Here is a 131,734-nt window from a genome sequence, read left to right on the forward strand (position 1 = left end):
AATAGCTAACTGTATTAATATATATATTTAGCCACAACTTCAGATCAAGATAATATCATATATTCATGTTTTGGGCCACTCCCCACCCCAAGTAAGTTTATAGCAATGAAAGATAAAATAGAAATTTGAAAAAAAAAAAATGTAGCCAAGCTTACAAAAAGACAAACATTTCTGTGGGTCAGAAACCAAATATCCATTCATTCTTTCATTCACTTAACAAGCTTTTATTTAGCAACAATATGATAGACGTTCTATACAAAGGATGTTAAGTTGAACAGAACAAAGTTACTGCTCTTACGAAGTTTAGACTCCAGCAGAAGAGAATTCTAACAGAAACACAAAGCAATAAACCGGTAGATGCAGTAGGCAAAGGCAGACAGGAATTTACATCCTTAAGGGAAATCAAGACTATAAGCATCCTATGTGAGGTAGAAGACCAAATCCAGTCACGCTGCTTGAAATAAGAGGCTTGGGTGGATCCCAACACTTTGGGAGGCCAAGGTGGGCATATTTCCTGAGGTCAGGAGTTTGAGACCAGCCTTGCCAACATGGTGAAACCCCCTCTCTACTGAAAATACAAAAATTAGCCTGGCATGGTGGCACACACCTTAATCGCAGCTACTCAGGAAGCTGAGGCAGGAGAATCGCTTGAACCCAGGTAGTGGAGGTTGCAGTGAGCCAAGTTCACGCCACTGCACCCCAGCCTTTGCAACAGAGCAAGACTCTATCCCGACCCCCAACCCCCAAAAGAGAGAGAGAGAGAGACTGGAAAGGAAGATTTTAAAAAAGCTATATTTCTGTACCATCCTTTTAATGTTGCAGTGAACCTTAAACTTTTCCAACAAAATTGCATTTTTTAAAAAGTTATTGGCTGGGTGCAGTGGCTCACACCTGTAATCCCAGCACTTTGTTTGGGAGGCCGAGGCAGGCCGATCACGAGGTCTGGAGTAAAAGAGTAGCCTGGCCAATATAGTGAAACCCCATCTCTACTAAAAATACAAAACTTAGCGGGCATGGTGGTGCTTGCCTGTAGTCCCAGCTACTCGGGAGGCTGAGGCAGAAGAATTGTTTGAACCCAGGAGGCAGAGGTTACAGTAAGCCAAGATTGTGCCACTGCACTCCAGCCTGAGCAACAAAGCAACACTCCATCTCAAAAAAAAAGTTATCAATTTGGTTTGGGTCTGCATCCCCACCAAATTTCATGTCGAATTGTAATCCCTAGTGTTGGAGGTGGGGCCAGGTGGGAGGTGACTGGATCATGGGGGCAGTTTCTGATGAATGATTTAGTACCATCCCCTCTGGTACTGATTCATCATGGTGAGTGAGTTCTCATGAGATGTGGTTGTATAAAAGTATGTGACAACTCCCCCACCTGCTCTCTCTTTCTTGTTCCTGTTCCTACCAAATAAAATGCACCTGCTCCTGCTTTGTTTTCTGCCATGAGTAAAAGCTCCCTGATGCCTCCCAGAAGCAGATGCTGCCATGCTTCCTGTACAACCTGGAGAACCATGAGCCAATTAAGCCTTTTTGCTTTATAAATTACCCAGTCTCAGGTATTGCTTTATAGCAATGTGAAAACAGACTGTTACAGGCAGAAATCCTGGAAAATGAAAATTATAGTTTAATTTTTCAAAACCTTAATAATTGAGATAATGGAATCCAGAATTGATATGTTGAAAGAGTACTGGGAATTTACCTAGAACCTATTATGGTGGAATAAAGAGGTGCAAACACATTATAAAAATATGGAGAATCCATTGGACATCTTCAACATATATACAATGGGAGCAACAGAAAATAACATTAAGGAAATGGCATGAACTTTTCCAAAACAGAAGAAATACAGTAGTTTTCAGATTAAAAGTACCCACCACGTGCTACACAGAATAAGTGGGCCAAATTTATGCTAAAGTAAAAAATCTACCCTTAGAATACATATTTATATTTAAAATCTTTAGAAGACTAAATATAAGAACTTATACACTGATTGCAATGTTCCTTAGCCGCTCCAAAACTCAATGGAAGACACATGTTAGTAAATTGTGAATTTGCAGTTAAAACTGTTTTTGGAAATTGTATCTAACAATGTTAAATGTATCATGTCTTCCTATTAATAAATTGCCTATCCATTTCAATGAGTCTATGGAGTAATGATGTGGAAGTAACAAAGTTAAAATGGAGGAAAAGATAAAGTCAGGCATGGGGAAATGAAATACTATTAATAAATTGCTTGTATTAACTGGAAGAAGGGCAAAGTTTTTATTAACGTTAGAATCTGATAAGTAAATTAGACACATTATAATGTATAGGGTAATTACTAAAAGAATAAAACTGAAGGATTTAGCTACCAAGTTAATGATTTTAAAAAATATTGCCAGTCAACCTGGAAAAAAAGCAAACAAGGAGAGGATAAAATGTAGACCAGGTATGTCAAACATAAATAAAAATATATAAATAAATAAAATGCCACAGCTTTTTTATGGTTATTATTTGCATGGTTTAGGATTTTTGTGTCTTTTAACTTTCAGTTTCTCAATGTCCTTTTAAAATCCAGGTTAAAAATCTTTGTTTCTAACACTGGAACACTTAGTGTATTTACACTGAAGGTAATTATTGATATATTTTTATTTAACTATGTCATTTCCAGTTAAAACTGTTTTGGAAATTGTCTCTAACTATGTTAATGACATCTCATTTCATCTAATCTCATCAGGCCTTTGGATTCGGACTGCATTACACTACCAGCTTTCCTGTGTCCCTAGCTTACTGACAGCATATTGTGGGACTTCTCAGCCTCAGTTCATGCAATGGTCCATCATTGCATGAACCATTCCATATAATAAATCTCCGTTTGTGCACATATTTGTTTTGTTTCTCTAGAGAACCCTAATATATGAGTATAGATGCAAAAATCCTGAGCTAATAGTTTACTCAGCTGGATTGGCAAATCCAGTCTAGCAACCTATAAAAATAGATCATAATTGACAGGGCACAGTAGCTCACACCTGTAATCCAAGCACATTGGGAGGCCGAGGCAGGCTGATCACCTGAGGTCAGGAGTTCAAGACTGGCCTAGCCAATATGGCAAAAACCCATCTCTACTAAAAATACTAAAATTAGCAAGGCATGGTGGCAGATGCCTGTAATCCCAGCTACTCGGGAGGCTGAGGCAGAAGAATCACTTAAACCTGAGAGGCAGAGGTTGCAGTGAGCCAAGATTGCACCATTGCACTCCAGCCTGGGGGACAAGAGTGAGACTTCACCTCAGAAAAAAAAAAAAGATCATGATCAAGCTGGATTTATCCCATTTATCCCAGAAATGTATGGTTGGTTTAATATTCAAACATTAATTAATGTATTTCACCATGTTAACAGATTAAAGGAGAAAAAAATTGTATGATCATCTCAGTATAGGCAGATAAAAGTATTTAATACACCTTAACATCCATTTATGATTTCATTAAATAAAACTCTGCACAAACTAAGAATAGAAGAAGTCTTTAATTTGATAAAAGGTATTTGTAAAAACGTACAGCAAACATCAAACTTAACTACTGAAAGTTTTTCATCTGAGATCAGGAACAAGACAAAAAAAGTCTGCTATCACTGTTTCTAGTCAACATTTCGCTGGAGGGCCTAGCCATAAGGGAAGAAAAAGAAATTAAAGGTAAGAAATTAAAGTAAAGGAAAAACATAACTATAATCATTTACAGCTAATAATGATTTTATACAAAATCCAAAAAATTGTTGGCATTGAGAACAAGAAAGTTTATCAAACTTATTAGATAATAAACCAATATATAAAAATCTATTTTTTTATACTAGCAACAAACAGAAATTTTAATTTTATAAAAGATACTATTTAGAATAGCATTAAAAATTACCAATTACTTAGGAATAAATCTAATAAAGATGTTTAAGGCCTTTATAGAGAAAATTATAAAACTTCGTTGAGAGACCTTAAAGAAAAGTAATATAGAGGAGACTGTCCAAGGACTGGAACAGTCAACATTAAAAATATGGCATTTCTTCCCCAATTTATGCATAGATTCAATGCAATCTTATCAAAATCACAAGTTTTTATGAAATTTGACAAACTACCTTTTCTTTTTGAGATGAAGTTTTACTCTTGTTGCCCAGGCTAGAGTGCAATGGCAGGATCTTGGCTCACCACAACCTCTGCCTCCTGCATTCAAGCGATTCTCCTGCCTCAGCCACCCAAGTAGCTGGGAGTACAGGCACGTGCCACCACACCTGGCTAATTTTGTATTTTAGTAGAGATGGGGTTTCTCCATGTTAGTTAGGCTGGTTTTGAACTCCTGGCTTTTCAAGTGATCAGCCCTCCTCAGCCTCCTAAAGTGCTGGAATTACAGGCATGAGCCACTACGCCCAGCCAAATTGCTTTTAAAATTAATATAGAAATGGAAAAAGCCAAAACAGTCAAGGCACTTGTATTAGTTTTCTAGGGATGCTGTAACAAAACACACCACAACCATGTGGTACTGGCTTAAAAAAGAAGTTTATTGCCTCACAGTTCTGATGGTTACAAGCCAAAATTGAGGTATTTCCTGTTTGAAGCTTCCCCTGAAGCCTGTAGAGAGAATCTTTCCTTGTGCTTCTGGTGGTTTCCTGGCAGTCTTTAATTTTCCTTGGCTTGCAGCTGCATAACTCCAACCTGCCTTCATCATCACATAGTATTCTCTCTGTGTGTTTCTGTCAGCACCTAGCCCTCATCTTACAAAGACACCATTTGTGCTGGATTAGGGGCCCACCCTACTCTAATATGTTCTCATCTTAACTAATGAGAACATTATGTGCAATAACTTTATTTCCAAATAAGGTCACATTCTGAGGTATGAAAACTTCAACACATCTTTTTGGAGGAGACACAATTCAGCCTATAACAAAACACTTGAAGACAAAGAACAGGGATGAAGATGTGTGTTGCTAGACATCAAGATATATTATAAAGCTCTAGTGAGCAAGACAGTGTGGTATTGGCACATGGATAGGGAAACAGATGAATAGACACAAAAAGAGAGCTCACAAACAGCTCAGAAACAGACTTGTGTGAAATCTGGTTTATGACAGAGATGGCATTGCAGAGCAGTGGGGATGGAATGGACTTTTCAATACATGATACTGATACTGAAACAATGAAAAAATAAAATTAGACCCCTCTTTCATGCATATGCAAAAATAAAATCCAATGGATTTGAGAATAGAATACATACAGGATTGTTTCTTTTTGACCTTGAACTAGGGAAGGATTTCCTAAATGTACACAAAAAGCACTCATAATGAATAAAAAGATGGATAAATTTTAGAACTTCTACTTATAAAAGGCAATACAGAAAGAGAAAAAAGTCGACCCTCAGAGTGAGAAAAGATATTTGTAATATGGGCATAATTTCAGAGATACCACCATTTCAGTTACAGACCACCTCAATAAAACTGATATTGCAATAATATGAGCCACACAATTCTTTCAGTTTCCCAGTGTATATAAAGTTAAATTTATATTATACATAGTCTATTGAGTATACATAGCATTATGTCTAAAAAATCTATATTTATTTTTTAAATGCTTTATTGCTAAAAAGTACTAATGATCATCTAGGCCTTCAACCAGTCATAATATTTTTGCTGGTAGAGAGTTTTGCCTTATGTTGATGGCTGCTGACTGATCAGGGAGGTAGTTGCTATAGGTTGGGTGGCTGTGGCAATTTCATAAAATAAGACAACAATGAGACTCCCAAAGCTCTGGGATTACAACATGGAGACTCATGCCTGTAATCCCAGAGCTTTGGGAGGCCAAGATGAGAGAACTGTTTGAGCAGGAGTTTGAGACCAGCTTAAGCAACATAGTGAGACCCTAATTCTATTTTTAAAAAAAATTTTTTTTTAATAGCTGGGTTTGGTGGTGCGTGCCTGTAGTACTAGCTACTTGGGAGGCTGAGGCAGGAGGATTGCTTGAGTCCAGGAGTTTGAGATTACAGTGAGCTATAATCACGTCACTGCATAACAGCCTGGGTGACAGACAGCAAGACCTTGTCTCAACAACAACAACAAAAATCAAATTTGCTTTGCTGTATTGATTAGCTCTTCCTTTCACAAAAAAAATTTTATGCAATGCTGTTTGATAGCATTTCACCCACAGAAGAACTTCTTTCAAAATTAGTCAATCTTCTCAACCACTGCCACTGCTTTATCAGGTAAGTGCATTCTAAGTCCTTTGCTGTCATTTAAACAATTGTTTACTTCATTACCAGGAGTAGATTCCGTATCAAGAAACCACTTTCTTTGCTCATTCATCAGAAGCAACTCTGTATTTAAGTTTTATCATGAGAGCACAGCAATTCAGTCACGTCTTCAGGCTCCACTTCTAGCTCTCTTGCTATCTCTACCATATCTGCAATTACTTCATCCACTGAAGTCTTGAGTCCCTCAAAGTCATCCATGAGGGTTGGAATAAACTTCTTCCAAACTCCTGTTAATATTGATATTTGCACCTTGTCTCATGAATCACAAATGCTCTTAATGGCTTCTAGAGTGGTGAATCCTTTCCAGAAGGTTCCCCCCCCCCCCCCAGTGTCTGATGAGGGCTAATGTTTTAAAGCTGGCACCTTCCTATTGCATCCTCAAATGGCAGAAGGGGAAAGCAGTCTTCCTATATAGCCTCTTTTATAAAGGCACTAATCCCATTGTGAAGGCTCCACCCCTCTGACTTAATCACTTCCCAAAGGCCCTACCTCCTAGTACCATCATCTTGAGGGTTTTCTGTCTTTCTTTTTTTCCTCTTCAACTTGTATTTTAAGCTCAGGAGTACATATGCAGGATGTGCATGTTTGTCACATAGGTAAACATGTGCCATACTGGTTTGCTGCACAGCTCATCTCATCACCTAGATATTAAGCCCAACATCCATTACTCTTCCTGATGCTCTTCCTCCCCTAATGCCCCCAAAACAACCCTTAGTGCATGTTGTTCCCCGCCATATGTCCATGTGTTCTCATCATTCAGCTCCCACTCATACATAAGTGAGGACAGGCAGTGTTTGGTTTTCTGTTCTTGTGTTAGTTTGGCTTCTAGCTCCATCAATGTCCCTACAGAGGACATAATCTCATTCCTTTTTATGACTGTATATTATTACATGGTATATATACACCACATTTTCTTTATCCAGTCTATCGTTGGTGGGCATTTGTGTTGATTCCATGTCTTTGCTATTGTGAATAGTGCTGCAATGCACAAACACATGCATATATCTTTATCATAGAATGATTTATGTATTTTGGAGTATACACCTAGTAATGGGATTGGTGCGCCAAATGATATTTCTGCCTCTAGATCTTTGAGAAGTTGCCACACAGTCTTCTACAATGGTTAAACAATTTACACTCCCACCAACAGTGTAACAGTGTTCCTTTTTCTCTGAAACCTTGCCAGCATCTGTCGTTTCTTGGCTTTTTAATAATAGCCATTTTAACTGGCATGAGATAGCATCTCATTGTGGTTTTGATTTGCATTTCTCTAATGATCAATGATGTTGAGCTTTTTCTCATAAGTCTGTTGGCCACATGTATGTCTTCTCTTAAGAAGTGTCTGTTCATGTCCTTTGCCCAATTTTTAATGAGGTTGTTTTTGTTTTGTTGTTGTTGTTGTTGTTGTTGTTACTGTTGTTGTTTTGAGACAGATTCTCATTCTATTGCCCAGGCCAGAGTGCAGTGGCATGATCTCGGCTCACTGCAACCTCTTCCTCCCAGGTTCAAGTGATTCTCCTGCCTCAGCCTCCTGAGTATCTGGGATTCAGGCACCCAGCACCATGCCAAGCTAATTTTTCTATTTTTAGTAGAGACAGGGTTTCACCATGCTTGGCCAGGCTAGTCTCGAACACCTGACCTCAAGTGATCCACCCATCTCAGTCTCCCAAAGTGCTGGAATTACAGGCATGAGCCACCATGCCTGGCCTTGTTTTTCTCTTGTGAATTTAAGTTTCTTGTAGACCTGCTCTTAGACCTTTGGCAAATGGATACATTGCAAAAATTGTCTCCCATTCTGTAGATTGTCTGTTCACTCTGAGAGTTTCTTTTGCTATATTGAAGCTCTTTAGTTTAATTAGATCCCATTTGTCAATTTTTGTTTTTGTTGCAAATGCTTTTGGCATTTTGGTCATGAAATTTTTGCCTGTGCCTATGTCCTGAATGGTATTGCCTAGATTTTATTCTAGAGTTTTTATAGTTTTGCATTTTACATTTAAGGTTTTAATCCATTTGAGTTAATTTTCCATATGGTGTATGGAAGGTGTCCAGTTTCACTTTTCTGCATATGGCTAGCCAGCACTCCTGGCACCACTTATTAAATAGAAAGAATTGTTACCATTGCTTGTTTTTGTCACGTTTGTTGAAGATCAAATGGTGTTAGTGTGTGGTATAATTTCTGAGTTCTCTATTCCATTCCATTGGTTCCATATGTCTGTTCTTGTACCAGTACCATACTGTTTTGGTTACTGTAGCCTTGTAGTATAGTTTGAAGCCAGGGAGCATGAGGTCTCCAGCTTTGTTCTTTTTGCTTTGAATTATCTTGGCTATTTGGGCTCTTTATGGTTCCATATGAATTTTAAAATAGTTTTTTTCTAATTCTGTGAAGAATGGCAATAGTAATTCAACGGGAATAGCATTTAATCTATAAACTACATTGGGCAGTATGGCCATTCTCATGATATTGATTCTTCTTACCCAATGAACATGGAATGTTTCTCCATTTGTTTGTGTCCTCCCTGATTTCTCTGAGCAGTGGTTTGCAATTCTCTTTGAAGAGGTCCTTCACTTCCCTTGTTAGCTGTATTGTTTGGTATTTTATTCTTTTTGTAACAATTGTGAATGGGAGTTCATAATTCTTATGGCTCTAGGATTTGGGGAATGGTAAATGAGCACTGGCTTCAACTTAATGTCACCAGCTGCAACAGCCCTTAATAAGTGAGTCAACCTGTTCTTTGAAGCTCTGAAGCCAGGCATTAATTTCTCCTCCCTGTGCAAGTACTACACGGCATCTTCTTCCAATAGAAGGCTGTTTTGTCTCCATGGAAAATCTGTTGTTTATGTAGCCACCTGCATTAATTATCTTAGCAAAATATTCTGGATACCTTGCTGCAGCTTCTCTATCAACACTTGTTGCATCATCTTGCACTTAATATGTTATGGAGATGGCTTCTTTCCTTAAACCTTATGAACCAACTTTGGCTGGCTTCCAACTTTTCTTCTGCAGTTTCTTCACCTCTCTCAGCCTTCTCAGAATTGAAGAGAATTAGGAGCTTGATACGGATTAGGCTTTGGCTTAAAGGAATGCTATGGTTGACCTTATCTTCTCTCCTGGCCACTCAAACTTTCTCCATATCAGCAATAGGGTTGTTTCACTTTCTTATCATTCACATGTTCACTGTAGCAGGACTTTAGTTTTCATCAAGAACTTTCTTTCAATGTACAACAAACTGTTTGGCACAAGAGGCTTAGCTTTTGGTCTATCTTGTCTTTAATCATGCTTTCCTCACTAAGCTCAGTCATTTTTAGTTTTTGATTTAAAGTGAGAAATGTATGACTCTTCCTTTCATATGAACACTTAGAGGTCATTGTAAGGTTATTAATTGGCCTAATTTCAATATTACTGTGTCTCAGAGAATAGGGAGGCCCAAAGAGAGAGGGAGAGAGAGAGAGAGAGAGAGAGAGAGAGAGAGAGAGAGAGAGAGAGAGAGAGAGAGAGAGAGAGAGAGAGAGATGGGGGACCAGCCAGTCAGTGGAGCAGGCAGAACACACCACCACATTTATCAATTAAGTTCTCCATCTTATATGGGCATGGTTTATGGTGTCCCACAACAACTACAATGTGCCATCAAAGATCACTGATCACAGATCATCAAAGCAACTATCATAACAATTTAAAAGTTTGAAATATTGCAAGAATTACCAAAATGTGACACAGAGACACAAAGTGGGTCCATGCTGTTGAAACACTTGCTCAGTGTGGAGTTGCCACAAACCTTCAATTTGTAAAACATGCAATATCTGTGAAGCACAATAAAGCAAAGCTACAGTAAAACAAGGTATGCCTGTAACTGACAGAGCACTAGTATCCAGAATATGAAGAAACATCTCCAAATAACAAGGAAAATAGACGACCCAGGAGTAAAACTTGAACAAGAACTTCTCTAAAGAGAAAATCCCAATAACCAATACCATATTTTTAAACCTTGTTTATTTGTGTCATTATTTTTTGGGGAAATGTATTTTTAAAACCACAATGAAATACCACTACTCATCCATCAGATAAGCAAAAATATAAAAGTCTAATAATACAGACTACATTATACAGATGACATTAACTGTAATAATTGTGTTGAGTTATCCAAAATATGGAGCATTAGGAACTTACATAATGTGACTGGCGTAAATTGCTACAAATTATTTGAAAATGTGTTACATTATCTAATCAAGTTGAAGATATGCTTACCTTACGACCTTAGTATTCTACCCCCAAATCTTTATCTTAGAGATTGTATGTTTAAGTATATCAGCATATATGTACAAGAATATCCACAGAAGCATTGTTTATCATCACCCAAAACTGGAAACAATTCAAGTGTCCATTAGCAATAGAATGGATAAATAAAGCATGATCTTTTTTTTTTTTTTTAGAAACATGGTCTCACTATGTTGCCTCTCTCCCGCCTCAAATTCCTGAACTAAAGCAATCCTCTTGCCTCAGCTTCCTGAGGAGCTGTGATTACAGGAAACTCCTCTCCACCCAGCAAGTATGTACCACTCCACCCAGAAGTGTGGTCTTAATCAACAATGAGAAGGAACAATCCATAACTATAAATAACGGGAATAATCCCTTTTTTTTGAGATGGATTTTTGCTCTTCTTGCCCAGGCTGAAGTGCAGTGACACAATCTCAGCTCATTGAAACCTCCACCTCCTGGGTTCAAGTGATTCTCCTGCCTCAGCTTCCTGAGTAGCTGGGACTACAGGTGCCCACCACCACACCCAGCTAATTTTTGTATTTTTAGTAGAGACAGGGTTTCGCCATGTTGGCCAGGCTGGTCTTGAACTCCTGACCTCAGGTATTCTGCCCACCTCAGACTCACAAAATTCTGGGATTATAGGCGTGAGCCACTGCATCTGACCAGGAATAATTCTTAAAACAAAGTCCATAGAAGAAAAGAAGTCACAGAGAATATGGACAATAATGACTCCATCTATATAAATGTCAAAAACAGGGAAACACAAACTATATTACTCAGGGGTATATACTCAAGTAGTAAGATTATAAAGAAAAACAAGAAAAGTACTCCTATAAAAATCAGGAGAGTGATTTTCTCTGGAGAAAGAAAAGGAGCTTGGGATTGAGAGAAAAACAATTGGGAAGACAGACACAGGAAGCTTCCTATGTGTCAAGAAGGTTCTATTTCCTCACCTGGGTGGTAGTTTCATGGATGTTCACTTTACAAATATTTGTTAAACTATAAATATGAATTTTATGCACTTTTATATCCTATATTTTACAGTATTTAAATTGTTTTAAAAAATTTAAGCCCAAATGGTCTGTAGGAGAATAAACAAGTCAATCTTTCAGTCAAGATAGAAGCCTGTGATTTTTGAAAAGAGACTCCTCTAAGTGCCACACATGGATACATCATTGAAGATTTTCTTGAGTAGGGAATAATAATGTCAGACTTGGGCTTCAGGAAGTTTAAGCAAGAAACAGATGGTTTATAGTATGAAGGCAAGAAAATTGTAGAGAGGGGGGGCTCAAAATTGTGTTGCATCTGTTTGAATTGGGTAGGTATGAGAGCTTGTAAGGAGATGAACTATATACCACCTAGCAACTGGTCCGCAGAGCGAAGAATAAAGCAGAGAAAAATTAAATATGGCTCAGAGATCCCAATCCTGGGTGACTTTCATGGATGGTTCTATTATTAACTCAAAAGGAAGGCATGTGAGATAGGGCAGATTTAAGCATATAGATAACAAGTTACATTTTTATGCATAATGATGCAGCGGTACTAAAAAATATCACACTGCTCATATTTTGTTAACCATTAAAATCATGGACCTGTTAGATACTGGATAAATACAGAAAAAAAATAGGGAGAGAGAATCATTTAGTAGAGAAGGCTGGGCTGTATATGCAGATTCATGAGCCAACCACAGACAGCTAACAATGGATCCTCATAGACCAAATAAGTCTGGAATTGGATTAAAATGGGAAAGAAGAAGAAAACAATGCCAAGATCAGATCTTTGAGAAACAACTAATGTTATGGAAAAAAGACGAGACAGAAAAGGGGCTGGCAGATAGATGGGACAACCGGGAAAATGTAAAGAAACCAAAAGAGAAAATAAGTGATATGGTTTGGCTCTGCATCCCCACCCAAATCTCACCTTGAATTGTACTAATCCCCACATGTCAAGGGTGGGACCGGGTGAAGATAATTTAATCATGGAGGAAGTTTCTCCTGTACTGTTCTCATGATAATGAGTGAGTTCTCATGAGATCTGATAGTCTTTTGAGGAGATTCTCCCTTTGCTCATCACTCACTCTGTCTCCTGTCACCCTGTGAAGAGGTGCCTTCTGCCATGATTGTAAATTTCCTGAGGCGTCCCCAGCCATGTGGACCTGTGAGTCAATTAAACCTCTTTTCTTTTTAGTCATGGCTATTTCTTCATAGCAGCATGAGAATGGACTAATACAATGAGTTTCTGATTTAGACAACAGCAGGGAAAAGAATTGAAAGTTCATTATACTTAGTCACTGATCAATTCTTAGTCAACTTTATGAGAGTGGTTTCAGCAGATGTTTGGGGCCAAAAGCCAGGCTACAAATGGTTATGGAATTTCTGTATTCCCAATAGAGGATTCTTTCAAGACTTTTGTTATGAAAAGGTGAACTAAAGGAAATTAACCTGAGAGATGAATAAAATCAAAAGAAAGACAACTGTGGTTATAGGCAGATAGGAAAGTTACCACAAAGAAATATTAAAGAAGCAAAATGGGGGTCAGAGTAGGTAAGTGAAGAAATAATATTCTGGGAGCTTGAAGAACACAAGTACAGGCACTAGTCTTTGAAAGGAGGAAGAACACACTCTTGCCTGAAGCAGAAGACCTTGGATATTAATGTGGGCAGTGTGAAAGGAAAAGTCAGAGACAAAAGTATTAGTAATAGGAAAGTATTTTTACTTCTAACGTCTTGTAATGAAGTCTAGTCTAGTCTAAAATAATTGGCTCCATAAACAAAGCAAACAGCAGATATTTAAGGAGAGAGATGCAAAGTTACCAAGGTTAACAGTAAGCCTATTTATGGCAAAAGCAGCCATTTCTCACATGGTTAGCATATCAGCAAGGATTGCCATCTATCTGTAGATGGCAAAAGTTGGGATAAAATTGCTTCCAAATAGGGACTTTCCAGAAAGGACTCAAACAAGGCTTCATTATTTTGGGGCTTATGTTAGACAAAGTGTTCTTGCTTTTTGTTTTGTTTTGTTTTGTTCTGTCTTTATTGTGGCTCAAGATGTACTATTCATGTTGCTGTCAGAGTTGAAGTCATCTGCAGTAAGTGTCACACTGAAAAAGTGTTGATGAAAACACAAAATGCTTGAGAAGGCCAGTGTGAGAAATATGACAGAGAGTAGTTATAGCTTTCAAAGATTCTAAAATATCAGAGGTGACAGCCAGGCACAGTGGCTCACGCCAGTAATCCTAGCACTTTGGGAGGCCGAGGCAGGTGGATCACTTGAGGTCAGGAGTTCAAAACCAGCCTGGCCAAGATGGTGAAACCTCCTCTCTACTAAGAATACAAAAAAATTAGTGGGGCGTAGTGGCAGATATCTGTAATCCCAGCTACTTGGGAGGCTGAGGCAGAAGAATTGCTTAAACCTGGGAGGCAGAGGTTACAGTTAACCAAGATCATGTCACTGTACTCCAGCCTGGGTGGCCAAGCAAGACTCCGTGTCAAAACAAATAAAATTAAATAAAATGTCAGAGATGGCGAAAATGGGAAAGTTATCCAATCCATCCTTATCAATATATGTTTGGGAAAAATGAGGCCTAGAGAAATGACTAACTGAAAAGTAAAATTTGAACTATAGGGCTGTCAACACATAAGACAGTGTTCTTTAAGCCTTACCATATTGTCATATAAAATCAAAGTCCTTTGGAGCCCAATTCCTTCTTCAAGAGTTATGTAATACATGCATAGGAATGGAATTCTAGCATAAGCAGTAAAACAAGCATTTCCCATGCTTTCAAATGCATGTTAGATACCTTGTACTGTATTTCTTTTGGTCTTGGCCAGACTCTCTGGTGTATGGGGTGGGGGAGAAGCACACAGTATTTCTTTTTAAACTCATTTCATAAGTTAGAAGTTTTGTAGGGATAAATTTAGAAAAAAAATTATCTAATAGTATAGCATTTTATATTAAACTGGTATTTTAAAAAATATTTCCAATATTTCTAGCTTCCTAATTTCTAAGTTTAATCAAGAGCTCACTTTGCATGAGATAAATCAATCCTAAAAACACTAAAAATAAACATACTTATTTGACCACAAAAATTATTAAGGTATGGAAAAATTTCAAATCTGTTGCTAATATCAAATCACATTATTAAGTTGTTTTGATAATGAAAAGAAGTTTAAGTGCAGCTTGAAGACAAGACTAAAAGGGCAAAGAAACATTTCATTCGTCTTCTACCACATTTTAATGATACAAGAGAACTGTGAAATCTGCTAATATGTGTAAAATAGCCAAATGACGCTAATAAATTCATAAAAATGAGGATGCCACAGAAAATATCTGCCTATAAAACTGTGGTACTGGTTTTAAAATAACCAGTTTCTGTTTTTACTTATTTTCTAATTTACAGAACAACAATCTGAAGGTATACACTTCAGGAAAAATTGTAATTAGGTAAGGCCCATTTTTTTAGTTACACATTTTAAACTCAAATGTGAAGAATTGTCAAAAATAATACGAAGGCAGCTGTTTCCAATTATACTTATTTTGACAACTGAAAATGAGTAAATAAACCAAAAATAGTTTAATATTTTAATCAATGTAGCTTCTTAATACTAAACAAATTAATTATGCTTTATATTAATGTACAATTTAAGAAACACATGTTAATGTTTAAATAGAAAGGAATTATTTTCCTAAGTTATCAGAAATTCATTTTTATACACATTCAGGTAAACAAATTCAGGCAGACAAAGTATATCTTCATAAACACAAACATCTCAAAAAAGTAATGTCAAAAAAGTCTCTAAGTCAGATATTCAAATTCACTCAACAGAAGTTCATAAAACGTTTCCACAATATTTGTTATTTGAAAGATGAGTCAAAATAGAATGTCCACACAATAATAGTACAAATGTGACTCAATTCTCCTAAATATTTTCCATTCTGCCTAAGATAGATTTCTACCCTAATTCTTAGAAAACAACAAAAGCAAACAACAAACAACAAAACTCTTTTAGAGTAGGGAAACTTCAACTATTTGGAAGGAATGTTTTTTCATATATCAAAACAAATGTATAAATAATACGGACAACCAAAAAGAAGGGAAACATGAGCAAGAGAATTAGTTGTCAATCATATGAAAGAACTAGAATAATACTTCAGAAACAATACTGAAATCTGGGATTTTCTCATCCAGACTGCTATGAAATATTGGGAACACCATTTAATATTTGTATTTTTTGGTTAAAACATCTTTCCAATAAGGACCCATCCTTCTTTCATAACAAATCTGCATTTTTCTTTGAAGCTTTCATTAAGACCTTTCAATAGAAGGAATAGGGATTTTTCTCAAGAGAAAAAAAAAATGAAGATTCAAAGGCAGCTTTAACCTGATATATAACATCCTATGGGACACTAGAATGCCTTCTGGCTCCCAGATAGGCAGGTCCAATTAGCGTGATATCACCTAAAATTTCCACAAATTTCTTATATTTGCAGAATTTCTTTGGGGATCAGGAATTAATTCTAAAAGATTCTTGTTATTAACGTGTAAAATAGTATATTTCTACTGTTTATCTTGCCAGCAAGCTAGTTGGCTATGCCTGGCTGGGAGCAGCTACATAAGGGAAGGAGACACTCAACTATTTCAGGTCACTGGCTGGGCGCAGTGGCTCATACCTGTAATCCCAGCACTTTGGGAGGCCAAGGCAGATGGATCATGAGGTTATAAGTTCGAGACCAGCCTGGCCAACATGGTGAACACCCGTCTCTACTGAAAATACAAAAATTAGTCAGGCATGGTGGCAGGAGCCTGTAATCCTAGCTACTTGGGAGGCTAGGCAGAAGAATTGCTTGAACCCAGAGGCAGAGGTTGCAGTGAGCTAAGATTGTGCCACTGCACTCCAGCCTAGACAACAAAGTAAGACTCTGTCTCAAAAATAAATAAATAAAAATAAAAATAAATAAACTGTTTCAGGTCAGTGGCTATCCATCCTTACCAAGGACAGTAAGGGTGAGGAAAAGATCCAGAGCATGAGGTATGGTCTAAAGGCAAATCTGTGGGGGCTCTGAGGGGGGTTGTCCTTAAACAAAGCCATGTGAGAATAGTCATGTTGTACCAGAAACTTAGGTACAGTAAGAAAACCAAAAAACACCATTTTCCTACTTCACCATTGGATTTCCTAAATACTTTTCATTGCCAGAGGTAGCTTCATTCACAGTACAACAGTATTGGTTGAATGTACCAGAAAAAAACAGCTATGTCATGGAAGAAATAGAGTAAGTTTTATGTTTCTCCATATTTGGAAAAAGGAGCTGTTTCTTCATATAAATATGTGCCTTGTTTTCTGATTTTGAGTAGTAAGTCTGCTTTTCCCTAATTCCTTATCTGCCTAGTCCTGCAGCAGATCAGGCATAAAACACAGGACCAGTCAGGACCATTCCACCTTAACATTAAACAATCAAGCCAAAGGCAGGAATAGCCATCTTTGCATATTTCTAAACCGAAAAGCCATGACTTTGCTTATTTAAAGTGTCAAGCCATCTCATGGGCTAACACTAGGATCAAAACCAGATGGTTTTCCTGTTTAAAGATTATCCTGTTTTTCCTGAGAAAAAAATAATCCTGGTTAGCTTAAAAACTATAATCTAATTTTTATTTAAAAAAAAAAAAAAAAACCTCTTCAAAGTAAATTCTTCCATACACAGAAACCCAAAAAATACCATAGTTTACTTGGATGGAAAGGAGGGAAGGGATAGAAAAGGAAAAGGGACATAAATTGAGGTTTGTGTAGAGGGTTAGTAATTTGAACCCTGGATACAGGCGTATATCTTTACCATTAGTAATTCTTCTGCTATTCTGGGGGAGAGAAAAGATAAAGCTAAAGTCGAAAACAATTCAGGACTGACCAGAGATTAAAGCACTAATTCCAATGCGGGTGGGGGATCAGATTCAGAAATACTGGAAAGCTTTGTTTTCCTCACCCTGTGTTCTGGAACTGCCGGATCAGAAGTTGGCAACTCTAGATTAAACATCATAACAGCTGGGATGAGGAAACTCTTCACAGAAGGGCCACCCCAAAAGTCAGGAATGAAAAAATGCTAGAGGAATAAACACAAGGAAATCCCTCAGGAAAACATATCTGGCCACTGGGTGGGTATCAACTTCGTGTCATATTTGGTATGCAGTGGAATTTTTTTTTCCTTTAAAATTAAGATGTTTTTTCTCCTTTCAGAAAGTTTTCTCATTTTTAGGTATTCACCCATCTTCCCTAGAAACTTCAATCTAAGTATACATTGCTTATAAGGCTTTATTTTGAGGGGTGAAATGAGTCTAGTCCCCTGATCTAGGGTTAAAAATGTTCCCCTGAAGAGCCACTGGATAAGGAGAAAGAAAGAAAATGTTGGATAATTTCTTCTCTTGGTAGAAACACGTTGTTTTTCTGCAACATCATTTACTCTGAAGGACATATAGGACTGTTGTTAAGTCCTGGGATGTCTCTTGGTGGAAGCACCACAGCGGCTCCATCTTCATTCTGCGCCACTTTTCTATACCTCAGTTTACTTGAATTCTTCCCAGTGCCTCCACATCCAAAGTTCTGTCATCTTTCTCCCAAAATTACAGCTTCTTCTAACCACAGAAAAGCTACTTCTACACAAAAAGAAAAGTTGTACCGTAAATTCGGCCCTAAAAGTTTAAATCTTGGGCTTCACGTTATTTGTTAACCCTCTTCCTACACTCTCAGGACCTCTGAGGCCCTTTCGGTGGTGTGAAAACAGAGCACTTAAAAATTATAGCAAAGTGGGAAACAAAGCCATGAATAGGTAGTCAGAGACCCTGGAAAACAATCCTTGGTTAAACAAGGATCAAAATCAAGGGCAGAGAGTGAGTCTAGAGAGAGAATAAAATATCCTTAACTGAACTTTTTAACCTTAAAATGAAAACAGAAAAACAAAGCTTTCTATACAATATGTGCTTTTCCCCCATTGAAAAATGAATTCTCTAAGTAAATACATTCATTTTAAGTTGCCACATAGACAGATACATTTCTTCTGTATACTAAGGAAGAAATAGAGCTCTAGGCTGGGGGCGGTGGCTCATGCCTGTAATCCCAGCACTTTGGGAGGCTGAGGTAGGCGAATCACCTGAGGTCAGGAGTTCAAGACCAGCCTGACAAACATGGAGAAACCCCATCTCTACTAAAAATACAAAATTAGCTGGGCAGGGTGGCGCATACCTGTAATCCCAGCAACTCAGGAGGCCGAGGCAGGAAAATCTCTTGAACCTGGGAGGTGGAGATTGTGGTGAGCTGAGATCGTGCCATTGCACTCCAACCTGGGCAACAAGAGCGAAACTCCATCTCAAACAACACAACAACAAAAATAGAATTCTAATACAATAGATGACATTTGTATTAGAATTTTTTTAACTGATCTTTAGGGGACCAAGTCACTGGTATATGAAACCAAAACATCTTCTCTGGAAAATTAAACAATCTAAACTAGTTATTGGACAGGGCTACCTGGAAAATCTAGAGAGCTCTGTTAAGCCTGGGAAAGGCTATATAAGGTTTTTGAACACTAGCTTGGCAGTCAAGCATATTCTGGATGTGAATTATGCTTCTACCAGTCACCATATTTGTGATCTCAGGCAAGTTATTTAGCTTCTAGAAGCAAAGGTTTCTCAGCTATATAAATGGAGCTAATACTAAGCTCCTCGGCAGGGTTGTTATGAAAATTAAATGAAATAATATATGTAAGTTCTGGCACAAGAAAAACAAATAATAATAATAGCCAAACTGTATCTAGTGATAGCTAAATGTCAGGCACTGTTTACATGTATTCTTAATTTAAACTTCATAGCAATCCTATATTATATGCTATTAATAGCCACATTACAGAGATGAGGAAACTGAGGTTTAAGCAATTTGTTTGTGTTCCATCAGTTAGGAAGTAGTAAAGGTAGGATGCAAATCCAACTACTCTTACCCACTATGCAACTACTACCATTCATTACTCATCAGTATACCCCCAGTACCAAGCACAAGCCTAGCATATTAGGCATTCAGTAAATAATGTCTTGTATTGAATTTAATCTCTCAGCATTACTTAACAGTGAGACTGGCAAGAAAGTGAACTGTCAAGGCCAGTGGCTCACGCCTGTAATCCCAGCACTTTGGGAGGCCAAAGCAGGAGGATTGCTTGAGCCCGGTTCAAGATCAGCCTAGGCAACACAGTAAGACTTCGCCTCTACAAAAAATCAAAAAATGAGGCAGGAGGATTGCTTGAGCCCAAAAAGTCGAGGTTGTAATGAGCTGTGATCACACCACTATACTCTCACCTGGGTGACCAAAAAGACCCTGCCTCAAAAAAAGAAAAAAAAAAAAAAAGAAAGAAAGTGAACTGTCCAATCAACCACATAAATTGTATACATATTCCCAATACCAAAAGGCATGATTGTCATTTTTTTCTTAATTTAAGTAAAACATTGCTTTTGTTTTTCTTAATTTAAGTGAACTGAGTGAGAGTTTGGGTATATACTCTATTACCCAATGTTCATGAGTGTCACAAGAAAACTACAGAACTGGCCAGGCGCAGGGGTTCATGCCTGCAACCCTAGCACTTTGGGAGGCCAAGGCAGGCGGATCATTTGAGGTTAGGAGTCTGAGACCAGCCTGGCCAACATGGTGAAGCCCCGTTTCTACTACAAATACAAAAATCAGCCAGGTGTGGTGTCAGGTGCCTGTTTTCCAGCTACTGAGGAGGCTGAGGCAGGAAAATTGCTTGAACCTACGAGGTGAAGGTTGCAGTGAGCCAAAATCACACCCCTGTACTCCAGCCTGAGGAATAGAGTGAGACTCCATCTCAAAAAAAAAAAAAAGGAAAAAAGAAAAAGAAAACTACAGACCAATATTGCTTGTGGAAATAGAAATAAAAATCCTCAACAAAATAATAGCAACCAAATCTAGCAACATATAGAAAGAACTATACACTATGATCAAGTGGAATTTATCCCAGAAATGCCCAGCTGAAATTTGATGTGATAATCATGAATGGCCTCAAAGATATCACATGTGACATTTTGTCATTTTAGTAAGAAGCAGATTTGAATCACACACAACATGAGACTGATCTGTACAGGCCAGGCATAGGAATGTGCCTGGTATGTGCATTGACAAAGTGCCCACTGGGAAGGCGGGTTTGCCCTTTTCTACAGGTCATTATCTTGGTAGTAACTCCTATGAAGTTGTGGTGGGAGGGGCTTCTTTATGGAAGAGTGGGCCAAAAATGTCAAAGACAGAGCTATAGCAGTATTCATGAATTTGGGAATTCAAAAGAAGATGGGAAAAATCCCTAGTAGATATCATATAGAATGTGATAACCATGAAAACTAAAATCAGATCAATTCAGAGCCACCCAGTTGGAAGACCAAATAAATTATCTAACAATTACCCAAAAATTCTGATGCAAACTTTCAAAATCCAGTTACTTTTTCTTATAATTTTTCCATAATTGTTATATAAATATGATATCTTCATAATTTCCTATTTAATTATCTTCAGAAACTTTTTTTAAAATGTTTACATTTTTGCATTTCCCAAAATAGCCCAGGGAATCAGATATCAAACCAACCATAATAAAGGATTTAAAATGGGCATAAAGAAAATACGAAATTGCTTTGCATTGTGACATGAACTTAACCACATTCCAGAGTAAATATTGTGTTCCCATCCAGAATATCATAAGCGTAAACTAATGGCTCGGAAACAACATGTGTGATCTGACTAAATTAGTGTTACTATGGAAACATGATATTTTCAATTTCCTGACCCTTAAGGTTGATTTCAACACAGCAATATGCTGTGTTTTCCATTTTGCTGCTATAGTTTAGTATAGTAGAAATGCACACTGCAAATCAAAGTTATTAAACACTCTAAACTACAACCAGGAAATAAAAGTGGGAAAAATTATATTCTCTTGAAAAGTTCAGTCATATGTCATCTATGGTTCATTCCATAACCCAAGTCCTCATCTGGCTTGTCTTTATTTTTCCCAACAGTTTGCTGGCAGATTCACAAACTCAAAATAAATAGAATTTTTCCACTATCTAATTCTGAATTTGGCAGAGAAACTCAGTGATGAATCTATTCCTACCTCAAAAAAATGTTTTCTTTTATACATTTCACTCACTATACTCATCTGTAGACTAGAGAAATATCATAACTTGATTATGGGGGTATTTCTGTCATATTTCTCGGGAATAAGTCAAATGCAAAGTAAATAATAATATCTGAAATTTCAAATATGAATACTCAGTTTTTCCACCATTTTCCATCTTGGATTTCTTCCAGGCCATCTGAGAAGAAATCTCATAGGCTTTATTCCTCATATTATAAACTAGGAAAAGCTCTTCACACTAGCAGGTAGTGCAATGGCTTACAGCTTTACCTATCCCACTCCTTGATTCTTGTTTAAAGTACAGATGTTTCACAGCCCATACCAACTTGTAACTAGCTAACTTGTGCAGGACTTACAATAGTAAAATAATTTAAACAATTTTTTATTATTTTCTTCACTATGCATAAGTGAAGGATTATAACTATTCAAATATGCTTTCTCTAGCAATTTTTTTCTCACTTTTTCTATTTAATCTTAGTCCCTATCACTCTCCACATACCAAGTCTACTTCTATTACAAATCTTTTCAAAAGAGTCTTAAAGCTTTTTCATTCTGGTTTGGAATTAATACCAAGGAAGTGACACAATGTGAACCACCCTGTTTGTTCCACATAGGTGCCTGGAAACAACTTATAATTTCTATTTGGAAAGAGACAAACATAGATAATACATGGGTTTTTACTGTGAAATCAGTTAACATTTCTTTTTCAAGCATTACTTTCAGTTTATTTGAGGAAATGTGTCCCCAGGGCATTATTTCAAGGTGATTTGTGAATTTATACTGCATAGTGCCTCCAAAATTAAGTTTAACAAAATCATAACTCTACCCTATGCAAAAACCTTCAATGGTCCTGTTTTTTCCTCCATTGCTTATAGGCTAACATTCCAAAAGGCCCTCCACAATCTAGCAGCAATTAATGATAGGGACTCTACTTTCTACTCTTGCTACCCAGACTCTCTTCCAACCATGGTAGGGAGAATTTAAAATTGCTTTCCAGTAGGAAATAATGTGTGCTATGGAGCAAGGAAGGCTGTGTATTGTGGTCCATCCACTCTTTCTAATGAGTGTTTTATTGAAGTTATCCTGTACTTTCTTTACAATTCCATATTGGTTACGTTAGAAGTGGATTCCTGAAATCATTAGACTGTGAAGAGTTGTAGCCAGACCTGATGGAGAGGAAAGAACAATACCCAGAGAGCCTGGACTTTGAGCTTGAATTAGACTTTGGATAGCCTCTTTAGAGAAGGGTTATAATGCACATGACAGTGTTTGGGTAAGGAGGAGGATACAGATGGATGCTGAGGAGCCTGAGACAGACAGTAGAGGACTGCAGTTGCCTCCCAACATATTATCCACTCCTATGAATCAACCGTGCTGTTTGAACCATGCAGCAACCTACAGCTCTAGCTCTAGGTGTATCCTAATTTGTCTAAACCAGTCATCATCATCCTATTCCCCTTGAAACAGACATTGGCTCAGTAACTTAGACCTAAGCCACATAGTAGTTCCTGTGTTTAAAGATAAACTTTAACATTTCTCACATCAGAGAAAATGTGAGAACTTTAGTTCAATGACTAAAATAAGCAACTTTATTCTGGATATAAATAAGGAATCATATAGGCCAGACGTAGTAGCCAGCCTCCAAGATGGCCCCAATGATTTCAGCCTCCTGATATTTGCACCTTTGAATAATACCCCTTCACAATATATCAGGGTTGGCAAGATTGGTCTGCATAATCAATAGAGCCAGGAAGAAGTGATGGTATATCACCTCTGAGATTGTGTTATAACACATGCCTCTCTCCCTCATCACTTGCTCTGAGAGAATCCAGCTACCATGTCTTGAGAAACTGTATAGAAAGGCCCATATACCAAGGAACTGAAGTCACCATTACAGCCAGATGAGCTAGCTTGGAAGCTGATCCTCTAGTCCACACAATGTTTCAGACGACCTCAGCCTGACTGATATCTTGATTGCAGCCTCACAAAAAACCCTGAGACAGAGCCACTTACTAAGCGGCACCTAGATTTCTGACACAGAAAATGTGAGAGAATAAATGTTTTGTTCTTTATTTTGGCCAGGTGTGGTGGCTCACACCCTTAATCCCAGCAGTTTGGGAGGCCAAGGCAGAAGAATTGCTTGAGCCCAGGTGGTAGAGGCTGCAGTGAACCTGTTCATGCCACTGCACTCCAGCCTGGGTGACAGAGTGAGACACTGTAACAACAACAAAAAAGTTTACTGGCCAGGCAAGGTGGCTTATGTCTGTAATCCCAGCACTTTGAGAGGTGGAAGCAGGCAGATCATTTGAGGTCAGGAGTTCGAGACCAGCCTGAACAACACGGTGAAACTCCATCTCTACTAAACTACAAAAATTAACTGGGTGTAGTGGAGAGTGCCTGTAATCTTAGCTACTCAGGAGGCTGAGGCAGGAGAATCGCTTGAACCCAGGAGATGGAGGTTGTAGTGAGCCAAGGTAGTGCCACTGTACTCCAACCTGGGCAACAGAATGAGACTCTTTCTCAAAAATAAATAAATAAATGACAAAAATTTTAAAAGTTTACTGCTTGTCCAGGCACAGGGCTCACGCCTGTAATTATAATACTCTGGGAGCCTGCGGCAGTTGGATTACCTGAGGTCGGGAGCTCAAGACCAGCCTGGCCAACATGGTGAAATCCCATCTCTACTAAAAATACAAAAATTAGCTGGGCATGGTGGTGTGTGCCTGTAATCCCAGCTATTCAGGAGGCTGAGGCTTGAGAATCACTTGAACCCAGGAAGTGAAGGTTTCAGTGAGCTGAGATCACACCATTGCACTCCAGACTGGTAGACAGGGTGAGACTCTGTCTTAAAAAAAAAAAAAAAATTTACTGCTTAATCTGCTAAAATTGCGTGTTTTTTGTTATGCAGCAATAGATAACCAATACACCCAGGGAACCATCTCACAAACAAGATGAACACCAGACTGAGGGTAGAGAGGGCAGTGAGACTCACAGAGAAATGGAGCTACAACCCAAATTGACCCACTCCTGTGCACTCTACCTCTAGTTCTTTTTAGTCATATGATCTAATAAATGCCATTTATTAAGCCAGTTTGAGTTGGGTTTTCCAGTAATTGGGAAGGATGCTGTTACAGAATTTCTTTTATTTGTTTATGTATTTATTTATTTTGAGATGGAGTCTAGCTCTGTTGCCAGGCGGGAGTGCAGTGGCGTGATCTCAGCTCACTGCAACCTCTGTCTCCCAGGTTCAAGCGATTATCCTGCCTCAGCCTCCCAAATAGCTGGGATTTTTGTATTTTTAGTAGAGATGGAGTTTAACCATGTTGGCCAGGCTGTTCTCAAACTCTTGACTTCGTGATCCACCTGCCTCGGCCTCCCAAAGCGCTGGGATTACAGGCATGAGCCACCGTGCCCGGCCTGCTACAGAATTTCATTGAGGGTGACTCAATGTCCCCAAATATGACTTCCCAACAACCCTGATCTCTGCTCATTTGCACAAGTAGCAGCCTTTTACTTTCTGCCCTCCTATTCTCACCCATCATTGATGGCACCATTCAAGCCTCACCCTTTCTGATCAGGCAACCAGTGCAAGAGGGTCTCTAACAAAGTCACACATTACCTTTACTGTCACTTTGATTCATTTGGCACTTGTCATATGCTACCCTATACGTTTAATGAGTATACGTTTACCTAGAGTGTCACCACCTTGAAAGTAGGTAACAGTTTTTTGTTTGTTTGTTTGTTTGTTTGTTTTTTGAGATAGAATCACACTCCATCATCCAGGCTGTAATGCAGTGGTATGGTCATAGCTCACAGTAGCCTCAACCTCCTGGGCTCAAGCAATCCTCCCACCTCAGCCTCCTGAGTAGCTGAGTCTACAGGCATGTACCACCAAGCCCAGCTGATCTTTTTGTATTTTTTGTAGAGACAGAGTTTTGCCATGCTGTCCAGGCTGGTCTTGAATTCCTGGGCTCAAGTGATCCATCCACCTCAGCTTCCCAAAATGCTAGGGTTACAGATGTAAGTGAGCCACTGTTACCTGGCCAGGACCATTTTTTTATATACTCTTTCATTCTTATGGTATTTACCATGGAAAGCACTAATTGAATACTGACTGTTTGATTGAATCTATCAGTCTATCAGTCAGAACTTCTTAGCATCCTGGCAGGTCAGATACCAAAACATCTTCTGGGGCAAAAAGAAAACTCAGAAGAAAGATGAGGTTACCTTTTTTTGTTGGCCCATGTTTTCTTAATTTCATCACTTGGATATGCAATAATTTTTAAAATGCTACTCAGTTCCTGACAATATCATCCCATACAACTTTCTGCATATTTGTAAAGGATGTAAAGCTATCCACAAATATTGGTTATTATGTGTATATATATATATATATGGAGAGAGAGAGTGAGAGGTATATGTAACGCCTATTCTATACAACCTGAATTCAGTTGAGTACATACATAAAGTATCCTTTTCTCCCCCACTTACTACCTTAACCATGCTCTACTGAATCTCCCTTTCCCACCCCTTAACAACATTCTGGGCAGCTCTCACAGCTTTGAAATGAAGAAGCCCAATCCTCCTTTCCTGTAGATAGCTCAGGCATTTGTGGCCAGAGCCTGAAATGGAAAAGGCGCACAGTCTCCACCCTCCTTCTCTCTTGAGTAGCAGTGTTTGGGGGTGGTGGCTTGTAGTAGATGCAGAGATAGAAAGGAACAGTGTCTCATTCAGTGCTGCAGCTGTGGTCTTCTCTTGGCTGGTGCTGTTGATCAGTCTCTGTGTGGTAGCTGTTCAAACACTGGTTTTTCCATGGAGTACATTAAGGACTTGCAGGAGTCTCCCACGGCAGTTTCCCAATGTGGGAGTACCCTCTATGTGGCTCTTTAACTACCCCCCTCAGTTGCTTTCCCTGATTCCGCTCACATCTTTTTGAGTAGAGTACTGGCAGGTCAACTCAAGTCTGGCTACTTCTATGGTGGCTTCTTGACCCCTGGTCAAGAATACAGCACTACCATTCCAGTGGTGCAGAGGACTGCACCACTGCCTCACGTCTCTCTGCCTCATTTTCTCAATTCTCCATTCCCTTAGTCTCATAGACACTGGGGTCAGATCATCTGGTGTGAGCTAAGAAATAAGGTATCATTCTTCTTACTTAATCCCACTCTCTGTAGGTGGTCCTCAGGGCACCCAGTCTTTGGCTTCAAAGTAGGAGTCACTGTACTTTTCACCAAAGATTTGAGACTCTCATCACATGCCTGTCTCCCCTGTCTAGTCAAAAGTTTAAATGGATTGGGAATGAGGAATGGCTGAGTCTCAGAAGATGATTAGGGGAATGACTATTCAGTTTGCCTGACTTTTACTAAATCCTGGAGGAGGTACTTGGCCTCCAAAACTCAGAATATGAGGTTCTTGGTGCCTCTTTGTCCTTAGCTTTGGATCCAAGTCACCAATTGCCTACTCCACATTCTGAGACACAAATCAGAGAAAGGAAGCTGGTGTGGTATAAAGAACTGGATTCTTGCCTCTGCTCATCAGTGTTAGCTAGCAGAGTACCACTATGGGAGCCTTTTAATTCTCCATGTCTGTATTTTCTCATCTGTAAAATGAGAATATTATTTACTTAACCAATTGACCTCATACATACACAATATGATACTATGCCAAATATATAAAATCATATTGATTTTATTCAATATTTAGGTTGCATCTATAGAAGAGCATTCAGGAAAAAAAAAAGTCAGCTATGCCAGTTTCTTAGCACTGATTTATAATGCTAGCTTGTCACATGTTATGTAAGAGGTAATAAGCCCATTGTGAGGATTAAATGTGATCATGCCTAAGGAAGGTTTAGCATAGAGTAAGTGCTCAATTAATATTATCTATCATCATTATGTTTATCTGTGTGACCTTAGACAGTCATTTAAGTCCTTGAGTCTCCATTTCCTCATTTTCAATTGAGGGTAAAAATAGAGTTCTGAGGAGTCTATGAAATCATGTTATCTGAAAGTAATTGTAAACTTCTTTGTAAGTGTTAGATATTATCTATGAAACAGGGACTTTTAAAGTATTTTCCTCTTCTAAAATGCTATGTGTTTACTAATTGATGTTACAAAGAAAGAAAAGAAAAATGTTCCTTTTCAATAGAGTGTGTTGGAGTTATTAAAAAATAATGTCAGCAAACACTGCCTCATTTTTTTCTATGAACTCACAAATCTTCACAGATAGTAAGAGACTGGTCTTTCTTTCTTTCATGCTTTCAATTATTATCTGTTCTCCAAAATGTTTTATGTCCTCAATATGTACACATTTCAAGCACCATCACATAACCTAAAACAGAAATGAGCTTATTTAAGATACAATGGAAAACTACCAAAGAATCAACCAAAAAAGTTTAGTTATAAGGGTTACTTATTCCAATTCTTGGCATCTAAGACCTTGGTGGGAAACTTTCTTTCATCCCACCTTTAAATATGAATATTAATCATATCACAAAGATATTAGCTCCATTCTGGAAATTCTGAATTTTCCCATATTCCTTTCCTGTTGAATAAGGTACAGAGAATATTCAACAACTAGGGTTTGGGGGGGTTCAGTGGCCCAGGCTTGTAATTCCAGCATTTTGGGAAGCCAAGTCTAGAGGATCACTTGATTCCAGGAGTTCAAGATCCCAGGAGTTACCAGGCTGGTAACATAGCAAGATCCGGTCTCCATTAATAAATTAATAAGAAAAATTTCAAAGTTGACCATTTATAATTCTATATACATAATGTGATACCAAGTGCTACTATGGTCTTTGAATACAATGTGAAATAACTGAATCAACCTAGCTAACATATCCATCACACCAACATATTTAACATTTCTTGTGGTGAGATCATTGAAATGTACACTCCTAGCAACTTTGAAATGTACAATGTTCTGTTATTTACTCTATTCACCATGATGTGCAATAGATCTCAAAAATAAACATATTCCTGCAGTGTTAAAAAATAAGAATAACACGTTATTGTTACAGGCAATAAAATGAATGATTAACTTTGAGTAAAAGAAGACAAGCATAAAAGTTTACAACACAGTGTATAATTTCATTTTTAAAGGTTTAAAACAAGAAAAACGAGTCTCTAATGTCAGAAGTCAGAATAAAGGCTTTCTTCCTGGGGTGATAGCTGGAAAGGCACAAGGGGAGAGGCTTCTAGATGCTGGACATGTTCTATTTTTTTATCTCACTATTGATTACATTAGGTCTATTTCATTTGTGAACATTCCTCAAAATACTGATGATTTAAACACTCCTTTGTATAGTAAAAAAGCTTATTTTATTTTTTAAAAAAGAAAAAATTTAAAACTAAGATTTGTTTTTTAAATAATCTATGTAATTTACATTCATTGGCTAGTCTGTCAAAAAAATATCTTGACTTCCTCAGCCCAATGAAATTTGAAAGAAACATAAATCTAATTTTCTATTATCACAACATGCCATAGTTATCTGTTGCAATCTTTCAAGTACGAAACTGAAACAAACCCTAAAATATCTGCCCTTATGAAATAAAGTAGTAGTTGATGTATTTTGGCTACTAAAGATATTCAGACTCACAATTATTATTATATTATTATTATTGAGACAGAGTTTCACTCTTGTTGCCCAGGCTGGGGTGCAATGGCATGATCTCGGCTCACCTCAACCTCCGCCTCCTGAATTCAAGTGATTCTCCTGCCTCAGCCTCTTGAGTAGTAGGATTACAGGCATACATATGCCACCACACCTGGCTAATTTTTGTATTTTTAGTAAAGACGGGACTTCTCCATGTTGGCCAAGCTGGTCTCAAACTTCCAACCTCAGGTGATCCACCTGCCTCAGCCTCCCAAAGTGCTGGGATTACAGGGTGAGCCACTGCACCAGGCTGATTATTTCTAATTATTAAAATTTGAAACAGGAGATTGTCTTGGAAACAAAATCAACTTCAAGTTTGAAAGTTAGCACCTTAGTGCAAATTTAATTAGCAAGTGGCTCCATATGTCCATAAAGCAAAATATGTTTTGAACAACCCTTCCTACATATTTTTATGAGCTTTTGCAATTTGAGAAGGGCTTTCTCATGCATTTTTTTTTTATTTGATATGTGAGATTCTTGGGAGAGAAGCAGAGTAGATAAGGAAAATGAGGCTCAGTGACTTGCTTGAGATCAGAGGAACTAGAGCAAAAAGGAGAACGTGGGTCTGTTTATTCCCAGGGCAGGAATCCTTCTGCCTTAATAAGCTGCTTCAGATATCCATGGAGTTATCTGAAATCCTGAGAGAACACTTCATCTGTTCCTGGACATCCACCAGTTAAAATCTGCTGTTTAAAATCATGTCCAAAATAAATAAATAATAAAATAATGTCATGTCCAGTGTGGAAAAATGCTTTAAAAATTCTTCATTTACTTCTTCACTCATTCAAAAATGATTTGCTGTGGGCACACTATGTGTCCAGCATTGTGCTGGCACTTGGCATCCAGTTGTAAGTAAACCAGACACAGCTCCTACTCTCCCAGAGCTTGCAGTTCAGTCACAGACAGAGACAACTCACACCATCACACAAGTAAATGTGTAATTACAGGGCATGAGGAACACTGTCCAGAGTGAGCACAGCATGCTTTGAAAGCATCTTGCAGGGAGATTCACCTTACCTGAAGCATCAGGGTTGGCTGGGATGGGAGGAAGGGTGGGAAAAGAAGGAGCAACCCAAGCCAGAGAAAGCTATGCCCAGCCAAGAGAATCACATCTAAAGAAGCCCCGAGGCAGGAGGAAAAATTGAACATGCATTATAATAGCAATTTTATTTCAGCAGAGAGGGAAAAGTCCATCAGGAAATCCTCCAAAACATTAATGATGTTTTCTTCTGGAGAAGGACTAGTGATGTTCATTTTCTCATTTATGCTTATTGAATATTGCAGGTTTCCTACAACAAAAATATAAGCTTTGTGATCTGGAAGGGAAGAATAGAAAATCTGGCCCAAAAGACTCCTGTGTGAGAAAGGAGGGAAAACAGAACCCTCTCCCATCTACTCCAGAAATCGAGAAGCTGGAGTATGAAGCTGGAAGTAAACAGTATAAGAACATAATTCACTCTGATGATTTTTTTTTTTTTTTTTTTTTTTTTTTTTGCCTAGGCTGGAGCACAGTGACACAATCATAGCTCACAATCATAGCCTTGAAAACCGGGGCTCTAGCGATGCTCCCACCTTGATCTCCCAAAGTCCTAGGATTGCAGGCATAAGCCACCAGTCTCAGCCCACTTTGACAGTTTAAAAGGACCTTGAATATTCAAAATGTACAAAGCTTTGAAAGAAAAGGAACTAATGTGTATCTAGCCCTATCTTGTGGCTAGAACTACCCTATGCTCTACAGCATTTCCTGGAACAGTAATGTACACATAATGGTGCCTTATTTCCACAATTTACCCTCTAATTTTATTCCTTTATCTCACATGGACTCTATTAGATAATTATTACCATCCCTATCTTATAAATGAGAAAGAAAGTGAAATTTAAATAGAAGTGAAGTAATTTGCTCAAAGTGAGACCTATTAGGTGGGAGCGCTGAGATAAAAAGAAAAGTTCTGTCCAACTCCAAAGGAGCTCTCAGGACTCCTGTCACCTGGGTAAATGTGATGAGAATTGTTTATATTAAGACATTCCCATAAAAATTGGAAAAAGGTGGGGTTATGTCTGCTTTGTTGCTGGTCAAGGAGGATAGAATTGTGTTGGTAGGATGGTAGAAGATCTATGCAAAGCACAGAATTTTTAAACACATATTTAGTGCCAAGGACTGTTCTAAGTGTTAGAAATTTCATCTGATTTCCTCTTAAAAAAAACTTAATAAGATAGGTATTGTTATGCCCAGTTTGCAGATAAAGAAACTGAGTTACAGAGAGATAAAATAATTTGTTCAATGTCACACAGAGCTGTTATTTGAAGTGGGCAAGCTGGCACCCGAACCTATGTAACTAATTATCAAGCTATACTTCATCGTATTTTTAGGAGGGGTGTCTTATTATGTTGCCCAGGCTGGTCTCAAACTCTTAAATGATCTTCCTACAAAGTAGCTCCAAAGTAGCTGAGACTACAGGCATGTACCACATCTCAAAAATTCTGTTTTATTTTTTTGAGACAGAGCTTTGCTCTTGTTGAGGCTGAAGTGCAAAGGCACAATCTTGGTCCACTGCAATCTCTGCCCCCGGGTTCAAATGAATCTTCTGCCTCAGCCTCCTGAGTAGCTGAGATTACAGGCATCCACCCCACGCCCAGCTAATTTTTTGTATTTAATAGTAGAGATAGAGTTTCACCATGTTGGCCAGGCTGGTCTCAAACTCCAGACCTCAGGTGATCCACCCACTTGGGCCTCCCATAGTGCTAGGATTACAGGCATGAGCCACAGCACCCAACCATAAATTCTTAACTGACTCTCATGGTGCCCTCTATATGTGAATGGTCTATTTCCAAAACTTTTTTCCGTGGACTGGTGCCCCTGCTGAGACTGATGAAAAACAAGTTCTCATTAGAAACTTGAAGCAGGTAAAAAACTACCTTGACCCTGACTGCCATTTACCTGAGGTCTGAGACCCAGCCTGGAGGGAGTCTGTTCCTGATTCTTAGAGGGGCACTCACCAATAAAACCTGAGCTCTGGTTGCCCAAAAGCAGTTTGCCTTGTAAAAACCAAGTATCTAGCCTAGTGGGTCTCAAACCGTAGCATCCATCAGAATCACTCAGAGAAATTGTTAAAATGCAGATGAACGGGTCCACCCACAGAAGTTCTGATTCAATAGGTCTGGGGTGGGGCCCAAGAATTTGCATTCTAACAAGTTCCCAGGTGATGCTGATGTAGCTTGGTTGGGGGACCACCACTTTGAGAACCATTAGCACAGTCTAATGTGAGGCAGGACTCACATTAGTATGAGCACCTTGCACCAAATCCTGAAACAGATTTTATCTCACCCTGGCCATCCCACCCCACCTCCACTCTCTATAAAGTGGTTCTAGAGTAGGTGAATAATGGAGAAGAAACTGTGGCTCTCAAACCTGCGATGAACCAGGACCAGACATGTTTGCTGGAAAACAAAAATAATTGATTTGGGGGATGGTGGAAGTTTAATTTTTTTTTCTTTTTGGAGGGAGTTTTGATTGCTGTCATTTGGGTAACTATTTTCAATATGAAAGGAAAAACAAGACACACCCAAGCTTTAAAATGTTGTTGTTTCATTAATCCTAAAATCTTAAATTCATCACAAATATCAAAATCAAAATTCCATTTTATAGTTTGAGTTAGAGGAGGTCCCAAAACCTGAAGAGGTGAATTAGGCAACACCTGAGCGCCCTCTAGTGGGAAATGAATTCTCCTATTGTCCAAAGGCTGTCCTATGCTAAACAATAAATGAGATTTCCATTATTTTGTTTTAACCCTTTGAAGCTGGTGAATGGTTTGTGCACTAAAAATAAATATAAAATAAAATAGAAGAAAGCTAAATTTTAGATCGTGTATTTTTAGTAGAGACAAGGTTTCTCCATGTTGGTCAAGATGTTCTTGAACTCCCGACCTCAGATGATCCGCTCACCTTGGCATCCCAAAGCGCTAGGATTACAGGCATGAGCCACCGCATCCAGCCATATATTAATATATTGTTAAAGTGCTTTGGATTCTGTAGTATAAGTAAAAATATTTTCTGTCATCATATTTATTTATGATGGCAGAAAACTTTTTAAAATTAATATATGAATATCAAATTCTAGTAAACTCTTGAGATTACCTCAAGTTGTAAATATTATGCTGGTCTCATTTGAAAATGCATGAGACTTTTGCAGAAATCACTGGTCTTGCAGCCAGGCGCTGTGGTTCATGCCTGTAATCTCAGCCCTTTGGGAGGCTGAGGAGAGTGGATCACCTGAGGTCAGGAGTTCGAAACAAGCTTGGCCAATATGGTGAAAACCCATTTCTACTAAAAATACAAAAACGTAGCTGGACATGGTGGCAGGCACCTGTAATCCCAGCTACTCAGGAGGCTGAGGCAAAAAAATCGCTTGAACCTGGGAGGAGGTTGCAGCGAGCTGAGATCGTGCCATTGCATTCCAGCCTGGGAAATAAGAGCAAAACTCCATCTCAAAAAAAAAAAAGGAAAAGAAATCACTGGCCTTGTTTTCATTCACTTGACATTTTGTAAAGCTAACTTTTGCACTTTGTAAGGTGTCTTCATGGGTCTCTCTGGTTTCAAGTTAGTACAGCATGTATCTAAATGTTCAGAGCCTAACCTAGGGGTTCAGTATAAACCTGTTTTTCTATAGATGCCTTTATTTCTACAGAGGCAGCACCATCTTGTCAATCCCTTGTAATCCAACCACCTGTAACCTTTGATCTGAGCCCCATTCTCAAATTCAGTAATTTCCCACTCTTCTTCATCAGTGGTCCCTCCTCTCCATTCCTGTTTCTGGCATCCTGGTGGTGTGTCCTGACTCCTGTCTGCCTTTAATTTTTCTGCCTCTAACATATCTTATATAATACTTGAGATTATTTTTCCTAAAGCATAGTTCCATTCAAATTATTGCCTAATACAAAGTCCAATGCTCATTACAGATAGAACCCTAAAGCCTTTCAGGACTTGGCTCCGACTTACCATAGTAGCCACATCCTCCTCATCTGGCTTTAACTTACTCTTTATTCACACAAACAGGAAGTCTTAGTAGTTCCCAAACAAGATCCTGAGGGTGCCTGTGCCTTCACTTGGACATTTCCCTCCCATCATATATCCATATCCAAATCTTACCAACCCTTCAAGTCCTAGATCAATCCTTCTCTATCGTTAGACTTTTCCTAATTTCTGCAAACTAGAAATTATTTATCCTCCTTTGGGTCCTATTTTTATTATATTCGTCTGGGTTCTATTTCTGTTTCCTCTGTGTCATTTATTACTTTCAATCTTGTGTTATAGGACAAAGTGATTAACAAGTACCTCAGACTTTGCATGACCAAAAACTGACATCATGGCTGGACACAGTGGCTCACCCCTGTAATCCCAGCACTTTGGGAGGCAGAGGCAGGCGGATCACTTGAGGTCAGGAGTTTGAGACCACCCTGGCCAACATGATAAAACCTCCTCTCCAGAAAAATACAAAAATTAGCCATGGAAGGTGGCAGGTGCCTGTAATCCCAGCTACTTGGGAGGCTGAGGCAGGAGAATCACTCCAGCATGGGCAACAAGAGTGAAACTGCGTCTAAAAAAAAAAAAATCTGACATTATCTTTTCTCACACTCTAAATCTCTCAGAAACCTGGGAGTCATCCTGGAGTCCCTCCTTCCCCTCAGCCTTTACTGTAATCATGAACCAAATTCTGGACACCCTGAACATCTCTAATATTCACACGCATTCTGCCCTCTTGCAATGCCCAGTTCTTGTCCTCCTCATCACTCACGGAACTACAGCAACACGTCTCTTTCTTGTCTTCTGATCTTAGTCTCTCAAGTTCACCCTCCACACTACCACAGGAGACATATTTTGGAAATTCAGACCTTTACATCACTCTCCTATTTAAACCCACCTACAGTTCTCCACTGCCTACAGAGGGCAGTCCCAGATCCATACCACAGAATCACCCATCCTCTAATTTTGCATCTTACCACTTTCCATCTTCATTTTACAGTATAGTAATAGCAAACTGATTCTGGTTTCCTGAACACACTCTAATGTTTTACAATTTTCTCCCTCTGTTCTGCCTGAGCCAATCTTCCCTTCAAGTCCTCTCTTCCAGAACTTCCCCATTGCATTACCCCGGGGACACCAGTCACACGGGATACAAGAGTCATGCCAGCAGTGGCCTCTAGCACCTTCAGTTTCACTTCTGTACCTAGTGATGTCATACCTGTCATTCCAATTTAGTTCAAAATTTATCTTTCTCAGGAAGCTTCCCTGGAATTCTTTAGCAACAGAAGTCTCTGCACATGGCTTCTATCATAGCACCTTGCCACGCTTTTTTTGTTGTTATTTTTGTTTTTGGAGACAGTCTAGCTCTGTCACCCAGGCTAGAGTGCAATGGCACAATCTTGGCTCATTGTAACCTCTGCCTCCTGGGCTCAAACGATTCTCCTGCCTCAGCCTCCCAAGTAGCTGGGATTATAGGCACCTGCCACCACGCCCAGCTAATTTTTGTATTTTTAATTGAGATGGGTTCTCACCAGGTTGGCCAGGCTGGTCTCAGACTCCTGACCTCAAGTAATCTGCCCACCTCCACCTCCCAAAGTGCTGGGATTACAGGCGTGAGCCACTGTATCTGGCTGCCATGGTTTCTTTTGAAGTTATCTGGCTGTGTGTTTGTCTCTTTCATTACCAGAGTTACGGGCAAAGCCTATGACTTACTTATCTTTATAGCTACAACTCCTAGCCCAGTGTCTCATACTTTCAATAAATGTTAGTTAAACTGAAATGTTATGTCTATGCCATCTCACTTTGAGGACTGATTTGCTAGAGAGAAGAAACTCTGGCTTATAGTACATATATTTACATCATCTATAGTCATCATACACAAAGCTGGCTAAACATCAGAATCTCCTGAAGAGTTTTGTTTTGTTTTGTTTTGTTTTAAATATAGCTTCCTGGGTGGAGCATAGTGGTTCACACCTGTAATTTCAGCACTTTGGAGGGCTGAGGCAGGTGGATCATTTGAGGTCAGGAGTTGAGACCAGCCTGACTGATATGGTGAAACCTTGTCTCTAGTAAAAATACAAAAAAAATGAGCCAGGCATGGTGCATACCTGTAATCCGAGCTACTCAGGAGGCTAAGGCAGGAGAATCGCTTGAACCTGGGAGGTGCAGGTTGCAGCGAGCCAAGATCATGCCTGTGTGACAGAACAAGACTGTTAAAAATATATATATATAGACAGCTAGAATTGAGCATATTACAAAATGCCATTTCATGTCATGGGGGAATGAATAGCAACCATTTCTCCAATAATGCTAATTTTATTATTTTTATTTATATTTATGTATTTATTTGTGATGGACTCTCACTCTGTCCCAAGGCTGGAGTGCAATGGTATGATCTCAGCTCACTGCAACCTTCTCTTCCCAGGTTCAAGTGATTCTCCTGCCTCAACCTCCTAAATAGTTGGGACTATAGGCACGTGCCACCACGCCCAGCTAATTTTTGTATTTAGTGGAGATGGGGTTTCACCATGTTAACCAGGATGATTTCGATCTCTTGACCTCATGATCCACCCGCCTTGGCCTCCCAAAGTGCTGGGATTACAGGAGTGAGCCACCACACTCCTGGCCAGTGCTAATTTTAATAATTTCCCTAGGCCATATGTGATCAGTAGTTTAATAATTTGATTGTGATAGAGAACTAATGCTGACTATGTAGACAACGTGTATACGAAGCATAGGACACAGAGACACTTTGCTGGAATGAGTGGCTACTCTCAGATATTTACTCAGCTGGGTCTGCGTTTGCTCTTATGTTTGCCTTTGGTGTTTGTAAGGTGTGCTGCAAGTAAAATTGCCAGGCCAAAGGTTAAAGAAAAGAATAAGTAGAGGGAGTGGAATGTACTGAAAATGAAAAAAATTATTTTGTCAGTTTTAATATAATTTATTATTTTTAGCATCTAATAACTAAATATACTTATATTCAGGATTCCTTTATTATTGAAATCCCTGCAGCAAAAATAACTTGGATATTGTCCATATAAAAACTCTCTAACTCCTAATTTCCTTTATCTACTGAAACAATGGTTTTGATAATATACTTCACGTAGTGATAAGCATCTTAGGAATGATACTATTGACTTATAGCAGAACAGGTTATATTTAATAAATAGTGTTGCCTGACCTCATGGAACTTACAGATGAAGGGAAGAAGAAACCATTAAACAACATCCACATGGCCAAACCTGAACTCACCTTTTTCCCCCCCAAATCTAGACTTCTTCACATCTGTCTAAGAGAAGCATACCATGTCTTACTTGACTCTAGCCACTACATGGTTCTCTAGCCTCATCTCTTGCCACTTTTTCCCTCAAACATTTCTTTCCAGGCCAGGCACGGTGGCTCACGCCTGTAATCCCAGCACTTTGGGAGGCCAAGGCAGGCAGATTACTCGAGGTCAGGAGTTCAAGACCAGCCTGGCCAACATGGTGAAACCCCGTCTCTATTAAAAATACAAAAATTAGCTGGGTACGGTGGCATGCGCCTGTAATCTCAGCTACTCAGGAGGCTGAGACACGAGAATCATTCAAACCCAGGAGGCTGAGGTTGTGGTAAGATCACGCCACTGGACTCCAGCCTGGGCAACAGAGCAAGATTCCATCTCAAAACAACAACAACAACAACAGCAGCAAAAGTCTTCCTTTCCAGATGCAACAAAATTATTTCACTCCTCTCACTTCCTGGTTTTTGTATATGTGTTGCCTTTGCTTTATCACCCTTTTCTACCCCTTTGTCACTTGCCTACTTAGCAAGCAGCTCTTCACCCACTCTAGAAAGCTTGACCTGACACCCTCCACACTAATTTTGGTTGGCCTCTTATCTCTCTGCTCCCTATGGCACCCTGCACTATGCCTAGAATAGCTACTCCTATACTGAATTGTATTTATCTGTTTACTTCTCTCTTTTCACCACCAGATTACAAACTCACTGATGGTAAGGATTGTGTCTATCATGTTTACCCCTACACCTCTAGGCTTAATACAATGCCTGGGACATGGCAGGCATTCAATAGTTCATTGGTTAAATGATGGATAGATGGTGGATGAATGAGCAGTGTGATAACTGTTGTAGAATAAATTATTGAAGAGTGTCAAGATCACCTTCAGGTTTGATGATTCACTGGAAGGACTCACAGGACCCAGAAAAGCTATTATGCTCACAGTTACGGTTTACTACAGCAAAAGAATGCAGACTTAAATCAGCCAAAAAAAAGGTGCATAGAGCAGAGTCCATGAGAAACCAAGAGCAAGTTTCCAGGGGTCATCTCTCAGGAGTCTCACAGACAGCACTTAATTTCCCCCAGTTGAACAAGGCATGATAACATGTGCAAAGTATTGCCAGCCGGGGAACAAACCCCACGAAAGCCTTGGTTCAGGGGTTTTTATTGGGATCAGTCACATAGGTGTGGAATACCTGCATGACCAACTGTAGTTACTCTATCTCCAGCCTCCATCCAGAGGTCAAACTGATAACTGGTGAAACCCCATCTCTATTAAAAATACAAAAAATACAAAAATAGTCATTCATCATAAATCACATTGTTAACATAAACTGTCCATGTAAACCAAAGTCTCAAGTACACAAAGACAGTCTTAACAGAAAGGATATTTCAAGGGCTCAGAGGTTATCTCCCAGGAACCATTTATGGACCCTTCCTGAAGACCTTTGAAATGTGCAGAGTTTGAGCAAACCAGGCCTACTGAATTAACCCTTTACTCATTACAGAAACTGGGTAGACTGGGGTGGGCTAACGCAGGCCTCCCAACAGAAACAAGAGCTGAGCTGCATACAAAGGTAGAAGCAGCATTAGCAAAATCACTGAGAAACAAGTGAGCATGACTCTTTAGGGAACTGAAAATTCATTCAGCTCAAATCTCCTCTATTACAGATCCTCAAGTTTTCAAGTCCCTATGACTGCCCCTCCCCAACCTGCATTTATCTTCTCTCTAGGTTGTCTCTTCAAAACACTGGAAAAATGCTCCTCACATCATTCCGTGTTCTTCTTAATCTACTTTTTATGGCATACAGAACTTTATGCGCTTTGTCTCACAAAGCATTTCTTTCAAAATATGGTCTGTATCTATTCTGAAACTCGAAAAGTAAGTGTTTATTATTTTCTTTCTTCTTTTTAACAATCTCTCCTAGGGTCACTTAGATTAATGTACCCTAGTTAATTCCTAGGTTGGGGAGAATGGTAGGATAGCATAAAATACTGGGAGAAAGGAATAAGTTTATATTTCAAAATACAGTCTCATTATACTCATATGTCTCCTTGCAAATTTCTCAAGAGAAAACAGTCATACTGGACACGGTGGCTCACGCCTGTAATCCCAGCTCTTTTGAAGGCTGAGGCAGGTGGATCATGAGGTCAAGAGATCAAGATCATCCTGGTCAAGATGGTGAAACCCCATCTCTACTAAAAATACAAAAATTAGCTGGGCATGGTGGTGCATGCCTATAATCCCAGCCATTCGGGAGACTGAGGAAGGAGAATCATTTGAGCCTGGGAGGCAGAGGTTGCAGTGAGCCAAGATAGGGCCACTCCAGCCTGGAGACAGAGTGAGACTCTGTCTCAAAAAATATGATAATAATAAAATAAAATAAAAATAAAAATGCAAAACATTGGCCAGGCATGGTGGTGGGCACCTGTAATACCAGCTACTTAGGAGGCTGAGGCAGGAGAATCACTTGAACCTGAGAGGTGGAGGTTGCAATGAGCCGAGGCTGCACCATTACACTCCAGCCTGGGCAACAAGAACAAAACTCCATCTCAGGAAAACAAAAACAAAGAAAAGAAAACAATGTCTTCCATATCACTTGCATTCCCAATTGTACGTTTCTCATGAACTTATATTAGGCCAAGTCTGTATGGCTATACTCCCCTATTTCCTACAATTAAATAAAATGACAAATGTGAAGAGTGCTGCAATGAACATACATGTGCATGTATCTTTATAATAGAATGATTTATATTCCTTTGGGTATATACCCAGTAATAGTATTGGTGAGTCAAATTGTATTTCTGGTTCAAGATCTTTGAGACATGGAATCAACCCAAATGCCTATCAATAATAGACTGGATAAAGAAAACGTGGTACATATACACCATGGAATACAATGCAGTCATAAAAAGGAAGGAGATAATGTCATTAGCAGGGACATGTATGGAGCTGGAAGCTGTTATCCTCAGCAAACTAATGCAGGAACAGAAAACCAAACACCACATGTTCTCACTTATAAGTAGGAGCTAAACAATGAGAACACATGGACATATGAAGGGAATAACACACACTGGGGCCTGTCGGGAGACGGGGTGAGGGAAAGGGGAGTATTAGGAAAAATAGCTAATGCTTGCTGGGCTTAATAACTACGTGATGGGTGGATAGGTACTACAAGCCACCATCGCATACATTCACCTATATAACAAACCTGCACATCCTGCACATGTACCCTGGAATTTAAAATTAAAGTTAACATTAATGGTTTTAAATGATAAATGTGAAAACAACATACTGCCTGTATTCAACAAACTCGGTAAACCATTATTAAACCAAACCCCAATATTTTAAGCATCATTTCGAAATTTACCTCTTCATCAAAACGCATAACAATTTCAATGTGTATAGAACCCAAGTCTTGAGTGAAGTATATTTTCTTAACATTCAAAGTATTTAAAAACTTTAATTAGGAGGCCATTAGGCTGAAACAACTCTGTCACCTTGGGTCCCTTACTAGCAAAGCAAAACCTAACTCAATGTCAACAGTAAAATGACACTTAAGCTTAATCAATCAGAAACCACCAACTAACCTCTAACTAGGGACTTCTCACTTTAACCGATCAAGTATTTCTTTGTATTTCTTCCACAAACACCTTATAAAATTTTTCTGTCAAACTGCCTCAGTGGAGTCCTGGACTGCTTGAGGTCTGGCTCTGCCTAATTCATGAATCTCCGCCTGAACAAATAAATTCTTCCAAATTTTAATGTGCCTAAGTTTATCTTTTAACAAAAGCAACCAAATTTTACAAAAGTTAAAAACTAAAGCTAAAATTTTCCACAAGAAAATATTGGGGCAGGGGAGGTAAATTAAACTAGGCTATGTAGCTAAGGCCAAAACCAAATTAAACGAGGGCTAATGAGAACCAGGCAGAGGCCTAAGAGAAATCTCGTACACCCTTTTCACCCTGGCATTGCTTCACTTAGAGTCCATCAGAGTCTGTATTTAAAGGGATAAAATGTGAACACATTTACTAAAGAAATTGCTGTGCTTTCTCACATAATGGTATCGGCTCCATGAATGTTAGTGATATTGAGAATGATGGATATAGAAGCAGGATAAAAAGAGACAAGGATTGCTAAAAGAAAGAGAAACTACAAATGTGGGTGCCCAAACAGAATTTCTGTGAACTTAATAATTTTTGAAAGCTATATGAGAGTCTGACAAGGACAATAAAATATTAAAGTTGGCTGGACTCTGTGGCTTACGCCTGTAATCCCAGCACTTTGGGAGGCCAAGGTGGGTGGATCACCTGAGGTCAAGAGTTTGAGACCAGCCTGGCCAACATGGTGAAACCTCACCTCTACTAAAGATAAAAAAAAAAATTAGCTGTGCATGGTGGTGCATGCCTATAGTCTCAGCTACTTGGGGAGGTTGAGGCAGGAGAATCACTTGAACCCAGGAGGCGGAGGTTGCAGTGAACAAAGATCACATCACTGTACTCCAGCCTCAGTGACAGAGGAATAATCCATCTGAAATATATATATATATATATATATACACACACACACACACACACATATGTTGATATTACTGTTCAACATCAAAGCCACCTCTCTCATAAGATTGAAGCACAAGCATAAGCACAAAGAGATACTTTATTTTAAATATAAACATTTCAAAGAATACTGCATAACCTTGAACATCATCTCTTTAAAAGAAAACAAGCTGTGAGAAGCTAAAAGCTTGTGATTTTAATGAGGGTTAATGATGATAATGTAAAGCTTCTTTGGCATATAATAGTCCATTTATTACAACAGCTCATGCTTGTCTGCTGAGCCACCTGTTTCATATCCAAGACACAGTAAGTACATTTTAGTAGAAAGTCTTAAGTTACTCCAAGACATTCTAAATTTGGGTCAATGGTATCATCTTACACAGTGAGCCAAAATTCAAATGTATGGATTGCTTCTCTCCTGATCAGCTTTATGTCGATTGCCAAAGGGAACCAGAGAAAATTCGGTGAAGGATGGTTTCCACATTGTCCCTAAGCTAACATTACAAATAACCTATTCCAAAATCAGATCAAAGACATAATTACTCTGTTAACAAAACACAGAACGATTTTAAGGAGCAAGAGAAAATGTTAACACGTTCTGAAATTCCCATTAGCATATTGACCAAAATAATTCCAAAATTCTCCTCCAAATTTTAATTCACATTAATTACAAATGACAAACATAATTAATATAAACCATAATGGTCTAAACTAATTTGACTAAGTATGCAATGCTATGTTGGCAAGGTCAGGCTTTTGTGCTCAATTACTGTTCATTTAGCCTGATTTTAAAGGAACTGTTTTGTTTTGTGAGAGGGAACAATGATCCCACTATCCTAAGAACAATTAACTAACATGAAAAATTAGACAACAATCCAGTGGCATGGGGTGAAAGGGGGGTACTACGTTTAGTTGAAATCCTAAGGACACACATATAAACACCAAAGACTACTTGAGAATTGATTCTGTTTATCACAGATTAGTAAAACTTTCTCTGCAGCAGTTTGTGACACTCAGTTGCATGTACGAAAGCATCAGCAGTGTAGTTAGCACAGGAAAATCTATCCCCAAGGAATAATGACAATGATTAGTGGTGGTAGAAGTACCAAATAACCAAAATGGTGATGGGCAGTGGCATGACACAGAGCAACACTCATGACACTGAGGGTCTGGACATTGAACCTTGCTGTTTTAAGATCTGGAAAAACTAGGATTCTTTTTGGAGGCAGAGCCTTTCTGATTCTCTTCTGTTGGAATGAAGGAAAAGTTCTGTATACCAAGAGACAAAAACAGGCTGAAAGAGGTTTTTACTATCCCTTATTGTCAATTTAAAACAAAACAAAACTGCAGCAGCGAGTATCATCCAGGAATATCTAAGGAAGTTATTTTGGAGGATGAAAAAGTAAGTCTATTCAGGAAACAGTGGGATTGCTGGACAGTGGTGCCTTGCTACGGGCCCTCTGAGGTTTGTGATCATTAATTTCAAGGGAAAACAGTATAGTTGGGTGACTTTCTTTTCCTAGCAAATTGTACCTGTTTGGTGCAGGTATGGAAAAAGCAAATGGCAGGATTCATCTAGGGTTGGGGTTTTCTCTTGGCTTCATGTCCAGAGCAGCATACCTGCTGCTACCTTCTGCCTTAAGGTTGGAGTTTTTAGTTTTCCAATTGGTCCAGAACCCCAGTACTGCGCAGTTAGTTTGTTCTTAGGGAAGATACAAAAGAGATACCTGCTACCTGTACCAAGAGGGCTGGGTGACCATTCCAAAGGAGGGAAATGTTCTAACCTCTGATATTGCTTTCCTCAGAGCACAAACTGTGGGCCAGAGGTACTATGTAGTCACAGCTTTCTTGCTGAACCCATGACAATGAAGAGTAGGTGGGTTTGTTTCTTAAATAAAAATATTAAAAAGTAAAACACAAACATTAAGCCAAAAGCATAATTTTTAGATAAATGCTTATTTTTCACAGACAATGAAAATAGCAGATATCGCTGCTATTAGTAGCAGACATATCTTCTGTATCTTCCCTAGGGACAAACAAACTGAGCAGTTCTGGGACTCTGGACCAATTGGATAACTAAATGTGTGAACATATTCTTCCTTGATTTTCCCAAGTACACAGTCTGTATTCTGTATAGTGCAGCAGTGTCCATTACATATACAATCCTTTTGAAAACTCTGTTCAATTGACATTATGACATTCACACTCATTATGTATGCGAAACTTTTTTAACTACAAATGTCAGAAGCCTTCTGCAAACAAACCAAATGTCCATCAACTGATAAGTGGATAAAGAAAACGTGGTATAGCCATCCAGTGAAATATTATTCAGCCACAAAAAGGAAGGATGTAGTGATACATACTACAACATGAATGAACCTCAAAAGCAACCACCACCTTTTATCCTCATTGGTATAATTTAACATTCGATCCATTGATCCAATCATCAACTTTCTCTTGGCTTCATATCCAGAGCACCTTGTCTATCCTAGATTTCATGGTCCCATCCTTATAATCACTCTTCTGCAAACATCCATAACTCCTTTGCCCCCTTCTCCCTCAGTCATCCTTGCCTAGTGTATTAGTCAGCTTGGGTTGCTATAACAAAACACCATAAATTGGGGGACTTAAACAACAGAAATGTATTTTCTCACAGTTTTGGAAACTAGTAGTCCCAGATCAAGGTCTGGCAGAGTCTGTCCTTGGAAGGGGCTTTCTTCCTGGCTTGTAGATGGCCGCCTTTTCATAGTCCTCACATGATGAGGAGAGAAGGAAAGCCCAAAAGTTCTCCGGTGTGTCTTCTTATAAGGACACTAATCCTATCAGAGCTCTACCCTCGTAACTTTATTTAAACTTAATTACTGCCTTACTCCAAATGCAGCCACAATGAGGGTTAGAGCGTCAACAGATGAATTTTTTCTTTTTTGGAGTGAAGGTCTCACTGTGTCACCAAGACTGGAGTGCTGTCACGCAATCTTGGTTCACTGCAACCTCCACCTCTTAGGTTCAAGTGATTCTCATGCCTCAGCCTCCTGAGTAGCTGGGACTACAGGCACACACCACCACAGCTGGCTAATTTTTTGTATTTTTGTTTCACCATGTTGGTTAGGCTGGTCTCAAACTCCTGGCCTCAAGTGATCCTCCCACCTCAGCCTTCCACAGTGCTGGGATTACAGGCTTGAACCACTGTGCCCAGCTGAGCTTCAACATATTAATTTGAAGGGTGGAGGGGCCTGATGTAGTCCACAGCACCTAGGAAACATCAACCCTAGATGAATCCTGCCATTCGCTTTTTCTATGCCTGCACCAAACAGGTACAATTTGCTAGGAAAAAAAAAAAAAGTCACCCAACTGAGTAGACTGGTTTCCCTTGAAATTCATGATCACAAACCTCAAAGGGCATGTAGCAAGCCACCACTGTCCAGCAATCCCACTGTGTTTCTTGAACAGACTTACTCTTCCATCACCCAAAATAATTTCCTCCCTAAACTTCATATACCTTCTTTTCCCTGCTTACTCTCAGCTGCTGCTCTTGCCTCAAGGTTCACTAGAGACTGAAGCCAAATAAACTTTTCCCATCCTCCCTTAAGCAAACCTTCTAATTCACCTGCACCTGGCTGGGCACGACGGCTCATGCCTGTAATCCCAGCACTTTAAGAGGTAGGCGGATCACCTGAGGTCAGGAGTTCAAGACCAGACTGGCCAACATGTTGAAACCCTCATCTCTAAAAAAAAAAAAAATTAGGTGGACGTGGTGGTACACACCTGTAATACCAACCACTAGGGAGAGTGAGGCAGAAAACTTGCTTGAATCCAGGAGGCGGAGGTTGCAGTGAGCCAAGATTGTGCCATTGCACTCCAGTGTGGGCAACAGAATGAGACTCTGTCAAAAGAAAGAAAAGAGAAAATAAAGAGGAAGGGAGGAGGAAGGAAGAAAGGAAAGAAGGAAGGAACAAAGGAAGGAAGGAAGGAAGGAAGGGAGGGAGGGAGGGAGGGAGGGAGGGAGGGAGGGAGGGAGGGAAGGAGGGAGGGAGGGAGGGAGGAAGGAAGGAATCCAATACACCTGCATCTGTTCTCAGCTTTATACTCTGCCATCCCAAGGAAAGTTATTTCCCTCCTCTGTGTATAACTGGATGTTGAATGAGGGCTTTTCCTATGGTCTCAGAATTTGAATTAAGGCTCCAAAGCTGAAAACAATGTGCAATAATTACCCCAACACTCTATAAAATCTAAGATAGCAGAACAGTCCACAATTATCAACTCCCGTCACTCATTCCAGCCAAAAAGCAGAATCATAGAAATTTGGAAGACAGATTGATGACAGGCATTGAGGTAGAGAATTGCCAGCCTAGTGAGAAATGATGTGTCATTTTTCTCCCCTCTCTGTGGAGGAAGACAAAGTCCCTTTTCCCTATCCTCCCCTCAACCAAACTAAGCAATGGAAACCCAAGAGAACCACAGTAGAGAATGAGGAAAAGATCGACATCTCCCTCTCCAACTAGACATTTATTAAGCTGTACAATAGTCCTGTGCTATCATGAGTTAGAAACCAAACCCAGACCCAGGAAGAGAGTTATCAGGAAGTCTTGCCATATGTTCCCTAGAGCTAGACTAAGACTTGATAGAGTTTAAGTCCATTTTTTGATGTTTGATTCCTGATCATTTTTAATGCTCACCACTTTTTCTTCCCCCTGTGGCCCACATCTGGGCTAGCTAATAAGAAAGCTCAGGTGCTCCCTCCTTTGGCGCTGGTGGGAGATTCTATCCACACAAGACTCTGCCTACCCATGCACAGGGACCCTCAACCCACCACACCACATTACCAGAAGAAAAACTCAAACCCAATCTCCTTTTCCTACTCTCTCAAGTCCTTTAGACCAGCTTGTGAAGCCTGTCCTGCTCTCCCCAAAAGGCCAAAGGAATACATCTGGCCAGGCACATGGCTCATGCCTGTAATCCTAGCACTTTGGGAGGCAAGGCAGGTGGATTCCTGAGCTCAGGAATTCGAGACCAGCCTGGCTGGGCTACATAGTGAAACCCCGTCCCTACTAAAAAATAAAAAATTAGCCAGATGTGGTGCTATTACTTATAGCAGGATAGACCCTTACCCAAAGTGGCCATACCAGGAACATTTAAGAATATAGACACTAGTCCCTGCTTCCCACAGAGAATTTGGAAGACAGAGGCTACCTGAAGCCACCAGAAATGGCCAGGCAAGAATAGAGATCAATGGTTGAAACAAGCTATAATTTTACCTGTTTGGAAGACAAGGATGTATGAGTTTGTCGTCCAAGAGAACCCAATAAATCTATTTTGAAGGTACTTCACCCCAGAGGAGTAAGAGCCAGGACAGGAGGATCTCAGCAGTAGGAAGCTGTGTAACAGACCACCAGGAGCAGAGGCTGGGATAGTCACAAAAGATCACTCAGAGAGCACCCGCACTGGGAATCTATGTAGTTTGGCAGTCCCAGAAGAGGTCACCCATGTAACCCATACTTATATCCCATATCATGGCCACATTTTGGATGTCTGTAGTAATGGCAGAAGTTGACAACATCCAGTGTTGGTCAAACAAGAACTCTATTGGCTCCAGAAATTGAATTCTTTCATTCCTTCCTCTACTCTGTTATCCTGTGTCCCAATCCCGGAAGAGCCAGAAGAATTATGGAGGCAGGAGGAGGCAAAAAATCAAAACAAACAAACAAACAACAACAACAAAACACCTGTGACTGAACAAATTAGACTCTTTCTTCACCTCCCTGAGTAGCAGAGAGGAGAGGTCTTGAATTGCATGAGAGGCCTCTGGCTTCTGCTTAGGTTGTAGAAATCTGAGAAGGGCATCCCACTCTTAGAGCAACAATAATAATCACAACAATAGCAACAACAAAGCCAGACCATCTGAAAATTCACAACTCTTCTTGAGCCCATCAGAGAGCTGAAGTGACAGAGCAACCTACTAACTGGAAATCCTTAGGAAAGATGGGCACCTGCAAAGAGAGATGGGGCATCAGCTCTTGCCACCTGGCATGGTAACCACCAAACACCGGCAAGAAGAAAAACTCAACCAAATACTTTAATTGCTAAAGCATGAGTATGGGGTACTACTGTGCCCTAAATTGTGTCCCTCCACAATTCATATTTTGAAGCCCTAATCCCCAATATACAGTGTTTGGAGATGGAGCCTTTGGGAGGTAATTAGGTTTAGATGAATGTCTGAGGGTATCCTCATGCAGGGATTAATACCCTTACAAGAAAAGACCAGGGAACTTGCTCATGTGTTCTCTCTCTCCCTTCCTTCCTCTTCCTTCCTCCCTCCCTCCTTCCCTCTCTCTCCTTCTCCTTCCCTGCTTTCTCTTTCCCTCACTCTCTGGCTCTTTCTCCCCGCTTCCCTCCCTGCCTCTATCTCTCTCCCCTATAACCCTACTCTCTTTCCTCGTAAGGACAAAGAGAACATGATCAACTACAAGCCAGAAGAGGAGCCCTATCAGGAACTGGATTGGCCAGACCCTTGATCTTGAATTTCCCAGCCTCCAGAAATATATGAAATACATTTCCGTTGTTTAAGCCAACCATTCTATGGCAATCTGGCCCAAGGTGACTAAGACAGCTACCCAGAGAATATAGAACCCTTGGGGACCATAGACACAAGAGGAATTTGCAATCACTCAATAGCTCTTCTCTATGGACCTCACTGGACCTTACAAAAAAAACTCAGGTAAGGGCAAGAATCCTGAGAAAGTGTCCCTTATGGTGTAGACCTAGGGAAGGAGGACACAGTCACTGTGGAAAAGGCAAATGCCTCACTGGATGCTTCTTCCCCATCTCTCCAAAGGAATAGAAGCCTTAGGCACTGTGGGAAGGCAACAAACATCATTAGCCTAAGACACTGTGAAAAGCAGCCAGGCACAGCGGAGCATGCCTGTATTCCCAGCTACTCCAGAGGCTGAGGTGGGAGGATCCCTCGAATGCAGGAATTTGAATCCAGCCTGGGCAACATAGTGAGACCCTCAAAAGAAAGAGAAGGAGAAAGAGAGAAAGAAGGAAGGAAAGGTTGGAGGGTGGCAGAAAGGAAGAGAAAAGAAATGAGAAAGTGGAGGGGAGGGGTGTGGAAGGGAAAAAAAGGAGGGGAGGGGAAGGGAGAAAGAAAGAAAAGAAAGGAAGGAAGGAGGGAGGGAAGAAAGGAAGGAAGGGAAAGAGAGAAAGAGGAAGGAAGAGAAGGGACGGGAAGGAGGGGGACAGGAAGAGCTGTGGAAACTGATTACAACTCACAGAGGAAACAGAACAAGACTCTCTACCCCTGGGGAAGAGACAGGATGTATGTATGATGGACTCAGAATGACAGCTGGGCCAAGGGTATGAATGCAGAGAATGCCACCAGCACCCAAGACCCTGAGACATAGTGCCTGCCTGAGACTGGGGGTTAATCAGAACAACAGACAACACCAGCCCCTGACTTCCCACCTGCAGGCTAACAAGCTGCTAATAACAGGTAACAATGATCTCTCGCTAGGGGAGAGTATAGAGAGACCCTCTCTGAGGTGGCAAGGAAAGCCACCTGAATTCTGAAGAGAATTTTAGGAAAGTACTAGTTACAGAGTGGCAGGCAGATGCCAGGACTAACAAGGGTGCTGCAGCACTGAGGGACTAGCAACCATGGGGAGCTGTTAAGGTCTGAGCAGCAAGAAGGAGGAGCAGTAGAACTGGAGTGAGAGTTGGAAGCAGGCAAGTGGGGCCTGCCTCAGAGGAGCCATGGTGGCAGAGAAATACAGCCCCTGCTTCCCCATAAGGAATTATGGCTCCCTAATTTTTAGTGTGTCTCTCCTCTTGTATCTCCTGCTGGTACTTCCCTTTAGCTGATCCAACCAATAGCCAGAGGGCCAGGGAGTTGGTGTGTCGCATTCCATAGTGATCAGTTCCCTAGGGTACAGAGCAAAGTCAAGGAAGGTAGAGAATGGATGGATGGGAGCACATGGAAAATATCTAGCATAATATATTCTCATTCTCCTCCAGCATCAACACAATGCTGGCTCCAATTTTAGAGCCATGGCAGCCTCTCCCTCCTCAGGGTTCAGACTAGGCCCTCTTCTCTTTTCTCTCTACTCTCAATCTCCCTCTCTCTCTTTTTTCTTTTTTTGAGACAGAGCCTTGCTGTGTCACCCAGGCTGGAGTACAGTAGTGAAATCTCAGCTCTCTGCAGCCTCCGCCTCCCAGGTTCAAGGGATTCTTCTGCTTCAGCTTCCCAAGTAGCCAGGAATACAGGCACGCACCACCATGTCCAGCGAATTTTTGTATTTTTAGTAGAGAGGGGGTGTCACCATATTGGCCAGGCTGGTCTCAAACTGCTGACATTGTGATCCACTTGCCTCGGCCTCCCAAAGTATTGGGATTGCGGACGTGAGCCACCATGCCTGGCCTCTACTCTCTCTTTCTCTAATCTCTACTCCCACAATGATTATTTTTATATTTACATTACCCTAGTCCTCTCCTCTGCATCCTGCACTCAGATTCAACTATCTGCTGACAGCTACTTTCTGGTGTCTCAGACACTGCATTTCTGACCCATCTGAGCCTATTAATTGTCTTAATTATTCTCTCCCTGTATCCAATTCATCAGCAAGTCTGATCAATTCCACCTCTAAAATATATTCCAAATCTGCCCATCCTTTCTCCTTGTCACCCCTGCCACCACATCAGTGCATGCCACCACATTACTCCTAATTACAACATTTCTCTCTTGTCCTCCTCTGATCCATTCTAGACCTGGCAGCCCTCTGGCAGCCAGAGGGACCATCTTAAGATGTAGACTAAATCATGCTACTTCCTGGTTTAAACTTTCCAGTGTTTTACCAAACTCCGTGCTATGCTCTGCCTTCCTCTTTTACTTCATACCCACCACACTCCTGCTTACTACTCTCTGTCGAGACTGGCTTTTCCACATCCTCAGAGAAGCCAAATTCTCTCCTGACTCGGGGTACTCCTCCCCCTACAAATCATTGCTCCTGCCTGGCCCTCATGTTTCAGATGTCTTCTTCTCGTCCTTCAGATTGGCTTGAGTATCTCCTCAGGAATGCATTCCCTGGCCACTGTTTTTGAAGTTTGTTCTCTCTCCATTCCATTAGTCTCTGTCTTTTTGCCTAGTTTATTTCTTTCTTAGTATTAACCACATTCTAATTTATCTGTTTATATGTTTGGTTGCATCTTTGTCAGTCTCTCACTAGAATGCAAGCTCCATAAAGCAAGGATTATGCCCTGTGGCTCTCTTGACATCTCTGTGGTCTCAAGCCTTGCACAGTGCCTGCCATAAAGTAAGTATTCAATGAATAATAGAGCACCTTATCATGCTTCCCATGTGTCAGGGACTATGCTTAGTTTCACAAAAATAAGACTGCATTAAATCTGTATAACAATTCTGGAAGGTAGGTATTTACTATCATTCCCATTTACAAATGAGGTAATGGAGGCATAGAAAGGGTAGGTACCCTATCAAGAGTCACATGTTTGGGGGAGGACTCAAGATGGCGCTGTGAGAACAACCCAGGATTGGAGCTCGCATTGAATCCGCAAACGGTGAGTCAGAGTGGCATTTCCAGACTGATCGTTGTTGCCCACAGAACGGGGAAACTCCCAAGTATAAAAAAGACACGGGACGCCAGGCAGCAGGTCTGCCTGGCGAAGCCGGCAGCCGGGGCGGCAGCGGCCGACCCTACCCAGCAATCCCCACAGGGCACGCTTGTCTGGGTGCCGTGTTGAACCGACAACCTGAGACTTGAGAGGGCTGGACTTGAGACTGAATGAGACTTGGACAGTAGGCCAGCCCAGGGGATTGCAGGAACAGATCGTTTGGGATACCCAGTGGGACAAACAAAACCGCGATTTCAAACTATCCCGAGCAGACGGTCCAAGACGCTCTGTGGGGGAGGGGCGTCCACCACTACCGAGGCAACCCGCCCCAACTGAGATACACGCCCACTGCTGACACAGCCAGCCGTTGCCGAGGCAACCCGCCCCAACTGAGATACACGCCCACTGCTGACGCAGCCAGCGTTGCCAAGGCAACCCGTCCCTACTGAGATACACGCCCACTGCTGACGCAGCCTGCCGTTTCTGAGGCAACACGCTACAACGAAGAGACTCCGCCACAGGGCGTGGCGGAGACCAAAGCAGAGCCTGCAGGAACAGGGCGAATCACACAACAGCAGGGTGGAGCCTCGGCAGCCAAACAGTGGCCAGTCTGCCTTCTAGCTGGGCAGGACACCTCATCGAACATCCAAAAATAAAGCCCAAACCCCTCAACACAGAGCATTTGAGAAAAAAAAAAAAAGGGTTTTTTAATGAGCTCTGTTGCAGCAGAATCAAACATAGCAGCCTAACAGCCCTGAATGAACAACAGAGCGCACAGCTCAGCAATTAAGTCCATATAAAGTACAAACTGTCTCCTCAAGCAGCTCCCTGACCGCTCTATATCCAAAAGACTGACATTAGGCAGGCATCATCCTGGGACAAAGATAGCAGAAAAAGAAACTGGTAGCATCCCTCGCTGTGCCACAGCTGCTATAGGTGCACCCCAGACAAGCAGGGTCTGGAGCGGACCTCAGCACTCGTACAGCGAAGGGGCTAGACTGGTAGAAGGAAAACCAAGCAACAGAAATACTTCATCATCAACATTCTGGGTGTCCACTCAGAGACCCAATCGAAAAGCCAGCAACTACGCAGACGACCAGAGGACAAATCCACAAAGATGGGAAGAAACCAGCGCAAAAAGGAGGAAAACACCTGAAACCAGAACACCTCGCCTCCTAGAAAGGACCAAAACTCCTCACCAGCAAGGGAACAAAGCTGGACGGAGAATGACTGTGACGGAATGACGGAATTAGACTTCAGAAGATGGATAATGAGAAACTTTTGTGAGCTAAAAGATCATGTATTAAATCAATGCAAAGAAACTAAGAACCTTGAAAAAAGATTTGAAAAAAGATTCAAGGAAATGATAACAAGAATGGATACCTTAGAGAGGAATATGAATGAATTAAAGGAGCTGAAAAACACAATACGAGAACTTCGCGAAGCAAACACAAGTTTCAATAGCCAAATTGACCAAGCAGAAGAAAGAATATCTGAAGTCGAAGACCAACTCAATAAAATAAAACGAGAAACCAAGATTAGAGAAAAAAGCGCAAAAAGGAATGAACAAAGTCTCCAAGAAATGTGGGACTATGTGAAAAGACCTAACCTACGTTTGATAGGTGTACCAGAAGGGGACGAAGAGAATGAATCCAAGCTGGAAAATACTCTTCAGGACATCATCCAGGAAAATTTCCCCCACCTAGCAAGACAGGCCAACACTCAATTGCAGGAAATACAGAGAACACCACAAAGATATTCTGCAAGAAGAGCAACCCCAAGGCACATAATCTTCAGATTCACCAGGGTTGAAACGAAGGAGAAAATACTAAAGGCAGCCAGAGAGAAAGGTCGGGTCACCCACAAAGGGAAACCCATCAGACTCACAGGAGATCTCTCAGCAGAAACACTACAAGCCAGAAGAGAGTGGGGGCCAATATTCAACATCCTTAAAGAAAAGAACTTTCAACCCAGAATTTCATATCCAGCCTAACTGAGCTTCAGAAGTGAAGGAAAAATAAAATCCTTTGCGAACAAGCAAGTACTCAGAGATTTTGTCACCACCAGGCCTGCTTTATAAGAGCTCCTAAAAGAAGCACTACACGTAGAAAGGATCAACCAGTACCAGCCATTCCAAAATCACACTGAATGCTAAAGAGCTTCAACATAATGAAGAATCTACAACAACTAACAGGCAAAACAGCCACTTAGCATCAAAATGGCAGTATCAAATTCACACATAACAATATTAACCCTAAATGTAAATGGACTAAATGCACCAATGAAAAGACACAGACTGGCAAATTGGATAAAAATCCAAAACCCATCAGTGTGCTGTATCCAGGAAACCCATCTCACATGCAAGGATACACAAAGGCTCAAAATAAAGGGATGGAGGAAGATTTACCAAGCTAATGGAAAGCAACAAAAAGCAGGAGTTGCAATTCTCATCTCTGATAAAATAGACTTTAAAGCAACAAAGATCAAAAGAGACAAAGAAGGCCATTACATAATGGTAAAAGGATCAATACAACAAAAAGAGCTAACGATCCTAAACATATATGGACCCAATGCAGGAGCACCCAGATACATAAGGCAAGTTCTTAATGACTTACAGAAGGACTTAGACTCCCACACAATAATAGTGGGAGACTTTAACACTCCACTGACAATACTAGACAGATCAACCAGACAGAAAATCAACAAGGATATCCAGGGCTTGTACTCAGACCTGGAGCAAGCAAACCTGATAGACATTTACAGAACTCTCCACCCAAAATCCACAGAATACACATTCTTCTCAGCACCACATCACACCTACTCTAAAATTGACCACATAATTGGAAGTAAAGCACTGCTCAACAAATGCAAAACAACTGAAATCATAACAAACAGCCTCTCAAACCATAGTGCAATCAAGTTAGAACTCAGAATTCAGAAACCAACCCAGAACCGCACAGCTTCATGGAAACTGAACAGCTGGCTCTTGAATGTTGACTGGGTAAACAACGAAATGAATGCAGAAATAAAGAAGTTCTTCGAAACCAATGAGAACGAAGACACAACGTGCCAGAACCTCTGGGACACATTTAAACCAGTCTCTAGAGGAAAGTATATAGGAATAAGTGCCCATATGAGGAGAATGGAGAGATCCAAAATTGACACCCTATCGTCAAAATTGAAAGAGCTAGAGGAGCAAGATCAAAAAAACTCAAAACCCAGCAGAAGACAAGAAATAACTAAGATCAGAGCTGAGCTGAAGGAGATTGAGGCACGAAAAACCCTTCAAAAAATCAATAAATCCAAGACCTGGTTTTTTGAAAAGATCAATAAAATAGACAGACCACTAGCCAGATTGATTAAAAATAAAAGAGAGAACAACCAAATAGATGCAATAAAAAATGATAAAGGGGAAATCACCACAGATTCCACAGAAATTCAAACCATCATCAGAGAATATTACAAACAACTCTATGCGCATAAACTAGTAAACCTGGAAGAAATGGATAAATTCCTGGACTCCTGTGTCCTCCCAAGCCTAAACCAGGAGGAAGCTGAAACTATGAATAGACCACTAACAAGGTCTGAAGTTGAGGCAGCAATTAAGAGCCTACCACACAAAAAAAGCCCAGGTCCAGACGGGTTCACAGCCAAATTCTACCAGACACACAAGGAGGAGCTGGTACCATTCCTTCTAAAACTATTTCAAACAATCCAAAAAGAGGGAATCCTTCCCAAATCATTTTATGAGATCAACATCATCCTGATACCAAAACCCAGCAGAGACCCAATGAGAAAAGAAAACTTCAGGCCAATATCCATGATGAACATAGATGCAAAAATCTTCAATAAAATATTGGCAAGCCGATTGCAACAGCAAATCAAAAAACTTATTCATCATGATCAAGTAGGATTCATCCCAGGGATGCAAGGCTGGTTCAACATACGCAAGTCTATCAACGTAATTCACCACATAAACAGAACCATAAACAAAAACCACATGATTATCTCAATTGACGCAGAGAAGGCATTTGACAAAATTCAACAGCCCTTTATGCTAAAAACCCTCAATAAACTCGGTATCGATGGAACGTATCTCAAAGTAATAAAAGCTATTTATGACAAACCAACAGCCAATATCATACTGAATGGGCAAAAACTGGAAGCATTCCCTTTAAAATCTGGCACTAGACAAGGATGCCCTCTCTCACCACTCCTATTCAATATAGTACTGGAAGTTCCAGCCAGAGCAATCAGGCAAGAAAAAGAAATAAAGGGTATTCAAATAGGAAAGGTGGAAGCCAAATTGTCTCTATTTGCAGATGACATGATAGTATACCTAGAAGACCCCATCATCTCAGCCCAAAAACTCCTGAAACTGATAAACAACTTCAGCAAAGTCTCAGGATATAAAATCAATGTGCAAAAATCACAAGCATTCGTCTACACCAATAACAGACTTAAAGAAAGCCAAATCAAGAACGAACTGCCATTCACAATTGCTACAAAAAGAATAAAATACCTTGGAATACAACTCACAAGGAATGTAAGGGACCTCTTCAAGGAGAACTACAAACCACTGCTCAACGAAATCAGAGAGGACACAAACAGATGGAGAAACATTCCATGTTCATGGTTAGGAAGAATTAATATCGTGAAAATGGCTATACTGCCCAAAGTAATTTACAGAATCAACGCTATCCCCATCAAGCTACCATTGACTTTCTTCACAGAACTGGAAAAAACCACCATGAACTTCATATGGAACCAAAAGAGAGCCCGCATAGCCAAGTCAATTCTAAGCAAAAAGAACACAGTGGGGGGCATCACACTACCGGATTTCAAACTATACTACAAGGCTACAGTAATCAAAACAGCATGGTACTGGTACCAAAACAGAGATATAGACCAATGGAACAAAACAGAGGCACCGGAGGCAACACAACATACATACAACTATACAATCTTTGATAAACCTGACAAAAACAAGCAATGGGGAAAGGATTCCATGTTTAACAAATGGTGTTGGGAAAACTGGCTAGCCATGTGCAGAAAGCAGAAACTGGACCCCTTCCTGACACCTTACACTAAAATTAACTCCAGATGGATTAAAGACTTAAACATAAGACCTGGCACCATAAAAACCCTAGAAGGAAATCTAGGCAAAACTATCCAGGACATAGGAGTAGGCAAGGACTTCATGACCAAAACACCAAAAGCATTGGCAACAAAAGCCAAAATAGACAAATGGGACCTAATGAAACTCCACAGCTTCTGCACGGCAAAAGAAACAGTCACTAGAGCAGATCAGCAACCAACAGAATGGGAAAAAATTTTCGCAGTCTACCCATCTGACAAAGGGCTGATATCCAGAATTTACAAAGAACTCAAACAGATTTACAGGAAAAAAACAAGCCCATTCAAAAGTGGGCAAAGGATATGAACAGATACTTTACGAAAGAAGACATATATGAGGCCAACAATCATATGAAAAAGTGCTCATCGTCACTGGTCATCAGAGAGATGCAAATCAAAACCACATTGAGGTACCATCTCACGCCAGTTAGAATGGCGATCATTAAAAAATCTGGAGACAACAGATGCTGGAGAGGATGTGGAGAAAAAGGAACACTTTTACACTGTTGGTGGGAGTGTAAATTAGTTCAACCATTGTGGAAGACAGTGTGGCGATTCCTCAAGGCCTTAGAAATAGAAATTCCATTTGACCCAGCAATCCCATTACTGGGTATATATCCAAAAGACTATAAATCGTTCTACTATAAGGACACATGTACACGAATGTTCATTGCAGCACTGTTTACAATAGCAAAGACCTGGAATCAACCCAAATGCCCATTGATAATAGACTGGATTGGAAAAATGTGGCACATATACACCATGGAATATTATGCAGCAATCAGAAATGATGAGTTCGTGTCGTTTGTAGGGACATGGATGAATCTGGAGAACATCATCCTCAGCAAACTGACACAAGAACAGAAAATGAAACACCGCATATTCTCACTCATAGGTGGGTGATGAAAAATGAGAACACATGGACACAGAAAGGGGAGTACTAAACACTGTGGTCTATTGGGGGTAAAAGGGGAGGGCCAGTGGGAGGGGGAGGTGGGGAGGGATAGCCTGGGGAGAAATGCCAAATGTGGGTGAAGGGGAGAAGAAAAGCAAAGCACACTGCCATGTGTGTACCTACGCAACTGTCTTGCATGCTCTGCTCATGTACCCCAAAACCTATAATCCAATAAAAAATTAAAAAAAAAAAAAAGAGTCACATGTTTAAGAGGTGAAAGAGGGAAGATGCAAATTCAGGCAATCTGATGCCAGAACCAGCACTTTTAACCACTATGCAATACCTATTCCCACTATTCCCAAATTCACTTACCTAGATGAATTAATAACTACATAAATAAGGCTGGGCATGGTGGCTTACACCTGTAATCCCAGCACTTTGGGAGGCGGAAGCGGGTGGATCACGAGGTCAGGAGTTTGAGACAAGCCTGACCAACATGGTGAAACCCCGTTTCTACTAAAAATATTAAAAAATTAGCTGGGTGTGGTAGTGCATGCCTGTAATCCCAGCTGCTCAGGAGGCTGAGGCAGGAGAATCATTTGAACCTGGGAGGTGGAATTTGCAGTGAGCTGAGATCGCGCCATTACATTCCAGCCTGGGTGACAGAGCAAGACTCTGTCTCAAAAAAAAAAAAAAAAATCCTATATAAATAAATTAATAAAGTGAAAGGACAGACATCGTTTATATCATAAGTCTACCTAGGGAAGTAAGATAGTATTGAAGACTGAGTTTGTCTGATTGATACCTGTGAGGAATGTGTGCCAAGCACAGAGAATCATACGTGAAAAGGCAGAGAGGCAAGAGAAAGTGTTGCAAGGGAACAAGGAGCTCAGTTTACTTGAAGTATAAAGTGAGAAGAGGGAGGGAGGCCAATAGGAAAGGAAAGGTTTATATTCCATGCAAATCAGTTTAAATTTTATCCTTAGATTAAAGACTTAGGAAGCCACTGAAAAAATTTAATCAGGATGGAGACACAATCATATTTGTGATTGAGAAAGGTCCTCTGGTAGTGGTGTAGAGCAGTCTTTCTTAAAGTTGAGTAGGCTACATTCTTTCAAGAGAAAAATTTCTTCCTGAACACTTCAGGGTCTGCTGATACTTTTAATTATAATGTTACTATAAAACAAAATATAACTACCATATTGTTATAGCTTTTAGTCATAAAAGTAACATACACTGTCTAAACTAAACTACAAACTAAATTAAAATGTACTTAAAGGGTCAGGTTCCATGGCTCACGCCTTGGGACCCTGAGGCTGAGGCAAGAGAATTGCTTGAACCCAGAAGGAAGAGGTTGCAGTGAGCCAAGATGGCACCACCGCACTCTAGCCTGGGTGACAGAGCAAGACTCCATCTCAAAAAAAAAAAAGAAAAGAAAAGAAAAAGAAATGTAGGTAAACATAATTTTATACAATGGTGTTTCACTTAACTATAATTGTTTATTCAGGGCATGCAGTGGTATTAACTATTTTGGTGCGGGTTCATTGGAGTTAGAAGAAAAGGGAAAAGGAAATCTGAGAAGTTGCTGGTGGATTTAAGTTGGACCATTTTTAATGTCCTTCAACAGTCACAGGTAAAGAAATCTCTTTTAAATCATATTTTCGCTGTTGAACTATACTTGGTATAAGTATGTTTCCAAAATGACAGCTCAGACTGAACCTCATGGGGTATAGCTTCAGTAGTTTCAACCACGAGAATTTAAACTTTTTATATTTTTGTTTCTATGCTAATCTAAAAATGCTTAATATAAAAATATAAATATATTCTGCATCACCTATATCTTTATAACAAAGCTCTGCTACAAGATTTTAGTACCTACATTTGCTTTTGAGTTTATGATCCAATTACTACTATATCAATTCTATCAGATTCATGTGAGGAAATGGGGGTGGAGGATTCTTAACAGGTAAATGCTGCTTTCCATCAATTCTAGCTGGAGAATGCTGACTGATTCAAGGAGTACTGAAGAATAGAAAGATGTTCAGAATATCTGGAAACTGGGGGGAGAATTAAGAAAAGGCTGGATGAGGCCAGGCAAGGTGCCTCAGGCCTCCCTGCACTTTGGGTGCAGAGAGGTCAGGAGCTCGAGACAAACCTGGCTGACATGATGAAACCCCATCTGTACTAGAAATACAAAAAATTAGCCAGGCCTGGTGGTGGGCGCCAGTAATCTCAGCTACTCGGGAGGCCTGAGGCAGGAGAATCACTTGAACCCAGGAGGCAGAGGTTGCAGTGAGCTGAGACCATGCCACTGCACTCCAGCCTGGGTGGCAAGAGTGAAACTCCGTCTTAAAAAAAAAAAAAAAGAAGAAGAAGAAAAGGCTGGATGAAAGATCTCTTTCCAAGGCCCACCATACAAATTGTTAGTTCACAGAGTCAAATAATAATAATGTGTTGTTCTAGGACTTCTAGTATTAAAAGTAAATATAAATTTACTCTGCTTATTAAACATTTACATTATTCTAGGACTTTTCCTTTAAATTACGATAGCACACACACACACAAAAATTATCTAATCATTGGCAGATAAATACAAAGATCGTTTACAGCATAATCGCGTTCTGATAAGTTTGACCCTCTCTAGTCTTCGTAGAAGGTGGCCAAGGTTTCCGCTACCAGCGTCCCTCAGGCACCGCGGAAACGAAAACGCATCAGGCTCCGCCCCACGGTCGGACTGAGCCAATCGGGACACAGCCCGGGTTGAACGCGTGCCGGGTGTCATGGCGGCCTGCAGACGCTGCTGCTCGTGCCTCCGGCTCCGGCCGCTGAGTGATGGCCCCTTCCGTCTGCCAGGGCGGAATCGGGCACTCAACCAGTTGCAAGTGCGAGCACTGTGGGGCAGCGCAGGGTCTCGAGCTGTGGCTGTGGACTTAGGCACCAGGTAGGGAGTGGCGTGCGTTTCTTGGATTGTCATGGGCGTCCTGTCCAGCCAGCCTGAGTGTATTCATCTCCAAGGGAAGGAACCCGGTCTCCCAGGTCTATTTAATCTCTCTTTACCCTAAACCTGAATTCCAAATTTCCCTTTCCGGATTTGAGCGTGTCTCCTCAGACCCTCCTTCCCGCACTATCTAGTGTCCTTCGCTTTTCGAACCTTCCTGTTGCTGTGTGCCAGGCTTCTTTGCTGCGTCCGATTCTGTCCGTCCACCTGACTTCCGAACTCTTTACTTTCGGGGACCACTGGGCTCTTAAGTGGGAAACATTCAACCTCGGGATAACGAGTTGACGTGGATGTATCACATCATCCAATCTAATTGATTGCCTAAAGTGTGGCCACTATGACCCTGGGTTAGGAGGTAAAGGAAACGTCAGTTTTTTTCAACGCCGGTTATATGATCCTCGCAATCTTTTTAAACCTGTAGTAAAGGTACTATTACCCTCATGTTACAGTGAAGACTACAGAGGCTCAAAAAAAGGTTAGATAACTTTCTAAAGTCAATTAAAAAGTTAGTATATGGGACTAGGTGGTTTTTGAATTTATGATTCTTGTTTACAAAGCCCGTACTTTTTTTTACGAAACCGTTAAAGAAAAAAAAAAACTTATGCTTTAATCGTTTTTAGAATAAGTGGAATTGCTAATGCAAACCTCATATATCCAAATTTTTTATGTGTATTTTGAAAAAATTTTGACCCCAGTTCATACAAAAAGGAAAAAAAAAAAAAGCTGGTTTTGAATCCAGGTCTTCCACCCTAACGTTGGATAAGTAATTGATGTTGAACAAGTTACTTCACTATTTTCGTGTGCATAACGTGAAGACTGGATCCATGAAGGGTCTGCAAACTTTTTCTATAAAGGACCAGATAATATACATATTAAGCTTTTTGGGGTACACACTGTATGTGTTTTCAAACGCTTTAAAATTTTTTTTTTTAATGGCCGGACACGGTGTCTCACACCTGTCTGTAATCCCAGCACTTTGGGAGGCTGAGGCAGGTGGATCACCTGAGGTCAGGAGTTCAAGTCCAGCCTGGCCAATATGGTGAAACCCCGTCTTTACTACAACTACAAAAATTAGCTGGGCATGGTGGCAGGCACCTGTAATCCTAGCTACTTGGGCAGCTGAGGCAGGAGAATCGCTTGATTTCAGGAGGCAGAGGTTGCAGTGAGCCAAGATTGTGCCATTGCACTGCAGCCTGGGTGACAAAAGTGAAACTGTGTCTCAAAAAAAAAAGAAAAAAGAAAGAAAAGAAATATATATTTTTAAAAAAAAAACATTTGTAGTTGAAGAGGTCTACAGAAAAAAGCCATTAGCTGTAGTTTGGTCGCCCCTAGACTAGGTTATCTCTAAAGCTCAATCCACTCCCAGCATTCATTAATTCTGATTTTTTAGGAAAGAGGGCATCTCTTCCATTCTTCAAGGACTGCACATTCTTTGATGAAATGCCAGAACATTGCATTCAACAGTCACCTACTGTGAGATAGTCACTAGATACTTAAAACAAGATGTAGCTCCTACTCCATGTTTTCCATAAATAATCTACTTTGACTCTTTCATTTATTAATCAACCTGTACCTCTTTTATAGATAGTTCTTTTTAAACCCATGTCATGTGTTGAAATAACTAGATTCATAAATAGCATACCTGCTGAATAAATTCTTTCATTTTTGTCTTGTTTGCCATTGGCAATATTTATTGAATGACTACTATGTACTGGGCACATTATATTTGTTACTATATATGTTTTTTACTACATTCCAGAATATTATATAATTTTGTAGGTGTGTTTCAAATAGTATATTTAATGCTCACAGTAACCTTTGAGGCAGGTGTTTAATTTTCATTTCAATAAGCTTTTACTGAGAATCTACTATGCATCAAATCACTGAGTATACCACTGTGGGCAAAATGCTAAGACAGTAGCCCCATTAGTAGATTAGAACTGTAGCTTTCATAGCTCTTCTTCCCTGTGTTTTGGGCCTGCATTGATCAAGTTAAAGATCCTCCACTTCCCTTCACAGAAATAACTTAGGTATTCAGAATTCACATTGGTAGATGGAATGCCAGTTCCCTTGTACGTTTTGAGGAGTACTGGTAGTATCTTAATCAGGGTTAAAGAAAATTTCAAGATGCCAAATTTACATTTGCCACATGAAAACATTACTTAATACTGATTTCAGCTATAAGTTGTTGCAGGTCTGTGTGATACTACACAGTATGACTGGTTCTGTGTATCTCATTCCTTCCGTCTACTCCACCTATTACTCCAGCACCAGACTCCTCTTCCCATCAGTCAGAGGAGGCCCATTTTATTGTAGTCTTTCATCATTATAACATCTGTATTGAATAAGTACAAACCCAATTAGAATTTCTCAAAAATTTCCTGATGAAAAAAAAATGAAAACTAATATTTCAGAGTCAAGAATTCCATACTGCAAAATCATTGTATTTGTTAACATACATATTTTAAATGTACGTGTTTCATTCTGACTTTCAAACTTAACAAAATGAGTCTAACTGAATAGGGAAATATGCTTTTCTTTCTTTCCTTCCTTCCTCCCTCCCTCCCTCCTTCCCTCCCTTCCTCCCTCCTTCCCTCTCTTTCTTTCTTTCTTTTTCAATAGAAATAGGGTTTCTCCATGTTGGTCAGGTTGGTCTTGAACTCTTGACCTCAGGTGATCCACCCACCTCGGTCTCCCAAAGTGCTGGGATTATAGGCATGAGCCACCATGCCCGGCTCATAGTATGCTTTTCTTAACCCAGGCTTCTGGCAAAGGGATTTAACAGTTGGAAATATAAAGTGTTGTTCCTTTGTCTCTTTGGTATATGAAGGACAGAATAATCTTATTTGGGGCAGGGCATTTGGACTCTGCATGCTTGTGTTTGGTTTGTGCATTTTCAGCACCAGACTATGACAGAATGTTCCCGAAGCTAAGTTTATGTGACAGAGCCTCTTCCTCCGTATCTTCAGGGGTAACTGACTTGGTTTCATCTCAAAACACCTTTTGATGAATCTTGAGCTCTTTGACAAGTTTTGCTGGTCTGTTTCAAGACTTCAGTAACCTCTTTTTGCATTCTCTGCTGAAACTGGGGAATCAGACTAATAGTTCTGCCTATTTCATGTATGTAAGACAACTTTATTAAGATATAATTCACATGCCATACATACAGTTCATTTAAAGTGTTCAGCTTGTCCGGGCCAGTGATTCATGTCTGTAATCCTAGCACTTTAGGAGGCCAAGGCAGAAGGATTGCTTGAGTCTAGGAGTTTGAGACCAGCCTGGGTAACATAGTCATATTACCATAGATCTCATAGAGATCTCTTCTCTACAAAAAATTTAAAAATTAGTCTGGTGTGGTGGTGCACACCTGTACTCCAAGCTACTCGGGAGGCTGAGGTGGAAGGATCACTTGAGCTTGGGAGGTCAAAGCTGCAGTGAGCCGTGATGGCACCACTGCACTCCAGCCTGGGCAACAGAGTAAGACCCTATCTCAAAAAAAATAAATACAGATTAATAAAGTGTAGAGTTCAGTGAGTATTAGGATATTCAAAATTTTGCAGCCATTACCACCATCAATTTTAGAACACTTCCATCACCCTTAAAAGAAACTCATTAGTAGTAGTCACTTAGCATTTCTCCCCAGCTCAGGCAACCACTAATCTACTTTCCATCTCTGTGGATTTGCCTATTATGAACATTTTTTATGTGGAAACATAGTATTTTGTGACTACCTTCTTTCACTTAACATAATGTTGTCAGGGTTTATCCATGTTGTAACGTGTATTAGTACTTTGTTCCTTTTTATAGCTGAATAATAATCTGTTGTATGGATTATGTCACATTTAGCTTATCTATTCATCAGTTGATGGACATTTGGGTTGTTTCCATTTGGGGGCTATTATGAATAATGCTACAGTGAACATTTATAACAGGTGTCAAGTGGTACTCATTGTGATTTTGATTTGCATTTCTCTGATAGCTAATGATATTGAGCATATTTTTATGTACTTGCCATTGTATATCTTCTTTGGAGAGATGTCTGTTCAAGTTCTTTGCCAGATTTTAAAATTCTGTTGTCTTTATTGTTGAATTGTAAGCATTCTTTACATATTCTAAATATTAATACAAATCCCTTATCAGATAATATGGTTTGCAAATGTTTTTCTCCTTATCTATGTTGTTTCTTTTACTGTCTTAATAGTCTTCAAAATATGAAAGTTTTTGATTTTGATGAAATCTACCTTACCTACTTTTTTCTTCTGTCATTTATGCATTTGATGTCATATTTAAGACTTTGGCTCAAGTCTGAAGATTTGCTCCTGCGTTTTGTTTCTAAGACTGTTATTGTTTTAGCTCTTACGTTTGGGTATAGGATCTATTTTGAGTTAATTTATGAAGATTCATTCTTTTTTGCATCCAATTGTCCACTATTGTGTCAAAAGACTACTCTTTCTTCATTGAATTGAAGATTATTCTCTCCCCTCTGTTGAAAATGAAGGTCCTTGAAGGCAATATTTAGGAGTTTGTATTTTGTCGTAAAAGCACTGGGAGAAATGCTAAAGCTTTTTTTTTTTTTTTTATGGAGTCTTACTCTGTCACCCAGGCTGGAGTGCACTGGCACAATCTCAGCTCACTGTAACCTCCCCCTCCTGGGTTCAAGCAATTCTCTTGCCTCAGCCTCCCTAGTAGCTGGGATTATAGACACGTGCCACCATGCCCAGCTAATTTTGGTATTTTTAGTAGAGACGGGATTTCACCATGTTGGTCAGGCTGGTCTTGTACTCCTGACCTCAGGTGATTGGCCTGTCTCAGCCTTTCAAAGTGCTGGTATTACAGGTGTGAGACACATGTCTGGCTAAAGCATTTTTAAGTAGGGAAATAATCTTATTTGTATGTTAAAATGCTACTGTAGTCAACAAGGTGAGAGATTATAAAAGACTGTACTAAGATGGTAAATGGAGCCAGGCACAGTGGCTCACACCTGTAATTCCAACACTTTGGGAAGCCAAGGCAGGAGAATTCCTTAAAGGCTGGAGTTCAAGACCAACCTAGACAATATAGTGAGATCCCATCTATACAAAAAATAAAATTAGCCAAGTGTGATGATGCACGCCTGTAGTCCCAACCTCTTAGGAAACTGAGGTGGAGGATCACTTGAGCCTAGGTGTTCAAGGTTACAGTGAATTGTAATTGTGCCATTGCACTCCAGCCTGGGCAACAGAGTAAGACTCTGTCTCAAAAAAGGAAAAGAAAAAAGATACAAGGCAAAATGAACCCCCCCCCCAAAAAAATAGATGGTAAATGGGAATTAACATTTAGGCAAGCAGTTAACTGCTGAACCTCCAAAATACTTTCCTTTTCAGATCAATCCTTTGTCTTGGTTTCTGTATTCTGCTTTAAGCCACTCTTAAATTACCCTGTTACTTTTAATATTGATCACAGATTCTGCCCCTTTTTGTTTGTTGCTGGGGATAGTTGGTAAGAATCTTTCGTTAAAATCCTTTATTATACTAAGCTGGAATTGTACGGATAACGTAAGTCTTCTTGTATTGCATTTTTATTTTTAAATAGGAAACTGGAAATATCCTCTGGAAAGCTGGCCAGATTTGCAGATGGCTCTGCTGTAGTACAGGTAAAAAGTTCAGATTTTTAAAATTCATCTTAAAAATGGTTATGGAGACTCATACTAAATATGCAACTATAATACCATGTAACTACTTAGGATTTTGGTACTGGAAATTAATTCAAATACTACTAAAATCATTTCTAGTGTAAAAGTCATTTTAGACCATCAGAGTCCAGAGGGCTGAATGTATTAAGTGACCTTTAACATCCTTTCCAAACTTGGGCTTCTGTTTTATGCTGTTAGTAAATTCTGTTATGCTTTTCTAGAGAAAATGATTTTGGTATTTTCTTCTATAGTAATAACTGGGGGATTTTTCATTATGTGTAGCCTCATAAGAAGTAGAATATACCGTTCAGTTCATTGGATATGACTAAATTACCTGTTGGCCTTTCCTTCTTTTGATTCCATAGCTTTTGAAAAGCTCAGAGATCAAGATTGGACTGCTTACAAATAACTATTTTCATTTCATAATCATGTCATAGAATTATATAACTTTTCTTGAGTTTAATTGGAATAAGGATTCATTCAGTTTCTACTTAGATGCTAATATCTGATTTCAAAGGAACTTACCAATGTTCTTATTTATATTTAAGTCAGGTGATACTGCAGTAATGGTCACAGTGGTCAGTAAAACAAAACCTTCACCTTCCCAGTTTATGCCTTTGGTGGTAAGTATTTGCTGGTTTATCTGAACTGTAATATGGCGTAAGTAAATGTAGAATGTATAATATTTTGTCTAGTGTCTAGTGAGAGGGAAATACAAACTTGGACAGCAGAGAATTTTTTTAGTTTTTTCATACTGAGTCATTAAAAGAGTATAAACTGATTGCTTCATAAACAAATACTAGTATTAAGCATACTTTAGAATTTGGAATGTCCAGGTGCATAAGTTGACAAGAAGACTGGAAGTGTATGAGTACTTTGACATTGAATAAGCAATGAATTCATTGCCTTCATAGTTTCCCTTCAATATGACTCTGCAAGTACAGTCAGCCCTCCATATCCTCGGGTTCTGCATCCATGGATTCAACCAACCATGGATCGAAAATATTGGGGAAAAATTGCATCTATACTGACATTGTACAAACTTTTTTTTCTTATCATTCCCTACACAATATAGTATAAAAACTATTTACATAGCATTTACATTGCATTAAGGATTATATGTAATCTAGAGATGGTTTAAAGTATATGAGAGGATATATATAGGTTATAAACAAATACCATGGTGTTTTACATCAAGGATATGAGCATCCATGGATTTTGATATCCTCAAAAGGTCCTAGAACCAATTCCCCTAGGGATACCAAAAGACAACTGTATATGTTTAGTAATGAGCTCATTAGAATTTTACAGCTTCTATTGTGAAAAGCGGGGGGAGGGTACAATTACATTTAACAGAGTTGATAACAAGAAAAAGCAATGTTTGACTTGATCAGAATGAGAAACTGTGGGAAATAATGACTCTTCCACTCCGACTATTGACTAGAAGACCTTTTTTTTTCTTGGAGACGGGGTCTTGCTCTGTCACCCAAGCTAGGGTTGTTGAGTGGTGTGATCATAGGTCACTACAGCCTCAAACTCCTAGGTTCAAGAGATCCTCCCACTTCAGCCTTCTGAGTAGCTAGGACAATGGGTGCAGGCCATGTGCCCAACTAATTTTTTTTTTTAATTTTTTTTATTGCATTTTAGGTTTTGGGGTACATGTGAAGAACATGCAAGATAGTTGCATAGGTACACATGTAGCAGTGTGATTTGCTACATTCCTCCCCTTCACCTATATCTGGCATTTCTCCCCATGCTATCATTCCCCAACTCCCCACTCCCCACTGTCCCTCCCCTATTCCCCCCAACAGACCCAGTGTGTAGTGCTCCCCTCCCTGTGTCCATGTGTTCTCATTGTTCAACACCCACCTATGAGTGAGAACATGCAGTATTTCATTTTCTGTTCTTGTGTCAGTTTGCTGAGAATGATGTCCCTACAGGTTCATCCATGTCCCTACAAAGGACACGAACTCATCGTTTTGATGGCTGCGTAATATTCCATGGTGTATATGTGCCACATTTTCCCTGTCCAGTCTATCATCGATGGGCATTTGGGTTGGTTCCAGGTCTTTGCTATTGTAAACAGTGCTGCAATGAACATTCGTGTGCATGTGTCCTTATAGTAGAATGATTTATAATCCTTTGGATATATACCCAGTAATGGGATTGCTGGGTCAAATGGAATTTCTATTTCTAGGTCCTTGAGGAATCGCCACACTGTCTTTCACAATGGTTGCACTAATTTACACTCCCACCAACAGTGTAAAAGTGTTCCTATTTCTCCACATCCTCTCCAGCATCTGTTGTCTCCAGATTTTTTAATGATCGCCATTCTAACTGGCATGAGATGGTATCTCAATGTGGTTTTGATTTGCATTTCTCTACTGACCAGTGATGATGAGCATTTTTTCATATGTTTGTTGGCCTCATGTATGTCTTCTTTTGTAAAGTGTCTGTTCATATCCTTTGCCCACTTTTGAATGGGGTTGTTTTTTTTCTTGTAAATCTGTTTTAGTTCTTTGTAAATTCTGGATATCAGCCCTTTGTCAGATGGGTAAACTGCAAACATTTTTTCCCATTCTGTTGGTTGCTGATTCACTCTAATGACTGTTTCTTTTGCCCAGAAGCTGTGGAGTTTGATTAGGTCCCATTTGTCTATTTTGGCTTTTGTTGCCAATGCTTTTGGTGTTTTGGTCATGAAGTCCTTGCCTATTCCTATGTCCTGAATGGTTTTGCCTAGATTTTCTTCTAGGGGTTTTAATGGTGTTAGGGCTTATGTTTAAGTCTTTAATCCATCTGGAGTTAATTTTAGTGTAAGGTGTCAAGAAGGGGTCCAGTTTCTGCTTTCTGCACATGGCTAGCCAGTTTTCCCAACACCATTTATTAAATAGGGAATCCTTTCCCCATTCCTTGTTTTTGTCAGGTTTGTCAAAGATCGTATGGTTGTAGATATGTTGTGTTGCCTCCGAGGCCTCTGTTCTGTTCCATTGGTCTGTATCTCTGTTTTGGTACCAGTACCATGCTGTTCTGATTACTGTAGCCTTGTAGTATCGTTTGAAGTCCAGTAGTGTGATGCCTCTCGCTGTGTTCTTTTTGCTTAGAATTGACTTGACTATGTGGGCTCTCTTTTGGTTCCATATGACGTTTAAGGTAGTTTTTACCAGTTCTGTGAAGGTCCTTGGTAGCTTGATGGGGATAGCATTGAATCTGTAAATTACTTTGGGCAGTATGGCCATTTTCATGATACTGATTCTTCCTAACCATGAACATGGAATGTTTCTCCATCTGTTTGTGTCCTCTCTTATTTCCTTGAGCAGTGGTTTGTAGTTCTCCTTGAAGAGGTCCTTTACATTCCTTGTTAGTTGTATTCCTAGGTATTTATTCTCTTTGTAGCAATTGTGAATTGCAGTTTGTTCTTGATTTGGCTCTCTTTAAGTCTATTATTGGTGTATAGGAATGCTTGTGATTTTTGCACAATGATTTTGTATCCTGAGACTTTGCTGAAGTTGCTTATCAGTTTCAGGAGATTTTGGGTTGAGACGATGGGATCTTCTGGATATACAATCATATCATCTGCAAATAGAGACAATTTGGCTTCCTCCTTTCGTATTTGAATACCCTTTATTTCTTTTTCTTGCCTGATTGCTCTGGCTAGAACTTCCAGTACTATATTGAATAGGAGTGGTGAGAGAGGGCATCCTTGTCTAGTGCCAGATTTCAAAGGGAATGCTTCCAGTTTTTGCCCATTCAGTATGATATTGGCTATTGGTCTGTCATAAATGGCTTTTATTATTTTGAGATACGTTCCATCAGTACCTATTTTATTGAGGGCTTTTAGCATAAAGGGCTGTTGAATTTTGTTAAAGGCCTTCTCTGTATCAATTGGGATAATCATGTGGTTTTTGTCTTTGGTTCTGTTTATGTGGTGAATTATGTTGATAGACTTGCGTATGTTGAACCAGCCTTGCATCCCTGGGATGAATCCTACTTGATTGTGGTGGATAAGCTTTTTGATGTGCTGTTGCAATTGGCTTGCCAGTAGTTTATTGAAGATTTTTGCATCTGTGTTCATCATGGATATTGGCCTGAAGTTTTCTTTTCTTGTTGAGTCTCTGCTGGGTTTTGGTATCAGAATGATGTTGGTCTCATAAAATGATTTGGGGAGGATTCCTTCTTTTTGGATTATTTGGAATAGTTTCAGAAGGAATGGTACCAGCTCCACTTTGTGTGTCTGGTAGAATTCGGCTATGATCCCATCTAGACCTGGCTTTTTTTATGTGATAGGCTCTTAATTGCTGCCTCAACTTCAGATCTTGTTATTGGCCTATTCAGGGTTTCGACTTCTTCCTGGTTTAGGCTTGGGAGGAGGCAAGTGTCCAGGAATTTATCCATTTCTTCCAGGTTTACTAGTTTATGTGCATAGAGTTGTTTTTAATAATCTCTGATGATGGTTTGAATTTCTGTGGAATCTCTGGTGATATCCCCTTTATCGTTTTTTATTGCATCTATTTGGTTATTCTCTCTTTTCTTTTTTATTAATCTGGCTAGTGGTCTATTTTGTTGATCTTTTCGAAAAACCAGCTCCTGGATTTATTGATTTTTTGAAGGGTTTTTTGTGTCTCTATCTCCTTCAGTTCTGCTCTGGTCTTAGTTATTTCTTGTCTTCTGCTAGGTTTTGAGTTTTTTTGATCGTGCTCCTCTAGCTCTTTCAATTTTGATGATAGGGTGTCAATTTTGGATCTCTCCTTCCTTCTCATGTGGGCATTATTGCTATATATTTTCCTCTAGAGACGGCTTTAAATGTGTCCCAGAGATTCTGGTATGTTGTGTCTTCGTTCTCGTTGGTTTCGAAGAACATCATTATTTCTGCCTTCATTTCATTGTTTGTCCAGTCAACATTCAAGAGCCAGTTGTTCAGTTTCCATGAAGCTATGTGGTTCTGAGTTAGTTTCTGAATTTGGAGTTCTAACTTGATTGCACTGTGGTCTGAGAGAATGTTTGTTATGATTTCTGTTCTTTTGCATTTGCTGAGGAGTGCTTTACTTCCAATTATGTGGTCAATTTTAGAGTAGGTGTGATGTGCTGCTGAGAAGAATGTATATTCTGTGAATATGGGATGGAGAGTTCTGAAAATGTCTATTAGGTTTGCTTGTTCCAGGTCTGAGTTCAAGTCCTGAATATCCTTGTTAATTTTCTGTCTGGTTGATCTAATATTGACAATGAGGTGTTAATTTCTCCCACTATTATTGTGTGGGAGTCTAAGTCTCTTTGTAAGTCATTAAGAACTTGCCTTATGTATCTGGGTGCTCCTGTATTGGATACGTATATGTTTCGGATTGTTAGCTCTTCATGTTGCATCGATCCTTTTGCCATTATGGAATATCCTTCTTTGTGTCTTTTGATCTTTGTTGCTTTAAAGTCTATTTTATCAGAGATGATAATTGCAACTCCTGCTTTTTTTTGCTCTCCATTTGCTTGGTAAATCTTCCTCCATCCCTTTATTTTGAGCCTTTGTGTATCCTTGCATGTGAGGTGGGTTTCCTGGATACAGCACACCGATGGATTTTGGCTTTTTTATCCAATTTGCCAGTTTGTGTCTTTTGATTGGTACGTTTAGTCCATTTACATTTAGGGTTAATATTGTTATATGTGAATTTTATACTGCCATTTTGATGATAGCTGGCTGTTTTGCCCGTTAGTTGATGCAGATTCTTCATTTTGTTGATGCTCTTTACCATTTGGTATGTTTTTGGAGTGGCTGGTACTGTTTGTTCCTTTCTATGTGTAGTGCCTCTTTCAGGAGCTCTGGTAAAGCAGGCCTGGTGGCGACTAAATCTCTGAGTACTTGCTGTTCACAAAGGATTTTATTTTTCCTTCACTATGAAGCTTAGTTTAGCTGGATATGAAATTCTGGGTTGAAAGTTCTTTTCTTTGGGGATGTTGAATATTGGCCCCCACTCTCTTCTGGCTTGTAGCGTTTCTGCTGAGAGATCTGCTGTGAGTCTGATGGGCTTCCCTTTGTGGGTGACCCAACCTTTCTCTCTGGCTGCCCTTAATATTTTCTCCTTCGTTTCAACCCTGGTGAATCTGAAGATTATGTGCCTTGGGGTTGCTCTTCTTGCAGAATATCGTTGTGGTGTTCTCTGAATTTCCTGGACTTGAATATTGGCCTGCCTTGCTAGGTTGGGGAAGTTTTCCTGGATAATATCCTGAAGAGTATTTTCCAGCTGGGATTCATTCTCTTTGTCACATTCAGGTACACCTATCAAATGTAGATTAGGTCTTTTCACATAGTCCCATATTTCTTGGAGACTTTGTTCATTCCTTTTTACGCTTTTTCCTCTAATCTTGCCTTCTCATTTTATTTCATTGAGTTGATCCTCGACCTCTGATATACTTTCTTCTGCTTGGTCAATTCGGCTGTTGAAACTTGTGCAGGCTTCTCAAAGTTCTCATGTTGTGTTTTTCAGCTCCATAAATTCACTTATATTCCTCCCTAAGTTGTCCATTCTCGTTAACATTTCGACAAGTCTTTTTTCAAGGTTCTTAGTTTCTTTGCATTGGGTTAGAACATGTTCTTTTAACTCAGAAGTTTCTCATTACCCACCTTCTGAAGTCTAATTCTTTCATTTCATCACACTCATTCTCCATCCAGCCTTGTTCCCTTGCTGGTGAGGAGCTGTGATTCCTTGTAAAAGGAGAGGTGTTCTGGTTTTGGGTGTTTTCTTCCTTTTTGTGCTGGTTTCTTCCCATCTTTGTGGATTTATCCACCTGTCATCTTTGTAGTTGCCGATTTTCAGATTGGGTCTCTAAGTGCACATCCAGTTGATGATGAAGTTATTTCTGTTTCTTATTTTTCCTTCTAACAGTCTGGCCCCTCTGCTGTAGGACTGCTGAGGTCCACTCCAGGCCCTGCTTGCCTGGGGATCACCTGCAGCAGCTGCAGAACAGTAAGGGTTGCTACCAGTTTCTTCTTCCGCTATCTTTGTCCCAGAATGATGCCCGCCAAATGTCAGTCTGATCAGTCTTTTGTGAGGTAACTCTTTGGTTATACAGAGGTCAGGGAGCTGCTTGAGGAGACAGTCTGTCCTTTATAGGAGCTCAAGTGCTGAGCTGTGAGCTCCATTGTTCAGAGCTGCTGGGCAGGTATGTTTAAGTCTGCTGCAGCAGAACTCATAAACCCCCTTTTTTTCCCCAGGTGCTCTGTCCCAGGGAGTTAGGGCTTTATGAGTTTCTATTGTGCTGCTGCCTTTTTTCTAAGGGCTGTCCTGCCCAGCAAGGAGGCAGCCTAGTCACTGTCTTCCTGCAGAGGCTTTGCTGAGCTGCTGTGGGCTCTGCCCTGCTGCCTTGTGACCTTCCCTGCAGTCCTGTTTATATAGGTGTGGTTAGAAATGCCTCAGCAATGGTGGCCCACGTCTGTAATGGCAGACTCTCTGTAGTGGTGGGTTGCCTCAGCAATGACGGGCTGCCTCAGCAATGGTTGACTACCTCCATAGGGGTGGAGTGCCTGGGTAATGGCAGATGCCCCTTCCCCACAGAGCTGGACTGTCCCAGGTTCAGCTATGCTTGCCATGAAACTCACAACCCAGGGCATTTCCAATTGCTATGTTTTTTTGTGTGTGCGGTGGGGGGGGGACCCGCTGAGCCTGATCACCTGGCTCCCTGCGTCAGAGCCTTTTTTTTTTAAAGTTGAACAGTTGACTCTCTCCCAGGTGTTCCAGTAGCCTGCTGAAAAGGCACCGGGATCTGTGTGATTTCCCGTGCAGCGACCCATTGCGCTGGCTGAAACAATGGCGCTGCCCAGGAATCTCCTGGCCTGGCTCCCTGTTTCTGTCCCCTGTTTAATCAAATGAATGGGCAACTCTGCCTTCCCGGAGCTCCAATGGCCAGCTTAAAAGGGCAACCAGACCAGTGTACTTTTGTATGGAGAACTGCTGCGCTGGCCAAAATAACCGTGCTGGCGACCCGTGGGGCTCCTCCACCTGGGAATCTCCTGGTCTGTGGGCAATAAAGATCCGTCTGGAAATGCGGCATCCACTCACCCTCTGCACTTTCACTGGTAGCTGCGATCCTGAGCTGCTCCTGAACTGCCATCATCCTAATTTTTTTTGTTGTTAGAGACAAGGTCTTTCTACGTTAACCCAGGCAGGTCTGAAACTCCTGGCCTCAAGTGATCTTCCTGCCTTGGCCTCCCAAAGTGCTGGGATTACAGGCGTGTGCTACTGCACCTGAATATTTTTTTAAATTACTTTGCAGAAACATTTCTATAACTTTCCTTTCCCCAAGAGTTACAAAATGCTAAATAAATAACATTCTTTACTCTGAGTCTAGACTATGTTGTTAGCAACCTTAGGAGAATCAGCATTCATACAGTAGTTCTTATAGTATAGTTTCTTTCTGCAAAAAGAATTATATGAATTCGTTTTTATTGTTGCTTCAGGTTGACTACAGACAAAAGGCTGCTGCAGCAGGTAGAATTCCCACTAACTATCTGAGAAGAGAGATTGGTACTTCTGATAAGGAAATTCTTACAAGTCGAGTAATAGGTAAGATATTAACATAGAGGCATTCATCTCTGATATAGCTATGTTAGCATCTCTTCTTTTTCGTCTGTGTTCTAGAACATGTCTTAAGTTTTCTTTCATAGCATTAACACCACCTAAGATTATTCACTCTCTATTCTCTTACTAAAATATGGGCTCTATGAGAGAAAAAGAAATGTTGTTTCTTCACTGTTGAATCCCTAGTACCTGGTAAACTGCTTAGCACAGAAGAGGCATTCAATAAATATTTGTTGACTAAATGAGTAAATCTCTATCAAGCATATGAACTTTATAGCCCATGCCTCTACTCTGCTGAATCTATTTCCAGTACCTTTTTCATGTTCAATATAGTAATTCCTAAACTATTCAGTAGTCATCAGCTACTGAAATATGTCCATATCTTTCAAGTCTTTAACATCCCTACATATGGTGGGATCATATGTAATTTATAGCTCTTCTATCCAGAACTTGCTATTTTATGTATGTTTATATACAGACCTCGGACACAAGGTAGCAAGGAAGCATTTTCTTTTGGTCTGCTATTGGTCTGAAGTCTCTTTGCTCTGCTTACATATATAACTGATGCCTATGGAACCAGAATGGAAAGTTGCTCCCCAATCTTTTTAGTTAAAGTGCTCCTTCCATGTTTGTGTTTTATTGTTAGGGAATGGTATGCATTAATGGAAGCACTTACATTTATCTGTGTCCCTCTTAGTAAATTAGTCCGGGGTGGGGGACCTTTCTTGAAAACATACTGAACGGCTATCTATACTAGTTCAAAAGTTTTGAACTGAAAAGCAGCTCTTTCAGTACTGTGTAACATCTTTTTTTTTCTTTTGGCAGATCGTTCGATTAGACCCCTCTTCCCAGCTGGCTACTTCTATGATACACAGGTAGGTTCTGGTTTAGGTTGTTTAGTCACCAATTAGTCAAAAATTCCTTAATGAATCTCTATAATACTTCCTAGGCTAAACATTATAATGAACATAAGAATTTTTTATGATGTTATATTTTACATTAAGTTTTTGAAAAAATATAGTACTTTTCTATTTGAGTTGACACCAGAATTACGGGTAGGAGTTAGCCAACCAAGGTGTGTCAGGGAAGCATGAAAGCCCAGAGGCAGGAAAGAAATTAGTGAGTTTAAAAAGAAGGTCAGCATGACTAGAGTGATTGGGGGCCAGATCAGGCTGGGCCTTGTAGGTCATATTAGTTATAGTATAGGACAACCAATGTAACTAATTTTTATTACCTAATCTTATTGCTGGATCCTCTGAACCTATATTGTATGTTAGTACTTTTTGAATAGTATTCTCTTTTAGGATAATGACACATATACTTAAGTAACCATTTTATTCATTTGAAATAAATAAATACACTTACAATTATGCCTTTGCAAGAATATCACAGCCTCAGCCTCAGGGAAGTTTTTGTTGGTGGTGGTGGTGGTGGTGGTGGTTTTGTTTTTGAGTCAAGGCCTCTGTTGCCCAGACTGGAGTAGAGTTGGCATGATTATGGCTCATTGCAGCCTCAAACTCCTGAGCCCAAATGATCCTCCCACCTTAGCCTCCTGAGTAGCTGGGACTACAGGCACAAACCACCATACCCAGCTACATTTTTTTTGTTTTTTGTAGAGAGTATGTAAACCAGGCTGGTCTCAAGCGATCCTCCTGCCTCAGACCTCTCAAAATGCTGTTATTACAGGCATGAGCCACCACACTTGGTTAGGGAAGTTTTTTTCTTAAGTGCATGATATGGGCACATTATTGCAGTGTAAAGTTTGTTTCATCTATGCTTATAAACAAATTTTTGTGTTTTTTGTTTTGTTTTGTTTTTTGAGATGGAGTCTTCCTCCGTAGCCCAGGCTGGATTGCAATGGCGTGATCTTGACTCGCTGCAACCTCCGCCTCCCAGGTTCAAGTGATTCTCCCTGCCTTAGCCTCCCGAGTAGCTGGGATCACAGGTGCCCACCATCACACCTGGCCAATTTAGTATTTTTAGTAGAGACAGGGTTTCACCATGTTGGCCAGGCTGGTCTCGAACTCCTGACCTTGTGATCTGCCTCCCTGGCCTCCCAAATGTTGGTATTACAAGGTGTGAGCCACCGCACCGGTCCAACAGAAAATATTTTTATATGATAGAAATAGCTAACATTTACTGAATACTTGCAACATTTGAGGACTGTCGTCAATGCTTTACCTATGGCATTTCTCTAATTATCACAGGAACCCTTTGGGAAGATGCCATTATTCTTCCCATTTATTTAAAGACAGAGCCTTACCCTGTTCCCCAGGCTAGAGTGCAGTGGTGCGATCTTAGCTTACTGCAACCTCTGCCTCCTGGGTTCAGGAGATTCTCTTGCCTCAGCCTCTTGGTTAGCTGGGACTACAGGTGTGGGCCACCGCACCCGGCTAATTTTTGTCTTTTTAGTAAAGACAGGGTTTCACCATGTTGATCAAACTAAACTTAGGTGATCTGCCCACCTCAGCCTCCTGAAGTGCTGGGATTATAGGTGTGAACTACCATGACTGTCCTGTTTTTCCCTTTTAAAGATGATGAAGCTTTTGAGGTTTAAGTAATTTGTCCAATGTCAAGCATTTAGTTAAATGAAAGCAAAATTAAGATGTCCTTTTAGCCATATAATGCTCTTGTATGTTAGGCCAGGATGTTAACCTAAATGATAATCCTTCCAAATCAAACAGATTATTTTAAGTGCTTTAAATTTTTCCCTTACACCAGGTTCTGTGTAATCTGTTAGCAGTAGATGGTATTAATGAGCCTGATGTCCTAGCAATTAATGGCGGTAAGTATAAAAGTAGAGATTAAAATTTCACTGTTGATTTTTTTAAAGCAATGAAATTTTAATTTCAGTCCTATTTCTCTCTCTTTTTTTTTTTTAAGCTTCTGTAGCCCTCTCATTATCAGATATTCCTTGGAATGGACCTGTTGGTAAGTTAGGATTTAAAAATAAGAAATCATGTGTATATATATATATTTTTTTTTTTTTTTTTTTTTTTTTTTTTCGTAAAAGTGAGCATGTTATAGCAATGGCATATGGCTCTGATTTAGTACCTCTTCAGGAATTGAACTAGATGACATTCTAAGTCTCCTTTCAGATCTTTCAGACATTTTCATCTTTGTCTTGGGTTCTGTTCCTAATAGCAGTATGTGATGGTATTACAGATTATATGTCCCTAGATATTTTGACTTCTTAATTGTCTCTTTCTATTAGAGGACTTCCTTTTTTTTAAAACTGGGAAATTATCAGAGTATATACTCTTTCAGGGTAAAATTAATGTAACTTACGCTCTTATAAGTCATAATCATGCAATTTAAAAATAGCTCATTGAGTAAATAATTATCAAGTGTCCTAGGCAGACTAGGCCCTAGGAATACAATAGTAAAAGATGCATTTCTTGATTTCAGCATAAAGGAGACAGATAGTTATTTATAATCAGTGTTATTATAAAGAGAGTCAAAATGCTAAGAATGTGGTAGAGAAGAGCAGGTTTGATTTTGTGTGGTCAGGTTGTCAAAGAGGGCTCCTTGGAGTAGTCATATTGTAAGCTGAACCTTAGTAGGATCTGATGTTAAGCATTTGCCTTAGAGAGAGTACTGTCTAGACCAGGGGGCAGACATGAGCAGAATCATGGAGGTGTGGAGGGAGCAGTATATTTGAGCAGTTCACAGCGGTCCAGTGAGGCCAGAAGGTAGGGCAGGATAGGATGTTCTGTGGGTCTTAAATACCATGGTAGAAATAGGGATTTTATTCTGTGGTCACAATCAAAGATGGGATTGAAGCCATCACTAGAATAATGTCTTGAAAACTGAATTTCCATTAAATGTTTTTCAATATTCTAATACATTTTAGGGGCAGTACGAATAGGAATGATTGATGGAGAATGTGTTGTTAACCCAACAAGAAAAGAAATGTCTTCTAGTACTTTAAATCTGGTGGTTGCTGGAGCACCTAAAAGTCAGATTGGTAAGTTGTTTAAATACCCTATTTGTTCAGGATTTTACTTACAAGTTCTGGCTTCTTAAACTGAATTTAAACTCTTTGTGTGTACGTTTTGTCGGCAGCCATAAAAATTTTTGTTATGTTTTATCTGTCTTGTTTTTGTAGTGATCTTGCTTCATATCAAATGATACCTAAAATTACAGGATGTTATTATTCAGCTTTATTTAAAATATACAAAAATCTTTACCAAGATAATTTCGGTAATTATTTGTAGACTAATTATTTATAGTCTAAAAATAATTTCAATAATTATGTTTAAATGAATAAGTTATTAATCTAAATAACTCAGTTTAAAAATAGAAGTTCTAAGTCTAGTAGTAACCATTTTATTAGCTTAAATATTATAATGTAGCTACCTCATTCTCGGTCTGCTTGGTATCCTCTTGAGAAGTGACCCATTTCTACCAGGTGGAAAATTAGTAATAAAATAAAGAAATGCATTGGCCATGGGCCATTTTCACTTACTCCTTGTAACAGAAATGTCATACTTGCATGAATGAAAATCAAGTCCTTGTTCCATGGAAGGAAAATGGGCTTTAGCAATCAGAATGACCTAGATTTAAAACCTGTCTCTGCCACTATAATCATGTGATCTTGTATAAATTATTTAAGGGCTTCTATTGTTTATTTATTCTATGTGATGTTTGACATGTGGGACTTTTTGACATAGGATTTTCTGATGTGGGAACATTTTGATGAAACATAAACTATTCAGCTTTTACTGCTTTTTTTTGTACAAGTAATATGTGAAACATCTCATTTCTAGCTTCTGCTTCTGGTATGTTAGCCAGTGATGGAAGTTAAAATGAGGTTCTAGAAGATGGAAAAATCCCCACCTATTATTTGGGGTTGTGTTGTCAAACCAAATAAACAAGACTTAAGTTGGAAACTTATTTTTCGCTCAGGTAAAAGAAATTCAGAGGTGGTAAATCTACGACAGTGATAGTGGTTCCATGCCATCTTAAGAAATCTAGATTCTTTTTAGCTTTCTCCTTTGCTGTCCTCAAGATGTGGCCTCATCTTCATGCTGATGAATGGCATGAAGAGCTCTGGCCAATTCATCTGACTTAAAGGCAGGAGAAAGAAAAAAGAAGGGAATAGCAAAAAGTGAGTTGAGTGAGTCAACCTGCATTTTAAGCAACTTTCCCAGAAATCCCCACACAGCAGTTTCCATTTACATCTCACTGAGCAGAACTGCGGCACACAACCATACCCTTGACTACAAGGGAGGCAAGGAAATGATTTTTGTATTCTGCCAGAAGATGGGATTTGTACTGTGGGTAACTATCAAAAATGTAGAGACGATATTCCAAAGAATGGGGAAGCCATGAATAATAGATGACATCTACCTCATGTTCGAGCATCTCAGAGCCTTGAGCAAAGTACTGGTTTCCTGTTCATCTGCATCTGAATTTTTTGCTGAAAGTTACAGTGTTCATTTATTCTCTATTAGTAAACTGGTCTGGTTACTTTACAGGGTGGTTACGAAGATAAGAGTCAAGGTTTGCAAGTTCCCAGCATGTTACTATGTTACTGGTACCTAAGAAGCATACAGTTGGTACCTGCTATTGTTATTAAGACACAGAAATAAAGCTGCTGCTAATTAGTCATATAGCCACTATCTGCCTTAGAGTTTGAACCCTTCTAATTATAAGTAGACATTAGAGGAATGAACTAATAATCTTTTTTTTTTTTTTTTTTTTTTTTTGACACTGAGTCTCACTCTGTAGCCAGGCTGGACTGCAGTGATGTGATCTCAGCTCACTGCAACCTCTGTCTTCCAGGTTCAAGCAATTCTTCTGCCTCAGCTTCCCAAGTAGCTTGGACTTGAGGCATATGCCACCATACTCAGCTAATTTTTGTATTTTTAATAGGACAGGGTTTCACCATGTTGGCCAAGATGGTCTTGATCTAGTGATCCACCCACCTCGGCCTCCTGAAGTGCTGGGATTACAGGCGTGGGCCACCATGCTGGCCATTTTTTTTTTTTTTTTTTGAGATGCAGTCTCTCTCTGTCACCCAGGCTGGAATGCAGGGGTGTGATTATACATCACTATAGCCTCAAACTCCAGGGTTCAAGTGATTCTCTGCCCTCAGCCTCCTGAGTAGCTGGGACTATAGGCACATGTCACAACACCTGGCTGAAGGAATTGTCTTATAAAGTATTTTTAAAAAGGAATTGCATTTAAGTTTAATGAGTGAAAACAAAATTTATTTGGGTGGGTATACATTTTTCTTTATCATATTCTATTTTTAAAATTTTTTTATTATTTGTATTAGACATAGCATCTCACTATATTGCCCAGGCTAGTCTCAAACTCCTGGCCTCAAGCAGTCCTCCTGTGTTGGCCTTTCATAGCACTGGAATTACAAGCATGAGTCCCATGCCCAGCCATATATATATATATTGTTTTTTGAGTCTGGTTCTCAACTCTGTTGTCCAGACTATAGTATGAGTATAGTGGCATGATCATGACTCACTGTAGCCTCAAAACTGCTGGGCTCAAGTGATCCTCCTGCCTCAGCCTCCAGAATAGCTGAGTCTACAGGCACATCATCACAACTGAGTTTTTTATCTTCTAGTTGTTATTTTGTTTAGGAACAGGACCTTGCTGTGTTGCTCTGAGACCAGGCTGATCCTCCCACCTTGGCCTCCCAAAGTGCTGGGACAATAGGCGTGAGCCACCACACCTGGCCACATATTTTATTTTTAAAAGCAATTTATGGAGATATAATTTACAAACATTAAATGAATTTTTTTAATTCTCTTGTTTAATTCTGTGAAAGTGAGAGGATATCCTGGAAATACAGATGAGAAAAAGAATATAGCCATCTCATGTCCTGTATCAGAGGAAACTTCTTCACGCCTGGTGTAAAATATGGAAACCTTATTTTCCTTTACCCTCCCCCATTTGGAATGCAGTTTTCATTTTCTTCTACAGTTAGAACCATATCAGGCAGTGTTATAATTTTCACTTTTCTTCAACTATCAAACATAATTTAGAAAACTCAAGAGAAGCCTATTGCTCTGTATTTATTCTCTCTTTTTTATTTTTATTTTTTTTTGAGATGGAGTCTCACTCTGTTGCCCAGGCTGGAGTGTAGTGGCGCAATCTCAGCTCACTGCAACCACCACCTCCTGGATTCAAGTGATTTTCAATTCTCATGCCTCAGCCTCCTGAGTAGCTGGAGTTACAGGCATCCACCACCAACACCCTGCTAACTTTTTTAGTATTTTTAGTATAGATGAAGTTTCACCATGGAGGGGGGAGCTGGTCTCGAACTCCTCACCTCAGGTGAGCCACCATGCCCGGCCTTTGTATTTATTCTTAGTTTGCATACTGATTTTCTTTCCTAACAGTACATGATTTCTTTACTTATTTCTGTTTAGAGAACCTCCTTTAGTTATTCTTTTAGGGTAGGTTGGCTGGCAACAAATTTTCTTATTTCTTCTTCATCAGAGTCTTGATTTCCCTTTCATTCCTTAGTATTTTCACTGGGTGAGAATTCTGGGTTGACAGTTCTTTTTTTTTGTTTTTTGAGACGGAGTCTTGGTCTGTCATCAGGCTGGAGTATGGTGGTGATCTTGGCTCACTTCAACCTCCGCCTCCCAGGTTCAGGCGATTCTCCTGCCTCAGCCTCCCAAGTAGCTGGGACTACAGGCGCATACGTCCACACCCAGCTAATTTTTGTATTTTTATTAGAGATGGGGTTTCATCATGTTGGCCAGGATGGTCTCAATCTCTTGACCTGGTGGTGATCTGCCCACCTCAGCCTCCCAAAGTGCTGGGATTATAGGCGTAAGCCACCACGCCCAGCTGACAGTTTTTTCTGTCAGCACCTGAAAAATACTGTGCCACTTCCTTCTGGCCTCCATGGTTTCTGGTGGCAAATGCTGTTACTTGAATTGCTTTTCTCCTGTAGGTAAGGTGTCATTTTTCTCTGGCTGGTTTCAAGTTGTTATCTTTGGTTTTCAGAAGTCTAATTAGGGTGTTTCTTGGCTTGGCTTTTTTGGGAGTTACCCAGTTTAGAGTTTACTTTGAATCTGTACATTTGTGTCTGTCGAATTTGAGGAGTTTTCAGCATTTTTTTTTAAGATGGTATTTCACCATGTTGGTCAGGCTGGTCTTGAACTCCCGACCTCAGGTGATCTGCCCGCCTCGGCCTCCCAGAGTGCTAGGATCACAGGCATGAGCCACCACGCCCAGCCTCAACAATTATTTTTTCTAGTACTTTTTCAGCCCTGACCTCTTTCTCCTATTCTTCCATGACTCTGATAACCTAAATATTAGATCCTTTAATGGGTTCACTTCAGTTGGCTGATGGAATTCTAACATATAAAGCACATTGAGGGGGTGGAGGCATTCGTTCTATTATAAATTAAACCTAGAAACCTTAGAAGTGATGAGTCAGATAATAATAAATCTTAATGACAACAGGATGCAGTTAAATATATAAAATATGTTGATAACTATGCATTTGCATGAGTTGATAAGTCAAGTTGCATGATCTTTGACTTTGTACAAGTTGCAAAACACCAGAAATGACACACAAGTAGGCAGGAGGCTAGTCAGCCTTTCAGAATGCAAAACTGAAGCTAAATAGTGCATTTTAGAAGCCCGACTTCTACCTGCACTACACAGGAGTTTCATTGTTATAAAAGCTTTCTTTTTCTGATGGTCATCACAGTCCTTTAGTTGGCTTACTTGAAAAAGGATCACTGTAAAGATTTCCCTATCTGTGCAAGAATTAGATAATGTGACAATTGTTAAACAGGAAATACTTATTAGATTCCTACCGTGTTGCATATTTTTAAATTTTATTTAAAATATGTATTAAAAACAAATGCACTTGTATACTTTAAAAGATTGAATTTTTATTTTATGTGACTTATAGCTCAGTAGAACTTATTTCTAAAATATATGCATAATTTCTTTTTTGTTTCATTTTTTATGGAAGTAGCTCCTTAAACTTAAAAAGAATATAAACCTAAATACAGATACCAAGGTTTCTTTTTAATTCGTTTACTGCTGCTTACATTTTGGAAGTCTCTTGATTCTGAGGAAAGAAATCATAGTGGACCTATCACTAAGAACTAAAATTGATCTATAATATTTATGTCATGTCATGGTATTTGAAAATGTTACTAAGAGCTTTGATGGCAATTATTTTTTCCCCCCTTTAAATAGTGATGTTGGAAGCCTCTGCAGAGAACATTTTACAGCAGGACTTTTGCCATGCTATCAAATTTGGAGTGAAATATACCCAACAAATAATTCAAGGCATCCAGCAGTTGGTAAAAGAAATTGGTGTTACCAAGAGGACACCTCAGAAGTTATTTACCCCTTCGCCAGAGATTGTGAAACATGCTCATAAGTAAGAACATCTGTGCAAATGAAAATATGAAATTGTCATCAGATTTAATTTCCTCTTGGGAGAAAAACTTCCCATGGAAGCACTGCCCATGCATTACTTCATAAATAGCACTTTTCTGTTTTAAGAGTAATTCCAATAAATATCTGTTTATTCCCTTAAAAAGGATAAGCCCACATCACTCTCGTAAGGCCTAACTTTGAATCTCAAATGAAAGACTGTGTTTATTGGTCAAGATTCAGGTAATCCCCACATCTCTCTTTGTCTAGGAAAAGGAGAATAAAGCATAAGATACTTGAATACTAAGGAAACTGTTGAGATTCTCAAAAAGAAATCAGATGTAATCACTGTTAAATGCCCAGTGCTTAGAATGTTAGGCAGACACTCTGTAAATGTAAATGAATCACTGGAAAATTATTTTATTTGAAAAAATTAAAAAGGTTAATACTTTTCCCTCAATGTCAGTTGCACAGCCATCAGTTAGACATTAAATTAACTCTTCCTAGCAAAAGAGTTTCCTGTGATAACTGAGCCAAAATGGGTGGAATGGAAGAAAGGAAGAGGTTTAAAAAAGTATGTAAAAGGTGAAATTAATTGAACAATTAAAAAGAAGAGAGCAGGATACCATATGTGATTTCCCCTGAGAGGGTGGGAGAAAGAAATTTGTGTTCTGTACCATAAATAGTAAACAGATGAGCAATGATAAATAGCAATATAAATTTTTAATTCTTTCTGAAGTATTTATTAAAGTTTTAGCTGATTATTATTAAATATTTCAGTTTTGTTTATAATAAAAACTGCCTGTTTCCAAATATTATGCTAACATTTATTTTGTGCTTAAATAGACTCACTATGGAGAAACTTTACGCAGTTTTTACAGATTATGAACATGATAAGGTAGGTATACCTGAATTTTGTCTTAAATAATTGTCCTAGGAATACATTTTTGTCATAACTCATGTAATTTTCTTTATGAATGTTAGCCCTATTTTTATTAGAAATTTCTAAACAAAAAGCTAACAAAAGCCCAACTGCTTATTTCTCCATTGTTTTGTTTTGTTTTTGAGACAAGATTTTCACTCTGTAGCCCAGGATGGAGTGCAGTGGTGTGATCTTGGCTCAGTACAACTTCCACCTTCCAGGGTCAAGCGGTTCTCCTGCCTCAGTCTCCTAAGTAGCTGGGATTACAGGTGCACGCCACCACGCCTGGCTATCTTTCGTACTTTTAGTAGAAACAGGGTTTCACCATTTTGGCCAGACTGGTCTGGAACTCCTGGCCTCAGGTGATCTGCCCACCTTGGCCTCCCAAAGTTCTTTTCTTTTTTAATGTAAGTTTTAGGGGAGTATACAAATGTATTTGAATGAATTAACAGTAATATTTGTCATAAATCAACCAATTCTAATATTTTAAAGAATATTACAGTTAGAGAAATCTGAGTAACTCACAATGTATTCATTGTATAATAATTAGAAAACAAAGGTTAAATGTTGCCATGTCTATGTAATAACTGAACCTCAACTTTCTTTTAGATTTCCAGGGATGAAGCTGTTAACAAAATAAGATTAGATACAGAGGAACAACTAAAAGGTAAATTTTATTTCATTTTTTTGTTGAGGGCAACCTTAATAAGGTATGGCCTGGCTCTTGCTTCTTGGGATTAAAAGTCAAAGAGGAAGGGCATCACGTCTGTAAGAAAAGGAGAGTTCAAAGGACTTTGACCTTTACAGCTGCTGTTCCCTAGGCCTGGAATGCTCTCTCATAGCCGGTGATCTTTTTCTAACTCAAGGCTCAAATGCCACCTCTTCTCCAAAGCTTCCCTGAACTGTTTCAGGGGAAAAAGAAAGTCCTTTTGCACAGAACCTCAATTACTATGTATTTTTTAATGTAAAAAGCGTTAAAAGAAATAATAGACTTTTTTTTTAACTTTGGTTGAAGATCTCAAATAAATGTTACTCTCATTGCTTCTCAGCTTCATTTTCTTTTTTTTTCTTTTTTTATTTTGAGACAGAGTCTCACTCTTGTTGCCCAGGCTGGAGTGCAGTGGCACGATCTTGGCTCACTGCAACCTCAGCCTCCCAGGTTCAAGCAATTCTCCTGCCTCAGCCTCCCAAGTAGCTGGAATTACAGGCATGCGCCACCATGCCTAGCTAATTTTTTTTGTATTTTTAGTAGAGACGGGGTTTCTCCATGTTGGTCAGGCTGGTCTTGAACTTCCAATCTCAGATGATCCACCTGCCTCGGCCTCCCAAAGTGCTGGAATTACAGGCGTGAGCCACTGTGCCTGGCCTCTCAGCTTTATTTTCAATAAACTTGCAGTAGTGATAGCTCACAGGGTTATTGCTAAATTAACTTCCATGAATGTGGCTAGCACTACATTTGATGCAGAGTAGGTACCTAGTAAATGTTGAATGTTCCTGATCTTTTCTGAATCAAACTCTTACCGTACAAGATGTGTAACTTGGTATATTGTCTTTTGAAAACCCAAAGATATTCTTTAAAATTCTTGAGTTCTTGATCTGTGAAATTGCAGTATTAATACCTAGTTTATGGGGATTAAATGAGTGAATCATATATATCTGTGCCTGGCACACAGTAAGTGTTCAATAAATATTAACCGATGCTATTCTTATTCTTAATACCTAGCGGAATTATAAGATACAAATCTTAGGTAATTCAGCTCTCCATAAATTATTAAGAAAAGGATCATATTATGTAATATCAATCTCACACAAACTGAATACGAATGAAGTATGACATAATTTTTGTTAATTTTTCTAATAAATATACTTTCACATGAATATTTAAGATTAAAAAAACAGGCTGGGCATGGCGTGTCATGCCTGTAATCCCAGCACTTTGGGAGGCTAAAGCAGACACTTAAGATCAGGAGTTCAAGACCAGCCTGGCCAACATGGTGAAACATCTCTACCAAAAATACAAAAATTGCCAAGTGTAGTGGCAGTCACCTATAACCCCAGCTACTCAGGAGGCCAAGGCACAACAATCACTGGAACCTAACCTATGAGGTGGAGGTTGCACTGAGCGAAGATCCACCACTGGACTCCAGCCTGGGCAATAGAGCAAAACTCTGTCTAGAAAAAAAGGAAAAAAACAAACAAACTGCTGTTAGCGTTGATAATATTAAGGCCATTAACTGTAATTGTCATTGAATAAGTTTAATCCTTTCTCACTACATTTCATTCTGTCTAGTAAGAAAGAAATTTTATAGCAAATACTGCCTTATTTTAAAAGAAAGTGATTTTTTGTCTATATTATACATAGTAGAATATCTTCACAGCCCTCTGGGTTGATAGGATAATATTTTAAATGTTTTGGTACTGATTGTTTTCCTTTACAAGTACAACTCAGTTAAAGCATAAAGATATTGAGGCCTAATATTAAAAATTATTCTTGTCTGAGGAAGATATGATACTAATATATCTTATGTGCCCATTTCTTATGTTTTGGTTACTTTGAAGTTATATTTAATAAACCATACACATGGCTGGGCACAGTGGCACATGCCTGTAATCTCAGTACTTTGGGAGGCCAACACGGGCAGATCACAAGGTCAAGAGATCAAGACCATCCTGGCCAATGTGGTGAAACCCCATCTCTACTAAAAATACAAAAATTAGCCAGGTATGGTGGTGTGCACCTATAGTCCCAGCTACTCAGGAGGCTGAGGCAGGAGAATTGCTTGAACCCAGGAGACAGAGGTTGCAGTGAGTCGAGATCGCACCACTGTACTCCAGCCTGGGCAACAGAGTGAGACTCTGTCTCAAAAAAATAAACCATACACATGAGAGAACAGTACTTAAAGCTTGGCATAAATTAATTGATAGGATAGAATAGCTTAACATCTAAGCCATAAGCTAAAAATAAAATAAAACCATAAGCCTTTGAGGCTAACAGATCTGTATTCAGGTCATAACTGTATCAGTTACTAGCTGTGTGGTCTCAGGCAGTTTACTCCACCTCTTTTTTTATTTTTTTAATTCACTGGTTATCTCTTACACCATACTCCACCCCTTTAAGCCTCAGTTTTTTCTTCTGTACAATAAGAATAATTCAATTTGTTTCATAAGTTGTAATGAAAGTTAAAAGTATTTAAAAAACAATAAAATGCCTGGCTCATGAAGGCACTTGACAAATATTAGATAGAAAACAGTTTGTAGGGATTCATAACATTTTGAAAATTGTTCCCCAATTTGCAGATTTAGATAAAGGAGAAAGAGTGAGGGTGACTACTCTTAAAACTGTCCATTAGGCTGGGCGCAGTGGCTCACGTCTATAATCCCAGCACCTTGGGAGGCTGAGGCGGGTAGCTCACCTGAGGTCGGGAGTTCAAAACTAGCTTGACCAACATGGAGAAGCCCCATCTCTACTGAAAATACAAAATTAGCTGTGCGTGGTAGCACATACCCGTAATCCCAGCTAATAGGGAGGCTGAGGCAGGAGAATCGCTTGAACCAGGGAGGCAGAGGTTGCCGTGAGCCAAGATCACACCACTGCACTCCAGCCTGGGCGATAGAGTGAGACTTTGTCTCCAAAAAAAAAAAAAGAAAAGGGAACTGATTTCAAAGCAAACTAAGTTCACAATAACAACACAGTTGTGGTACTTGGTACTTGATGTGTCACAGTTGCTTGAGAACATTTTACTTATCTACTTTGTTTGCCTGAGGACTAAATGTTCAAATTTATGTGACTTGGTTGATTCCTGTAGTTAATTGATTTTATGCTGTGAACTTCAGAGAAATCCTGTCTCCTCATAAGTAAAAATCTTTATTTTGGTTTGTTTTTCTATAGAAAAATTTCCAGAGGCCGATCCATTTGAAATAATAGAATCCTTCAATGTTGTTGCAAAGGAGGTTTTTAGAAGTATTATTTTGAATGAATACAAAAGGTAAACATACCCTTTTTTGATGAAATTGAAGCATGTACTGTCTCTGCAAGTTGCCTTGAAAATGGAAACTTCATCAAAGAAAGTTTATTTTCTTTCAAGTGAACAGTAAAGAATTATAATATTTGCTATATAAATGGACCCCTATTGAAGAATGAGTATATGGCAATATGACCATCTGTCTTGGGCCTTATGTGTAAAGCAGTGAGTGCTTGCCAGCCCTGACTGTATTTCAGGATTACCCGTGGAGCTCTTGATCAACACAGGTGTATAGATTGAACTGCAGACATTCTGATTCAGTGAATCAGGATAGTGCTCAATTATCTGTATTATTTTTTAAAGTTCCACAGACGATTGTGATACACAACTGAGGTTGAGAACATCCTGGCAGAGATAAAGATAGGTGATTTTTCTGATTTGTAGCATGATATTACATACTTATTTCTTCTATCACTATAGGTGCGATGGTCGGGATTTGACTTCACTTAGGAATGTAAGTTGTGAGGTAGATATGTTTAAAACCCTTCATGGATCAGCACTATTTCAAAGAGGACAAACACAGGTAATTTTTAAAAAAAGCTCTAATTATTTGCTAAATTAAGATTGTTTAATTAGATTTAATAGAAGTACATTAGTAGATGCTATAGGTTTTGTTATATAGTATAATTTATTTAGATTAATATGTGTAAGTTCTTGTTTGTTTTGTTTGAGACAAGGTCTTGCTTTGTTACTCATGCTGCAGTGCAGTGACATAATCATAGCTTATTGAAACCTCAAACTCCTGGACTCAGGCAATCCTCCCACCTCAGCTTCCTGAGTAGCTGGGACTGCAGACATGTTACCATGCCTGGCTAATTTTTAATTTTTTTTTTGTAGACAAAGTCTTACTATGTTGCCAAAGCTGGTCTCACACTCTTGGCTTCAAGCAATCCATTGTGCTGGGATTAGTGTTTTATGTGATTTCAACAGTTTTTTGTTGTTGTTGTTGTTGTTGTTGTTGTTTTTTAAGGTATACTTGCTATTCAATAAACTATGCTGTTTAGAGTGTATGATTTGGTAACTTTTCATATGTATACAACTGACAAACCAGTTAAGATAATGAACAGGCCAGGCATGGTTGTTCAGGCCCAGGAGTGAGGATTGCCTGAGGCCAAGAGTTTGAGGTTGCACTGATCTGTGGTCCTGCCATTGGGCTACCGAGCAAGACCCTGTCTCTTAAAAATTTTTTAAATAAAAAAGATAATGAACATATCTGTTACCCCCAAGAGTTTCCTTATGCCTTTTTGTAATTCCTTCTTCCTGCCCCCACCTCCTCAAGTGACTACTGATCTGCTTTTGTCACTATAAATTAGTTTGCATTTTCTAGAATTATCTGGTATTTCTGTTGTATCTTTCTTTTGATATTGGATATACAAAATTGATAACTCAGGCTCCAGTTTATGGCATATTGTTTTTGGGGTTTTTTTTTTTTTTTTTGAAGATGGAGTCTCACTCTGTCGCCCAGGCTGTAGTGCAGTTGCATAATTTCAGCTCACTGCAACCTCCGTCTCCTGGGTTCCAGTAATTCTGCCTCAGCCTCCTGACTAGCTGGGATTACAGGCACACGCCACCACACCCAGCTAATTTTTTTGTATTTTTAGTAGAGATAGGGTTTCACCATGTTGGTCATGCTGGTCTTGAACTCCTGACCTCATGATCCTCCTGCCTTGACCTCCCAAAGTGCTGGGATTACAGGCCTAAGCCACCACACCCAGCTGGCATATTGTCATTGTTGACCTGTTCAAGGCCCTCATTTATTTTCTCCATTTAGCCTGTATCACAGTTCTGTTCTTTTTCTTTACATAGGCACCTACTTTTTTGTATTTAACATGTAGCCTTCTGGTTCTTCTGTTCATATATTAATATTTACCTACATCTGTATTCATTGTCCGATATACCATATTATGCTTTATACCTCTTATATTAATTGTTTCTTTAATTCAGTCAATCTGATAGGTACCAAGAAGTATCTTGTGGCTTTAATTTATATTTTCCTGAGCATTATTTATGTAACAGCCAGTCAACATAGTCACTGCATAAATCATGCCCTGGGGAACTGCACACCACCAGGGCATTATTTTCACATGGATATTGATCCCTAGAGTTGTGCAGTATGGTGGCCCTGCCTCAGCTTTGCCTTTTTATGAATTTTCTGTCCATATCCTTTGGCCAGTTTTTCTTTCTTTAATATGGTTTAATGTATTGTAGCTACTTTGCAGTAATTTCTTGTAAGTGTTTTAAATATTCTTTTTGGTAACAAACTTTATGTATATATATGTTTCCTTCTTTATTGATTGCCTTTTAACTTTGCCTGCAGTAGCCTACTGTGTTTAGAGTAAATCTGAAATCTTTAGTTCTGATATAGTTTACCTTTTCACTTTTGAGGTGTATTTTTGAAGTTTTATTTAAGAAATTCTTCTGTACCTCAAAGTTATGAAGTTACCCACCTACTTTTTCTATTAGCTTTCTAGTTTTAGCTGTCAAATTTAGACCATTAATTGATCTTTGGATTTATTCCTACACGTTGTATGAAAAGAAAACCTCCATAGTGAGCCAATTTTACATTATTTACTAATACTTTATTTTTCTCAATGACTTGTGATGTCACCTTATGATAGTCAAAGTTTATAAATACATTGTTAAACTATATCTTTTTTCATTGTTATGTGAATTTTTGGGGCCACTGTCAAACAGTTTTAATTATGATTTTGGGGTACATTTTAACATCTGAGAAGCAAATCATCTTCCCTCTTTTCTCTTCCCTGCAAAATTGTTTTAAAATACAGGTACATTTGTTCCTTTTCTTCTTTTTTCTTTTTTTTTTTCTGAGACAGAATTTCACTTTTTCGCCCAGGCTGAAGTGCAATGGCACAATCTCAGCTCACTGCAACCTCCGCCTTCAGGTTTCAAGCAATTCTGCCTCAGCCTCCCGAGAAGCTAGGATTACAGGCACACGCCTTTATGCCCAGCTAAGTTTTGTATTTTCAGTAGAAACGGGGTTTCTCCATAGTGGCCAGGTTGGTCTCTAACTCCTGACCTCGTGATCCACCCACCTCAGCCTCCCAAAGTGCTGGGATTACAGGCGTGAGCCACCATGTCTGGCCCCATTTGTTCCTTTATTTGAATTTCAGTTTATATCAAGTTCTCAAAATATCCCTTTAGGATTTACAATAGTAATTGCACTAAATTTATAAATCTGAGAGAAGAATGTTACTTTCATAATTTAAGTTATAGTCTTTAGAGTTAATATAGTCTGTCTCACTTTTGATTAAGGTTTTCTTTTATGCTCTTTAATCAAGTTTTTTAAATGCCTTCATTAAGATGTTCTGTGTACTTTTGTTATTCATTGTGATAATCTCTGCCTTTGTAACTATAAAACTTAGTCCATTCATGTTAAATTTAATCATTGATATAATTGAATTTACTATCATTTTATTATTTATCTTTATTTTGCTGTTGTTTTTTGTTTTAGTTTTTACTTTCAGCCTTCTTTTTGAATTAATTGAATGTTTTTTATAGTTCTATTTTAATTTGTCTATTTACTTTTCAGCTGTACCTCTGAATTATTTTTCAGTGATTACTATAGAAATTACAGTATACGTACATAACTTCTCACAAGTCATTTTATTTGTATATATTTTAAAATTTTTGTAGAGACAGGGTTTCACTATGTTGCCCAAGCTAGTTTTGAACTCCTGGGCTCCAGTAGTCCTCTGGAGGCCTCAGCATCCCAAAGTGCTGGTATTACAGGCATGAGCCACCATGCAGGCCCTCACAGTCTTTTTAGAATTAATTTTGTACCACTTAACGTAAAGTGAAGAAACTTTGCAACCATTTAGTGCATTTCCCACCCCTTCTATCCTTTATATTGCAGTTGTCTTATGTGTTACAACTACATGTGTCATAAATCCACACAAGGCAATGTCATAACTTTTATACAATCATATATTTTAAGGAAGTGATAAAAAAAAGATGGCTTTTATATTGGCCCACAAATTTACCATTTCTGGTGCTTTTTATTCCTTCCTGAGGATCCAGGTATGGCTCTAGTATCATTTCCCTTCATTCTGACAAGACTTCATTTAATATCATCCTCTGAGTTTTCTAATAACAAATTCTAATTTTTTGTTCTTCGGAAATGTATTTATTTTGCCTTTATGTACAAAGAATCTTTTTTTTATTTTTTATTCATTTATTTTTTTTACCAGATACTGCATGTTCAGTGTACAAAGAATCTTTATGCTGGGGTGATTCTTTTTTCTTTTAGCACCTGAAGATGTTTCAGTGTTTTTTGTTCTCCATGTTTTTCTGATGAAAAGGATGCATTTAAATCATTGTTTCTTATATATTATGATTGTTTTCATGTGGGTGCTTTCAAGATTTGCTCCTTATCTTTGGTTTTCAGCATTATAATTGAAAGGTGTGGTTTCCTTTGAATTTATTCTGCTAAAAGTGTGCTGAGCCTAAATCTGTACATTCATGTCTTTCACCAAACTTCAGAATTTTTATCTATTCTTTCTTCAAATATTTTTTCCTGCCTCATTCTCTCTTCTTGCCTTCTGGAATTGTAACTGCACATATGTATCCTTTTGATACAGTTCTACAGGTGACTGTAACTATGTTCTCTTCCCTCTCTTCTGCAAATTGGACAATTTCTGTTCATTCATCTTCATGCTCCCTGACTCATGCTATCTCCTTTCCATTATGAGATATTAAAGTTTTCAGTTTTAGAATTTTCACTTATTCTTTTTTATGTCCTTTTTTTTTTGTTACACTACTGTGAGATTATTTCCACATACATTTTTTTAATGTCCTTTGAGTATAATTATAATAGCTGTTAAAAATCTTTTGCCTGCTAATCCACCTCCTTAATCAACTCAGAATCAGCCTCCATTCCTTGTCTTTTTTCTTGAGAATGTGCCCTGTTTCCTGTTTCCTTGTAGGTTGTATACTGGATGTTGTAAATGATACATTGTAGAGTCTCTGGATTATGTCTCTACAAAGAAGACTAATTTTTTTTTTTTCTTTTTTTGAGATGGAATCTCGCTCTGTTGCCCAGGCTGGAGTGCAGTAGTGCAATCTCGGCTCAATGCAACCTCCACCTCCCAGGTCCAAGCAATTTTGCCTCAGCCTCCTGAGTAGCTGGGACTACAGGTGCATACCACCATGCCTGGCTAATTTTTGTATTTTTAGTAGAGACTGTTTCACCATATTGGCAAGGCTGGTCTTGAACTCCTGACATTGTGATCTGCCTGCCTCTGCCTCTCAAAGTGCTGGGATTACAGGCATGAGTCACCACACCAGGCCTGATTTTTTAAAATTTTAAGCAGGCAGTTTTATTGTCTGAACCTGTATTGAGGCTTTCTCAGCGGACTCTCACACATAGTTCTTAAAAATACTGCTCTCTCTTCCTCCCTTCCTTCCCCAGCACTCCTAGTGCAGTGCTTTACATTTCTAGTCTGTATGATGTTAGAACTTTGGATTATTGAGGTTTACACATAGTATGAATATTTATAGGATAAATAAGTGTTTACTGCACTTAGTAGGATGGCAAGCTTTGTGTAGGATGTACTTAGCTCATTCTTTTAAGAGTTAGTTGGATTCTTCAAATATTTTTAGTTTTCATCTTTGTGGTTAGTATATTAAAGCCTGAGAAATTCATTCTTCTTTTTTAGGTGCTTTGTACTGTTACATTTGATTCCTTAGAATCGAGTATTAAGTCGGATCAAGTTATAACAGCTATAAAGTAAGTTACGTTTTTATGATGTTTGTTATGTTTTACGATGTTCTAGTATATAATTAAAGCTTATGTGATATATTATTAATCATTGTTACTTTTTTTAGCTTGTATTTTTGTACTTTATTTTCTGTTTACATCATGATTTCAAAGGATTGTGTGTGTGTGTGCTATAGTGTCTTCTAAATCACTGGTTTGCAACAAATATCGGTAAATCATTTAATTTTTTAATGTGAGTACATTTAGTTTGTTCTGTGTCTCTAAGAATGGTTTCTTAGGACAGACTTCCTTGGTAATCTTGAATGGATTGGTTTTTCTATTTGAAACCAGAAGGCAAATAAATAAACAAAAGTTCCCATTGCTGAAACTAAGCTGGAGGCTGTTAATGAAAAGCCTTGTCTAATCCCAAGCCACATTGTGATTTTGTGTTCAGAAGTACTTGGCTGTCCTCATCTGCTCCTAAAAAGTCACCAATAAAATCATGCTGATCATTTTTGATGATAAGAATCTGTATTGCAGTCCTCACCAGCATTATTGCATCAGAGTCTTGACAGTCATAGCCAGTTCTTTATTTTCCTCAGTGCCATTAGGGCTACTCTCAGTTCCCTAGTTAAGGGTCTCAGAAGACCACAGGGCTCAGCCTCCCTTTTCCTGCTGCCCAATTGATGAGGATAATTCCCAGTATCTTCAGGATAGCCCTGTAATTGATTTCCATATATCTGATAAAATCAACAGTGCAGCTCTGTGTGTGAAGGTGGAATGCAGAGCACTGGGCTTGCTCAGGGAACCTCCATATATTCTTGTCTTAGGTCTATAACCTATGTAAATAAAGGGGCACATGTCGTCACTCAGCCACACTGGCCTTTGGTTTCTATTTCTCGTAAAATGAACGGGGCCAACGACCCCCTGTAATGCTATCTAGCTCCCCAATTCTGTGATTCCTTTAGTCCTTTGAAGGAGTTTGATTTTTAGATTTCTTTTTCCAAAGTTACAGTTTATGATCATGCAGATTCTGCCCCATCCCAGGAATTTTTCTTCATTTCCCATGTTGACTGGGAGAAGCATTGTAGCTCTGAGATTTAACTAATGTTATTATAGCATTTAGGATTCTCTCAGTAGTTGTTAATGCTTAAAAATACATCTATTGTGTTAGTATTAAAATTTGGATTTAAGGACTTACATTTAAAGCAAAATTGGCTTTCTAAATCTGTACAATTTATTAATAAGCCACAGGAGAAAATAGCATCTCACAATTATCCTTCTAATTAATTCTATGGTTTTCAGTTTCAGTCTAATATTTATTAATACCTAGTTGTTTTGTGAAATCCCCTTAAATATGTTTTAGTTGTTTATTTAAACACATTTTTTTCCTGTGATGTTTTTAATATGATGCCTTTTATTTGTAGTGGGATAAAAGATAAAAATTTCATGCTGCATTATGAGGTAAGGTGAATTTTTTTCCCCCAAATTTTATTTTATTTATATTTGTGAGACAAGGTCTCTGTTGCCTAGGCTGGAGTGAGTGGTGCAGTCTCAGCTCACTGCAACCTCTGCCTCCCAGGCTCAAGATATCCTCCCGCCTCCTGAGTAGCTAGGATTATAGGCATGCAATCACAATTGGCTAATTTTTCTATTTTTTTCTAGAGAATGTTGCTCAGGCTGGAACATTTTATTTTTAAAAACTTCCAGGATACAATAGAGTTGAAAGAACTTCACAGTGACTATCTATATATCCACTATCTGGATTTTACCAATAATCATATTTTACTTTGCTAGTTTTATCATATATCTATTAAGGTCAATTTGGGGGCTACTATTTTATTGTTTACAAAAGGCATGGTAAGCTTTGTGTAGAATGATAAGTAGAGAGAGATATAAGTAGTATTTTAGAGAATACTTTAGTACTACTTTAGATACTTTATTCACAACAAATCCTAAGGGACCAGATGTAGTATAACGTACTGTTAATTTTGTTATTTGAATAATATACATATGGAGAGTAGGGCATGGTGGCTCAAACCTGTAATCCCAGCCCTTTGGGAGGCGGAGGCAGGAGAATAGCTGAGCTCAGAAATTTAAGACCAGCTTGCGCAACATAGTGAGATCCTGTCTCTACAAAAAAAAAATATATAAAAATTAGCCACACATGGTGGCACATGCCTATAGTCCCAGCTGCTTGGGAGGCTGAGGGAGGATCGCTTGATCCCAAGAGGTTGAGACTGCAGCAAGCCATGATTGCCCGCTGCACTTCAGCCTGGGTAGCAGAGTAAGACCCTGTGTCAAAAAATAAAAGTAAAAAGAATATAACATGAGAGTAGCAAGTCATTTTGCTTTTGTAGAATCCTTGTTGGCTGCCCAGAATCCCAGCATTTCACTTTTGTTGAATCTGTTATAATCAATAGAGAACATTTTTTATGGAAAGTATATGCTACAGAATATCCATAAACTTCAAGGGTCACACAGGTCTTGAATCCCTTATAAATATCCTGTTCTAGATACACCCTGGTGCTACAGAAGCCAGAGAGGAATTGTAATTCAGTAAATCAGATTCTTTGTCATGAGCTGGAGAGCACATGGCAGTCTAAAAAGGGCAGCTGTATAAAATGGAGCTCTAGCTATATCTCTTTATTTATAAAGCACAGGTACTGAAAACTGTATAAAACAAAGTATGGCTTAATAAGTTTTTATAAGGCAAATACCCTTTTAACCACCAGCCAAGTCAGGAAAGTTAACATTGCCAGCAACCTCAAAAGCCCCTTCAGGTTCTTCATCCCAATGTCAATACCCTCCTCTCCTAAAAGTAACTATTCTCCTAAGTTTTAGAGTAACCGTCTAGGATTGCCTGGTTCCATTTCTAGATACTATAGTTTAGTGGGGTTTTTTTATTTAAAAAGTTTGGTATTTCCTTTTTTGTTTTAGTTTGTTTATTTGAGACAAAGTCTCACTGTGTCACCCAGGCCAGAGAGTAGTGACACCATCTTGGCTCACTGCACCTTCCACCTCCCAGGCTTAAGTGATCCTCCTGCCTTACCCGCACACCCCTTCCCCCACCAAGTAGCTGGGACTACGGGCACCACCACACCCTGCTAATTTTTATATTTTTGTAGAGGTGGGGTTTTGCCATGTTGCCCAGGCTGAACTCAAACTCATGGACTTGAGCAGCCTTCCTGCCTCAGCCTCCCTAAGAGCTGGGATTACAGATGTGAGCCACCATACCCAGCCTGATATTTAAGTCTTTTTAAATCTATACATTTCTCCTCCATTACATCCTTTTTTTTTTACAGTCTTATTTGTTGAAGCCCCATAACCATTTGACATATAGTCTCCCATCCCACAGGCTGGGTTTTGCTGACTGCACACTCATGGTGTAATTCAGCATGTTCCTCTGCCCTCTATTTCCTGCAAATTGACTGCTAGATCCAGAGGTTTAATCAGATTCTTGCTCCATCACTGCTTTTAAAAATTTTTCTTGTTAAACTGAAATTACAGATTTTGGGGGAGATTTTTTTTTTTGAAACAAGGTCTCTGTCGCATAGGCTGGAATGCAGTGGCGCAATCTCAGCTCATTACAACCTCCACTTCCTGGGTTCAAGCAATTCTTGTGCCTCATCCTCATGAGTAGCTGGGATTACAGGCATGTACCACCATGGCTGGCTAATTTTTGTATTAGTAGATACAGAGTCTCACCATGTTGGCCAGGCTAGTCTCAAACTCCTGAGTTCAAGTGATCTGCCTGCCTCAGCCTCCCAAAGTGCTGGGATTATAGGCATAAACCACTGTGCCCAGCCTGAAATTACAGATTTTTATGGGAAATCTTCCAGTTCTCAAATTATCACAATGAATTCACATTCCTTCAAGGTAACATATCCATCAAATGAAACAGTTTGGCTAAAATAAAACTCTTATGGAAAAGAGCTGTTTCCTCCATACATTTTTGTCATTATGTTTTGCTTGAGAAATACTTCAAAATATGCAACTTGCCATTCATGTATTTTGTTTCATATCTGAAAGAGGTGGTGGAGAGAGACAATTCAAAAAGTATCAGTGTAAATTGTTTCAATTTAGCGAAATAAATGTTGGGTTTGCTGTGGAAAAAGCTGTGAATATTCAGTGTATACTTTTATAAATATGTCTGTTTTCTTTCAAAAATACAACATTTTGTTATTGTTAATAATTTAAACATTATGGAAATTTATGGTGTAAATCCCCATATGCTTCCAGTTCCCACACCCCAAGCTATTTACACACTGGAAATAGCTACTTATAGCAATTTGGTATGTATGTTAAATTTACATCATACATTTTCTGTGTATTTATTAAGGTACTTTTTTTAAAAAAAAAAATGAGATTCCACTGTTCTAGAAGTTTTTTTAATATTTTGGTAATATAACTTGGACATCTTTTCATGTCAATTGTATATGTGTGTGTGTTTCTTTTTTAAGTTTCCTCCTTATGCAACTAATGAAATTGGCAAAGTCACTGGTTTAAATAGAAGAGAACTTGGGCATGGTAAGTACAGATCTGTAAACTTACATGGTATTCTTACAGAGACTTAGTACTTTTTATTTTTGCCCCACCACCTGACTTAGTACATTTTTTACTTACTGTTTTCTATTCTAATTTAGGTGCTCTTGCTGAGAAAGCTTTGTATCCTGTTATTCCCAAAGATTTTCCTTTCACCATAAGAGTTACATCTGAAGTCCTGGAGTCAAATGGTATGGATCGAAATACTAATTTCATAGTAAAGACCAAATTCCCTATTCTGTTATTAAGTTTTCAAATGTAATGTTACATTATGTTTATTACTACAGAACCCAAGTTTATTGCAAGAAAAAAATGTATTGAATTAATCATATACTTGTCTGAAACTCTGTTCTTAGCTAACGAGTTGCTTTGAAAGCAATATAAAACATATTTTTCTTTATCTGTTATAATAGATCCAGTTTGGCTTGTTTATTTTATTTCTAACCACAGAACAAGGCTAGCAGAAGAGGAAGGGCCAAAATAGAGTAATCATTAGGCAGGGGTCACCTGTCACATATCCACATGAATAATAAGTGGACATCACAGATGGAGTCTAGGCTAAAAGGTCACATTTAAATAAAAAATTCAGGCCAGGTATGGTGGCTCATGCCTGTAATCCCAGCACTTTCGCCAAGTGCTGGAGGCCAAGGCAGGTGGATCCCGAGGTCAGGAGATTGAGACCATCCTGGCCAACATGGTGAAACCCCCGTCTCTACTAAAAATACAAAAAATTTAGCTGGGCGTGGTGGCGCATGCCTGTAGTCCTAGCTACTCAGGAGGCTGAAGCAGAAGAATCACTTGGACCCAGGAGATGGAGGTTGCAGTGAGCCGAAATTGTGCCACTGCCCTCCAGCCTGGGTGACAGAGCGAAACTCCATCTCAAAAAAAAAAAATCTTGGCCAGGCGCGGTGGCTCAAGCCTGTAATCCCAGCACTTTGGGAGGCCGAGGCGGGTGGATCACGAGGTCGGCAGATCGAGACCATCCTGGTCAACATGGTGAAACCCCGTCTCTACTAAAAATTACAAAAAATTAGCTGGGCACGGTGGCATGTGCCTGTAATCCCAGCTACTCAGGAGGCTGAAGCAGGAGAATTGCCTGAACCCAGGAGGCAGAGGTTGCGGTGAGCCGAGATCGCGCCATTGCACTCCAGCCTGGGTAACAAGAGCGAAACTCCATCTCAAAAAAAAAAAAATCTTTGTAGCAATACTGTGCAATAGAACTTTTTGTGATGGGTTGGGTGCAGTGGCTCATGCCTATAATCCCAGCACTTTGGGAGGCCAAAGCAGGTGGATCACAAGGTCAGGAGATTGAGACCATCCTGGTTAACATGGTGAAACCCTGTCTCTACTAAAAATACAAAAAAATAGCTGGGCATGGTGGCAGGCACCTGTAGTCCCAGCTACTCGGGAAGCAGAGACAGGAGAATTGCTTAAACTCGGGAGATGGATGTTGCAGTGAGCAAAGATAGTGGCACTGTACTCCAGCCTGGGTGACAAAGCGAGACTCTATCTTGGGGGAAAAAAAAAAATTCTTGTGATGATAGAAATCCTCTTTATCTGTGCTGTCTAGTTGAGGAATTGAATTTATTTTAATTGATTTAACTTTAAGTAAAGCCCCATAGTTTATAGCTTAGGAGAGTTTGCCTTAGGTGCCTTTAATAAAAAGGAAGAAAAGACTATTGAATATTTGTATTGTAATTGAATATTTATAAGGAAATAACCAATAACATTTTCTACATTTAAAAAATCAGTATTCTATAAAGCAGCTGTTATTCTTTCTGTAGGGTCATCTTCTATGGCATCTGCATGTGGTGGAAGTTTAGCATTAATGGATTCAGGTAAAAGAATTATGTCTCAAAACTGCGAATATTGCTCATGCCTGTAATCCCAGCACTTTGGGAGGCCAAGACAAGAGAGGCTCACTTGAGGCCAAGAGTTCAAGACAAGCCTGAGCAGCATAGCAAAACCCCATCTCTACCAAAAAAAATTTAAAAAAAAAAAAAAAGCTAGCCTTTTATATACACCTGTTACTATAAAATGTAAGATTTATTTTAAATTGGATTTTAGTAAAACTCAAAGTCAGATTACAGTTGACCAAATAAAGCCAGAGACAAAATAGTTGAAAAATACAGCTTCAGATAGCCAGATAACTGCTGGAATCCTTATTTTTAGCTAAAAGCAGTACACTGAAAAACTTTTATTTGCATTGGTGACCTAGTAAACTTTATTTCCTTCCAAAAGGTAGAGAGCTCCAGAATTGATTCCAATAACCAAGGAAGTTTTGATTAGTAAGTACTATTAGGACTCATAAGAGAAAGCAACTGTAATCCTTCAGTTGATTTATACAAGCCAAGAGAACAATGCCACTCAGGCATGTACACAGAATTTTAGGAAGGCAGACTACAAATGGTTCATTATAATCCCCGGATCTAAAACAGCAAACAGGAAAGCATTATCATGCTAGGAGATTCTTAGAACCAATTTGTGCCAAACCATCATCAGTGGTGCTATTCAAGAAGTTAGTAAAGTTAGTTAGTAAAATGTCTTTACTTAGTAAAGACACTAACAAGGCCACAGAAGGAGTTCTCTGATAAGTTCACACATTTACAGTACTGGCATGAAAGACAGAAAGGAGGACCATAACAAAGGATGAAATAAAAAATGGTGTGAGGCTGGGTGAGGTGGCTCACGCCTGTAATCCCAGCACTTTGGGAGGCTGAGGTGGACGGATCACAAGGTCAAGAGATCAAGACCATCCTGGCCAACATAGTGAAACCCCATCACTATTAAAAAAAAAATGGTGTGAATATATAATAATATTATCTAGAAAAATTTAAAAACAGGCCAAAGCAAAAAAGGTTAAAGGTACTTTTCTAATTTATTCAATGGGAGAAAACATAATCTGATATTTAAGGCAGCTGGCTACTGCTGCTACTATTTTCATCTTAATTCTTTCACTCTACAAATCTTTACTCTGTGGCACCTATGTGCCAAACACTGATCTAAGTTCTTAGGACATGGTGATGAACAAAACAGCCCTTGTCTTCATGGCACTTGTGTTTCTCAGCCTTCTAAATCTCATATTGGAAAACACTGAACAAATCTTTAAAAAGGTGAACTGAAAAATAAAAGATGACATCATAAGAGTCTTTACTTGACATTTTTAAATGAATTCATATCTTTTAGTCTAGAGAAAAACTCATCCTTGAGTTTTAATGAGAACTCAGGATGAGATTACTGAAGTATAATGGCAGTCATTGAGAAATCCTGGAGACTGGTATCCCAAGGACAGAAAATAGTCTTATTATTGGAAGAAAAGAAAAGTGTTTTCTATAAAGTATAACCCAGTGAACTTGACAGTGACCCTCAACAAGACTTTTAAGGACTTATAAAAATAATGGTTTTTAAGTAGTTTATAAAGGAAAGGGGCCATCACGGTGGTGGTTCACACCTGTAATCCCAGCACTTTGGGAGGCCGAGGCAGGTGGATCACTTGAGGTCAGGAGTTTGAGACCTGCATGGCCAACATACTGAAACCCTGTCTCTACTAAAAATACAAAAATTAGCCGGGCATGGTGGTGGGCACCTGTAATCCCAGGTACTCGGGAGGCTGAGGCAGGAGAATCTCTTGAACCCAGGAGGCAGAGGTTGCAGTGAGCAGAGATCGGGTCACTGCACCCAGCCTAGGAAACAGAGTGACTCCGTCTCAAAAAAAAAAAAAAGAAAAGGGACTACAGAGAGAAGCCAGAAGAGACACCTCCAAAATAAGTCATGCCATTGTTAATTCACTTTCTGTTTTTGAAGAAATTACTAGATTTGCAGTAGAGGGTGTTGCTATTGGTGTGAGGTATGTATAAATCAGCTTTACGTTTAATGATATCTTGTGTAAGTGATGCAGAAATTTAGACTAGATAAGAGGTGCACCAATCATACTGATTAAGGGATGAGCAAAGGGACTGTTTAATCTGATCAGCAGGTCAAAGGAGGATCTCAAGTTGAAGACTTGAGGATGCTTATTTCAGCCCTGTCTCTTTCAGTGTTTACTAGACTGAGAACACTGGCCTGCCAATAAAATGGATACTGATTAAAAAGAATGAGTGACTGATTTGTTAAATGACAAAATTGAACAGGATAAAACAAAACATGGAGCTCAATATTTTAAATTTGAAGAGTCAAAAACCCAAACAAAGTTAAATTTGATAAGAATGAGTGTCAAATCCTGTGGGATGGGCCAATAAAAGTATACAGTTCAATTCAAAAATGAGTGCTTTCCCTGCCCTAAGTGAGGCACTGTGCTATGCCCCAGGGATACAAATTGTACCCAGTTTTTGAAAATGCTTAAAGATTTGAAAACAAGCAAAAAGATACTAATAGATCAAAGAAGTAGTGATACAAATATATATGAGGCATACAAGGTGATTGATGAACTAGGCTGAGCATAACTGACTGAGAGAGACTACATTTCATCTAATTTTAAAGGCTGAGTAGTTGTTGACTGGGCATATTAGGAGCAAGGCCTATATTTCACATGAAATGACCAGCATGTGCAAAGTTAAGTTAAACAGTGTAGTATGTTTCAGGAATATACTCGAAGAGGTGTTAAGGTAATAAACTAGAACCAGATGTTGAAGGTGATTGTTACGCTAAGGAGTTTGGACTTAAAGCCAGAATTTTTCCAATTCAGTATTCCATGGAATTTATTGTATGCCATGCAAAAATTTGTTTTAAAGTAAGTTTCAGCAGGGGTACGCAGGTTTATTTAATGTGGGTTAAATAGACTTTAAAAAGCTAATTGGAATACTGACTCTCTAGGAATAGGACGTAATATTTTTCCAAATTTATTTGACCACAGAATATGTACAAAAATTTCCTGAAAGCAGGCAATGGAGAACCTGGAGGATTTTATGAAAAACAGTGGCATGATTTGAATCTGCTTTTGTTTTTGACAAACAGTTTTTCCCAGCTTAAGTGATGAATGGCCCTGGGGAGTGAGATGAGAGAGACTAAGAAGTAAAGAGAAACTAAAATCTGGGAAGCCATACAGGGAGATTGTTACTAGGGCAGGAAATGATGTGGACTTAGACTAAAAGTAACAATAGGTATTTTAATATTTAGGGTAAAGGACAGCTTTCTAAAAAATAAACAGATCTTTGTGACTTGATGGGATATAGAAATGAGGAAAGAAATGATGATTCTGGCATGTGTGTATTAGTTGGTTTCAACCAAAGAATGCAGGAGGAAAAGGATTTTTTGAAAGTGGTTCAGTTTTGAATGTATATATATTTCTTTTATTATTATGATGATTATTATTTATAGAGATGAAGTCTCACTATGTTGCCCAAGCTGGTCTCAAATTCCTGAGTTAGATCCTCTCATCTCTGCCTGCCAAAGCATTGGAATTACAAGCGTGAGCCACCAGGTCTGGCTCAATTTGGAATACATATTTAAGGTGCTTTGGGGACATGAAGCCAGATATGTCTGACAAGCAGTTTACTTACGCAGGTCCAGGGTTTGGTACAGAGAGCTGGACAGAATGGACAGATTTTTAAGTCATCAACATTATAGGCGGTGGTTGAAACCATGAGTATAGATAAGATTGCTTAGAGAAAATGAAATGAAATCCATACTCCTTTTTATCAAAGTAAATTCCAAGTGACCAAAATGTAAGCATTTTTAAACAAATGAAAGATGGTTAACTTTTATCAAAATCTTGGAGAAGAAAAGCTCAGCTAAGCAAAACCCAGGAACCATGATTGTGTAAATTAAAAATTATACACAGAAAACTAATCACCATAAGAAAGTCAACAAACTAGGAAATAAAATATTTTATATTTATATGTTATAAAACATACTATTTTTATATTTTAATAAAGATCTATCCATACTGAAAGAAAATCAATAATAAAAAGACTGCCAACCAAGTAGAAAAATGGTTGAAGGCCATGAACAGGGAGTTCTCAAAATAAGACGTATAAATAGGTTTATGAACATGAAAAAGTTTTCAACCTCAATCATAAAAAATAGGTCAGATTTAAAATAATCAACCATTTTGTACCTTTTAAATTGAGAAAAATCAAAAGATTTGACAAGAAATAAGAATATAGGATAGCATGTACCTTCTTATACTAGTAGTAAAAGTTTAAAATGCTATGTCTTTAGAAGGCAGTTTGACAGTGTAACAAATGTAAATGCACATGCATTTTGACTCAGCAGTCACTTCTGTGTGTGACTTACAAAACATATAGGGAGTACTATGCAGCCATTCAAAGGAATAAAGTAGAGCTTTGTGTGGTGGTATGTATCAATATCCAAGACATGTTATTAAGTGGAAAAAGGCAAGGTGCAGAACAGTAAATGCATACAGTATGCTGCCATGAGTAGAGAAAACAAAAGATTATATTTACATTTAATGCTTGTGCACAGAAAATTTTCCAGGAGGATACACTAATGGTAGCTGCCATGGGGAGGTAAACTGAGGGGTTCAGGCTGGAAGAATTTACCAAATAGATGCTTACTTTCCAACAAAAAGAACAAGACATCAGAAGCAAAAGAGCAAAGCAATGGATATTTTAAGAGTTACAAAGTTTGCTATTATTAGAGAAGTTTTTTGCTGGATAGAGTACTTGTTTACATCGTTTAGGGAACTTCATTATATGTTCAAAAACAAATGAAGTAGTCAGATGACCTCTTAAGACTTTTCCAACTCAGCTTTGGTGATTGTCAATTTAGACAACAGTATCCACTTACATTAAAAATAAATGTCAGCTGGGCACGGTGGCTTGTACCTGTCCCAACACTTCGGGAGGCCAAAGCTAGTGGATCTCCTGAGGTCAGGAGTTCAAGACCAGCATGGCCAACATGGTGAAACCCCGTCTCTACTAAAAATACAAAAAAAAATAGCCAGGCATGGTAGCAGGCGCCTATATTCCCAGCTATTCAGGAGGCTGAGGTGGGAGGATCTCTTGAACCCAGGAGGCAAAGGCTACAGTGAGCCAAGATCATGCCATTGCACTCCAGCCTGGGCAACAGAGTGAGACTCCCTCTCAAAAAAAAAAAAAAAAGTTAATAGATAAATAAGTGTTTTAAGCTGATGTACATATAACCTACAAAAGTTCTTTTTCCCAATTATAGGGGTTCCAATTTCATCTGCTGTCGCAGGCGTAGCAATAGGATTGGTCACCAAAACCGATCCTGAGAAGGGTGAAATAGATGATTATCGTTTGCTGACAGATATTCTGGCAAGTATATTCCCAGTTTTAAATATTTAATAATGAATAATAAATATAAATTAAAATTAAAAGATAAAAGCAAATCAAATAATGGTGAAGACTGTATGTACTTTGCACGTAGCATATTCTTAGAAGAAAGCTAGTATTGAAGAACAGGTACTTGTTCTTCCTCCTCTGCAGGTTCATCTTGGCTCTTAAAGGATGTGATTTTAAAATAGATATTATATTAATAGTAATAGATGAGGCACAGTTGGTTATACCTGTAATCCCAGCACTTTAGGAAGCTGAGGCACATGGATCACTTGGAGTCAGGAGATCAAGACCAGCCTGGCTAATGTGGCAAAACCCCATCTCTACTAAAATTACAAAAATTAGCCGGGCATGTAATCCCAGCTACTCGACAGACTGAGGCAGAACTGCTTGAACCCAGGAGGCAGAGGTTATAGTGGGCCAAGACTGTGCCACTGCACTCCAGCCTAGGCAAGAGATCAAGACTCTGTCTCTAAATAAATAAAATGATTACTTTAAACAAATAGTGATACTTACACTTAAGTATTACAGTAGTACACAGTGTAAGTTTTCATAATGGCTCACTTTAGGATGATCATAAATTTATCCTTATGCATTAATGAGGCAAAGAAATCTAAAAATGATGTTTCTGGTGAAAATAATTGTAGCTTAAAAAGTCACAAATTGGAAGCAATAGTTAATGTAGAAAACATTGCCCTGTGTTTTCTCTTAGAGGATATGGTTGACTTCTAAAACTTTTTTTTGAGATGTTTCTATAGTGAATATGTTGATTTTGGTTTGTTTAAAACTATGTCATAACTTTTTTAATTCCTGAAGGGAATCGAAGATTACAATGGTGACATGGACTTCAAAATGGCTGGCACTAATAAAGGAATAACTGCGTTACAGGTATTTTAAAACTCATTTTGTTTCATTTTTGTAGCATTTAAATAATGCCATGGGTCAATATTTATATAATTCTCTGACTTTTCTATCTTAGGCTGATATTAAATTACCTGGAATACCAATAAAAATTGTAATGGAGGCTGTTCAACAAGCTTCAGGTGAGCCAGTGTACTTGATTCTCCTTTCATTCTGTTCCAGTTTGCTAATGGGAACTATAGTTCTCATTATGCTTATTATAAAATATTGCTTTAAAAAGTGGAATTTCAAATGACAACTCAGATGAAGTACTGGCCAGGTGCAATGGCTGACGTCTGTAATCCTAGCACTTTGGGAGGCCGAGGTGGGCGGATCACTTGAGGTCAGGAGTTCTAGACCAGCCTAGCCAACATGGTGAAACCCTGTCCCTACTAAAAATACAAAAATTAACCAGGCATGGTGGCACATGCCTGTAATCCCAGCTACTCAGGAGGCTGAGACAGAGAATCGCTTGAGCCCCAGGAGTTCAAGACCAGTCTGGGCAACACAGACCCCATATCTATTTAAAAAAAAAAAAAAACGAAGAACTAAGTTTTGGGGGCACATGAATAAACATCAAAGTTGGTTACCAGTGAAATTTCAATTTTTGCAAATAAGGCAACTCTCTTTAAGATAGGATTTATGGAGAAAAGAATATGAGTGAATTTTCAAGGTAATTAGTGTGTGGAGAGCTTCAATTATTAAGCTAAAGGGTTTGGATTATACATCATAAAAACTAAGAGTGCAGCTATTTCAGATCATATTTATGTAGTTAAAACTTTTATTGTGTTTTTATCTCTTCTAGTGGCAAAAAAGGAGATATTACAGATCATGAACAAAACTATTTCAAAACCTCGAGCATCTAGAAAAGAAAATGGACCTATTGTAGGTAATACATTAAAATTTTAGTGATCATTGTAAGAAACATTAATATTATGAACAAATATTACTGTTTTTAAATTGTTTTTACCCAACACACAAAATAAAAATATTTTAAATACTTTTGTAGCTAAAATGCTTTAAATTTTAGGAAATATTCTTTAACACTTTTCAGTAATTTTAATCATCTACTTTTCTGTTTTATAGTAAAATATTTTTACATGTGTCTAGGTTAAAAAAAAAGTGACCATGACATGTTTTTAGGTTCATGTATCTATTTGAATTGTTTACATATTTGTCTGTATTACATTCCAGAAACTGTTCAGGTTCCATTGTCAAAACGAGCAAAATTTGTTGGACCAGGTGGATATAACTTAAAAAAACTTCAGGCAGAAACAGGTAAGAGTTGTATGAAGTTTGAGGTTTTTTAATTCAATGCTAGACCATATCAGGATTTTTTTGGTAACATTTCATAGTTGAATATATAGAATAATTTTTAGTTTTTAACTTTAGAGGAATTATTACTTAGTTATTTCTTGTTATTCTGCTTTCACTTAATTTTATTTATACTCTTTTATTTAAAGAGTATACACAATTTATTTTTCCTGAAGCAATGTTTGAATTACCTAGTACTTCAAGGTTTGAGGTTATTGCAAGAGCGTGAGAAGCAGAGTCACCTTAGCCATTTGCTAAGATTGAGTAACTGATGTGATTTTGTCCCTCATTCATTTATTTACCCTTCTAAAGAGTAAGCAGGAGCAAGAAAAATGGTGAGGAAAGTGTTCTATTATAGTTTTTACTTGTAATTAAGAGAGCAGAACCAAAATTTGTGTTGGTATATTTGATTCCACCTGGTGGTGAGCTTCAATAAATCAAGCATATTGGCTCACCACTGTATCCCCAGGGCCTACCTAGTATCACTGGAATGAGCAAGTTAACTTTTTTTTTTTTTTTTTTTTTTTTGAGACAGGGTCTTCCTCTGTCTCCCAGACTGGAATGCAATGTACAATCACCATTCCCTGCAGCCTTGAACCCTGGGCTCAAGTGATCCTCTGGACTCTGATGCCCAAGTAGTTGGGCACATGCTACTGGGCCCAACTAATTTTTTAATTTATTTTTTGTAGTAACAGGGTCTCCCTGTGTGGCCCAGGCTGGTCTTGAACTCCTCAGCTCAACTGATCCTCCCACCTCAGCCTCACAAAATGCTGAGATTCCAAATGTGACCCACCATGCCCAGCCAAGTTAACTTTAATATGTTAAATTATGTTTTTAAAAGGTGTAACTGTTAGTCAGGTGGATGAAGAAACGTTCTCTGTATTTGCACCAACACCTAGTGCTATGCATGAGGCAAGAGACTTCATTACTGAAATCTGCAAGGATGATGTAAGTATAGATCATATTACATATCATATAGATATATTTGTTCTATCTACTTTTTGTTGATGTTTTCTTTATGAATCTCATGGCTTATTTTGCACTTACAGCAGGAGCAGCAATTAGAATTTGGAGCAGTGTATACCGCCACAATAACTGAAATCAGGTAATATCAAGTAATATTCTATGCTGAGCTTTTTCCTTTATTTTTTTTATCCCACAGTGGGATTCAGTGCTGCCATCATACCTCTTAGCAGCCTCAAACACTTAGGATCAAGCAATTCTCCCACCTCAGCCTCCTGAGTATTTAGGACTACAAGCACATACCACCACACCTTGCTGACTTTTTAAATTTTTTGTAAAGACAGGGTCTCACTATGTTACCCAGATTGGTCTTAAGCCCTGGCCTTAAGTGATCCTCCCGCCTCAGCCTTCTAAAGTACCAGGATTAGAAGCATGAGCCACCATGCTCAGCCTTGTGTTGGTTTTTAACAGATTTCTGTTACAATCCCAATTTAATTTCACATTTACTTTATTTACTTTGAAATCATAAGGTGTTTAGATTACATGCCAGTTGCCATATAATCATTACTTTTTAAGGTATAGTAAATGTTCTATATTATTTTGTAGAATTTCAGTAACATAGTTGTGCAGTTCTAATTATAATAGATATTTCTAACTGAATTGTTTTTTTTTTTTTTAAAGACGGAGTCTCACTCTGTTGCCCAGGCTGGAGTACAGTAGCGTGATCTCAGGTCACTGCAACCTCTTCCTCCTGGGTTCAAGCAATTCTTCTGCCTCAGCTCCCGAGAAGCTGGGACTATAGGTGGGCGCCACTGTGCCCAGCTAATTTTTGCATTAGTAGAGATGGGGTTTCACCATATTGGCCAAGCTGGGCTCGAACTCCTGACCTTTCGATCCGCCCACCTTGGCCTCCTTTCAAAGTGCTGGGATTACAGGCGTTAGCCACCACACCCAGTCTGAATTTTTTAACCAAGTTTTCCACCATTTTAATTTTACCAGTAAATATTAAATAGGCCCAAAATAGACCTAGCAATATTTCCTTTTTCCTTTTTTTTTCTTTTGACGGCTTGTTTTAAACGTAGTCTGAATGCTTAATTGGCACATATTTTAAATGCCAATTTTAATCTCAAAGTATTTTTTTTTACCAGCTAAAAGAGATTGTATTTTCAGGATCAGAAAATCCCGTTTTTAAGAAGAAAGATGTTCAAAGCTATTTGAAACAAAAAAGGGCAATAAGATAATTTGTTTACTATTGCAGGTGAAAAATAAGAAATGGTGGGCCGGGCACGGTGTCTCAAGCCTGTAATCCCAGCACTTTGGGAAGCTGAGGCGGGTTGATCACAAGGTCAAGAGATCGAGACCATCCTGGTCAACATGGTAAAACCCCATCTCTACTAAAAATACAAAAAATTAGCTGGGCATGGTGGCGCATGCCTGTAATCCCAGCTACTCAGGAGGCTGAGGCAGGAGAATTGCCTGAACCCAGGAGGCAGAGGTTGTGGTGAGCCAAGATCGCGCCACTGCACTCCAGGGTATCAGGAGTGAAACTCCATCTCAAAAAAAAAAAAAGAAATGGTATGGGTTATTTTTGTAGACTAGAGAAAAAAGGGAAGATTAGTTGTTTTAATGAAATAAGTATCCCATTTTACCTGACCACCTTCCTTAAATCCCTACCTTAATTATATGATTAATTATATAAATAAGGTTAATTATAAGATATTCTATACTATTTAAAAAATATTTGTCATTTCAAAAATTTTTTGGAAAATCGAGACCAGCCTGCCAACATAGTGAAATATCGTCTCTACTAAAAATACAGAAATTAGCTGGGCATGGTGGCATATGCCTATAATCCCAGCTACTTGGGAGGCTGAGGTATGAGAATGGCTTGAACTTGGGAGGTGGAGGTTGCAGTGAGCCCAGATGGCACCACTGCATTCCAGCCTGGGCAACCGAAAAAAAAAAATGTTTTTGGAAATTATGAAGACAAATACAGAAGAATATATAGTCTAAAAGCTTTTTTACTGCATACTGTTTATCTTTTCTTCACTTTGATTCACACATATTTATTTATAGGGTATATTTTCAGTTGAAAAGTATACTTTTTATAGTTCTAAAAACATACAAGAATGTATTTATTTTCCTCTTGTTCATTCTGTGAAAACATAATCAGTTTTATTTGTCAATGGATATACAGATACTTACTGTTTTAACCAGGCTTCTTTATTTTTTTGTAGAGATACTGGTGTCATGGTAAAATTATATCCAAATATGACTGCGGTACTGCTTCATAACACACAACTTGATCAACGAAAGGTAAAAGGACAGATTTTATTATTTTTATAACTCTCTTAAAACTGCCCTTTGAAATCACCTAGGTTGATAAGAATTACACATTTTGCCTACTACTAGCCTAGACACAAAAAACAAAAGTGACAGAGATGCTGCTGGCAAAAGCTTTACAATGTTTAACATACATATTTGTTTTTTCAGACTTTTTTCTAGCATAAAGAAAAATTGGCCAGGTTGTGGTACCTCATGCCTGTAATCCCAGCACTTTGGGAGGCTGAGGCAGGTGGATCATGAGGTCAGGGGCTTGAGACCAGCCTGGCCAAGATGATGAAACCCTGTCTCTACTAAAAATACAAAAATCAGCCAGGTGTGGTGGTGGGCGCCTGTAATCCCAGCTACTCAGGAAGTGAGGCAGAGAATTGCTTTAACCCAGGAGGTGGAGGTTGCAGCGAGCTGAGATCGCACCACTGCACTCCAGCCTAAGCAACAGAGCAAGACTTTATCTCAAAAAAAGAAAAAACATATATTTTTCTTTCCATGATTGAATAGAAACACTGACTGTTTTGAGGTAGAACAACATCTAGAGGAGCAGTTACTAAAAATAACTACCAATTTTCTACTAACCAACCAATTATGGCAAGATAATTGTGAGAGAGATCCAAGATGGCCAATAACTAGCAGCTCGGGATTGTAGCTCCCAGTGAAAGCACAGAGAATGAGAGGATGCCACACTTTCAGGCGAATTTTTGTTGCTCACGGACTAGGAGATTCCCAGCGGAGGAGCCCCACAGGTTGCCAGAGTAACTCTTGTGGCTGGCGTGGCGGTTTTGCCAGCGCCTTGGCGCAGCGGTTCTTGGTGCAGAGTAAACGGAACTGGGTCCCCTTTCAGTCAACGTTTGGAGCTCCGGGAAGGCAGAGTGACCTATTCAGCTGATTGAAAAAGGGACTCAAGAAGGAAGCCAGACCAGAGATTCCCAGGCAGAAAAGCACCATGAATCTTAAGGCCGCTGTTTTAGCCAGCGCAGTGGGTTGCTCAGATTCTAGCGCTGGAAATCAACAAGTTGGACGTCCATTCAGAGACCTAATTTGAAAGTCGGTAATTACAGAGACGACAGGTGGATAAATTTACAATGATGGGAAGAAACCAGTGTAAAAAAGGCTGAGAATACCCAAAATCAGAATGCCTCTCCCTCTACAGGGGATCACAGTTCCTCATCAACAAGAGAACAAGGCCTGATGGAGAACGAGTGTGTTCCATTAACAGATTTAGGCTTCAAAAGGTGGATAATAAGAAACTTCTGTGAGTTAAAAGAACATGTTCTAGCCCAATGTAAAGAAACCACGAACTTTGAAAAAAGGCTTGACAAAATCCTAACGAGAATAGACAATTGAGAGAGGAATATAAGTGAATTAATGGAACTGAAGAATACAATACGAGAACTCCGAGAAGTATGCACAGGTTTTAACAGTCGAATTGATCAAGCAGAAGAAAGGCTATCAGAGGTCGAAGACCAACTTAATGAAATGAAACGAGAAGACAAGATTAGAGAACAAAGAGTAAAAAAGAATGAGCAAAGTCTCCAAGAAATATGGGACTATGTGAAAAGACCTAATTTACATTTTGATAGGTGTACCTGAATGCCATGAAGAGAATGAATCCAAGATTGAAAATATTCTTCAGGATATTATTCAGGAAAACTTTCCTAACCTAGTAAGGCAGGACAATACTCAACTCCAGGTAATACAGAGAACACCACAAAGATATTCCTTAAGTAGAGCAACCCCAAGACACATAATCGTTAGATTCACCAGGGTTGAAATAAAGGAGAAAATTCTAAGGGTACTTAGAGAGAAAGGTCAGGTCACCCATAAAGGGAAGCCTATCAGACTCACAGCAGATCTCTCAGCAGAAACCCTACAAACTAGAAGAGAGTGGGGGTCAATATTCAATATCCTCAAAGAAAAGAATTTTCAACCCAGAATCTCATATCTAGCCAAACTAAACTTCATAAATGAAGGAAAAATAAAATATTCATGAACAAGCAAGCACTCAGATTTCATCACCAACAGGGCTGCTTTACAAGAGCTCCTGAAAGAAGCACTATACACAGAAAGGAACAACCAGTAGCAGTCATTTCAAAAACTTACCAAAGGTAAAGAGTATCTTCATAATGAAGAATCTATATCAACTCATGGGCAAAATAGCCAGCTAGCATTAAATGACAATATTAAACTCACAAATATCAATATTAATCCTAAATTTAAATGGATTAAATACCCCAATCAAAGACACAGACAGGCAAATTGAATAAAAAGTCAAAACCCATTGGTACACTGTATCCAGATCCATCTCATAAGTAAGGACACACAAAGACTCAAAACAAAGGGTTGGTGGAAGACTTACCAATCAAATGGAGAGAAAAAACAAAAAACATGAGTTGTAATTTTCGTCTCTGACAAAGTAGACTTTAATAGTAACAAAGACTAAAAGAAACAAAGAAGGACATAACGTAATGGTAAAAGGATCAATGCAACAACAGGAGACAATGATCATAAATATATATGCACCCAATATAAGAACACCCAGATACATAAGACAAGTTCTTAATGACTTATAAAGAGACTTGGACTCCCTCACAATAAGAGTGGGAGACTTTGACACCACATTGTTAATACTCAACAGATCAACGAGATAGAAAATTAACAGGGACATCTATGATTTGAACTCAGACCTGGAACAGGTAAACTCAGTGAATATTTATAAAATTTGTCACCCCAGGTCCACAGAACATACATTTTTCTCAGTATCACATTACACCTATTTTGAAAGTGACCACATAATTGGAAGTAAATCACCCTTCAGCATTTGCATAGCATTTCGCAGACTTAAATGAAATATTGGTTGGCTGTTTGTTTGTTATTTTCTTCCTTTATTCCTTCCTGTCTCCTCTGTTAAGTACAATTATTGACATAAAAGAGATTTTTTTAATACATATTTTTAGATTGCATTCCAGCCTGGGCAATAGAGCAAGACTCCTGTTCTCTCTCCCCCTTTCTATTTTTCTTTCTTTCTTTCAAAAAAAAATATATTCTTTTTCTCCCCGGCTCCTCTTACAGATAGTTTTATTTAACAGTGCATTTTTTCCGTAAAAAAATTAAGATACAGTTTATGTACTATAAAACATACCCTTTAAAAATGTAAAACTTGGTCATTTAAGTATGTTTATAAGGTTATGCCACCATTACTTCTGTCCAGTTTTAGAACATTTCCTCACTCCGAAAGGAAATCCCCTTTCTGTTAGTAGTCATTTCCTAATATTTCCTCCCTCTATCTCGTGGAAACCACTAATCTATTCTCAGTCACTTTGTATTGCCACATATTATATGATTATATATATTTGAAATGAAATCATATGATATGTGTTATAAAAAAAAAAAATAAGCTGGGCTCAGTGGCTCAAACCTGTAATCCCAGCACTTTGGGAGGCCAAGGCGGGTGGACCACGAGGTCAACAGATCGAGACCATCCTGGTCAACATGGTGAAACCCCGTCTCTACTAAAAATACAAAAAATTAGCTGGGCATGGTGGCGTGTGCCTGTAATCCCAGCTACTCAGGAGGCTGAGGCAGGAGAATTGCCTGAACCCAGGAGGCGGAGGTTGCAGTGAACTGAGATCATGCCATTGCACTCCAGCCTGGGTAACAAGAACGAAACTCTGTCACAAAAAAAAAAAAGAAAAGAAAAAAAGAAAGCTCTGTCTCAAAAAAAAAAAAAAAAAAAGTTAATTGTTAGGATATTTTTAAATTTAATCTTTGTAATTCATACATCCAGAAAATAAAATCTCTAAGACAACTGTAGAAAACAATGGGGTTGTGCTCGCTTCGGCAGCACATATACTAAAAAAAGAAAACAATGGGGTCAGAGGAGTAATAAGAATGTCTGTTTTATCATATATTAAAATATACTATAAAGCCATAGACAACAAAACAGTATATTACTGGCCCAGAAATAGATAATCCATGCAACAAGAAAACAAAGACCAGAAATAATATACATGGGATTATAATATATGCTAGAAGTTGTATTATAGTCAGTGGTAAAGATTATTTAATAAATTATATCGGTACAGCTGGTTATCTTAAAACAGGATCTCTGCATTGGAGCCAAATTATTTTCTGTGTAAAAAAAAAACAAACCAGGATCTCTACTCATTTTTATACCAAAATCCTGTCTGGATCAAAGAGCTAAATGTGCTTTTTTTAAAAAGGTCATGGGAAAAGATAATTTTGTTGGGGCAGGAGGGTTTACTAGAAGAAAATTGGAGTTTTAATAAGATTAGTACTGGAGAACTCCTTCTCAGCATTATATCAAAGCCAAAAAAGTAAATAAATTCATAAAATTTGACCCCATAATTTCTTTTTTTTTGAGATGGAGTTTCACTGTTGTTACCCAGACTGGAGTGCAATGGCACGATCTCGGCTCACCGCAACCTGTGCCTCCTGGGTTCAAGCAATTCTCCTGCCTCAGCCTCCTGAGTAGCTCGGATTACAGGCACGCGCCACCATGCCCAGCTAATTTTTGTATTTTGAGTAGAGACGGAGTTTCACCTTGTTGACCAGTATGGTCTTGATCTGTTGACCTCGTGATCCACCCGCCTCAGCCTCCCAAAGTGCTGGGATTATAGGCGTGAGCTACCGCGCCTAGTCCCCCATAATTTCTTTTTAATTATATGACAACAATTGCAATAAGGTTAAGAGAGAATCAGCAACCTAAAGGAAAAATGCTAATAACATATGAGAGAAGCTTAATTACAAAGGGCTGATCAGTAAGAATGATGAATATCAATAGAAAAATAAGTAAAGAACATGAACAAATTATTTTTATAAGAAGCCAACCAAGATATTTAATATCAACAGCAATTTTTAAAAATGCAAATGAAGGCCGGGTGCAGTGGCTTACACCTGTAATCCTAGCACTTTGGGAGGCTGAGGAGGGCAGATCACAAGGTCAGGACATGAAGACTGTCCTGGCTAACATAGTGAGATCCCATCTCTACTAAAAATACAAAAAATTAGCTGGGCATGGTGGCACACAACTGTAGTCCCAGCTACTCAGGAGGCTGAGGCAGGAGAATCACTTGAACCCAGGAGAAAGAGGATGCAGTGAGCAGTGATCATGCCACTGCACTCCAGCCTGGTTGACAGAGCAAGACTCTGTCTCTAAAAAATATATATACAAGAAGCACAGAGGTTCCTTTTTTACAAATGCAGTACACATACACTAAATAGACATCTCGAGGGATACTCATTGGCATGTTAGCAGTAGTTACTTACAACTTGAGGGGTTTTTTGAGACATGGTCTTTCTCTGTCACCCAGGCTGGAGTATAGTGGCACAGTCACAGCTCACTGCAGCCTCAGCCTCCTAGGCTCAAGTGATTCTCCCATCTTACCCTCTGGAGAAACTGGGACCACAGGCACAAGCCACCATAGCTAGCTAGCTGATTTTTTTATAGAGATGGGGTTTCTTTATGTTGCTCAGGCTGCTCTCAAACTCCTTAGCTCAAGCAGCCCTTCCACCTTGGCTTCCCAAAGTTCTGGGACCACAGATGTGAGCCAGTATACCTGGCATGTTTTGTCGCCCAGGTTTGAGTGCAATGACGTGATCTCAGCTCACTGCAACCTCCACCTCCCAGGTTCAAGCAATTCTTCTGCCTGAGCCTCTCAAGTGGCTGGGACTATAGGCGCTTACCACTACACCCAGCTAATTTTTGTAGAGATGGAGTTTCACCATATTGGCCAGGCTGGTCTTGAACTCCTGACCTCATGATCCACCCACCTTGGCCTCCCTGCCACTGAACCCAGCTGGATGATGATAATGATTATTTTTTTTGAGACTAGTCTCACTCTGTCACCCAGGCTGGAGTACAGTGGTGCAATCTCAGCTCACTGCAACCTCTCTGTCTCCTAGATTCAAGCAATTCTCCTGCCTCAGCCTCCCGAGTAGCTGGGACTCCAGACATGGACCACCACATCCAGCTAATTTTTGTATTTTCAGTAAAGGTGGTGTTTCACCACTTGGTCAGGCTGGTCTCAAACTCCTAAGTTGAAGTGATCTGCCCACCTTGGCCTCCCAAAGTGCTGGGATGACAGCCATAAGCCACCGTGCCCAGCCAACTGATTTTTTAAATTAGAAAAACAAACAAAGCTTGGGAAAAAATGTGTACTTCCATGGACACTAGGTAATTATGCACAACAACTAATAGATTAACATGTTTTCTTTCAGATTAAACATCCTACTGCCCTAGGATTAGAAGTTGGCCAAGAAATTCAGGTACTTGTATTCCACCTATTAGCCTTAAAGTTGTAAATTGTTCTTGACGCTTCCATTATTGTTTTCAAAAAGTTGAAAGAGTCACCATCTATGATGTTTATTATATATATGCAGTACTTCATTTTTAATCTTAGAAGTGCTTAAACAGACTCATTAAGGATGTAAGACACAATTCTTTCCCTCAAGGACCTTACAGCTTGGCCAAAATGGTAGTCCCCTTTAATGGGGGACTTTAATGGTAGTGGATTTAAAACGTACACGACCATGTCAGTGTTAGCTATGCAGATTCCATGATTTGGAAACTGACATAAGAACTCTGATAAGGTAACTTGTTGAAGTCCTTGAATGTCATCTTTGAGGAGGTAAGACTTTGTTTCTCTACTACTTAAGGCTAAAAGTTTTTGAGCTTGGTAAGAGCCATGTTATTCAGGCCTAGAATTCATATAACAAAATAGGCCCTTTCTTTGTAGTCCTTTATGAGTGGATGAAAGAAGTCAATGCCAGGCTGGTTTTTTTTGGCTTCTCCACGTTCTCTTTCACTTATGCCTAATACTCGTGACCTGAGAAACTAAGCTTCTAGTTTATTCCCAATCTGTAGTCTTACTGTCCCAGTAGACTCCAGGGGGAGATGAGTGCTAAGACATAATATCTCTGTATAAGGTTGAGTTTTTGGTTTCTTTGTTGTTGTTGTTTTCACTTCAGAAGGAACTTTAAACCTTCCACATTTCCCCGACTTTCATTTTCCAAGGTGAAGCCAAATAAACACTAATGTGATGGTCCTTTGAGCCAAGCATAATCCTGTATAGTTTATAACACAATTAGGCTCACAAAGCCCTTATCTAGAATCATTCACTGTCTGTGACTGTTCCCCCAGTATAAGGACTTGGCCTGGTGAGAATAAAAAGGCATGAATGAGTATAACAGCAGATTATAGTTGAACAGCTAACTGCCCCCGTCTCTAATTTTTTTTATAATGACTACTTATATATATTAAGTGTATACCTCCACTTAGCACTGAACTGTGCTTTCAGTGAACAAGTAAAAATAACCATTGCCTTATTGGGACCATGTAAATTTAAATGTCTATTAATTGAGATGTCACTCAATGTGCTGTAACTTTAAAGGAAGATCTGTTCTTTAACACAGGTGAAATACTTTGGACGTGACCCAGCCGATGGAAGAATGAGGCTTTCTCGTAAAGTGCTTCAGTCTCCAGCTACAACTGTTGTCAGAACTTTGAATGACAGAAGTAGTATTGTAATGGGAGAACCTCTTTCACAGTCATCCTCTCATTCTTCTCAGTGATTTTTTTTAAAGAGAATTCTAGAATTCTATTTTGTCTAGGGTAATGCGCTGTAGAACAAAGTTTTAGTATTATCTACCACTGTGTAGATTTATATATAAATATATTCTAATTATTTGTATTAAAATGCTCATTTACATGTGCCATTTTTTTAATTCAAGAGTAACCCATATTCATTTAATCTTATTTACATTATAAATCAAGAAATATTTATTATTAAAAGTACATCTTAGAAAAGATGACATACTTTTGTTTCTATAATTCTGAAATATATAAAAAACTTAGATATGTCATATATGTTATAAGAAATCTCTTCCCACATCTTATTTTTCTTTATATACAGTAGTGATAATTTACCCTGAGTCATCCTATGGCTCACTTCTTTGCCTAAAACTGTTCACAAACTGGAACAGGCCATATTCAAAGCCAGTGCCTATTTCTTCAGAACAGTTACTAGATACAGTGAGTTGAGGGAGCTAATCTGATACACCTTTAATAATATAATGCCTTTCAAATTAGTCACAAAATCATAAACATAGTGGAATAAATATAAATGAGATTCTAACTAGGATGAGGTAGTAATGATGTATGTTTTTCAAATTTACCTAAACATAGAAAAATTATTTACTTGTCAAATTGAACTAGGTCAGTTTTTGAATATGTATATTACTCTCTTGTATGGAAGTTCTTAATATAAGAGCTGGAGATAATACATGTTTGAAATCGATGTCTAGAAGTTATTGATACACGTCAAGTTGTTCATTCCCATCATTTAAAATACCACCTTATAATTCTATACAAAAGTAAATGGTATGTGGATGTCATAATTTAGAAGGTGTAATCCTTTTTAAAATCTTATAAAAATACACCAAACTCAGTGGTACGTACCTATAGTCCCAGCTACTTGGGAGGCTGAGGTGGGAAGATCACTTGAGCTCAGAAGTTGAACACTGTAGTGTGCAGTGATCATGCCTGTGAATAGCTACGGTACTCCAGCCCTGGCAACACAGCAGGATTCTATCTCTGAAAAAAATTTTAAATCTCATAAAAATATAGGTAAATCTGGCCAGGCATGGTGGCTGAGACCTGTAATCCCAGCACTTTGGGAGACCAAGGCAGTTGGATCACCTTAGGTCAGGAGTTCAAGACCAGCCTGGCCAACATGGCGAAACCCCATCTCTACTAAAAATACAAAAATTAGTGGGGCGTGGTGGCGGGTGCCTATAATTCCAGCTACTCGGGAGGCTGAGGCAGGAGAATCTCTTGAACCTGAGAGGCGGAAGTTGCAGTGAGCTAAGATCATACCACCGCACTCCAGCCTGGACAACAAGAGTGAAACTCTGTCTCAAAAAAAAGGGGGGGAGGGGGGGTGGGCCTGGTGGCTCATGCTTGTAATCTCAGCTCTTTGGGAGGCCAAGGTAGGTGGATTACCTGAGGTCAGGAGTTCAAGACTAGCCTGACCAACATGGTGAAACCCCATCTCTACTAAAAATACAAAAATTAGCCAGGCATGATGGTGGGCGCCTGTAATTCCAGCTACTCAGAAGAGTCAATTGAACCTGGGAGGTGGAGGTTGCAGTATGCTGAGATTGTGCCATTGCACTCCAGCCTGGACAACAGAGCAAGACTCGGTCTCCAAAAAAAAAAAAAAAGGTAAATTCATAGCTTAGGGCTAACTAGTTCATAAAATATTAAAACTTTAGCTGGCTAAACCAAAGATTTTTAAGATATGTGTATTTGTGTCAAGAAACATTGATTATATATCTGTTGTGTGTAAAACAGCATGTTAGGCAATGTTGATATACTTTCTGAAATATTAAAGATTAATCGAAAACGAAAGATTAAATTTAAACTATTTGCTTTCTGCAGTTGACAGATTATTTAATAACAGTAACAATTTTTTCTCACTTCTGCTTTGTTTAATATATAATTTTTACTTTAAGATATCATCTTAAATGGTAAAATTTCAAAATTGTAATTTATGTTTTTCTTAAATTTTGTTTTGTTTTTCAAAGGAGCTCCCAACTCCTAATAATATGGAAAATGAAGCCAGTTATATATTTTTATACACACACACACACACCTCTTAAACTTGAACCCTTGTCACTGGGTCAGCTTTTGGAGGAACACAAGCTAATACAAATGTATTATACCATTGGTAAAATACAAAGTAGGAAATTGAAGAGGCATAGCAAAGTCAATACAACCCAAAGTCTGTCATCAATCCACAGACAGATCTTCTTACCTGTCCAGGACTGTCTATGTTTATGAACACAGAGGACATATGATATATGTATGATATCACTTCAGAAAGTCTTTAGGAGATCATCTGTCTGTCCCATCTCCATTTTACAAATGATCTACCTGACGGCTCGAGTTGGACATGATTTGTCCAGGGTCTCTTAGCTGGTTAGTTGTAAAGCCCAGATTATTGTTTCCTATACACTAATAGTGAGTGTCCTATACACTAATAGTGAGAGTCCTATTCACTGAGGCAAGCTAGAGAGATGTTTGGAATAATCTTTGCACCAACTCCACCAACTTTATCAAATGCATGAAGACTAAGATGTTGAGAAATGCATTTTCAGGCTCTTTAAAACCATGTGCTATCCAACCCACCAGCTGGCTGAGGCCCGTACTGCAGAGAAACAGACAAGTATGCTACAGTTTGCAAATAAACCCGAGTATTGATTCACTAGCCACTTGGTCAACCTCGTCAGTTCACTTCTAGAAAGTGATGATAGAAAATAAACACAGAGACGTACATCTGTGTGCACAATACACCACTGTGTGAAAGAGCAAAATAATAGAAATCACCTGAGTACCCATCAGTGGAGCAGTACCCAATGTCATAAATAAAATAAGGACACTAAGAAGATACCCACACTATCCTATGTGGAAAAAAAAAAAGAAAGCTGTAACTGTATGTGTGTGTGTGTGTGTGTGTGTGTGTGTGTGTGTACATATATATATAGTACAATCCCCTTTTTGCTTAAAAAAGAAAAGCTTCCGTGTAGAGAGATTTTTGCTTTATAAGCACAAGAACATTCTGGAAAGAGACTCACCAAACTGTCAACAGTCTATGGTATAATTTTTGGAATATTAACTTGTGATTGTCCTCCCAGCGTTTTCTTCCCCTCCTCCTTTATAAGTAGATGGTCGGGCCTTTTCTTGGCCTCTCACCACAAGGGAGATGTTTGTCATAGGGCCAGAAGCCAAAGTTGTATGCAAGACACTTCCAATTCTGGTCCTGAATTTTATAAAACCTAAACCCACTGAGATTATGTTTGGTGTCCTGGAGGAACTGAAGAGAGAAGGGAAGGTGTTTGGAGTATAAACAGAATCCTAGTCTGAGTTCTGGAGCACTCTGAAGAAGAGGACCATAGGGAGGCTGGGCTAGGAAGCTGGGAATTCCAAAGCCTTGCCAAAAATTCTTCTGATTTTAAAAGTGGCAGAAGAGGGACCAGAACCAGAAGAGACCATGTAGTCTGAAACCATGGACACCTCAGCAGTTAACATTGTAGACTTAAGTTCAATGGCTGAAGAGATCTCATTAGGGTTGGGTGCTACCTAAAACCCTGAGACCCTTGCCTATCCCTGAGGGTAACAGTAATATCTGAGACTAAAGTCCTAATTACCTAATAGGATAAAGAGAGTTGCTATAGGCTCAGAATTAATTTTATGTAAAAAGTAAAGTGCTATTTTTTGCACATCTGAGTTTGTGGAATAAGATATTTACTACAAGTAATGGAATTGGAGATTCAGAGGGGAGAATGTCACTTATCATATTTAATGTAATTTTCTAATGGAAGGATTATGGATAGTTTTAAGTTTTCCCTTTTTTACCACTTCTCCCCTCAGTATTTTTAAAATAACATTGTATGAAGTTTTGTTTGACTTTTTTGTTTTACAAACAGCATCTCACTTCTGTCCATGCAGGCTAGAGTACAATAGTGCAATCTTGGCTCACTGCAGCCTCAGTGAAGCCAGTTCTTAAATTCTAGAAACCTGTAGTGACACAAAGTACAAATATAGCTTGCTAACTGCAAACCACCATAAGAACCCCATTTCTGCTTAAACCAAGAGCCTAGAGTTTATGTCTGAACTTTTCTTATTTTTGTCTTCATTTAAATGTTGGCAGTTTTCCCTACTTTCCAATGAAGTTTTTCTGTGACATTTATATTATATGCTGGAAACTTCACTTTATAATGACTCAGATCAAACTGAGTGCCATGTTTGGTGATTAGCTCATTACAAGTACTTTTCAAACTTTTTTTCATGACTTTTGTTTTCACACACACTCCATAAGTTACTGTTCTATCACAGTGTAGTTTTTTTTGTTGTTGTTTTTTGTTTTTTTGAGATGGAGTTTCACTCTTCTTGCCCAGGCTGGAGTGCAATGGCACGATATCAGCTCACTGTAACTTCCACCTCCCAGTTAAGCAATTCTCCTGTCTCAGCCTCCTGAGTAGTGGGGACTACAGGCATATGACACCAGGGCTCCTCTCAAATTTCATGTCCTTCTCACATTTCAAAATACAATATGCCTAAACAATTCCCCAAAGTCTTAAGTCATTCCAGCATTAACTGCAAAGTCTCAGACAAGGCAAGTTCCCTCCACCTTGAGCCTGTAAAGTCTAAAACAAGTTAGTTACTCCCAAGATACAATGCAGGTATAGGCATTGGGTAAATACCCACTTTCCAAAAGGGAGAAATCAACCAAAGTAAAGGGGCTACAGCCCCATGCAAGTCCAAAACCTAGCAGGGCAGTCATTCAATCTTAAAGCTTCAAAAGAATCTCCTTTGACTTCATGTCTCACATTGAGGACAGATGCAAGGATGGGCTCCTAAAGCCTTGGGAAGCTCTGCCCCTGTGGCTTTGCAGGGTTCAGTCCCCAAGGCTGCTCCCAAGGGCTGGTGTTGAGTGCTTGCTGCTTTTCAGGCAGACGATGCAAACTGTCGGATATACCATTCTGGGATCTGGAAGACGGTGGCCGCCCTCTCATATCTCTACTAGGCAGTGTCCCAGTGAGGAGTCTGTGTGAGGGCTTCAACTCCACATTTCTCCTCCACACTGCCCTAGTAGAGGTTCTCCATTATGGTTCTGCCCCTGCAGCAGGCTTCTGCCTGAACGTCCAGGCTTTTCCTTACGTCCTCTGAAATCTAGGCAGAAGCTCCCAAGCCTCAACTCTTGCATTTTGTACATCCAGAGGCTTAACACCATGTGTAAGCTGCAAAGGCTTATGCTGTGCACACTCAAAGCAGTAGCACAGGCTGTACCTGGGCCCCTTTGAGCTATAGCTGGAGCTGAAGCAACTGGGATGTGGGGAGCCATGTTTTCTCGGCATACTCTTGGGTCCTCCCATCTCCCAAAGCTGTGCACATTAGGTGAACTGGTGTGTCTACATGGTCCCAGTCTGAGTGTGGATTTGTGTGTGAGTGCACCCTGCAATGGGATGGCTGTCCTGTCCAGTATCAGTTCCCACCTAGCACACTGAGCTGCCAGGATGAGCCCCAACCACCCAAAACCCTGAACTGTTATAATCTGATAAATCATCGAGATTCGAACCAAGATGGCTGATCACTAACAGCTCGGGATTGTAGCTCCCAGTGAAAGTGCAGAGAATGAGAGGACACCACACTTTCAGATGAATTTTCGTCGCTCAAGGACCAGAAGATTCCCAGTGGAGGAGCCCCACGGGTTGCCAGCGTGACTCCTGTGGCCAGCGCAGCACTTTTGCCGGTGCCTCAGAGTGACAGCTCTTCGTGCAGAGTAAACGGGACTGGTTCCCCTTCTGACCGATGTTTGGAGCTCTGGGAAGGCAGAGCCGCTTATTACGGACTCAAGAAGGAAGCCAGAGAGGAGATTCCCGGGCAGAAGAGCATCATCAGTCTTATTGCTGCTGTTTTGGCCAGTGCAGTGGGTTGCTCGGATACCAGTGCTGGGAATCAATAAATTGGACATCCACTCAGAAACCTAATTAGAAAGGTGGTAATTGTAAAGACGACAGATGGATAAATTTATAACAAAGGGAAGAAACCAGCCTAAAAAGGCTGAGAATACCCAAAATCAGAACCCCTCTCCCTATACAGGGGATTACAGTTCCTCATCAGCAATGGAACAAGCCCTGATGGAAAAGGACTGTGTTCCATTAACAGAAGTAGGCTTCAGAAAGTGAATGATAAGAAACTTCTGGGAGTTAAAAGAACTTGTTCTAACCCAATGTAAAGAAACTAAGAACTTTGAAAAAAGGTTTGATGAAATGCTAACAAGAATAGACAATATAGAGAGGAATATAAGTGAATTAATGGAGTTGAAAAAACACAACGCGAGAACTTAGCGAAATATGCACAAGTTTGAATAGCCGAGTTGATCAAGCAGAAGAAAGGATATCAGAGGTCCTACTTAATGAAATAAAACGAGAAGACAAGAATAGAGAAAAAAGGATAAAAAGGAATGAGCAAAGTCTCCAAGAAATATGGGACTATGTGAAAAGACCTAATTTACGTTTGATAGGTGTACCTGAATGTGACAGAGAGAATCAATCCAAGTTGGAAAATACTCTTCAGGATATTATTCAGGAAAACTTTCCCAATCTAGCAAAGCAGGACAATATTCAACCCCAGGTAATACAGAGAACACCACAAAGATATTCCTCAAGAAGAGCAACTCCAAGGCACATAATCATTAGATTCACCAGGGTTGAAACGAAGGAGAAAATACTAAGGGCAGCCAGAGAGAAAGGTCAGGTTACCCACAAAGGGAAGACTATCAGACCTCTCAGCAGAAACCCTACAAGCCAGAAGAGAGTGGGGCCAATATTCAACATCCTTAAAGAACAGAACTTTCAGCCCAGAATTTCATATCCTGCCAAACTAAGCTTCAGAATTAAAGGAAAAATAAAATCATGAACAAGCAAGTAGAGATTTTATTACCACCAGGCCTGCTTTGCAAGAGCTTCTGAAAGAACCATTATACATAGAAAGAAACAACCAGTAGTAGCCTTTCTAAAAATATACCAAAAAGTAAAGAGCATCAACATAAAGAAGAATTTATATCAACGAATGGATAAAATAGCCAGTTAACATCAAATGGCAGTAACCCTAAATTTAAGTTGACTAAGTCCCCCAATCAAAAGATACAGCCAAAACCCAACGGTATGCTACATCCAGACCCATTTCACATCCAAAGATACACAAAGACTCAAAACAAAGGGATGGAGAAAGACTTACCAACCAAATGGAGAGCAAAAATAAATAAATAAATAAATAATAAAAAGCAGGAGTTGCAATTCTCGCATCTGATAAAATAGATTTCAAAGCAACAAAGATACAGTGGTAAAAGGATCAATGCAACAAGAGCTAATGATCCTAACACCCAGATACATAAGACCCATAAAAAGACTTAGACTCAATGAGACAGAAAATTGATGAGGACAACCAGGACTTGAACTCAAATCCGGAACAAGTAAACTTAATAAATATTTATAGAGCTCTCCATTTTAAATACACAAAATATACATTCTCCACTTTAAATACACAAAATATTGATTGGCCATTATTAATATCCATTTTTAGAATAAAGCAACATTCCCATTCTCTCTCCCTCTTTTTCTTCCTTTCTTCCTCTCCTTCACTCCTTTTTTTCTCTTTCTTTTCTTCTTTCCTTTCTAAAGAAAAAAGAAAAGAAAAGAAAGATTTTTGCAGATGTAGTTAAGGTCCCAAATCAGTTGACCATAAAACAGTGACATTATCTGAGTAGAAAAAAAAAATCATCTTGTTTTTATTCATCTTTCTTAAATGTTATCCAGCTCACATTTACTTCATTGTTTAACATTAAAAATGCCTTGGTCTTTACTTGCAAGTTTGATGATTTTTTTTTTTGGCCCAAAATGTGCCATAGGATCTTAACTCGTTTATATCAATTAGCCTATGGTAAATTTGGTTTCATTTTATGTGGCTTATCTTACAGTCACAGTTTGCAAGAACCTATGAAAGACATTAAGTAAGGACTTAACTGTACAATATACAAGGTGGTAGGTACTTTAAACAAAAATAACTAAGGCTGGGTACGGTGGCTCAAGCCTGTAATCCCAGCACTTTGGGAGGCCGAGGCGGGAGGATCATTAGGTCAGGAGTTCGAGACCAGCCTGGCCAACATAGTGAAATGCCGTCTCTACTAAAAATAAAAAAATATGCCGGGCATGGTGGCAGTTGCCTGTAATTTCAGCTGTTTTAAAGGCAGGAGAATTGCTTGAATCTGGGAGGCAGAGGTTGCAGTGAACCAAGATCGTGCATTGTACTCCAGCCCAGGTGATAGTGCAAGACTCTGTCTCAAAAAAAAGAAAGGAAGAAAGAAAACAAGGCCTAGCACAGTGGCTCAAGCCTGTAATCCCAGCACTTTGGGAGGCTGAGGTGGGTGGATCACCTGAGGTAAAGAGTTCAAGACCAGCCTGATCAACATGGAGAAATCTTGTCTCTACTAAAATTACAAAATTAGCCGGGCATGGTGGCACACGCCTGTAACCCCAGCTACTCAGGAGGCTCGGGCAGAAGAATCACTTGAACCCAGTAGGTGGAGGTTGCAGTGAGCCAAAATCATGCCACTGCACTCCAGTCTGGGCAACAAGAACAAAACTGTCTCAAAAAAACAAAAAAACAAAAAAACTGGATAAAGAGAGAGAGTGATAAAGAAAAGTTACTACTTAATATGAAATGATCCAGAATGGCTTCTCTGAGTAGATAACATTTGAGCACAGAATTAAATAAAACAGAGGCAAAAGATGTACAGCTATTTGGGAAAGAATTCCAGAGAGAGCGACTAACAACTTCATTTTCACTAAGCATTGCGTTGTATGTTTACAGGATACAACAGCCAATAGCCTTTCAATTTATAATCCAATTTCACATAGTCTTACTACTTAAACTTGTGCTTGTTCTTCACTGAAATTAGAAAGCTAAGTTTATTAACAAACATGAAACGAGATGGTCAGTACAAGATGATATTTTCAAAGCATTTAATCAGGAAAAATATATTGGTTACTTACAAGGAATGGGTAGACACTGGAATCATGTGACAAGTTTATTAGGCTTTTGCAAAATTCCAGGCTCATGACAGTTGAGACTAGAGTGGTAGACAGTGGAAATGAAAAGAGAGCTGCTTTAGTTAAAGATCTTGCTAAAGCCAAGAGGGGAAATGATCACAGGACCATGAATTTATTTTATGGAAGCCAAACCACACCCTGTGGTAGACTGGAATGAGGACTAACAAGTCATTAAGAACGAGGCAGTTCTTCCTCTCTGCTTAATATGGAGTCTCATGGCCTCTCTTTTGTGCTTCTTTCCACATGGCTGCTTTTTTAAATGTTTATTTCTTTGTTTTTATTCTCTGCAAACCTGTTTTCTCAGCATAGGGCAAAGGATGTCTGTCCCACAGGACGTTACCTGTCCTTAAGGTTGTGTTTTTCTGGAGGAAATGACAAGCTCAGCTTGGGAAAGGTGTTAAACCTGACTGAGATTGCCAGATAAAATGATGCCAAATTAAGTTGGAATTTTAGATAAACAAATGTTCAGTGTATGTCCCATACAATACTAAAAAATTATTCCTTGTTTATCTGAAGTTCAAATAACTTAACTGAATGTCCTATATTTTAATTTGCTAAGTCTGGTAACCATAAGCCTGATACAAGCAACTGGTCAGACAATTGTCTATATTTTTATTTGCTAAATCTGGTAGCCCTAAACCTCATATAAACAACTAGTCAGACAATTACCAAGAGTTCACTTCTGAGAAGAGAGCGTATTCAGAAAAAGCAGGCTAGGCAGATACTAAGATGTTGCAGAGCAAATATAAGGAATAATGGATGGACTTAACACAGATAGGGTGAAGTGAATGGAAAGTGAAGGGAAGAGAGAACCAGTTATGACTAAGGATTTAGCCCAAGGATTGTGAGGACAATAGGATCTGTTACATAAATAGAAATCGAAAGGGACAAAATAGTGTCTCCGTTTTTTTTGTTTTTTGTTTTTTGTTTTTTTTTCCCGAGACGGAGTTTCGCTCTTGTTACCAGGCTGGAGTGCAATGGTGTGATGTTGGCTCACTGGAACCTCCACCTCCTGGCTTCAAGCAATTCTCCTGCCTCAGCCTCCCAAGTAACAGGGATTGCAGGCATATGCCACCACGCCCAGCTAATGTTTTATTTTTAGCAGAGATGGGGTTTCTCCATGCTGGTCAAGCTGGTCTTGAACTCTTGACATCAGGTGATCCAGCCACCTCGGCCTCCCAAAGTGCTGGGATTACAGGTGTTAGCCATGGTGCCTGCCAGACAAAATAGTTTTAAAGATTAAAGATGGGCTGGGTGTGGTGGCTCATCCTGTAATCCCAGCACTTTGAGAGAGCAAGGCAAGTGGATCACTTGAACCCAGAGGTTAAATACCAGCCTGGGCCACATAGTGACACCCTGCTCTACAGAAAACTTAAAAATTAGCCTGGCACGGTGGTGTGTACCTGTAATCTCACCTGCTTGGGAGGCTGAGGGCTGAAGTGGGAGGACCACTTGGGCCCAGGAATTCAAGGCTGCAGTGAACTATGATTGTGCCACTGCACTCCAGCCTGGGCGACAGAGCCAGACCCTGTTGAGAGAGAGAGAGAGAGAGAGAGAGAAAGAGAGAGAGAGAGAGAGAGAGGTCTGCTTCATTAAATATGAGAATGAAGTCATCAACCAACATATAAGTAAAATGACCTAAAAAGCAATTTGGAATAAGTGACTTTTGTAGAAGTAATACTTAAAGCAATCCCAGTTTTGCCATCTCAAGCATATCTCAAATCGCCGCAAGAGGTTTCAATATAACTGAAATTTACAAAATTAATTTTAATGTAATAAAAACTTTACCTGTTATGAGCACAGTATTTTGCTGTGGAACAGTTTGTTTCCTTCAGGGACTTAAATATATTCTAATACAGCGTTACTAACTAATGAAAAGCAGGTTGATGAGCACTCTAATGAAGGTTTTTTAAAGGTCATGCTATTAAGATAGTGAGAGAAGAGGTAAACTAGAAGGAAAAATGAAGGTTTCTAAGAAGTGGAATTTGAATTGCGTTTCAATATAGAGAGGTAATATTTGAGCTGGGCTTTAAAGGATGACTATAAAGGGAAAGGCAGCTTGTGGAGTAGGGACAGTTTTATCAATGGATGAAGAAGCCAGTAAGTAGACGTCAGATTGTACAGGAGTTTAGAATATGAGACTTAGAACTCTGACTTTATCCTGCAAGTGATGGGAAGCATTGAAAAATACCCAGTGTTTTATGAAAACCAAAATTGAGTTGTTGACTATAAATGTTTTTATATTGTTATAAAATGTAATGCAATTGCCCAGGACTCATAACCTAGATGATTTCTTTTTAAGAAAAACAAGCATAAAAATTTATAGATCATTATCATTTATGAGAACAGTTATAAACTGTCATAATATTAGGAGAAAACCATATGGTCACCAGATGCAAAAAATGGCCCTGTTTTTCTTTTTCTCTTTTAGAGACAAGGTCTTTGTTCTGCTGTCCAGGCTGGAGTGCAGTGGCAGAGTCATAGTTCACTGTAGTCTAAAACTCTTGGGCTGAAGTGATCCTCCTGCCTCAGCCTCCTGATGTGTGGGGACTACAAGCATGTACCAGCAAGCCAACTATTTTTTTTTTCTTTTTGTAGAGACACAGTCTCACTC

The 131,734-nt window shown here is 39.1% G+C and overlaps 1 protein-coding gene across 2 annotated transcripts; it reads left to right on the plus strand.

Moving 5' to 3' along the window:
* The first annotated feature begins 60,604 nt into the window (after positions 1-60,604).
* PNPT1 (polyribonucleotide nucleotidyltransferase 1) lies at positions 60,605-121,516 on the plus strand. Of its 2 annotated transcripts, XM_002757742.7 has the most exons (28): positions 60,605-60,783; positions 66,412-66,472; positions 67,060-67,134; positions 74,952-75,057; positions 75,898-75,947; positions 77,794-77,857; positions 77,956-78,003; positions 78,926-79,039; positions 84,265-84,451; positions 85,294-85,345; positions 85,979-86,036; positions 89,259-89,355; positions 89,812-89,914; positions 95,067-95,137; positions 96,535-96,571; positions 99,571-99,637; positions 99,754-99,843; positions 101,437-101,490; positions 106,784-106,890; positions 107,728-107,799; positions 107,891-107,954; positions 108,617-108,700; positions 109,006-109,089; positions 109,967-110,073; positions 110,175-110,230; positions 112,326-112,404; positions 118,666-118,713; positions 119,860-121,516. In XM_002757742.7, the coding sequence occupies exons 1-28, from the start codon at positions 60,623-60,625 to the stop codon at positions 120,016-120,018; spliced, it is 2,355 nt and encodes a 784-aa protein (XP_002757788.1). In that variant the 5' UTR covers positions 60,605-60,622; the 3' UTR covers positions 120,019-121,516. The 2 variants fall into 2 exon arrangements, with proteins under 2 accessions (XP_002757788.1, XP_008978931.1); XM_008980683.5 differs by lacking the exon at positions 101,437-101,490.
* Positions 121,517-131,734: the final 10,218 nt, after the last annotated feature.

The sequence above is a fragment of the Callithrix jacchus genome, chromosome 14 (genome assembly GCF_049354715.1).
Source record: "Callithrix jacchus isolate 240 chromosome 14, calJac240_pri, whole genome shotgun sequence".
Classification (NCBI taxonomy): Eukaryota; Metazoa; Chordata; class Mammalia; order Primates; family Cebidae; genus Callithrix; species Callithrix jacchus.

Coding starts and splice junctions, on each gene's coding strand:
- PNPT1 (XM_002757742.7), top strand. CDS start 60,623: ATGGCGGCCTGCAGACGCTGCTGCTCGTGCCTCCGGCTCCGGCCGCTG. Junction 66,473..67,059: donor ATGGCTCTGCTGTAGTACAG/GTAAAAAGTTCA, acceptor TTTATATTTAAG/TCAGGTGATACTGCAGTAAT. Junction 110,074..110,174: donor CTGAAATCTGCAAGGATGAT/GTAAGTATAGAT, acceptor TTGCACTTACAG/CAGGAGCAGCAATTAGAATT.